This window comes from Marmota flaviventris, chromosome 7, assembly GCF_047511675.1.
Source record: "Marmota flaviventris isolate mMarFla1 chromosome 7, mMarFla1.hap1, whole genome shotgun sequence".
Lineage (NCBI taxonomy): Eukaryota > Metazoa > Chordata > Mammalia > Rodentia > Sciuridae > Marmota > Marmota flaviventris.
The window spans coordinates 27,209,840-27,354,018 of NC_092504.1; positions in this window are offsets into that span (position 1 = coordinate 27,209,840).

Genomic DNA, 144,179 nt, shown 5'->3' on the forward strand with positions numbered 1-144,179 from the left:
ATGACTTCATGATGGCTCAGCTCTGGCTCCTCTTCTTTTGTTTTTTCCTTTCATTCTTATTCTTATTTAATGAGGTATCACATTATGTTGCCCAGACTGGTATTGAATTCCTGGAATCAGGTGATCCTGTTGCCTCCAGATTATCTGGGACTGCAGTCATATGTCACCATGCCTGTCCTGTTCTGACTCATATCTTGACTACAACCTTCTTTAAGACTCCAAGCCCTAACCACCTAGTTCAACCCTCTCTGTTTCCTGGTCCTCACAATTGTTTGAAATACTAAATGCTTAATGTTCTAAAATGCTAAGTTTTATAATATTTTCATCTGTAGCAATAGAAAACTAAAGTACATGTGTAAAGTTTAAAGAAGTAAGTGCTGGGTCAGATACAGTACATGAGGTTACAACATCATCCTTCACCCATATCACTGGGAATGCATTGGTAAGAGCACTACCACTTGTGTCAATAAGGTTTCCTCTTAGCATATTTAATAAGATGAAAAAACAAATAGAAGAGCTGATTAGGAATCTGAAAGTGATGACTCCAGTAAATCATAATCTCTTGCTCAATTCCTGGATCTACACAAATTTTCAGGTAGAGTGCCATTAATGGAAGAGGAAACCATGTGTCCTGAAGTAGAGCCTCACAACTTCATAACAAGTAAATGTATACTGCAAAATGTTCAAAATATTTATTCCAAATAATTTACAGTTTTTTACACTGGGTAAAATAAAATATCTAACACATGTTGAGTCATTGCCTAGACACAGGGTCTATGCTGATATAAAAACTCCAAGAACCTAAACATTATCCTGTTTCTACTACTGACCCTCACTCCCATCAAAGTGGTGCTTGCTTATTGGATGCAGGCAGTAAATTGAGTTGTCACTAAACTTTGGCTCAGGGCTTGCATGAGTGAGTAGAACTAGCTGGTATATGTAATTGAGGTTGATATACTTGGCAGTTGGATGATCCTTCATACTTGGCCCTTTGCCTGTGGCATAACAGATATTAGAGTAGAGAAGAAAAAGTGGCAATCTCTGAAATTTCCCTTCTCAAGCTGGTATAGAAAATTTTAAAAATCACTTTTTGGAGTGGGGATGATGGAACTGTTATAGATTTTTAAAACTATTAAAAACCCCAAGTGTGACTCTCACTTACAGCTAACTTATCTAGTTGAATTAATTAATATGGATCCTGCAGAAAGAGAATTGATATTGTGTCAGGAGGAAAGACCATCACAAACTCAACCAAATATTAGTTATGATCACAGATGATACATTGTACAAGTATTGATGCTAGAATAAATTAAAAAGGCCACCAGCATGGCATGGTGTATACAGACATTGATTTAGTAAATGTGCTATTTTCTATTATGATCAGAAAAAAGAATCAGAAATAACCAGTGGAATGAACAATATTCATTATTGGTTTTGCCATAGACATTTCCCACCCTGTGCAAAATATAGTCTGAAGAGATTTAGATCATCTATCCATCTCACAGAATATCATATCAATATGTTTTATCAACAGCAAAGTGCTGATTTGACAGGTTAAGGAACAAGAGGAGGCTAACATACTGATGGTCATTGTGAACATCAATCATGGTAAGAACAGTGGACAACCAAGTAGGTAAATGACTTGGTCAGTGGTCTTTGGTTATTTTGCATCATTGATCACCTGGGAACCAGCACTATGAACACATGAACATACATGAGCATACTCACTTTCCAAGTCTTACTACCTAATGATGCTTCTGGGCATTTAACCATCCAACCACAGAAAACATTTACCTTTCAATGTGACGTTATTTGGGGGGCAACTGACTGGTTACTTGGTCACCTAACTATGTTGGAAACTTCACATTCTGAAAGGTGTAACATCATCCACATAGAGCTATATATTCCTTAAAAGGATTAAAATTTCCTATGTACAGGTAAACAATTAATGCTTTGGGTATTGCTATTGAATCTACATATCTGAACAGGAATACCTTACAAAATTAAATTATCTTCACCTCGAACAGCAGACTCAATTATACTGTAATCATGTATATAATAATATACCGACTCTAACAACTTCCATAGTAATAGTAGAAATGATGCATTGGAAAATAATGTAATTATTTAATCCATAAAGATAATCCAGAAGTTATCCATGATAAAATCAACTTATTAACTTCTTAAACCCAATTCCGCGAGCTAAAGTAATGTGAGACCAAGGGGACACACAGATATCTACTCATGAAGCCATGTTTTATGATGAGTATTGAGATTTTAAAAGATATTAATATAAGGCAATGAAAAAATTTAAAGCTAAAAACACCAAGTAGTTTTGTAAAAAATCTTGTCATTTTCTATTGTGAATATTCTGTAAAATTAAAAACTTACCAAGGTTGTAATGACAATATACTTTCTACTATGTCTAATATTCTTACTGGATTGTGGGAAGCTTACCAGTCAGGACCAAGTTCTGAGTGACACATCTTGACCTCTTCACAAACTATTAACCAACATTCATAGACACGTTAATAGAAAGAAGACAAATTTTGAAGTCAGACTTGAACCTTACTACATCCTAATTTCCTGACCTTGAATATGGCACAAATATATCCTCAGTCTCTTAGTTGTCATCTATATAGTAATGAATGCCCTCTTTGGACAGCTTGATGAGATATGGTTATAATGGTTCTGGCATACTGCAGAGTCTTAACAGTTATTACCATTTGTCTTTATTACTCTTGTCAACCTAGCCATAAACAGTAATGTAGCAATCATGTTTATACTGGCTTGTGAAAGTACATTCTTTAAGAAAGTAATACTAACGAATGATCTCCCCTTATCTTTAGGTACTTAGAAAAGCCCAAAAAATTATGTTAAATGTGTAAAGATATGACACTTTTAACCTTTTACTATAAATAATTCAAGGTAAAATTTTAACCTATTGTCATAATTAGGATAAAACTTAATATAAAATATAACTTTGTTCATGGACCTCTAAGACTCTTTATAAACTATTGACTAATTTTAGTGTGTTTTATTAATTACAGATCACCATACAGCCTCATAGCACTTAATCTCTGGAATTAATTTTCTTTATGTGTTTTTTTTAAAAGGAAGAATGAAAAAGGTGAATAAAAAATTCAAAGACTAGATGATGAGAGAAATAGTAAATGTGCTCCAATTGAATTATGCAGCCAATATTTTTCTTATTTAGTTAAAATAGGTATGTGATTTTGTAAATATATTTCAATGAATAATACATTTAAAATGAGCCAACACTGGGTAAAAGCACTAGAGGATATTTGAAACCACTGGTTCACAAACATGCAGCATATGTTTAGTAATATCTCTTAGGAAAATGTTTCAAAGAGTTTCTATTTTATTTGTGTATCATCTCTCTTTGGGAAAACAGTGCTATTCTGCATATGTTTGGCTTTGGTTTAGTAATTTACGATTACAAAATGAATCTTAAGACTTGGAACTAAAACAAATAAGTTCAAAACATTTTATTTTCTGTGTGATGACAGTAGTTTACTTTCATCTTTTAATAACTTTTTTTAATTCTTTGAAAATGTTTGAACACAGAAAGAATGGCAAGCAATGAGAATATGCAAATCAAATTCACTATGTTTGCTTGAGAGACATCATTGATCATTTATCAATGAAATGATAGTAATACTCAAACTTCCATAGTCTACAATTTTAAACATTTTTATTTTAGTGTCATAAAGAGTTATACATGTTATTTTTATGATTAAAATGTTCAGCTACAAGATGATTTGTTAAAATTATTTTCTATATACCATGCTGTATTTTAAAATATATTTGTACATATAAGTTAATGAAGCCTGAGAATTAATATCAGATACATTGTAAATGATTTCTAGCAATGATTCTGAAACTTTGCACAGACTGACATCATGTTTTAGATATACTTGTGAACATGAATTCATAGGCAGTGAATAATGCACTCAATGAAGATATCATCTAAAAAGAAAACAGTATTTATGCATAAAAGAATAGTTACTGAGTAATGTGTATTAACCAGCTTATCAACTTAATATCGATGTAACTACATATATAGAGAAAGTAGGGGGAGAGAAAGAGAGGCTAGAAGGCATTAAGGTCTTTTAAAACATCAAGAAGAGTTTGAAAGATGATACTGTAGAGCTTTCTAATTTAAATAGGCTATTGTGTTTATAATCTTAAAACCCATGACAAAGCATTCTATTCAATATTATAGAGCAGATTTTCAAAGGTATGTTTAATTATATTGAGATACATTTATCTATTTGAAGTATCATTGAAATAAATTGGGAACACATATTTAGTGTTTGTGCATGAGTATGAATAAAAAATTTCTAAACTTCATATAGACAGTTATTTTTTAATAAAAGTTATAAATACTATTATTTGGCTCATTAAAAGAAAGAAATGCAACATATTTTTTATTAGATAGAAAAAAAGCATTATCAATTTAGTGTGTCTTTACTTACAAAGAGGATCTAACAGAATCAAGATCTATCTTGATAACCCATAACAGGCCTATCTTCTGGAATGACTCATATATCTACTGTGTATAAAATAATAGTTTCATTAGGAAGAAAAAATGCTATTATACTACTATATGAGTAAAAGCCACATGGCAAAACTAGTCACAAAATTAAAATTTAACAAACTGTATTTTATTCTTTAGTTAAACAAACTTGAGAAAAGAGAATTTAACTTATGAGCATGTGTAAGATCCAAAGAGGTTGATTTAATCAAGCTCATCTTTGATAGACTCATTCATGATTAAAGGCTAGGGAAATGAACAGAAGGCCATGGATTTTTCATAGCTGTCTGCCTAGATTGGTTAGGGTCATCTTTCACTAATCTGTGACTACTTAGGAAATTATCTGTTAACTCTCATTTGTTCTATTCGATGTCTAGTGCATGTTTAAAGATAGAAACAAATGAAAAAAATACATCATTAACTCCTAAAAGTTTGCACAAAGTAGCAAAATAGTTATTTGCACATTGCTTAAATATTTGTCATAAAATGAATATATAAGTCTTCAGAAGTCTTTTCCTTAAAGTCAATATTTTCTTTTATTTTTTTCTTCATATATATATAAATATATATATATATGTATATATGTTGTATATATGTATATATGTAATATACATATACTTATGATATATATATATATATATATATATATATATATATATATATATATATATAAATGGCAACCGTGAATTAGGAAATGTTGAGTAATATCAGAAATTTTTATTTCAAATGCTTTGAAGTAAAAATTTCTTATTTTTATATTTTGTTCTGATAATATGAAAACTGAAATCCTCTTTAAGCAAAGTATTTTAGTTAATAGGTATAAAAAAGGAAGTAGGATTCCATCAGTGTACATTGCATGTGAAGATTTAACATCACACTGAGTCATATATATATACAATTAATGATGATAGTAAAACATAAAATAAAGATCATTCTGGAAATCATTTTTTTCCCTCAGTTAATAACTCATCTTTAAGCTCACAACTCTGTTTTATTCTTCTCACCTCAACATCTAGTCATTTTCATTATTCACCATAATCTGCATGATTTTTACCTACATTATTTCAAATATTTATTCCCTAATGAAGTAGATATCATCCTAACTTTTATACTAATGCCTACATACCATTTTTTACTTGAATTCAAAGAAAATAAAAATACATATTGAGAATTATATTTTACTTACTCAATTTATGGTTGTTTTAATTAGATAGCCCAACAAAAATAGAGTAAAAGTTATTTCCAGAGAAACAGGTAATTAATATTTTCAATTAAAATCCAGAATATTTTAGAGATTTAAACATTAATGTTAAGAGTCTGTGTCAATATTGAGACTAGTTGGATGATCCTAATATTGCTTAGTTTTCAAAACTTTAAAGTATATATCTTGAATTCTTTATCAATAGTGATACTTTAAGGTTTATGTATGACCAGTGTCTTAAAATCTTAACAGGTAACACAATATATCAAACCTATTTTTATTTTATTATATTTAATAAGACAATATATAGCTGATGATTTTTTAAATTTTCTGCAATAGCAGTACAGAAGGCAAATATTGGGTCTAAAATTTTTCATAGTCCTTTAGAATTTGAATGGGAGTATTTTGCCCTCACCATTGCCTTTTAAAGATACCTTCTTGCTTTCCCTCCTACTTTTTCACCTGGTGACACCTAAGAATACTAGGATAGGCAGTCTTACACTTTTCTCAAATATCCCTGCAACTATCTCTTAGGGAATACGGAACCCTGTGAGTCAAAAAATTATATAAGTCTACATCCAGAACAAAAAGATGCAAAATAAATCTTGTCCCTGAGGAAATATAAAACAATGTAATAAAAAATGAAAGCAAAGAGAATTCATGTGATTCATGTTTTGTTAAGAGAGCCAAGTGTCTTTATCCAAATCCTCTACCAATGTCACTATAATCAATGCTATTGATGTGTGACAACAGAATGTGCCCTGATAAATATATATTGCAAATCCAAAGTCTCAAGAGATGACTGGGTAGATAGCATGATGTATTATTTTATTTTGATGATTTTTTTAAACTCCCCAAGATAAGATATAGCATTTAAGTGTCAGCACACACAAATTACTTATTGATTATCTTCAAATAAAATATACAAACACTCAGACACTCCAAGTAATACTCCTATGGATGGTTTGAATTAAAAATATACTTTTGTCTTTAACACAACTTTGTCTGGACCAGCACAATCAAATTATAAAGGACAGAACTATTTATGATTTCAGCTCTGCTCAGGTCAAATTATGTTATATGAAGTTGGTGAATATTTATTATCTTTATATATTTTTCAGCACTCTTGAATACACTTCATTAGTTTTGGCAACAGTTCAGATGTTTGTATACAAAAGAAAAATAACACATTCCCATAGTCAAACTCAAGGAAAACCTGGCAATATGTAGCAGAGCTGAGGTAAGCTGACTTACCTCAGCATGTTCCACTGCAGTTTCAGTACATGTATCTAGTGAGTAAAACTATGTAAACATCATTATTTCATGTTATTTATTAAATGTGTAATACCAAGAAAAAACAAAACAGCAAAAAAGTTAATATTAATTAAGGCTTATAATTTATTTGTATTATAATTTTTATTTATTATTAAAGTATTTTTTCTTCCAAATTGGCTAATTTACTAAAAAAAAAAAAGCTGTCATTCACAATGCAGCCATTGAATCAGAAGATATAAAAAATTAGGCACATATTTAAGTTCAGTTATATAAAGATGGCCAAATCCTAGTGTATATACTAAAATCCTCTAGGTTTCTGCTAAAACTGAGTCATTATCAACCTGGTGGCTGACTTAAAAAAATTATTCAGTAAAACAACTTGTTGACTTGGGGAGACTATTTAATATCTTAAATTGATTTTTCTCTTGTGGTAGTAAATTTCTAGCGTAATGATGTCATAATGGTGTCAATTTTGAAAATGGTAACCATTTTAGAGTAATGTTTTCTTAATACCAAAAATTTCAGTCACTAATTTTTTTTGATACTTCTTGTTATTTTTTATTTTTTTTTTTGTACGAGGGACTGAACCCAGACATATTTAACTAATGAACTGCATCCCCATCCCTTTTTATTTTTTATTTTGAGATGATGTATCTCTAAGTTACTGAGGCTGGCTTTGAATTTGCAATCCTCTTGCCTCAGCTTCTGGAATCACTCGGATTATAGGCATAGGGCACAGTACCTGGCTCAGCGACTATTGTTTTATGTCTGTCCATCTATGACATTTCCAAAATAGTCTGCATTCAAAAACAGAAAGAGAGAGAGAGAGAGAGAGAGAGAGAGAGAGAGAGAGAGAGAGAGATTGTTCCTTGAAAGAATTCTAGGTAGAAGTCAAAACCTAAGGAAAAGCCAAACATGTCTGATTGAAATACCTAGCATTTATTTTATTTCTTCCTATGGGTCCTTTGATTCTTTTAGAGTCACAATTGTTATTTAGTTAAAATAAATTCACAATCACATCTGTCCCCATCTTCTTTGATTTTTTTCCAATATTTTATCCCAATGATGAGGAATAACATTGCCTCAGCTTCCCCATGTCTTGTGTTTTTGTGTGCCTCTTCATAAAGAGGCCTTCTGTGGAACGCTCAAGAGATAATTCAAAAGATAAACTGCAGTCTAGCTATAAGAACTATCATAGCTGCTAGGTACCTCTGAGTAACTTTAAAAAGATCATGAGATTTATGCTCAGACCGGCACAAGGCCAGGCATGGTCATGACACCATAACTGATGCATAGGATCCTATCAGTAGTCAATAAAGAGATTTTTTTTTTAAATCAAGGTCTGGATGACATTATTCCTGTTGCCTCCATTATACTTCAGTAAATCTTATTGGTTCCTTGAAACTAGCGCCAGATTCAGAGTTCTTCCTCTACTATTATGCCCCCTCGCCCCCTGCCAAAACTCAAAGTATAGAAGACAGAACTAAGTCCAGTTCAAAAATATAAAGACATTTTAATGATTTGGTCTTTACTCATGTCAAACTAGAAGCAAATTAAATCCCAGCCAATGTGAATTCAAAGTAGGAAGCTATCATTAAAATTGTTTAAATTTAACCTTAACTGTCATATAATATCCTCTCCAGTGCCCTCCTCATTCTGTCTTCCCTGATGTTACTATAACAACCAATATTCTATAATGACATATTAGTGGCCTTAAGAAAAAAACAGGCACAAAGAAGGCTTTCTTATACATGGAATGTTTCCCTCCAGTCTTTTAGAGAGAAGAAAAATGAATAAAACGAAAAGCATTAAACCCACTGTCTAAAAGACACAAAGTTACTAATTGTCAAGAAAGTTAGGAATAAGTATTAGGTGCTTTAAATGTATTATCACATTAATTGTCTCATATTCATTATGTTTGGCATTTTTTAATAGAGGAAAATGAGACACAGAGAAGATAAAAAAACAATGGCATAGAAATAAAGATAATAAATGACACTCTAGAGCAAGACAAACACAGATACTTTCACTGTAGGCAAAATGTTCTTAACTCTTAACTAACCTGCCTAAAGAGTCATTCAATGTATGACACTCACTATGTGCCAGTTATTATGCTGGGCAATTGAAAGGCTTTAGTGAATAAAAGGAATTTTGCAAAGAAATTAAAATAAACAACAAATACACCAATAAAAGAACTCAGAATCACAGACACAGCTTCTATGTTTAAGAGTGAGTCAACAGACTATTAGCATGTAATAGTATTGTATTTTAGATCAGACACTTATGTGGAGAAACATACACCTCGGAAAAGAAACGTGAAATGCCTGTGACTTGCATGCTGGAGGTTTAAGCAAATAGGCAGAGAAAAAGTCACATTGATCATATTTGTGTCTAAGGAGAACTATTCTGTCAGCGATTTATAAAATGACTCAGAGGAGAAAGTTGTACTGTGACTCAGAGGAGAAAGTTTGCATACAAAAATACTTTAAGAAAGGGAAAGTGAAATTTTTGAAGAAGTTTTCAGCAAGAAGATAACTATGAAATGGGGATTTTGCAGAGAATATTGTGGTTAGGCCTAAGGGTAATTTGTTGTTTCAACAATAATTTCAGAATCCAGAAAAGTTCATTTAGAAATATTATGTTGCTTCTACTACCTTGATTCTATTAAAAAAAAACAAAAAAACTCTTCTTTATGTACATATATTTTTTTAGAAAAAGCATAGGAATGCAAAATGTGCAGTAATTATGAAATTATAAATTAAAATAATCAAACTCAGAAAAAAATGCTGATACTAGTGAACTTTGAAGTAATGCCACACAAGAATGCAAAAGACTTAGTCATCACCCTCACCCAAATTACCTTTCTATTGTTTGCTTCAAGGATAATGAAATTAGTGAACTAAATGAAAATTGAGTCTCTAAATTCAAGAATTAATCTCAAAGGATAGGGAGGTATAGCTCAGAAGTAGGGAGTTTTAGTTGTAGATGGATGTAATCTCCCTTTTTATGTGATGCTGAGGATCGGATGGAACTTAGGGCCTCACACCTGGAAGACAAGCTCTCTACCATTGAAGCATAGCCCCAGCCCCTGGTCACGGGTTTTAAAAAGCATTGATCACAATGCCTACTGGTGGTTAGAGCCCTTTAAATTGGAATGTTTTCAATTTGTTGGAGTATGGCCTGTGTTTTTTATATCAGTGGGATTTTATTAGATTACTGACCAATTGAGACAAAAGATTTTCCTCTATTTTCTAAGTCATATGCCAAGTTAATAAAGTAATTGACTTATTATTGGTAGCATTGGATCACTGATTCAGTTATCTCTAAATAGTAAGACCACATGATCTTTCCCAACATAATTAGTAGGTAACCTTATCTTCCTAAGTGTAAAGAATTAGCAGTATTAAAATTAATTGCATAATCATAAATACAAATAATTGAATGGTCTTTTTTTATTTCCACACAAAACTTTCACTATTATCTTCATGATAAATCATATACTATTGAAAGTATATTTGAAACATTTGTTTTCATAGGACATTTTCATCAACTTATTTTCACTTTTGAAATGAATGGTAACTGAACTGTAAACAGCAATTGTTTGGTTTATGATTCAAACAAATATAGAGGTATTTCCTCTCCTCAGAAAATCTTTGCATATGTTCTACAATGTTGATCTTCATGGTTATATAGTAAAAGGTAAGAGTGAGACACCGTTGATTACACGATGGGAATGGTCACAAAGGGAGAACAGAGGTTAACCCATTTTCAGCTAAAAATGAACAATGGAATCCGGGGATATTTTGTCCCTGTTCTTCATTTTTAAGGAAGGCATAGAAATAATGCTTAATGTACCAGATTTTTCTCACTTAGAATGTAGGAAAACTAGGACTCATACCAAAGTACTGTGGTTCCAGACTATGAACAATTAGTAGAAGACAAGTCACTCATGGTGTTTCCTGTTTAAACTATGACCTGTTTTCTATATGGTGTTTGTTCCAAAATTGTTATGCTCGAATCCGGGACCCCCAAAGACCACCAGAGACCCAAGATTGATGTAAGCAGCAAAGAGGTGTTTATTGCGAGGTAGCTCGGTCCTCCGCGCACACACAGCAACTGGTGATGCTGAGAGGCCCCAGCCCAGGGTTTGCAGCAGTTTTATACATTCTTTGGAGAAGGCGGGGACTTCACATACATCATAGCAAATCATCACACACCGCAGGAAAATCAAATAACAACTCTAAAACATGATTAGCACATTCACTGGGGGGAACAAGTTGGGTAAGAGTGATTGGTCAGTACAAAAGGGATATTCATTTGAACTGATTGGTTTAAGCCAAGAGGGGTGTACGTGTTAAACTACATGGTTTCCCAACTTGTTATCAACCACCATAAAATACTGGGAGGGTCATCTGGCATCCCAGGTATTTCCCTGTCTCATGCTGATTGGTGGCTGCTAGGGGGCTGCTATGGATCCCCACCTAGCCTGACTGAGTCAGGGACATCTGGTGCAGCAGATCTCTCCTGTTATTTGTAGATAAACAACTTAGCAGGGTGGGAATGTGCCTAGGAGTGCTCTGTGGGTTTTTCCAAGGACAAAGGCATGTCCCTTCCTTGGACAGGCTTTGCTCTGAGATAGAGGCTGGTTTTTCAAAATAATTTGAAGTATTAAAATAACACCATGTTGAACATTCTGTAACAAAATGTTTGTTCATTTTTTTTCTAAATTTTGTTGATATAATTGTACAGGATAAATTTCTATATTTGAGATTTATGCAAAATGATGTTTCTTTACGTAAATTGTCCTCCATAAAACTCATATGAAAGAGTTTTCTCCTTTTAAATGCACCTAAGTGTTATAATTCACCATTTACAATAAGGTGTATTTTCTTCTTTAAACAAGTTTCAAAGTTATGTTTCAAGTGTGTGAGGATTCCCTTTACAATAGAACCCAAACACCATAAAAACAAACTTGGATTCAATCTCTTCCTGTAGAGAGAAGGTAACATTATGAACAGAAACATTTTCTAAAATGCTAAATTACGTGGAGAATGATAAGAAAGCAACAAAAGAACAAATGTTTAAAAGTAGAAGAAGATTGTTATATTTTTACTCAAGGTAAAGTTAAGAGTAGGACAGAGGAAGGGCAAGTGATCTCATTGTGTGAATGTGTAGGAGGATGTGGCAAGATAGCAATTTAAAACTTTTCACATACTTTAAAAATTGCAGAACATTCTGAAATTTCTCTTCGGTGTCAGGGAGAATGAGAAAAACTTAAAAGTAGTAATAATCATTATTTGAGCTTATCAAGGACACATATCATGGCCTATCAAGAGCAGAAATCACCAATTTAGTCACTTAAATAACGTGGTCACAGAATGCATAGAATCCTTTCACCATATTATTTTTGCTACGATTGTTTAACATTTGAAAAGTTTTGAGTACGTTAGATATAATTCTGAATACACAAAAAGCACACCATCTGCTCTGACACACTGTATAGGATGCCCATGTGAAAGTGAGCCAACCTCAAATATAGTTAGATGTTTAGTCAAGTTACTTTTGGTGTTGACTGCCTATTTCTCTCCTTCCATGTATAAAAACGACTCCTCATTTGTTTACCTTTTAAATTCTGTGAGGCTGTGGAAATTTTCTCTTAAAAGTTAGCAATTCCCACAGAATCAAGAACGTTTATTTCCAAGTGCATGTGAGATGATGAGCCTTTTCATCTCTCTTCTGGAGTCAGACAGGGATCAATACTAATTTAATGACTTTGGCAACTTGAAGTACCTAGGCACTTTGTGAAGTCTTTCGAACATTTTTATGGTAGAAACATACTCCTATTCCTATTTTTCATCCTTTCACATTTTTATTTTTAGGTTATATATATTAGGTACAAATCTGCCTGTCCAGCTTGAGATGCATACATCAGAGCCCTTAAGGATCTTGTAAATGCTTATGGAAGTAACTATATACATGCATAAATGGCAGTATTAGAAGAAATTGAGTCTGCTGATGAGTAGGGAAATTGTATACAGCAAGCTGTATTGGAATTGTGGAGACCAAGGTAGAACAAGCCTTACAGGTGGAGGTCAAAAATATGGAAAAAAGAAAAGATGTGTGCCACTGTAGATATAAAAGCAAATCTAATAATGTTAGGCTGATGAAAGGGGGATAATAAGATTAGAGAATTACATTATAAATGCTAGAACAAAGAACTGGGAAAGGAAAATGAGCAACAAGGATTGCAAATACATTCTGTGGGAAGAAAAAAGCATGAAGCTATCCTTATGATGATGCACACCTCTGATATACATTGATGAGTGTTAAAGATAAGACCTGAGTCCATCTAGAAGAGATGACCTTTAAAAAAATAAAATACATCAGACATGCATGATCTAACTGGCAATTTCCAATGACCTAGTTTTACCCTAAATAGATAAATTATTTTTCTTACATTCTATAAAATTTGTGTTTAACAAGGAGATTATAATGCCCTCAAGTACTTATAATTTTTTTTTTTTGCTATTTAAAAAATAATGCAAAAAGTATTACTGGGAAGTTTACATGGGTATGAAGTTTACCCTGAAGATAACAAACTCATGAATACATACTTGACAATAGAATACAATGCAATGAATTTTTATTTTATCAGGTAGAATCTTATTCCAACATTTTTCATATTCTAAAAAGGGCAATTGTGTAACAAATAACATCTTTGTGAATACAAATAAGGGAATATATTTTAATCCTAATATATGCATATTTAGAATTACAGAATGAAGAAATGTTGGCACCAGATTTTACATGAATTACAATTTATTATTTTAAATTTGCCTTCGTGTCCTTCATGTGAAAATAAATGGGTATTGCTTTGATTATGGTATAAAAACATAGTCCCTGTTTAATTTCATAGATAGTCTCTGTGTTATAAAACATAATATGTATAAAGTAAGAAGTTGACCTACCGTCTACCATAGATTTCCTCTTTTTAGTTCCAAATAAATCAGTACCTATCTTGAATACTGGAGCAGAGGTTGTTTTTTCCTAAACTATCCTGCTTTACTTTGCTCTACATTTTACTATAAGGTTACTTTTGAACAATAATTTGGAGGTTGTTAATGCCTTCTGGTTTTATAATGGAATATCCCCATAGATCCAAGTAGAAGATTCTATTATATCAGATAGTTTTGTTTTGCATATATTTTTCTATCTCCATTATTCTCTAAGTCTCCTTTTGTTTTATAGGTGTGATATGTTCATATGAGTGTATAGGTAAGTATACATATCATATTATGAATTCACTAAGAATGACAAACTCAATATACAATGTATAAATATATGTGAATCTGTATGTATGCAAATGACACAAATGCACATACTTTTGACATTAATTGACACACACAAATATTCACCAATGAATATTCAATATTTGGATGCCTTGGTGAATTTTAAGGAGAAAAGTAATATGGATACTTCCACAATGCCATAATCTTTCCTTATTGACTCCAGACCTGTTAGCCTTCTTTGGTCAGGAATTTCTTACTCGATTCTTTCTATTCTGCGAACCCCTTTTCCTGCTTAAGATGATGTGCATAATCTTCATTTAAATTTAAATTTCCCATATTATATTTAGTTTTTTTCTATTTAATTCTATTCTGTGATAATAAATGTTTTGTTTCAAAAAAAATATACATTAAGCATTTTTTTTCTTTTGTCAAAGATAGTTTGCTCAGTGAAGGTGTTATTTAATAATTTCTTCAATATTTTTCTTTGTGCCTTGTTCAAGAAATATTATTTATTCCAGCTCTCTATTATATACTACGCTAAGGAATTGTAAAATTTGCTAATAGAGATGCTACCTCCAACCTCAACTGGCTTAAAACATAACAATGCTTTTCTACCATTTCAGCGACACGTAACAGAATATGCTTGTTCCAGTGTTAGTGAAGCTGTCACCACTCTAACTATTTTGTATCCCACTGCTTTGGATGCTATGTGCAATGAATGGATGTTTGTAAACCGCACAGTCCAATATGGTAGCAACAAGCCACACAAGGCTTTTTAAATTTAGATTTAAATTAATTAAGATGAGTAATGTTAATTATTATTTCCTCTATAACTCTTGCCCCATTTTAAGTGCTTAATAGCAACAGTGATTAATGGTTACCTTATTGTACAGCACATATGTAGAACATCTCCATCATCATGGACAGTTTTATTGGACAGTTGTATTTTATAATATATGTGCTAAGGCATCAGGGTAACATTTCATAGGTCTATAAAACTTTTCTTTCTACATTGGATGCAACTGAATAAATCCTATGTAAGCTCTTTTGAAAGTTAAAAGGAAATAAAAATTTCACTAAATTTTACTTTCTCTTTTTTTCCCTTTTGGTTGTTATGCAATGGATCAGATTCTGTTGCAGCATTTTTTTTTTATTTGTTTGTTTTTTGGTTCTCCTTTAGTTGATTCTCAAAATGGTCTTAATTCACAAATCAATGACCAGTTTGAATTTCTAGATTGTATGTATATTTTGGTTTAAAACATAGTGTATATGAAAGCATATTTTTGTATCTACAGGTTTATTTAACTAAAATTCAATGGTACTGAAAAATAAAAGGGAAGCTACTACTTTATTTTGTTTCAAATTAAATATAGTTCATTTATTTAGTACTATCTATTTTATGAAAACTTTACTTTGTTGTATAAATAAAATGTTTATATTTTATTCTGATCCTATAACCACAGAGAAAACAGTAACTTTTTTTTTCTTTTTCAACAATCTCAAGACAATTATTTGAGAAAATTGGTATTAGTCATTATTAAATAATTTGGAATTTAATATAAAATATTGAACAGTTGGCTAATAAAATTTTCTTAGCCAAGATAGATAATACACTTGAAATCAGTAGCAATAATAATGATTACCATCCAATTAGCAAGCTTATTTGTATCAGTTACTCTGAGGGAAGTATGACTATAAGGTCTTACATATATAATTTATACCCAAAGGACTTAAAAACAGCATACCACAAGGACACAGACACATCAATGTTTAAGGCAGCACAATTCACAATAGCTAAATTGTGGAACCAATCTAGATGCCCTTCACTAGATGAATGGATAAAGAAAATGTGATATGTATATATCTATACATATACACACTATATAATATTACTTAGCATTAAAAGAGAATAAAACCATGGCATTTGCAAGTAAATGGATGGAGTTGGAGAATATTATGCTAAATGAAGTAAGCCACTCCCGAAAAACCAAAGGCCAAATATTTTCTCTGATATGTGGATGCTGATCCACAGTGGGGATGTGTGGGTGGGGGAAGGGGAGGCATGGAGAAACTTGTGAAGCCAGATTTTGTAAGGGTAAAAGAAATTGAAGTTAAAGCGTAAAAATTAAAGGGTAAAAGACCGGGTGTTGTAAAAGTTTCTAAGCTGCAAGGTCTGAGTTAAATTTCTGTAGCTGTTAAGACAATGCTTAGAACCGCCCAGTAAACATTTCCCCTGATTGTCTGGTTGTTTAATAACTGAAGGGCTCTGTGTGGTTGCACGCAGGCATTGCAGGGCCTGGACCAATCAGTTTAAATGTAACCCCCTCCTTAGGAATGACCTATCACTCCAGCCTGACCTGTTCCCGCCAATGAATGAACCAATCATGTTTAGGAGTTGTTGTTCAATTTTCCTGCGCCTAATGATGATTTGTTCTGATGTATACAAAGCCCTCCGCCCTCCCCAAAAAGTGTACTTAAGCAATCCTCAGCCCCTGCTCGGGGCTCTGGGCTGCTTTCCCTTCTTGAGTGGGCACAGAGCCCCAGCATGCTGGTTCAATAAATCCCCTTTTGTCAATTGCATGAGTGGTCACTTGGTGGTCTCTTTCTCCGACGTTTCGCGGGACCCTTACAATTTAAAGTTAGGTAGTCAGTGTAGTTAGGTAAATCGGGTCTAATATCAGTGAAATCTAAAATGGAGGCCATGCTGATAATGATTCCAGGAAATGCAGGACAACTCATGGAATGTTAATGAAGTCCAAGAAAGGCCCTAGGCCAAAGTCCACCCCAAAGAAATGTTAATGGAACCCAGGAAACAGCCCCCAAAAGATTTGGAGATAGCCCATCCAAAGAAGTGATAATGAAGTCCTTCCTGCCCAGATCACTTGTTTGGCCCACCTGTGTCCCACGCCTCGGGCCTTCCAACCTACATTCCATCACCAAAACTATAAAAAGGGGAGACAACCGCACTTCCATGGATTCCACCTCTTGGATCCCCTTCTTCCTCCGGGAGAAGTCTTTTCTGCTGTCCTTTAATAAACTTCTAATTTCTACTCTGACCTTGCCTCAGCATGCTCTCTGGTGTTATTCTTCAACATTGGGGAAGCAAGGACTCGTCACAGGCCAACAGCGGTAACACTTGGATAGCGTAAATGGGAAGGAAGGGAGGGGGCATGGAGGTAGGAAAGAACATGGAATGAGATGGATATCATTACCCTAAGTACATGCATGAAGACATGAATGGTGTGACTCTACTTTGTGTACAACCAGACATGAAAAATTGTGCTCTATATTTATACTATGGATTGAAATGCATTCTGCTATTATGTATAACATAATTGAATAAATAAATAAATTTTAAAAAAGAAGATGGTCAAGGAAAGTTAATTATTTATTTGCCAATATATTCCCTTACTTCTCTATTTTCAAAGTATTCATTATTCTCTCTCTCCCTTTCTCTCCCTGTGTCTCTTTCTCTCCTCCCCCCTCTCTCTTTTGTACTGAGAATCAAATCCAGGGCTTCAACCATGCTAGAAAAATGCTCAATGATGAGATACATTTACAGCCCAAGTATTCTTATAAATACAGTGACACCAAAGCCAGAATCAGACAAGTAGTCAGTATAAAAAGGTAAATCAAGTCAGGTGAGATCAAGGAGGCCAATTTTGAGTGAGTCCAGGAAGTTGGAGACTGTCCCCTGAGGGATTGAAATGTTAATTTCTTCAGATCCCTTCCTCCACCCTTATTAAGTACCTGCCCCTGCTCCAACCTGTTGCCAAGGTAACCTGTCCCAGGAATTTCTCCTCCCTATAAGGATCTATAAGGTTGTTAAGATATTCTTGGCTTCTCTATCCTGCCCTTCCTCCTACAGCCCACCAGTTTCCCACCTTTGGGCCATTCCACCAAGCATTCCTGGGCCTATTCCTGGGCCTAGTCACTTATGCAGGAAGAAGAAAGGTAATGGGGGAAAGACAGGAGAACAGAGGAAGCCTAGAACACCTCAACTCTTGGGATGCCACAATACCATGAGAAACTGATGTGACTCCATTTTTGAAAAACCAGCCTGTACCTCATAGCAGGGCCTGTCCAAAGGGGGTTGGGGGTGGGGGAGGGGGATGACCCTTGTCCTTGGAAAACCTGCTACCCTGCTGAGTCATTTGTCCACACCAGAAGTCCTTGACTCAGCAAATGCAAGTTCATGAAAAGACCAAAAGAATGCCTGAGGCCTAATTCGGAGCATAGCAATCAGAGTGAGACAGGGAAGATACCTGAAATACCAAGCAGCCCTCTCAGTAGTTTTGTTGATTGATAACATGATTAGGCAACCCTGCAAGTTTAGCATATACACTCTTGCAACCCCTCATGGCCTAAACCAATCAGTTCAAATATATTCACCACTTGAACTAACCAATCACCCTTACCCAACTTGTTCCCACCAATGAAATGTGCTAATCAATGTTAAGAGTTGTTTGATTTTCCCGTGGTGTGAAATGATTTGCTCTATGATGTTGTGACACGTAGAGTATCCCCCAAAAAAACTTATAAATCCTCACTGAACTAAGGGTCAGGACTCACTCCCCAGAAACTGCTGCGTTGGAAATGGTTGTGAGTCCAGGCTCTAGCTTGCAGTAAAGACTCTTGTGTGATTGCATTGGATCCGGCTCCTGGAGGTCTATTGGGGTCCCATGAATCTGACATTATAACCAGCTATGGCCCCCTTCTCCCTCCAGGGAGAAATCTTTGTTACCCCTTTTTAAATAAACCCTGCTTTATATGCTTGCCTTCTTTATGTTCCAACTTCAACATGTGGGGAAGCAGGACTAGTCACCAGTAACTGGCGGTATCAACACTATGGACTTCATAGGATGGTCAATATACAATTCCAAGAAATTTCATTCACAGAAATTTAAACCATATGTTGTTGCTTGGATTTATACGATTTTCTGAAGATACTATTTCAATTATATCCTCTTTTTGTACTCTAATAGTAAAACACAAAAAAATAAATTCATAGATATGTCTTTCAAAGGGATGTTTTTAGATATGCATGCATGGAAATCATGGCAGTGTGGTTTTTAGAACAGGTTGCTGTAACCTGGATAACTTTTGTCTCCATTTATTAAATCCTCAGGCATCTCTAAACGAATTTCAACTTTATTCAATGTTAAAATTAAAATACAGTTATGAATTAGAACAAATATTTATACATGACAAGAGATGAAATACTTTTATGTAAAGAATGTTTCAGATAAACTAATTTGCCTTTTATAAATTTATCTGTCATTTTTCTTTAATGTCAAAATGTGATTTGAAGCACCACCTCTTTTTTTTTTGTAAAAGTTGGCCATAACAAAATAGAAAAGAAGAAAAGCATATACTGTAAGGGTAAAAGAAATTGAAGTTAAAGCGTAAAAGTTAAAGGGTAAAAGACCGGGTGTTGTAAAGTTTCTAAGCTGCAAGGTCTGAGTTAAAATGTAAAGGATTAGGTATTGTTAGGTATCTATGCTACCTGCAAAACCTGAAATTTCTGTAGCTGTTGGGACAATGCTTGGAACTGCCCAGTAAATATTTCCCCTGACTATTGGTTGTTTAATAAGGGCTCTGTGTGGTCGCACGTAGGCATTGCAGGGCCTGGACCAATCAGTTTAAATGTAACCCCCTCCTTAGGAATGACCTATCACTCCAGCCTGACCTGTTCCCGCCAATGAATGAACCAATCATGTTTAGGAGTTGTTGTTCAATTTTCCCGCGCCTAATGATGATTTGTTCTGATGTATACAAAGCCCTCCGCCCTCCCCAAAAAGTGTACTTAAGCAATCCCAGCCCCTGCTCGGGGCTCTGGGCTGCTTTCCCTTCTTGAGTGGGCACAGAGCCCCAGCATGCTGGTTCAATAAATCCCCCTTCTGCCAATTGCATGAGTGGTCACTTGGTGGTCTCTTTCTCCGACGTTTCGCTGGACCCTTACAATACAATATATATATTCTCATATATATTCTAAAGATGCAAAAATATAATAGGAAGAAATTGTAATAAAAACATGAATAATTTAAAAATTTTATTTTAAAACAGCATCTGAAACATGACAAAATTGAGTTTTGGTGTTATATTTATATAGACTGACTCAATATAAGTTATTTCAACCTCAAAATTGGGTTTGCTCAGGTAAGTAAAAGCAAGCTTCTTAGCACATTATTAGAATGGTTAGTGACTCTAGGTTTTGTTTGCATTAGTTGTGAGAAAATAAGGGGATACAATGCCCATCCAAGCCCAACTAGATATACCTAGGAATCTTGTATATTTTTAAAATATGCTCTTCTGTGTGTTTTCCATCATCCTAAACATTTATTTTATTTATTTCTAAATACTTGAATTGGAAAGGAGCATAAAGGGAAAATGGTTACCGTTTTTCTTGTCAAGAAGAAGAAAATAAAACTAAAAATTTTACTGGAACTCTTGTCGGAATCATGACAATCATGTCTCCAAAATGATCCCCTTATGGCTTTTTCACTAAAATGTGGTATCTCACATTCAAAAAGAAACTAGAAACTGCCTTCAGTTATGGCTTTTCTATATTACTGATTTCATTCATACACAGGCAACAGGAAACCTTTTTACTTACATCAGGAAAAAAGACCAAGCTGATTACATAATATAATTAATTGTGTTTCTCTTCAAGGCATTTATGTAACCTAGGGATTTCTTCAAATTGGAAAGAAATATCCTCTACAAAATTTCTTTTTAGATTTATTGAACCTAAAACATAAATGTAATTCTCTATGCAATCCTCTATAAAATTTTTAAGACTATCTTTCAAGGCTTGTTAAATTTTCTTTGTTGTTTTCCTGTTCCTTAAAGAGGAGTAAGATTTCTTACTGAGAAATGCATCTATATTATATTAAAAGAAAAAAAAATCTTGTTTTCAAATAAGGAAAATGTAGTTGTCTTAAATAGTCAATATAGATATATGTGTATAAATCAAGGAAAATCTTACCTAGGATTTGGGCATGTTTTTCTGGTTCTTCACAGCTTTACATTTATGAAATTCAGTTTTTGTTTTGGAAATTTTAATAGAATGTTTTCATAATACAGTGCAGTGGTTAAGAATTGATTCTGAATCCAATTTTTAAAAAATTCAATTCCTGGCCCCATTAAGAAATATAAACTCAACAAGAAACATAACCTCAACATGCCTCAGTTTTCTCATTAACAACATGGGAATAATAATGGTATGCCTAATTATCTCGATTTTATATGAATATTAAATCAGTTGATCTAGGTAGTGTTCTCAGAATACTACATCTCATAATGAAGGGCCCCTAATTTTGATTATTGTTATTAAAGTTAGTATATTCTTAATAAGAACCAAAGTAGAAAGCATATGATATGAATATATTCATAGCATGTGGATATATATATAATATGTGTGTGTATATATATGTATATATGTATACATATATATACACATATACATATATGTCTATACATACATACCTATGTATAATATGTATTTGAAGAGAATACTAGTTAAATTACATTAATTAAATGCTGCAAAGTAAATGCTATAAATAGGTAGATATGTACCTTGATATTTAGTCAGTACCATTTTTTTTTGTATATTAATATCAGGGAATCTGGTCAAACCCCACAGAATTTTGTATACATGTTCTATTACACAAATGTAATTTTCAACAGATTTGTCAAACATGAAATATATTTCATTTGACAGTCATGTTGGCATTGTTCCTCTACACATAGTGCTCAATTCATGATAGAGCTTCTCTTGAGTTTATTCATTTCTTATTAGCTAAGAGCTTGCACTAATCTAATATTTTTCTTATTCCACTAGAATCTCAATAGGCTTTCTTATTCTGGTAAGAAATTATGAACTCCACTCTCCATTTCTTGACATTGACTTGTCAGTTATTGCTAGTCTTCTGTGTTCCAGGCAGTAGGTAAGACACCAGAGACACAGGACATTTCCTACCCTTCATGCACTCTCAATAAAAAGAAAGATGAAAGTCATATGTGTTTGAAGAAGACAATAAAATGACACAGTTTAATATTTTAGAAAGTTTATAATAACTTTGTAACTAGGCTAGTATAAGAATAAATAATGAGGCATTTTAATATTTCTAATGAACAAAAGGTCCTAATCTACACATGTGACTAATCAATATTATGACTACTTATTGACAGAGGTGAACATGATAGAGTTCATAAATTTTTGTAATAAGCTTTTACTTATGCCACATGTGCATATAAATTTATAGTTTTTATAAGTGATTCAACTAAAAAGACTTATTATTACTGTTTTATTTCTCTGGTAGGAAGTTTAGAGTTCAGAGAGGGAAAGAGACAAGAAAGACAATATCTTAGAGTCCTATGTATCAGGACATTTAATGTGATATATTCATGCTACCTTAATATTTTAGCAGAGGCCTCAGGTACTGAAATTAACCCAACAAATTCCAGCTACCCCATATTCTGAAGTATAGTGCTATACTATCCATGCATGGCACATTAGGAGATTGTAGTACTGATTGTTTCAGCATTAGCAATCATCCACCTGTAATAATTTATAAAGTCAATGAGAAACTTTATTTTGAAGAAATATGTCAGTGCTTTTTGCACTACCAATTAATCTTAAATTGAAGGACAAAACAAGAATTTCAAGGTGAGCACTCAAAGAGATTAGTATATGTCCTATTGAGTTTGGGAATTAAAAGAACATTTTATGGGAGACACTGGCTGGATGACTTAGATCTGAATATCAGTAGATCAGTGTAACAGGTCACTAGATGTGGTTCATGTTTCCAACTACAGTGGCAGTTTCAAAAAGCTTAAATTCTATGTTTCAAAACTGGGTCATGTAGGAAGAAGCTGGCTAGAGTTTTCTACCTTTCTTTTCTATTTTTATTTCTGTTTCTCTTCCTCCTCCTCCTCTTCCTCCTTCTTAGATTTATGAGTCCTTTTTGTACTAGGATTAAGTCTACTGAACTATACTGCTACAACCCTAGCATTTTATTTTCTAGTTTGAGCCAAGGTCTCCTAAAATGCCTAGGCTGGCCTCCAAACTGAAACTCTCCCCTCCCCAGCCTCCCTAGAAGCTGGGATAACAGGTAGGTGCCACTGTCCAAACTGGAGTTTTCTTTTTAAAAGAATCTACCAAAGCACCCTCAGAGGAATTGTAAATTTATCCTGATTAACTGGGGAAATTAAAAAAAAAAAAAGGACCTGCTTAAGGCTTAAACCTGCTTGAGGCTTAAAAGGATAGGTGAAAGTGATATCACTTTAATTATAAGAATCACATTCATAGTTTTTCACCAAGGGATGTATATCTCCCACCTACACATGAAGGTGCACATACAGACAGGGAGCCAATAATTACATTGCACATGTATCCTGAAGATTTGCTCAAAATTAAAACACAATGCATTCAGTTTTCCTTCTTTTCTGTGTCTTTGTGCCTCCAAGTTTGAGGTGTCTATAAATTGTATAGTGAATGGCAGTGAAGGAGTAAAATGGTAAAGTCAGGAAAGAAAAAATCCCAGTGCAAGCTTCACAGTCTATAGTAGGTTTTAATTGATGGAGGAAAGACAATTTCCATTGGATTAAATTGTAAAGAATGTATTATTACCATAACATGAGTCAAGCTTTAATTAATGAAAATAACTTTGTATATTTAGGAAATATCACCTGTTGGCAGGGAAAGAATAGGCCAAAGAAAAGTTGAAAGGGACTGATAAAAAAGTTAATTCTATCCAATTTAGCAATACCATTTATGTTAGTTTCACATAGCTGCCATAACAAATTACAACAAACTTGGTAGTTTAAAACAGCACTTATTGAATCTCTCACTGTATGGATGCCCAAATTCAAAAATGAAAAGATGAGGGTGATTAGTTCTTCTTGGAGGCTCAGAACAGGAAAGCATTCCAACCCTCAGAACTGTTGACAATAATCCTTGGTTTATAAAAACATGACCCCAGTCCCTACCTCCATCAACACATCATGTTCTCTGTCTGTCTAGGTCCAAATTTTCTATCTTCTTGTAAGAACACTAGTCTCTGGATTAGGGTTCTATGTAATTCAGTGTGACTTTATTTTATCTTGATAACATATACAAATACCTTATTTTCAAATAAGGTCACATTCACAGGTTCTAAGAGAACATGATTTGGGAGGAAAAACTATTAAGCCCAGTAGATGTCAAATATTTAGATATAAAATAAATGTTAATTAGCATCTTGAAACAGATGCATTATGATTTCATGAATTTTAATTTTATATTTATTCTGAAATTTATAAAATTATCTACATATTGTATCAAATTACCAATAATAGTATTATCTCAAGTTTCATAGCATATAATATCTCCTGTATTTTATTTTTACCCATTACTGACAAAGTGAACATAACCTTTATTTTTAAATTTTAATTTGTTATATCTGACAACAGGATGCATTACAATTCATATTACACATAAAGAACACAATTTTTCATATCTCTGGTTATACACAAAGTAGAGTCACATCCTTCCTGTCTTCATACATGTACTTAGGGTAATGATGACCATTGCATTCCACCTTCTTTCATACCCCTATGCCCTTTCCCTTCCTGTTCCTCCCCTTTTCCCCTTTGCCCTATCTAGAGATTATTTAATACTCCCATCCACCCACCCCGTGAACATAACTTAATATATTTTAATGACTTCTTCAAAATAATAATGTAGGAAAAAGTAGAAGAGTAGTGTTATGTTACCATAATTATACATTTTTTCACCTATTCAGCAGTAGCAGTACAGATCAAAATCTCAGATAGTCCATCAGTTCTCAGCAACAGAGTTAAAATTTTAAACAGCAAAATTCGATGTCTCAAACAATGCATCATCCCTGAGCTACAATTCTCCATCAAGTAATTAGTAATTCCTATTATATAGTAATTCTTATCAACATTTTTCTAAGGGAGAAAAAAAAGAGCTTACAGTAAATTGAATTTTTGAAATATCTGTTTTAGTTCAATATATTTCAACATCAGCAGCTTGGTCTCAGCACATATCATTAGCAGCCATCTCAATAGATACAGTTAATTATCACTATTTCTTCCAGATGATGAATACTAAATAGAATATTTGCTTTATTATAAGTTTGAAAACTGTGCTTTTGATATGAAAAAGATATCACTGAAATTACAATGAATTGGCATCTTCATGGCTTTGCTAATGCCTGCCTGAAACATGCTCAGTATTTTTATTATCTAGAGACTTTTTTTTTCTCCCTCACTAATTGTGGCCATACTGCTAATTATTTCAAGAGTCATTAGTGGTCATTGATGCTATCATATAAACAAGACTTAACTTTCAAATGTAGCTTCTTGTGACCTACTGAGATGTAACACTTTAATGGATGTTTATTGAAGGTTACCTTTGTTCTTTGTTAAATGCATCACAGTAAAGATGTTTTCAACTTGATTATGTATTTGTGAGTGTTAAAACAGGGAGATGTAGTCACCAGGGCTGATGGGACAGACCTTAGCAAAAGTAAAGGACAGAATCATTCCTTCTTTAAAATAGAGATGGCTTAGTAAATGGGAATTGCAATATTACTTCTATGCACAATCTGATTATCAATGAAAGTACACTGAATGAAATTTCAGAGGGCATTTCTTTCTATCATGGGAGTTTATTATATATATATATATATATATATATATATATATATATATATATATATATATATATATAAATAATAGAGTCCTTGTCATTTTCTATTCAAGGATATATAAAGGGAATGCATTTCCACATGACAGCTTGTGTATTCAGCAAAAAGCTAGATGTAGCCTTTCTCTAATGTCCTATAATCCATGTATTGAAGTAGAAATAAGAAATATGCATTAATTTGACAACTTAGGGAAATAAGAGTAAAAGACTATTTTATTATAATTCAAACTAGAAAATCTTGGCAAACATTGTTAGCATTTTTTATTTATAAAATTTATTTCAAACTGCCTTGTTCCAATACTGATTGACCAAAATATTTTTAAAAAAAGAAAAAAAGGTATAAAAAATACATATAGCAAAGACAGAACCTGAGCACATTTGTCATATTATCTAATTTAGATAGAGATAAGTTTAGGGCAATTATACACATTATTTTATTGCTTAAAATTATCTTCTATTCACTCCACCATAATGGAATCAGAATATATAAGAAACTTGACATTTTTAGCAACCTAGTTGTATTCCTTCTTTGTAGAAAAAAATGTTTCTCTATTTAAATTTTGAATAATTTTGTGTAAGATGTTATTGCAACTTTCATTCAGTATTTTCTGGCATTTAGAAGTATAATATATCATTTAGACTATTAAATGATAAAATGAAATACAATGCCTTATGCTCAGCTATTGTTGTGGAGGTTTCATAGTACCTTCACTGAAATTACTCCACTTGGTCCTCAAAGAAACTTCTCTAGGCAAGCAGCAATGTTTTCAGTATGGATGCAGGAGACAGGACTGCTTTTATGAGGTTAAATAATTTGAGATAACAGACCAGTAAAATGTCAAGTATACTTTCAAGTCTTCTGAACACTACTTCTACTGTATCAAGTTGTCTGTTCTTAAGTGGAGAATACTGTATTTGATAGACAGTTGTTAGGGATAATGGAGCATTGAGTTATGAAGAAATTAGTAATCTATGTTGAATGATAATGACAAATAAAAGTTTAGGGAAGAGAGATTGATTGTCAATGTGAAAGGAAGTGGGTGGGGTGGCACATGGAAGAGTAAGAAAGCGGTTGTTCAGAGGGACTCACAAGTTTTCTAGAAAACAGAAGAACTGAAATGGTTGCTTCACATTCTTCTCACCTCTTCCATCTTTGCCATCTTCAGTCTGATGATGCAGAGAAGAGACAGTTTTACCAGAGCCCAATGTGCCCTGAAGTCACTGAAGAGAGTCCAGTTGGAACAAGCTGCAGTTTTGGAAGGATGCAGTATTTTCCATAATGTCAGAAGTGATGTAGGAAAGAGGAGGCAAAATCATCTCTACTTCTCTTTTCTTCTGTCTTCCAAGGGCTGGATTAATTTGGGTGAGCCTTTTGGGTTACTGAGCAAGGTGCATACTGGGTAGATCGTGGTTAGTCTTGTCAGTTTCTTAAAGTAACTTTGATTTTCTTGTGCTATAGTTTCCACACCTCTCTCTTTCTCTTTGGAGCTTGAATACTAATTACAATCATCTTAATCTCATTCCAATCTCATGTTTAAGGTCAGTTAATGTAAGCAAACTTCTGAATTTCATATTAAGCAACTCCTAACAGAAGACAACCCATGAGAATTAACTCTCTAGGGCATATAGGCAACATAAAAGTGAAACTTTTAGAGTGAACACATCCCTTTGGTAGAGTGTATTGGAGGAAGAGGAAGGAATATTAGAGAAGAATACCTTTCTGATGTTCTTTGACAATGTACTGCTTCTCTTTAAAGGAGATAGTCCATGACTAAGTATAGAATCAGCATTGCCATTCAGATCTCTCTCCTTTCTGAATGCTCTGGTATTACATCCACTCTGAATATTTAAAAGCTCTGGTTCACCCTGCTGCGATGGCATTGGCTTTCACAAGGAGGTTTTGATTGTGAGGGGAGGCAAAAAGACCTAACTGCCATGCCATTATTTAGTATTTTTATTGTTCACAGACATTTCTTACTTTTATAGTCTCCCTGCTGATTTTCATGATTAATGGATGTCTCTCTCTCTCTCTGGCAACTTTTGAATAAGTAGTAGCCTGAATGGTTATAACTATGGGTTGCTCTTCCAACCTACCTTATCTGCCTGGGAGCCTAGTACAGATAAAACAGTATAAGGCATGTGGGATGTTCTTGTAATTACAGAGCAAAATAGGATACTAATTTTTAAAAATTATTATTTGACATGAAGTTGGAAAGTAGATTTGAAACACATAAGTGGTAAACAAAAGCATGACTGTCCTCTATCATAATATGCTACTGGCAAACAAACATTTTTGGCTAATGGAAAAAGAAAGCAATGCTCGGTTCAAGTTCTCTGTCAAGAAGTCATTTTAAAGAGGTCATTTCAGCACCTAAGTGCAGGTTAGTTTAGAATAAAGAAGATGTTGCTTAGTGGCTCTAAGAAAAAAATCATCTTATTTAGCCATTAATATCTACATTTTTAGTTATTACCCGTTAGAGGCTTAGATCTTACAAGTTTTGGACTTGAGACAGTAGAAACTGTGTACATATGACACTTGAAAAATAATAGTTATGAACAAAGTATCCAGTGTGAAGATCAAAAAACAAATAATATTTGATCTGACATTGAGGCTAACCATAATAATGAGACACAGACTTACAAAGACATAAGCTGAATGATGTGTGAGATACCATAAAAACAAAAACAAAAACACACAACTCAAAAGGGAGATAAAGACAAGTTATAGTCACAGCTGGCCTACCAGAGTGAAGGAATGTAAGGAAAGGATGTTTTATCATTGAAATTTCATTGAGCTATACCGGGAGATAGAATATGAGCATATATGATAATATGGATTACCATGGTAAAATGGATTATTGGCAGAAAGTTGAATTACACACAGGACTTTGAGTGTAAAAATAAGTAAGGAACATAATTTTTTAAATATCTGGGAGCTTTTTAATTGGTAGAGACTATCACTAATTTATATTTATTGGTAATAAGTTATGATTGTCAATACAGAATTTTTGTAGAATTAAGTACTGAAGAATAATAGAAGAGCAGATGAAGGAAGTTGCATAAGAAGTCTGCATGAAATCAGACTGACATCCAAAGAAAGCTAATTCAGGAGTCACAAAGGAGAAGAATCCCATATATAATCAAAGTTTTGGAAATTGAAAACACTGCTCCAGAGATAGTCTGTGACTGACTGGTAGAATTTAGTGCCTGGGCTTTGTGCAGCTCAAACTCTGTTTGGAGTGGGAACAGACTTTAGGAGAACCACTCTGTAAGACAGAAGAGAGGATCAACAGCTCCTAAATAGAAAGAAAGAAATGCTAAGAAGGTTACCAAATGCTGAAATGTTTAAGGAAAATTAAAGTCTGGACAGTTTTGGATAGAAAGGTTAAAAAGTATGGTAAGTGGGAGAAGCAATTCTACAGCACTGTAAGTCCAGTATCAATGTGGCTCTTCATATGAGCGATGCTTCTAAGAGTTCTGGAAAAATTACACCCTGGGACTTTTTTCCACTGTTGGTAAGAATGCAAGATGATACATACAACCTGCTGGGAAAAGTTCTTTCTTAATAAAAAAAACATAGACATACCACATGACCACAAACCACATTCATTATATTATACAGTTGGAATCATTCTCTTTAATTTATTATTGTTTTTTTTTTCTGTGCTTAATTTATGAATCAAGCTCCATTTTTATTTGTATATATGCATTTGTATATAGGAAAAAAACAGTACATATAAGGTTAGGTAGGCAATGATGTCTGGCATCCTCTAGGGATTTGGAGTAAGAGAGTACCTGCTGTATACAGTGACAAAAAATAAATCAGTTAATTTTGTGGGATATGTGTGAGGAGGGGATTAACAGGGGTAGACTTTTTTGGACACTGGATAGATTCTCATGATTACAGTGATGATTTATCTGTAGTATTCATTCTTCAAAGCATATAAAATTGTAAACTTTAAATAAGTATTAAACATGAAATTTTTTGCATATTATACCTAAATAATCCCGATTAAGGATGTAATCATGGGGTAATTCTAAAGCTTTTAGAGATGGTATAGCATCCCTTCCTCTGTAGTGAAATGTGGGGCAATGGAAAAATACCAGGTTTACTCCTAAACAATCTCTTATTGAATGTCTAGCCACAGTTGCCTAATGATACTTTCCAACTGAGTATTTCACAATCTCTCATTCATTGTTTGTATACTCTTTCAGGCATTATCTTATAGACAAATATTTATTTATCTGTGTTATATCTACCTAATACATACTTCATACTCAAATTGTATTGAACATGTTATCATTTCCCCACATTCTTTAGAAATTTTCTCTTCTTAACTTCTTAATCTTTGTTAACCATACCATTCTGTAACCATTTACCATAAAACTACATTTTTCAGCTAATATTAATAAAGCGATATATTGTAATGAAAGGACTAAATATAAAAAGATGATTAAGATTCAACTCCTGCACTCAAGGATATTAAACTCTCGTGGTAGAATATTAATGTGTAAACAAAGTGTGCTCATATAATATATTTGTATAATCAGCAATGATATGGACCAGCCTTATTCTGTCTTCAAGAGTCTAAGAAAGCTTTAAGGAAGGATACATTTGAAGTATAAATTTATTTCCTTGACAAAAGAATGAGAATGGCATTTCAGTAAAGCAACATCATGAGCAAATGTCTGGGCAAAGATTAATACTTTTTGTGTAGTCACAGAGTTGTATTTAAGGAATGTTCAAGTTGTCAGAATGCAATTCAAGTTGTTAGTTCTCAAAAAGTCCTAAAGACAAATAGGAACATCTGAATAGACACCAACAGGGAGGATAGCCCTAAACGTATCATGATGTGAAGAGCCCAAGGGACTAAAGTGACATCAGTGCCCAAAGTGATGTGGAGCACATTGACATCACACATGAAGAATCCACCTCAATCTTCTTATCTCCCTCAAACATTTATTTCTTCCAGTAAATCATGTCAGAAGCATTCTGAAATCTTATGGTATACAAATTGCATGATACCATCTAGATTCCCATTCATAGAAGGAATTGCTGCCTACGGCAGTAAAATCAGAAGATTGTCTATAATTGTCAACTTCTTCTGGATCTACATTTCTTGCAGAGAGTAGTACATTCATGGTCCTTCTTGAGAGATCCAGTGTTCTTTCAACTGATTGAGAAGGAGTTATTCAGCCGTGGTTATTTTGGCTCAATTAAGGAAAACTCAGAATAGGAACCCTTTTTCTGAGCTTTTCACCATTAATGCAACTGAAGATTTGACTGGACAAAGATGTAGTTCAGCTCTTCCCTTTAGACAATCCTCTTCTTACTCCTTTCCTTCATAGAGATTGATCATAAAGAACATATTACATCCCAAACTCGATTTCAACTTCCTCTTCAAAAGAACCCACTTTATGACACATCTAAACCCCTTAAGTATTTGACATTGTGTAGGCTATATTTCAGTCAGCCAACCAAATAAATAACGAAGCCTTTCACAGTTGCTTGGGATAATATATTCAGGCAAGAAACTCTTAAAAGACTCTTTATCAATGTATTATTCCAGTCCATTGGTACATTTTGGATTTATTTATTTAATTCTTTGGATCCATTCCGATGTACGTTTTTCCTTGGGTAAGTTAGTTAATCTTGCCAATATTTTTAAAGTACAAACTATTCTTCTGAGTCTAATTTTGTTCTCTTATCTCCAAAGCATGCTAAACTGTCAGTAATTAAACTGTTGAGAAATTAGATGTGGTGGGGTTTGGTCTTGAGGAGAAGTGGCATTCCCTTACAAGATAACAGTCCAGAGTAAAGTTATCAATTGAGGGAGAGTGAGTTTCATCACATCCAGATGGGGTTGCTGCCTCCTGCAGTAAATGAATCTCAGAGATTATAATACTCAAGGATTTTAATTTCATCAAGCATCAGAATCCATCCTTTCTCATTCTTCTCCCTTATTTCCATATTAAATGAGAAGGAAAGTGGGAATTCGATGTGCATGATTCATTTTCAACTAACATAATTAAATTTTCTGTAGAACTTTTATAGCTATCTACTCAGTCATTATAAGATATAAGATTATTTTAGGAACACAAAAGTGATCTTGGGTTCTCTGACTGGAAAAAAAAAATTTTGAAGCCCTCAGCTTATCATTTCTTCCTCTAAGCATGTTAAAATAACTGGAAGTCAGTACACTACCCTCGGTCTTTCATATCATTAATAATAAAATAATGATCATTTGCTGCATGGTTTCAAAGAGATTGTTTGCCTTACAGAAATGACAAGTGTTAATTTAGGAATTTTGATGTTGCTGCCTGCTAGAGATTGATTTCTAATGAAGGTCTTCATTATCAAAAATGATGCCTGAATCCTCTATTCAAGGATATGATTCTTGGCACTACTCACGGTACCATTGTTAATAGTTAGTGTTATGACAAGGAAATAGAAACGAGGGTTGGTATCATACCAGAGATGTATAAATACAGGATTTCTTTGCCAAGCTTTTTAAAAGCAACCCTTCCATGTGCTGGGGAACTCAAAGGAAGATATGCTATCATAAAACCAAGATGCTTAGGGTGGATGGCTAAACAGTTGTCACTAGACATCTGATGATCTAGAAAGGGGTGCTCTGAGGCTTCTGCTTTGAGTTTGTGTATATGGTGAAGGGGAGGGAGGCTGTCACTCTGCAATTGGTGCTGGTATCTCTGAAATGGTGCAGATGGCAGGTGTTATGAGTGCTGGCAGACAATGGAGGCTGGACACTAACATATTGTTAGGGAAATGCAGATTCTGAAAATTGGAAGAGTCTCTTCTTCCTTCCTCCCTATTTGTTATCTCCCACAATGGCCTTCCATTTTAAGGGGTTGGTGAACGTCTGGTAAGAGATTTTGGAAAATGAAATTCAGGGTATAATGTTTCTGGCCCAGGATAACAAAGCAGCAAATAGAGAAGTATGAGCTTGTAGTTGAGAGACAATTGGTAAATATTTTGCCCAGACATGCTTAGAAGATGAAGTTAATTTAAAATAAAATGTAATAAAATAAAAACAGAATTACAGAGAGAGAGAGAGAGAGAGAGCAAGAGAAAGAGCACGCCAGAGAGATATTTATGACTATGATAGTCACAGCAATATAATGATTAAAAATGGTTGAGAGAAAATAAAGTTTGGGGAGAATATGATAAGAAATAACCAAATTGGGTCTTAGAGACTTTTAATTATATGATTTCTTTTTTTTAATTTTAATTTTTTATTGTTGGTTGTTCAAAACATTACAAATTTCTTGACATATCATATTCCACACTTTGATTCAAGTGGGTTATGAACTCCCACCTTCACCCCATACACAGATTGCAGAATCACCTCAGTTACACATCCATTGATTTACATATTGCCATACTAGTGTCTGTTGTGCTCCGCTGCCTTTCCCATCCTCCACCCTCCCCCCTCCCCACCTCTCCCCTCCCCTCCCCTCCTCTCTCTCTACCCCCTCCACTGTATAACCCTGAGGGTCTCCTTCCATTTCCATGCAATTTCCCTTCTCTCTCCCTTTCCCTCCCACCTCTCATCCCTGTTAAATGTTAATCTTCTTCTCTTGCTCTTCGTCCCTACTCTGATCTTAGTTACTCTCCTTATATCAAAGAAGACATTTGGCATTTGTTTTTTAGGGATTGGCTAGCTTCACTTAGCATAATCTGCTCTAATGCCATCCATTTCCCTGCAAATTCTATGATTTTGTCATTTTTTAATGCAGAGTAATACTCCATTGTGTATAAATGCCACATTTTATTTTATCCATTCGTCTATTGAAGGGCATCTAGGTTGGTTCCACAGTCTTGCTATTGTGAATTGTGCTGCTATGAACATCGATGTAGCAGTGTCCCTGTAGCATGCTCTTTTTAGGTCTTTAGGGAATAGACCAAGAAGGGGAATAGCTGGGTCAAATGGTGGCTCCATTCCCAGCTTTCCAAGAAATCTCCATACTGCTTTCCAAATTGGCTGCACCAATATGCAGTCCCACCAGCAATGTACAAGTATACCCTTTTCCCCACATCCTCGCCAGCACTTGTTGTTGTTTGACTTCATAATGGCTGCCAATCTTACTGGAGTGAGATGGTATCTTAGGGTGGTTTTGATTTCCATTTCTCTGACAGCTAGAGATGGTGAGCATTTTTTCATGTACTTGTTGATTGACTGTATGTCCTCCTCTGAGAAGTGTCTGTTCAGGTCCTTGGCCCATTTGTTGATTGGGTTGTTTGTTCTCTTATTGTCTAATTTTTTGAGTTCTTTGTATACTCTGGATATTAGGGCTCTATCTGAAGTGTAAGGAGTAAAGATTTGTTCCCAGGGTGTAGGCTCCCTATTTACCTCTCTTATTGTTTCTTTTGCTGAGAAAAAACTTTTTAGTTTGAGTAAGTCCCATTTGTTGATTCTAGTTATTAACTTTTGTGCTATGGGTGTCCTATTGAGGAATTTGGAGCCCGACCCCACTGAATGTAGATCGTAGCCAACTTTTTCTTCTATCAGACTGCGTGTCTCTGATTTGATATCAAGCTCCTTGATCCATTTTGAATTCGCTTTTGTGCATGGCGCGAGAAAGGGATTCAGTTTCATTTTGTTGCATATGGATTTCCAGTTTTCCCAGCACCATTTGTTGAAGATGCTATCCTTCCTCCATTGCATGCTTTTAGCCCCTTTATCAAATATAAGATAGTTGTAGTTTTGTGGATTGGTTTCTGTGTCCTCTATTCTGTACCATTGGTCCACCCGCCTGTTTTGGTACCAGTACCATGCTGTTTTTGTTACTATTGCTCTGTAGTATAGTTTGAAGTCTGGTATCGCTATACCGCCTGATTCACACTTCCTGCTTAGCATTGTTTTTGCTATTCTGGGTCTTTTATTTTTCCATATGAATTTCATGATTGCTTTCTCTATTTCTACAAGCAATGCCGTTGGGATTTTGATTGGCATTGCATTAAACCTATAGAGAACTTTTGGTAATATCGCCATTTTGATGATGTTAGTTCTGCCTATCCATGAACAGGGTATATTTTTCCATCTTCTAAGATCTTCTTCTATTTCTCTCTTTAGGGTTCTGTAGTTTTCATTGTATAAGTCTTTCACCTCTTTTGTTAGGTTGATTCCCAAGTATTTTATTTTTTTTGAAGATATTGTGAATGGAGTGGTTGTCCTCATTTCCATTTCAGAGGATTTGTCACTGATATACAGGAATGCCTTTGATTTATGCGTGTTGATTTTATATCCTGCCACTTTGCTGAATTCATTTATTAGCTCTAATAGTTTCTTTGTAGAACCTTTTGGGTCTGCTAGGTATAGAATCATATCATCTGCAAATAGTGATAATTTAAGTTCTTCTTTTCCTCTTTTTATGCCTTTAATTTCTTTCGTCTGTCTAATTGCTCTGGCCAGTGTTTCAAGAACTATGTTGAACAGAAGTGGAGAGAGAGGGCATCCCTGTCTTGTTCCAGATTTTAGAGGGAATGCCTTCAGTTTTTCTCCATTCAGAATGATGCTAGCCTGAGGCTTAGCATAGATTGCTTTTACAATATTGAGGTATGTTCCTGTTATCCCTAGTTTTTCTAGAGTTTTGAACTTAAAGGATGCTGTACTTTGTCGAATGCTTTTTCCGCATCTATCGAGATGATCATATGGTTCTTATTTTTAAGTCTATTGATGTGGTGAATAACATTTATTGATTTCTGTATATCGAACCAGCCTTGCATCCCAGGGATGAATCCTACTTGATCATGGTGCACAATTTTTTTGATATGTTTTTGTATCCGATTCGCCAGAATTTTATTGAGGATTTTTGCATCTAGGTTCATTAGAGATATTGGTCTGTAGTTTTCTTTCTTTGAAGTGTCTTTGTCTGGTTTAGGTATCAGGGTGATGTTGGCCTCATAGAATGAATTTGGAAGTTCTCCCTCTTTTTCTATTTCCTGAAGTAGCTTGAAAAGTATTGGTATTAGTTCTTCTTTAAAGGTTTTGTAAAATTCTGCTGTATACCCATCCGGTCCTGGGCTTTTCTTAGTTGGTAGTCTTTTGATGGTTTCTTCTATTTCCTCAATTGATATTGGTCTGTTTAGGTTGTCTATATCCTCCTGACTCAATCTGGGCAGATCATATGACTTAAGAAATTTATCTATGCCTTCACTATCTTCTAATTTATTGGAGTATAAGGATTCAAAATAGTTTTTGATTATCTTCTGTATTTCTGAAGTGTCTGTTGTGATATTGCCTTTTTCATCCCGTATGTTAGTAATTTGAGTTCTCTCTCTTCTTCTCTTCACTAGCATCGCTAAGGGTCTGTCGATTTTGTTTATTTTTTCAAAGAACCAACTTTCAGTTTTGTCAATTTTTTCAATTGTTTCTTTTGTTTCGATTTCATTAATTTCAGCTCTGATTTTAATTATTTCTTGCCTTCTACTTCTTTTGCTGTTGTTTTGCTCTTCTTTTTCAAGGATTTTGAGATGAAGTATGAGATCATTTATTTGTTGGTTTTTTCTTTTTTTAAGGAATGAACTCCAAGCAATGAATTTTCCTCTTAGGACTGCTTTCAATGTGTCCCATAGATTCCGATATGTTGTGTCTGTGTTTTCATTTATCTCTAAGAATTTTGTAATTTCCTCCTTGATGTCTTCTATAACCCATTGATCATTCAGTAACCTATTGTTCATTCTCCAAGTGATGTATGCTTTTTCCTTCCTTCTTTTATCGTTGATTTTCAGTTTCATTCCATTATGATCAGATAAGATGCATGGTATTATCTCTACTCCTTTATATTGTCTAAGAGTTGCCCTGTAACATAATATATGATCTATTTTTGAGAAGGATCCATGTGCTGCTGAGAAAAAAGTGTAACTGCTTGATGTTGGGTGGTATACTCTATATATGTCAATTAAGTCTAGGTTATTAATTGTGTTATTGAGTTCTATAGTTTCCTTATTCAACTTTTGTTTGGAAGATCTGTCCAGTGGCGAGAGAGGTGTGTTGAAGTCTCCCATTATTTTGGTATGGTGGTCTATTAGACTCTTGAACTTGAGAAGAGTTTGTTTGACGAACATAGCTGCACCATTGTTTGGGGCATAAATATTTATGATTATTATGTCTTGTTGGTGTATGGTTCCCTTAAGCAGTATGTAGTGTCCCTATTTATCCTTTTTGATTAACTTTGGCTTGAAATCTATTTTATTTTGATATGAGTATGGACACTCCTGCTTGTTTCCGACGTCCATATGAGTGATATGATTTTTCCCAACCTTTCACCTTCAGCCTATGTATGTCTTTTCCTATCAAATGCGTCTCCTGTAGGCAGCATATTGTTGGGTCTTGTTTTGTGATCCATTCTACTAGCCTGTGTCTCTTAATTGGTGAGTTTAAGCCATTAACATTTAGGGTTATTATTGAGAAATGGGTTGTTCTTCCAGCCATATTTGTTTATTTCTGTTACTAAACATGGTTTGTTTTCCTCTTTGATTATTTTCCCCCCCTTTACTGTCCTACCTCCCACTGTTGGTTTTCATTGTTATTTTCCATTTCCTCTTCCTGTAATGTTTTGGCGAGGATGTTTTGAAGAGATGGTTTTCTAGCTGCGAATTCTTTAAACTTTTGTTTATCGTGGAAGGTTTTAATTTCATCTTCCATCCTGAAGCTTAATTTCACTGGATACACAATTCTTGGTTGGAACCCATTTTCTTTCAGTGTTTGAAATATGTTATTCCAGGATCTTCTAGCTTTCAGAGTCTGTGTTGAAAGATCAGCTGTTATCCTGATTGGCTTACCCCTAAATGTAATCTGCTTCCTTTCTCTTGTAGCTTTTAAAATTCTCTCCTTATTCTGTATGTTGGGCATCTTCATTATAATGTGTCTAGGTGTGGATCTCTTATGATTTTGCACATTCGGCGTCCTGTAGGCTTCTAGGATTTGGGATTCTGTCTCATTCTTCAAGTCTGGGAAGTTTTCTCGTATTATTTCATTGAATAGACTGCTCATTCCTTTGGTTTGGAGCTCTGTACCTTCCTGTATCCCAATGACTCTTAAGTTTGGTCTCTTAATGTTATCCCATATTTCTTGGATGTTCTGCTCATGGTTTCTTAACAGTCTTGCTGAGCTGTCTATGTTCTTTTCCAGTTGAAATATTTTGTCTTCATTGTCTGATGTTCTATCTTCTAAGTGTTCTACTCTGCTGGTAGCATTCTCCATTGAGTTTTTAAGTTGGTTTATTGCTTCCTGCATTTCTAGGATTTCTGTTTGTTTGTTTTTTATAACGTCTATCTCCCTGTATAGTTGATCCTTTGCTTCCTGGATTTGTTTGCGTAATTCATTGTCAAAGTTATCTTTCATTGTCTGATTTTGCTGTCTAATGTCTTCCTTGATACTCCAGATCATCTGAAGCATGTATATCCTGAATTCTTTATCTGACATTCCATCTGCTGCAGCTGTTACCTCTTCTAAAGTTGTGTTGACCTGCATTGCTTGTGGTCCTTTCTTTCCTTGTCTTTTCATACTGCTTGCGTATCTTTCCTGCAGGCGCGGGCGGTGGCTCTGCTCTCTCCTTATTCCAATTGGGGTGTCATGGCTACCACGCTGGCAGGTCACTGGGCCTGTTCTGGGCGCTGGTGGCGGCTCTGTTCTGCCCCTACTCCAATTGGGGTCATGAGTGTACCACACCGGCAGGCCACCGGGCCTGATCCGCCGGTCGGTTGCAGGTTTGCCTACCCTGCAGGCGCGGGCGGCGGCTCTACTCTGCCCCTACTCCAAATGGGGTGATGTGTCTGTCGTACCAGCAGGCCACTGGGGCTGTCCCGCTGGTCGGTCGCAGATCTGCCCACCTTTCGGGCACGGGTGGCGGCTCTGCTCTGCCCCTACTCCAATTGGGGTGTCGTGACTACCCCGCCTGCAGGTCGCTGGGCCTGTTCCTGGCACGGGCGGCGACTCTGCTCTGCCCCTACTCCAATTAGGGTGGTGTGTGTACCACGCCGGCAGGCTCCTGGGCCTGATCCGCTGGTCTGTCGCAGGTCTGTCTACCTTGGAGGCACGGGCGGCGGATCTGCCCTGCCCCTCCTACCACGCCTGTGGACCCCTGGGCCTGATCTGCAGGTTGGTCACAGGTCTGCTCACCCTGCGGGCACGGGTGGCGGTTCCGCTCCGCCCCCACTCCAATTGGGGTCACGTGGCCACCACACCAGCAGGGCCTGATCCGGGCGTGGGAGAAGGATCTGCTCTGCTCCTACTCCAGTTGGGGTGACGTGTGTACCACACTGGCAGGCCACTGGGCCTGACCCGCCAGTCTGTCACAGGTCTGTTTACCTTGCAAGCGCGGGCGGCGGCTCTGCCCTGCCCCTCCTACCACGCCCATGTACCACTGGGTCGCGGGTCTGCCCACCTTGGGGGTGCAGGTGGCGGCTCCGCTCCGCCCCCTGTCCAATTGGGGTCACACGGTCACCACGCTGGTGAGCCGGTGGGCCTGCTCCGGGCGCTGGCGGCGGCCCGGCTCCTCCCCTCTGGCTCGACGACAAATTGAGGAGACTGGGGTGTCTGTGCCTCACCCCCCCTACCAGGAGACCAACTGTTTCTGTCGCCGCTGGTATTGATGAAGTTCTCTCCTCCGCCGCTTTCTGATGACATCAGATCTCTGCCATGTTGGTATCCTATGCGAATGGCATCATTTTGTTCCCCTTGCCGGGCAACCAAAGCAACTGGTGAGTCCTGACCGGCCCTCAGCAGGACCCGGACCGAGAAGCAGTTTCCGTGGGCTCCTAGCCCTGGGCCAGGGCAGTTCCGGGAGCCGGAACTCAGCCGCTCCGTGCTCGGTGTAAGCTCCGATAAGAGTAGGCTCCAAGAAGCAGTCCCCGCGGGCTCAGTTCCGGGAGCCGGAATTCGGCCGCTTAGTGCTTGGTGTATGCTCTGATAGGAGCAGGGTCCAAGAAGCAGCCTCTGCAGGCTCCCCAGCCCTGGGCCAGGGCGGTTCCAGGAGCCAGAACTCGGCCGCCCAGCGCTCGGTGTTCGCTCCGATAAGATCAGGTTCTAAGAAGCACCCAGGCACTGAACCCTAGCAATCTGTCTGCAAGCCACAGGCGAATGGCAGCCTGAAATTACCTGTTCTATGGCTGAATGAGCTGCGGTCAGTCGAAAACAGGGATGGTGACGTCAGCTTTCCAACATGGTGGCTGCTGGCCTCCTCTGTGGTCTGACCGGTGTGGAGAACCGAGATGGACCGCTTCCTTCCCCTGTCTCGAACCCAGAATTCAGCCCTGAGTACGGTGCTTGCACGGCTGGCAGAAACTGCAGCGCTGTATCCCTGCGTCTCTATCTCCTCGTTTCCCAGCGCGCGCTGCAGACTCTAGCCGTGGGGCGATTTGCTGAATAAGCAGTGTTACCCTCCGTGCGACAAACCTCTCGCGTTTGAGTCCCCGTAGCTGATCCTCGTGCGATGGAAATCCTTCCTCCAGGTTCCGGAGCACCCCACTATTGCTGGAAATTCCTAACAAGATAGCCTTTAGCCGTCCTGACTTGTCATACTCCCACACAGTGAAGCAGCACATGGGGGCAATGCACTCCCCTTGCTGCCATCTTCCGTCTCCCTTTTTTTTTTTTTTAATTTGTATAAAACAAAATGAGTGGCAATGAAAGATAATTTAGTGAAAGCATAATTTATTGTCATTATGGGTTCAAAAGATATTTATTTGTTTGTTATAAAGGTAATTTTATTCATCTTCCTTTTCTGAGTTCTGAATTTTGGGCTATAATTAAAATATATTTTCTACTTGCAAAGTATAAAATATTTTTGTATAGCTTTCCTCAATTACTTTTTCCTGTAATTTTCTTCATGTAAATATTTGGTCAATTTTGACTGTAATGGTATGGGGCATAAAACACAGACTTTGGGAAACTATTAAATGATGCTTTTGATTATGGTGCATCTAGACTCTGGGAACAGCACTATGTGGTTGTGTTTATGAAATAACTATCAGTTTGTTGTCCTAATGCATTCAGTTAGTAGGTTTTACTTTGATGGGGGGTATATGCCATGTATAAATAGAATTGTCATTTATAATCATGGCCTTTACAGCTGGTCCATGATTACTACTTTATGTAACAAAAATCCAGAACCCTAGATCAGGAACTGGATTCAAACATGCAGAGATTTAGCCTGAGCTCACTGGTGACAATTTTTCTTGTTCTAACCTTAAAATTGGCAGTCACATCCTATAAAGTAGAAAATAGATTCTCTTCATGCTTTACATTATGCATTTAATAAACATTTGTTAGCAAAATTTCTCACAATTAATTTTATTTTACCCCCTAGGGAAACATTGCTTTAAAAACATTTATTGTAAGATTAATTGAATTTTATAAATTTGATTAATGCATCAACTTTGGAGCTTTTAAAATATGTCATTAAAACAAATTTTACTTGAGTTTTAATAATTCTATGACTGTTCTTTTTGAGCCACTGTTACTTGCTTTGGGTTATAAAACTCAGTAGGAAGAAAATTCACATTATATAGAATTGGGCAGCATTGGGTCTTTTAGCCTGGAAATGAATAACATGCCAGAGTAGAGATGACAGTGATTTAAGACTGTGAGAACAGGTCTTTATTTACTTGCTATTGAAATCAGACACAGTCTCTGGTCTGGATGCAGTAAATATTTTGTAATTTTATTGGAAGCTATAACATCCTTGCACTCACAAAAGCCACTTTTCTATATAGTATTACATGACATCTTCACAGTAATGATAAATTAGATTCAACCTCTAAAATATCCAAACCTAACCATTTATAAGGAAAATGGATACTGAAGCAATCTTCCTGCTGATAGCAGTAATCTTCACAATTCTGGTCTGTTGCCAGATTAATTCTCTTTGGAATATATTAACTTTGTTTGTAGGAACAGGGAAAATAACTCAGTAGTATTTATTGGAAACCTTCTACGTTTCAAACACTATATCACATTGTGCTTTGCACTTTAATTTTACTATCTGGTATAACTCCCACAGGAACCCATAAGGTCGATGGTCCTTTCCCCACATTGCTTCTGCAGATTCAGATACAGAAAAGGCTATTTTCCAAGTTTAGAAAACTAATATGTGGCTTTCAACTAAGATCACATTACTCTCCTGCCAGGAATAACAATTTAAGAACAAAAAATGTCTATATATTATGTAATATGCATATACTCACACATACATATTCAGTATATGTGTGTGTGTGTGTGTGTGTGTGTGTGTGTGTATATATATATATATATATATATATATATATATATATATATACACATACACCCACATTTAGTTGAGATTATATGCCAGAATATCAAGTACCTTCAAAGTAAATCAAGTACTCATGCATTTCCAAAGATTAAAAAATAAATAATGCACATAATATAGTTGGTAAACAATATAGACAGAAGAGGAGAACTTAAATTTTTATGGATCTTTCAAATCTGTCACATGTTCAAATACTAGAAATACTCTTTTTAAATAGCAATTCTTTGTGTTACTTTCCTGTGAAGACTGCAACAAATTAGCATAAACTTGGTGACTTGAAACAATAGAAAATTGCTCTTTCACAGTTCTAGAACTTGGGAGTCAAAAATCTAAATCCCTGAATTGAAAGAAGGAGTCCAGCAAATTGCACTAACTCTGGAGATTCCAGAAGAGACTGCTCTTGTTGCTTCTAGCCTCTTTAGCTGATGGGATTCCTTGGCTTGTGGTCACATCACTCTAAGGTCTCCTCCTCTTGTGTGTTTTGGTGCCTGAACTCTCCCTGCTTCCTTTTGCTGAGAACAAATGTGATGATGATGCCATTTTTGGGTCATGCAGATAAACCAGGATAATTTCTCCACCTGAAGATCTTACTTTAATCACATCTTCAAAGACTTTCTTCCAAAGAAAATGACACTTACATGTTCCAAGGATTAGGATGTGATGTATTAGGGAGCCATTATGAGCCTACTAAGGACATGACATTTCTAATAGCCTTTTTTTATTTCTATGATGCTGCCTTTGGTTAGAAAAACAGTTATCCTCTAAATTTGCACTACAAGTTTTACTCAGTGAAGGTCTCCACACATTTAGTTCTCTTTTTATTTCATGATTTTGTACAAAGCGCCTTTCATTAGGAAACAGCCAAAGAGAAAACTGTTATTATGTGTCAAGCACTGACTTAGATGGCAGATCTAAATATCAGTGGCAAAATGAAATTGTGCCAATTTCAGCTAAAATACACAAGCAGAATCTTTAAAGCTGTTCCACAAAATTTCATTCAATCTCTATAAATCTTTCATTTATCCCGACAAAATCAAAAACTGTCCACACTCTTTCCAAGCCCTAGAGCAAGCTGTTATATATTTATAATTTATATCTCCACCAAAATGCTCAGAGCATTTTCCTTGCCCTATGTCAGTTTTATCTGTTCTACTGACAGCTCCTCATGTAATATGTGGTACTAATCCACGTTTGAAATGTGAGAGAAATTACTCCTATCACATTGTTGGCCACTGAAATTTTCTGAAAATCTTAAAGAATTTCATATAGAAAGTGCACTGGAAAAAAAGTACAGAGGGACAGCCATAACCAAGGAAGACAATAGGGATGTAAGAAACATACAACTGAATATCTTAAAGAAAATAAATAATATGAAAGAGCAGAGAGAAAAATGAGAAAATAAAATTTAAGAAAAATTGACAAGGATGAAGGGAATTTGACTCTACAAATTTAAAGACTACAAGACTTTTATGAATGGTTGATACAAAATCATAAAATATTTGTTAAGTGTATGTTCTATTAAAGATATTACGTTATAAATAGAAGAATCCTTATTTATTAATGACATGAAAATATCAAGCTATATTTAAAAGAAAAAAATTAGTCTGCTTTCCCATAGTTACTTTTTATTAGTGGAGAGGTGCATGCAACATTTTCATAGAAATCATACATGACTACAAAATTCTTTGTCTGAACAAGTTAAAATTTAAGATAGTTTTGAACACCAAAGTCATTTTTACTATGAAATAATTCACTCAACATTTATAATTTGTATGAGTTCTGTAAAAGATATTATCAGAAGCTAAGTTTCTGGTAAGACATTAATGGAGAAAGCATTGCAAAGAATTTACACTGAGCAACAAATCTATTTATTTGCACTTTTTAATGTAAAAAAGTGCGCAAGGAGAAAGATGTAATATGAAATCTGATAATGTGTAAGTACTATATCGCAAAGAAACCTGAAGAGAAGGGGCAAGAAGTTAGGAGGGAAAAATAATTAAAAATAAAAATTATTTAACAATAATAAATTAAATAAGAGAAGTCTAAGTAACTTAAAGCTGCAAAAATAATCAGTACAATAACGGAGGGAAACAATGAACACTTACAAAAACTAAGAAATGGAGAAAATAGATCTCTTCATTTTTCAGAGTGGGAAGTTAATAGACATAAAGAAAAAATGATTAGGAATATTATATAAAAATGTATTTTAAAGGTAACCAGTAGAACAAAATTATAATGATTTCTTAAAGGAATATATTCCCAAAAGCATTGTAAACACGGACTGAGTTTTAATAAAAGAAAAAAAAATCATATTGAATATGTAGTTAATTTCTATTTATGTAAAATAAATATACATGAAGATGATTATACATGAATGATTAAGTAATCATGCAGTTAAGGTGGGACAAAGATTGCTCTGGGAAAAAAAATGAAACTTGTAGGCAATAGAAAAAAAAATAAGGGAAAACAGCTTTTATTTCACTTCCTTTTGTATTTTTAACAATGTTTATAATGTATGCATTGATGATTAAAATCTAATATATCTATTTTAATATTTAGTAATTAGGCAAAGGAATTGTTTGTGGAATGGTGTGTACTTGGGGAAATAGTTTACGTAAATTGTCTTGTTTCATACCAATATTCCGCAAACAGCTCTAGATCCTCACTAATATATGGGGAATCTTATAAATGTGGAAGTTTTGTGAATATTTGCTGAAAAAAATCTTAAAATGTCTACTGCATTGAATATTTCGCAGTGATATTACCTAGTAGTTTTTTGGTCTTATTAAGAATTATTCTGTTCTCAATAGGTCTGTGTGCTGCATTTCTACGTTGAGAAAAATGACAGTAATGATATGAGAGAGAAGAGAGAACTGAGGATCAGGTGACACTTCCAGAGAGTAAATGATTGATGGCCCCAGAGAAAGCACTGATTGTACAGCTACCATGGCCAAAGGGGACAGTTGAGATTAATGAAATGCATCCATACCTGATGCTATGCCCGCACTCTTGTTCCCTCTCTCTCTCTCTTTCTCTCTCACTTTCAACTTTTCTGCTGCTCACCTAAGGAAACTCTGGTTGACAAACATAGTTATAAGTGATTGATGACATTTGTGAGCACTTGAAAAAATATTAAAATGAAAGAAAATGCCAGAGTAATTCATTTATTGAAAATCAGTATTCTAGTAAAAAATAGTTCAACAGATAATTTTTTTTTTACTGTGAAGAAACAGGTAGTAGTACTTTAAATTCTAGATCTATATAGATTACAATAACCTCCTTCAAAACAATAATGTAAAGTTTTCATGATTCAATTTGCATTGATATAGCCATCTCTGTGAGAAATTCTATATATAAAGTCTATTCTTATATGGTAACATGGCTCAGTAAAGAGATCATTGGACTTGGAGAGAAGGAGTCTGCATCTTTGTTCCTGGTTTTATCCTATAAGAAGAGGATATTGAGCTTAGATTTGATCTTCAAATTCTACCTCCACCATTTATTATTTGATGTTTATGTTAATAAGACAGAACCTGCTCTATTTCAAGCTAAAAATAATTTACTACTCGGAATTGGCTGTCAATACCACTACTAGAACCGCTGAGGTAGTATAAAGAAACTAATGCTAGATAAGTTCATCATAGATTTAATCATGAGGTAAATATTAATAATAAATACCAAACTCATTCAAGATTAAAAAGAAATCACCTTATTACTTTTAAATTCTCTATTTTTTAACTCATACCGTGGGTTAAATATGGTAAGAGCCCACAAGACAAATATCATGAGAGCCCTAACAAAAGTGAAAGCACCTGACCATGGCTCAGGGGTTTCCCTAGGTTCCCCTTTGTAAATGCTGGGTGTGATTGATATTTAACAGCATTAGTTATACATTAGTTTTCAGCTCTCGGTTACATGGGTTTTTCTGAACTCAGACAAATCTTTCAAATGCATGAATTTTGGTTTTAGTATCTCCACAAGCTGCCTTAACTTATAGGCTATACTCAAAACACAAGAAATATATTACATTCAATATGCCCGGGGCCCATGGGTATAGGGTCTTGATGCCAGCAACCTGGTATTTTATTTTGCTCAGTGAGATCAGATTAAAAGCCATTTCAAGAAATAGAGGATAATAGCTTCTCTTCTAATAAAGTTTATTATTTTATGTGAATACAAAGGAAATACTAATAGATGAAACAAAAAGTATCTTATCTATACTAAGCATTCATGATTATGTGTCATCATGTGGTGTAAGTGCAAATAAAATAATAGGAAGACACCTTAAGAAAGTAGATTTGTAACATTTGGTTGTATTTAAAAATGATAAATTGGATTTAAATTATCATCTAAAAATGGGCATTCATTTGCACTAATATCCTTTGGAACATCTATGAGTTATACATGATCTCTAGATTAACCTGATGATTTATCACACTGATATGTTTCATCAAAGTACAAGGAATGTATTAATTATCATCAAATTATCATTTTTCTATCCCATTAGACTAATGTGTACATTGATAATCAATAACTAATTCTTACCAAATAAGTACATGCACATTAAGCTCTATCATCTTTATTTTTTCACAAATGGAAAAATGTAGTTTGTCATCAACAAATATCTTGAAATGCACATTGTGATTTAACTATTATGGTAGATCAAAAATATTCTGAAATGCTACTAGAGGTAGAATGGATATTGGAAAAAATGTGGCCCATCTTCCATTTTACATTTTTGGTACTTGATACTCACAAAATTGGAATTACTGGGTCAAAGGAATGAAGATCTTTACAATGGAAGAATGATGCATGTATCTTGAGATCCAATCTACATTCTTTTAGCACCCAAGTCTAGAAAAAAAAAAACAAAACTTAAATTTCCTTTTGAAGTATGGTTAGAGTAGAGAATGACTTAAATACAGACAATAGAGAATATCTTCATATTCCATGTCACTGTACATGGAAATGACCTGTTTTAGAAAGCTAAGAATATATTAGAATGATTTAATAAAATTTGAAAGAAATTTCTAAAGACACATGATCTTTATGTATTAACTGAGTTGTCATGAAGCATGTAGATATATATTTATAAAATAATTATGGCCAGTGATATGTTATTTTAAATAAATTAAATTTTTTATTTAGAACAAACTTGGTTATTCTAGTGCAGGGTAAAAAGTAATTATGACATGTTTGCCCTAACTAAACATTATTAAAATATTTGTTACATGTTATGCTATATAATTTTAGAAATAGTACAGTAATGTTTATGGCAATTAATTAACTATCATGTCCAAAAACTGTAGGGAATTCCCACCAAGAACATAACTCCATTTTTAGTAAGTATTTAATTATATAAGAGAAAACCATAGCTTTATGTTAATTTATGCATATGATTTAGACTGAGAATGAGAATGGATTAGGATATTTTAAAATCTAAGATTTGGGAGGGGCTACTAGTGCTGGGAATTACTCTATGAAAATCAAAAGAGCAGTTGCTGCATGCAGAGTGTCAGAAATTATCTATGAATGGTTATGGAGGAATGTTTATGTTTTACTGGAAAGTAAGTAAAACACCATATAATGCCAAACTTTTATCTTATATATACAATGATAATAGAGAGATCATGATGGAATGATGCACTGAAATTGTACCATCACATAACTCTATCATGTTATTTAGGATGATTAAAATTTGTAACAAGATTTCCCTAATTCTTCTCAAATATTTCTCTTAAGATAGTATATTATGTGACAATGTCACGAAATGGAGAAAAAAAAGAACCTGGATGAATTTCAGAAAGGTCAAACTTCCCCCTTTATTTTTGTGCTGTTGAGCAGTTACTTTAAAGAACCCACAGACTTTGACACAGTATAAAACATGATTAGATTTCCAGCAGCAGCTCATGTGGCTGAGAATAACACAAGAGGCATAATTGACCTTCAGACTAGAACTGAATGCCAGAATAAATGTTCATCAAAGAAGAAATCCTATAAAGGGAAATCTCCTGGACCAGCAGCCAAAGAAATGTAAGTTTTCAAAATATTCTAGTCTGTTCTCCTTCCAGATATACAACTCAATTTTATTTTGAAGTAAGATATAGCTTTAGGATTTTTTCTGGTTTAATTGTGTTATTCAGCTTTCCATCAGTATATGAATACCTGAGATAATCATTTTTAAGAATAAAAGGTTTATTTTGTTTTGGGGTTTTTGTTTGTGTGTACTGAGAATTGAAATCAGGTGTTCTTTACCACTGAGGTATATCCTCAGTTCCTTTTAACTTTTTTTTAAAATTATGTTCTAAGTTATTAAGACCCTTGCTAAGTTGCTGAGATAGGCCTCAGCAATCCTCCCGCATCAGCCTCCCAACTCCTTGGAACTACAGGAGTACACTACCATCCCCGGGAGAAAAGGTTTATTTTGGCTCACAATTCTAGAGTTTGCAGTTCATCATCAGTTGGACTTCCTGCTTTTAGGCTTATGATGTATGTGACAGCACATCACAGCAGGAGCACATTGCAAAGTTGAAATGCTCATCTTATGGCCAGAAAGGATATACAGAGAGGAGAAAGGAAGAAACAAAGGTCTCACAATGCCCTTCACATTCAGACTCCCAATGCCCTGAAGACCTCCCACTCCACCTCTTAAAGATTCCACTCAGTAGCTCCACAAAGTGGACCAAACCTCTACTACCTAGACCCTTTGAGGACACTTAAGATCCAAACTATAACCATAATTTTTTTTTAATTTTATTAACATTTTTGTTGTTAAAAAACAGACGTAAAGGGGCTTGGGTTGTGGCTCAGCAGTAGAGTGCTCACCTAGCAAGTGCGAGATACTGGGTTCGATCCTCAGCACCACATAAAAATAAATAAATAAAATAAAGGTATTGTGTTCAACTACAACTAAATAAATAAATTAAGAAATAAATAATAAAAAGGTGTAAAATACACAGCTGTTTTGCTTGACATACTATTTTCTCTCTCTTTCTCTCCTCCCCCTGCACGTACTTTTCTCTTTCTACCTCTCTTGCAGAGGATAAAGTATGGAGACAGCATATGCAAAATATGGGCATACTTATCTTACATGTGCATGTGTACACTCATGTAATTTTTGACTATATGCTGCCACTGTATACCTCTGTCCATCATCATGGTGAGCAGTAGACATGAGCTACTGGTAACCAGAACAGAAATGGAACCACTGAGGTCCTGCAGCTCATCTAAATAGTGAAAGGTATAAATTGAGAATGACCACCTTTCTGATACCAAACAAACTCACAGGTCTAGAGGAATAACTTGAATTGTTGATTATGTTTATTACTGTTGACTATGTTTATTAAATTACTGCAGAACAATCAGATAATAAGAGAGATGAAATAGGAGAAATAAAATGTCACGAAACATGGACACTTGCAAGTTTGAAATAAGTAATTGTTTCTCATAGGCAGACAAGAAAAATACATCAAACTGAGAGAAGCTTTAAGCAAAAAAACCACAGGCACTTATTTTTAAAAATTCTGACTCATTTGGAATTTTGTAACACTAGGCATCTGCCATAGTTTCAGGCTTACATTACAAATAACCTTTAAGAAATTACCACTTGTTGAGTTTTGGTGTAATATTAAGAAACAATGTCTATGCATTATCTGAAATGTTTATAAAAATATTCAATCACTTTCTGATTCCATAACCATTATAGGCTGGGTTTTCTTCATTTGCTTCAATGAACTTAAAAATCTGCCTTCTATTAAGCCAGACATTAAAAAGACTTTCAAAAATATGAACTAATGTCACTCTTCTAATTTTCTGTTTGCTTTGGAAAATATAGATTTTTTTTCACAAAAATAACTTATTTAGAAAAACATAATGAGTTTACTATTATTTTGAAAAAATCAACAAATATTTGGTAAAACTCAAAATAAATTCTGACTCAATTTAGATTTCTCAGATTACAAATTCAACTCAGATTTGACTTCCAATAAATTATTTCTATTAGAAAAGATGACTCCAAAAAAGAAAATTAAAATGGTGTTCTTTTTTTTAGAGAAAACTGATATATTTAAGATACTAGCAATTGAGAAAGGACAGCATCAATCAACCAATCAATCAAGAAAGCAAAGACTTGTTACCAGAGAAGCATGTATAGAAAAAAAAAAAATAATGTGGATGTGGGTATTAGCACATGTTACTAACTGAAGCAAACAGACAGAAATCCTACTATGTTTTGAACACAATGAAACCGTGTCTTAGGCTGAAAATTTTATGTGACTCTTCAAGACAAGAATATAGCAGAAATACTACAGATATCAAATGTATGACTGTTGAAAAGTTTCTGTCTCCTACACACAGAAAGCTGGCAAAGAATGAGCTGCTAGATTTCCAAGAAGGATATGATTCTCAGTGCCTCTTTTACCTGAGATTTAGTATATAGATGGAAAAAAAGATAATTTCCCAGGAAGAATGAAATAAATATATATAGAGAAAAATGAACTGAAGTTAACTCTACAGTAGCTATCCAGGTATTTCAGAATTGACCTGCAAATCTGTAATTTATTCTTCTTTTGAAAAAAAATAAATGAGATTATCTTGTTTCCTGGATGTGTCATACAGCTTAACTCTTTAATTCATAGGGATTATGGATAAAGATGCTGACAGAAATAATACCCTGACTTAGATATCAATAAATACTACTTAATAGGCATGATGGCACATGCCTGTAATCCCAGCAGCTTGAGAACCTGAGACAGGAGGATAGGGAATTCAAAGCCAGCCTCAGCAATGGCGAGGCACTAAGCAACTCAGTGAGCCCCTGCCTATAAATAAAATACAAAATAGGGTTGGGGATGTGGCTCAGGGATCGAGTGCCCATGAGTTCAGTCAACAGTATATTAGAAAAAAAAAATCTGAATAGCTTGCAGAGACACATAGTAAAACAGTCAAGTAATTAAGGCAATTAGGGCAATGGGTCCAAAATATGTCTTCTCTAAGTAAAATGGAATGTACAGGTTGATCTGTAGAAATGGATTGCCTTGTAGAAACATTCCAAACCTTCCAGATGATGCCTTTGTTCCAGAGAGGCTCTGAAAACCTGAGTGGGACCTACAGAAAATTTTAATCTCAAGGGTCAAAATGTCAAAACCAGCCAGATTGTCATGGGCCTAACTAATAGCCTTGGCAATTTCCAATATCTGATTAGCATAAATATTGATTACTGCCCTTAACCAGGAGCCATTTAAGCCCTTGGACTAGTACACTTTAATGGAAAGCCCCTATCAGAACTCCTTTCACTCAGTGAAATCTCTGCTTCCTTCTCACTTGAATAATTCAAGAGAAAGCTGGGACCTGGTGGGACACCGACCTCTGATGGAGAAACAGTGACCCAGAGCCACTAGTCATGTTTATTATATAGGTTTCATCAAAAGGTTATTTGTGAAAAAGTTTCTGCAAAGCAGGCAAACTTGAAGTTTGCAGAACTTGCAGTATTTTATTGATATCTTGTTATGCTCAGAACTCTCTATTCACGGCAGCTAGTGTCTGAGCTCAAGGTCAAGACTGATATTGTTCTGTATCTTTGCACAGTACTTTCTCTGGCAGGGCATTACTATAGCTTCTGGGCAATCTTGTCCTCTTCCTTTGCACAGTAAGTTCCCTTGGCAAAACACAAACACAGCTCCAAGGCAGTCAAAGACCACAGTCCAAGTTACTGCTCTCCACATCTATCCACCACAATTGCAGCAGTAGAGAATCCAGTTTCATTTCCAAATCAAGTTTCCTTACATAATACTTCCACTTTGCACCTGATGCCAGGAGCAGATAAGAATTCCATGTTGTGTCTCTGGGTAAAGTTACATGTCGTTTGTATGTGAAAAAAGAACATAGTATTGGATGACCATATAGGTTGAGTGATAAATTTAATAACTCTGTTCACTATCTAATAATCCTAAATCTGGGAATATGTGGGATTATTCCTTAAGGGCCACTTGTTGAGAGGGACCAAGTGATTTGTTCCACCCAATGAACTATAAACAGAAAAAAGTAAGATGTCAACTTCAAAAGGCATCATGGAATTAGTAGATCAGAACTCTTATCTCCCTTTCTTTCTGTCACACAGACAAGCATTCAAAACTTTTTCTATCATTTTGAGTCTTCAAGTAGCTAAATTAAACAGAGAATTAATTTATGGCAAACCATGTGTGTCTCTAAGTATGTGAAAACTAAGTTTTCATGGGTTTGAGTCATTAAAATTTTAGTTTAAGCACATCATTAATCTTTGCTGGTTTTGCTGATAGTCTTAGAGTGGAATTAATGTCCACTTTATATACAAAGAAACAAAGGTTAGAGAGGATATATGATTCATCTTAGGTCATTGAGTCGTCTAGCTAATTTACACAGAATTCTTTGAACTCTGCTTCTAAAATTAATCTTTTTTTTTTTAATTTTGCAACTTGAGGCATAGCTGACCATATAAAATACCTTAAATGGAGCAATATCAGTGGTACTGATCTATAATTCATTATGTAGGCCCTCCCACTTCCCCTACACCTATACTTGTTTTGAAAACTGCTATTGGCAATAAATGTTTCATCAATGAGTAGACATCTGACACAGGGAAATAAAATTTTCCTGCATATTTTCCTTTTCCCACAATTTGGGGACAATCAGTGTCTTGTCCCCAATTTTTTTTTTAACATTGAAATGAATAACAATCATTCTTGCAAGGCAAAAGCAATGTAGAGCTATTTGTAGCCGAAATCCCTTCTTGTTTGGAACAGCTGACTTTAATGAGACAGAAGGAGGACATTGTGAAGAGAATACCAAACATATGAAATGGTAACAAAAAGAAAGAGAAAATACTCCAGGGCTCTCAAATCCTATTCCTAGTTATTGAGGTCCAGGTATAGTCTCTCTCCTGTGATTTGAAATCATCTTTGACTTTTATAATTTATATTCCGAGTTTCCACTTTTCTAAAGCACTTTCAGTTTTGATTCAGTTAAAAATACAAAGGAATTACAAAATTGTGTGCACAATGTCCCCCAGTATTCCATTTTCAACCACTTCTTTCTTTTTCCTTGAATTGCTCTGTGTTCAAACACTGAAATCAGAAAATTTCACAATTTGAAAATCTTTGTTAAATTGAAAAAGAAATATTATGTGGTCTCTCTAACAATAGACTCTACTGAAATGTTTGCAAATTCAACTGCACTTTAATTATGCAAATGACAAAGAAACAAGGAAATTGGGCAAGTTAAGACCATCACAAATCAGTGTTTATTATGATCAGGTCAAAAGTAAGATCTCTAGAGTATTTTAATTGTCTTCCTGTTGTTGTTCTTGTTGTTTTAGTTAAAACTATACCATCAAATAGGACTCAAGGATCTACTTTTAAAAACACATTTTCATTGAAGCAAAATCATTGAACCTGTATTTCCTGATTATAAAATTGTCATGACTAGCAATGGGGACTAGGTTAAATAAGAGATAAAAAAACAAAACTATTTTTACAGTTGTATTTCAACTTCAGACTAAAATGTATGGATTTTTCTCATAAGAAAATACTCCTTCTACATAAATTTAGCATTACCTTTCAGGTTTTAGGGAATAAAAAAGCACAAGCTTCATATAGAATTAAGATAAGATTGCATGAATAAAATAACTTGTCCCCAGCTGAAAAAGAGTTTATCACTCAGAAGTAAAATATGCAATAATCTGATTTTGGTAAATTTGAATTCTGTTGAATTCTTTCCTCCCTCACTAAACTGTGTGGTGAAATGAAAGCATCCTGGAGACACTGTAACAAAACAGAATATTGTTATTTTTGTTTTCTACATAGAAAAGCATTATTAATGCTTCCATTAATACTGGTACCTGAGATGTTCTGTGACTGGAGATGTCTATGTAAAGAAATCACGTCAGCAAAATGATTGACTAGAGGTGCCTGCTGCACTTCCCTTTATGAAGGAAAAAAAAAAAAAAAAACAATAGCTATGTTATTGGGATGTTTGAAATAGAGCACTGGAGTGCATTAGGGATGTGGCAAAGGATATATAGAAAATGTAGATATATTCTGACTTTATAAAGAAGAGAACTAAGCACATAGCATCTACCACCCTGTCTCAAGAACAACCTTAAAACAAAAAGCACTTCACTTGGCAGGGAAAAGGTTAGCAGAATGCCTCAAGCAATCCTAACTCATACTATAGATGTATGAAGCAATTGTGGGAGAAATCTGAAGCCCCTGCCAGCCCTAGGCTCAATCTGGGGAGTTGTTTGCTTATAACATAGCTACATTTTCCTGAAGAAATAACCTAGCATGTATTTTACTCCACATCATCCAGATGTTTTGCTGTGCAATGCCATCTTGAGAATGGTCATCTGAGCAGCAATGAGCCTGCCCCCACCATCTTTGCATTGACACAGCCCTGTAATCCAGCAGGTGGTACTCCCTATACTTAAAGGGCCCTGGGAAGCAACTGGCCACCCACTCTGAGTGAACTAGATTGCCATACACTTGGAAGGTGTCCAAGTGGCCCTCCATTAAGTTCTGAAGGGCCTCTGCAAGCACACAGGCAATCTCACTCAGTCCTTTCTGAGAAGCTCAGCCGGTTGAGGCTATAGAAAGCAGATAGGCAGCCTAGCCTTTCCACCCAACCAAGATCCTGGTAAGCAACCCAGCAGTCGGCCCTGAGTGACTCAGCAAAACCCTGAGAAACAGATTGATGGTACTACCCACACAGCCACAACCCTAAAAGCAGCTGGGCAGTGTTTTCTGTGCAGGTTGGTCCCCTGAAGAGCTACAAAGTCACCTGAATGGGTGACTGTAGACGCTGCTAGAGGCCTTGTCCTGCTACTAGGAATATTACAACACATTCAACTGAGTCCAATAGAGGAGACTTACCCTTGAGTGGCTTTCAGAACCTGGTAGGCATTTCATCTTTGTTGCCACACCATCCACAATTCATCTGTGTCGTTCCACCAGTCTGGCCCTATGCCTGATGTCCCACAGAAACTGCAGAAGTCCACATAGGAGCTGGGTATGCTCTGCCTAGGGCCTCAGGTGGACCTATGTTGGCTAAAAGAGCTGCACCCCAGCTGTCAGGGCAAGCTACAACCTGTGCAGCGTAGCCCACCAAGAATACTTCAGGGATTACTGACTCTGATTGTAGCTGAACAGACTAAATAACACTAATTTAAACACCTGGAAGTAAATCCAGTATGAACACCCAGAAGTATAATCCAATCTTGGGGCACATTGCCAAAAGAAAGTGTTTTTTTTTTTTTTTTTTTTTTTTTTTTACAGAAGCCAGCCTATATGATTAATAGAGGCACAATTGATCTTTCAGACCCAAATATATCAATGTAGGAACATGAACTATGAAAAACAAAATAATACTATACCTCTACAGGAATACAGTAACTCTCCGGCAACGACCTAAAAGATACACCATATTTTACACCACAAAACAAGTCAACAAATTATAAAAATAAAAATCATAGCATATATCGTCTCTGACCACCACGAAATAAAGCTAGGAGAAATATTAAGAATCATACAAATACATAAAAATTAGATAACATGTACTTTAATGATCAATGAGTCAAAAGAGAAATTTAAAAACTTCTCACAACTAATTAATATTAAAACATTACACAACAGAAATCTATAGCATACAACCAAATGTTGTACCAAGAGGTCATTTCATTGCAATAAATGCCTACGCACGCACACACACACACTCACACACACACACACACACACGCACATATATATAGTAATATATGTATATATATGAAATAAATATATTACATATTTGAAATAAAATGCCTAACAATGTACCTTAAAGAACTAGAAAAACAAGATGAATCCAAACCCAAAAGTTAAACAAGAAATAACAAAGATTACAATTGAAATAAGCAAAACAGAGACTAATAAATAATATAAACATCAATTAAACAGAGCCAACCTTTTAAAAATGTAAAGTTGTGTAGCTTTGGCTATACTAACAAAGAAAAAAATAAGAGTCCTAAATAAATAAAGTAAGAGATAAGAAAATAGATGTTGCAACTAACATCATCATGCAACAACAGATACTAGGGGCTACTGTGAAGAAAGATGTTTCAAAAAACTGGAAAGTCTAGAAGAAAATGGGTAAAAATATACACACATATAACCTACCACAGTTGAATCAGCAGAACACAGAAAACCTAAACAGACCAATAACAAGTAAAAACATTAAATCAGTTTAAAAAAAAGTCTCCGATGGAAGAAATGCCCAGGACTATGTGGCTTCAATGTTGAATTTCACCAAACAGTTACAAAAGAAATGAATCAAAATCTTCCAAAACTACTTCAAATAACCAAAAAGAGACACCCTTCCAAAATTATTTCATAAGATAATATCACCCTAATAGCAAATCAAACAAAAAAGAAAATCAAAGACCAATATTTATAATGAACATAGAATCAAAATTTCTCATCAAAATACTAACAAAACAAATCCAATAGCACACCAAAACCTGTACACCACTATCAAGTATCATTTAGCCCAGGGATGCAAGGATACCTCACATGATCATATGAAGAAAATAAAAGAAATAAACAATCAGTGAAGAAAGTGAATTCAATAGAGTTCAACATCTCTTGATGATAAATATCATCATATGTTTAGATATGGAAGAAATTTACCTCAACACAATGAAGACTAAATAAGACAAACCTACAGCTAACATCATGCTGAATGGGTGAACACCTGAAATCATTTTCTCTAAGATCAGGAACAAGACAGGAATGGCAACTCCCACCTCTCTCACTGTCAGAGTAGTAAGCAAGAGAGAGAAAGTGAATTTAAAATTAGAAAGCACAAAATCAAATTATACCTATTTTAAGATAATATGGTTTTATATGTTGAAAAACCTAAGAACTTCAACAAAAATAATTTAGAGCTCATCAACAGATTCAGTAATGTCAAAGGATACAAGATCAATATACAGAAATCAATAGATTTTTTTATACATTAATAATAAAGTTTCTAAGAGATCGAAAAAGAAATCCCATCTTCTCTCCCATCTTCTGGGGAGGGGAGGGAGGATAGTAGAGGATAGGAAAGGCAGCAGAATACAACAGACACTAGTATGGCAGTATGTAAAAATGTGGATGTATAACCGATGTGATTCTGCAATCTGTATACGGGGTAAAAATGGGAGTTCATAACCCACTTGAATCAAATGTATGAAATATGATATGTCAAGAGCTATGTAATGTTTTGAACAACTAATAATAAAAAAAAAAGAAAAAGGAATCCCATTCACAATAGCTACAGACAAACAAATAACCTGAGAATGTATTTAACCAAGGACAAAGAGAATCCAGAAATTCATCTATGTATTTATAGCCAACTGATTTTTTTAAATATTTTATTTTTAGTTGTAGTTGGACACAATACCTTTATTTTATTTATTTATCTTTATGTGGTGCTGAGGATTGAACCCAGGGCCTCACACATGCTAGGCAAGTGCTCTACCACTGAGCCACAACCCCAGCCCAACCAACTGATTTTTGACAAAGGAAGGGAGAGAGAGCGGAGGGGAGGGGTTGGGGAGACAGGAAGGATAGTAGAATGAAACAGACATTATTATTACTGTGTGTATATATGTGACTCATGACAAATGTGATTCTGCAACCTGTATACTCAGAAAAATGAGATATTATATCCCATCTGATTCAAATGTATGATATGTCAAGATCACTGCACTGTCATGTGTAACTAAGTAAAAAAAAAAAGTAAAAATGACATATACAACAAAATACACTGGGGGGGGGATATCTTCTACAGCTGATGCTAGAAACACTGGATATCTACATGTGGAAAAATAACCCTAGACCCTGTCTCTCCCTAGACATAACATGCAACTCAAGTTACATTTTTAAAGCCTAGAAAAAAAAAGATTTTGAAAGTTTTCATCACCAAGAATTATCAGATATTTGAGGAAATAAATATATTTAACCCGATTTAAACATTATGCAATGTACACAAATACTGATTATCACATGTTAACCTATTATTAAGTATAGGTTTTACTTTAAAAAAAACCAACAAGTTAACAGTTTCTAAATTTGAAAAGAAATTCAACTCAAAATGAATCAAAGATTTAAATGTTATGACATGAAACTACTAGAAGAAAGCATTCAAGAAATGCTTGAGAATATTAATCAGGGCAAAGTTTTTGAGATATGATCCTCAAAACCCAGGCAAATAAAGAGAAAATATACAAGTGGTGTTACTTCAAACAAAAAAACTTCTACACAGCAAAGGAAATGCCATAAGAGAAAATATTTGTAACTGTTTCATTTGGAAAAAAAAAAGATCAATATCCAGAATATGAAAGAAACTTAAAAAACATAATAGTTAAAACTAAACTTTTAAAAATGCAATTAAAAAAAAGGCTTGAATAGAAATTTCTTAACAACCATTGTACAATTGTACAACAAGCACACAAAAATGCTTATCATCAGTAATCATCAAGGAAATGCAAATCAAAATCACAATGAGATATTATCCCATTCCAGGAAATGTGATATATATATATATATATATATATATATATACACACACACACAAACATATATACATATATATATACACACACACAATGGAATATTATTCACCAATAAAAAATAAAATTAGGTTATTTGCAACAACATGGGAGGAGAGGTAAATGGAGACAACATGCTTAATGAGTACAGATGTACAGTTGGATAGAAGGGTTGTTCTACAACACAGCAGAATAAATATGACTGATTGATAACAATTAATAGTATATTTCAAAACAACTGGTAGAGAAAATTTTGAATTTTCCTACACAAAATAATGATAATCTACTGAGGTGATGGATATACCAATTGCTCTGACCTGAATACTACACATTGCAAAATGCGTTAAAATGTTGCTCTGTACCCCACAAATATATCAATAAAAATATATTACTATATGTCAATAAAATGTATGTATTTTAAATTTTACAAACTTTATATTAATTTTAGCATTTTTTCTTAAACATGAATATTATCCTTTACTGGCCTTTAAATAACAAAACTACATAATGTATATAGATGTGTATATGAACACATATAAGCATGTGTAAGACAGAGAGAGAGAGAGAGAAAGACACCTTAGTATTCTTAATAGTCTATTGTTGTTTCTTTTTATTAAAGAAACTCTATAACTCATGGAAATCATATTGCATAATTACTACCATACATTATATTATCAAAATATTAAATGAAAACAATAATGAAATATACTATTCTTACAAGTATATTTCAAGGGGTATACTTTAAACTCACAATGTAAAGGATATATGCAAGGAGAGTATGTTGAAATGTTTCAATCATCAGATGTTTTAACATCAGATAAGTCATATTTTAAAAGAGTGATCATAAAGTCAGACTTTGCATGTACCAAAAATCCAAAGATGGAGGAATTATGTAAGGAGAGTCAAATACATGCCAGTTCTCAAGGAATGTAATAAGATTAGGTGATGTATGTGACATAAGTAATTTCAGAAGTCAGTCCAATTTCAATTTTCTAGCAAATAATTACTGAATGGAAGGTTGCATATCACACTTCTCTTAAAGGGTGATATAATTAGCTATAATGAGCACAGTGTGAGCTTCAAGAATCATTAACTACCTGTAGAACACCTTCTTTCCCCCAGTCTATAAATCCTTTCATTAAACCATGTCTATAATGAATCAAGGCTAATTATTAGCAGCTGTGTTACAGCTGTGACACCACTGGTGTTGGGGAAGCAAAGACAGCAAGGACTTCTCCAGGGTCCGGTAATACAACTGCTTCTCAGTTCTGACACCTAACAAGAGAAGGGCAGTCAACTCAGTATTGCTCCAAGTCCTACCTTGAAATTTGCATTATGTGTACTTGTAGAATTCTAAAACCATGTGGACCACAGTTCACAACTCAAAGCATTTCCTTTACTACAAATATAAAGAAATTAGGGAGAAAAAAGTAAAGCAAATTTTCCATTGTCACTGTCATGACAGACTCAGAAAAAAAAAATTCCACTCTCCAAATCTGAGTTCAGTAGCCTTTTAAAACGAATTTCTACCTTGGATGGGCTATTCCATATTGATTTTCCTACCTAATAGCAACTCATTCAATATTTGTTTATTCAGTATGCAATAATTATATATGATTAAGTGACTTTAAGTTTTCCAATTTAAAAAAATTCAGAAAACAAGGAAGATATGATTAGCAAAATAAATATTTGTAAAATTTTTTAAATTTATCAAAATCTCAGAAACATGGGCAAATCATTGTATTTATATTTATATATGTATATATATATACATATGTGTGTATATGTATATATATATGTATATATATATATGTATACTTATATTTATATAAGTACCTAGATAGGTATATAGATAGATGCCAGTATTATCATTATTGGTAATACTTGTTATTCATGCATTTTTATGCATTTAATTATTCATTCCATATTAACATCTAGTATATTACTACATTTTATCAGGTAAGAGCATGCAGTTATTGTACAAGTATACTTGCCATGCATGATACTACAATTCCTAAAAAAAAAAAAAAAAATGACTCTTCGGTTAAGGCCTTTAAAAATTATTAATGAAAATCTATCAGAAGCACAAATTCAGACCACAGTCCTTGCTAAATAGAGGTATGTGCCAGGTCCTGTTTGAAAGGAGAAGCATAGAGGGAAACATATATTGATTCAGAGATATGGAAACATCACATTTTCATAGTATCTCTTTTTTCTATTTACAGATCTCTTTATAACTTAGGAAAAGTATAACTATTTGAATAATTAGATCAATAGACTTGTTTCTATTTCAGAACAAAAATTTCTGGGGGAGAAATGAATGTACACCATACCAGTGGGATATTTCCTTTAAAAAATAGAAAGTTTAAAAGGATAAGCATGATTCATATACTCTTTTAACCTCCCCTCCCCAAATAAGGGATGATTAGATAATTTGGGAACGTTTGAGCACAGGGGGTAGGGGAGAGACTCTAGACAGTTTGAGTTTGCTAACTGCACCACCATGGAGCAGCAGGGATGCTGCCCGCTGCTCACAGGGATAATTATCACCTCTGAGGGAGCAGTATTTCCGGAAATGATGTTCATCATCAGATGGAGGGGGAGGGCCTTTGCAAGCATTCTATTCCTGGCTATAAAGTTCTTTTGTTTTCAGAAGGAGTGGTTATGAATTAAGGCCCACTGCTGTTCGAATAATTAGGATTTGTGGTGTTTAAGAATTACCTCCATTAGAGAAGTAAAATGGTATTAATAGTGTGGCTGCAAGCTGTGAAATATGGAAACATTACTTCCTAAGACAGCTGTTCAACTGCTGTTCGCACAGGCAAACTTCCCTAGAAAAAAAAAACATTTTTTTTTCCTCTCTCTATCAGTGCCTGGTTGGCAAACAACAATAAGAATGAGAAATAATAACCCATAGAAATCAGAGCTCTTTTGAGCTATTGAAACAATTACAGCACAATCTACATCACTATGGGATCAAGGAATCAAAGAGTGGGAATAAAGTGATAATCCCACAGAGAAGTATAAAGAAAATAGCAATTTACAAGGTTAAGATTACTTGGGAAGGAAAGCCTTGTGGTACACTGGAAAAATAGCAAGTTCTATCATGTCTTTTATAGGAGCACATGCATGGATGAATAGAAATAAATTTATTATTCATTCATCAAAAACATTGAGCTTTTCATGATTTTTTTTGTTTACTGCATAAATAAGAATGTATTTAAATTGAGAATTAGACTTTGAATATTTTTCCCATTGTGACAAATTGAGATACTTCTAGGGGATGAATACCAGGATAATCTAAATTTCAAAAATATTGGTAAACTATTTTTTCCTATATACAAATTTCAAAATATTAAATATATAATCATAATATGAGTTTTAGAAAGCTTTAGTCATTTATAATACTTTGATAAAGGAAACAGTATAACAATGGCACAATATTAAAATATAAAGATTAATGTTAATTTTTAAATTGTATGTAAACATTATTAATAAGTAGATTTTTTTTTTAACAAAAGGACTTGGATTTGATTAAAAGAGTTCAGTGTTGTTGTTGTTGTTGTTTTTTTTTCTTTAATTATTGTGAGTTATCCACACTGGCAAATCTATATATCAGTTCTTTGAAATAAAATTCCTGAAAATCGGCTTTATGTTTATGTATATGGAAAGGAGGTGTAGTTAAGAGATACTAAATTTTAAAAGGACTATGGAATTTCTAGTAGGAAAGAAAATGGCAGGATTAAGATTTTCAGTAAGCCAAGAGAAAAAAGAAAATACGCATGGTAGAACCTCAAAAACTTGTTTCAAGTGTTGGTTAACAATACTGTAGAAAGCTTATGCTATGCTTCCCATAGAACATGAGGAGCAGTTAGGCAGTAATGTGTATTTCAGAGACTTCAAGTCTTGATAGGCTCTTAAGATATTGCCCTTGGGAAGCAGCAAGAACGGAAACTGCTTCCTTAGTTTACACCAAGTAACAGAGGCTGACTTGAATGTGTGAGGACCTGGGTAGTTTGGCTTCACAGAATGACAAATCCCTGCTATGTTTCCTGAGGCAATTAATTTCAAGACTTCATCCCAAAATGAGAAATTTGGAGTACATGTCTAAGAAACTAGTGTTCTCACAGGTACATCCTTTCATTCCTATTACCACGAGAAGATGGTTTCTGACATACAGAAATTTCTTTTCTCAAAACTTCATACACTTTATTAATATTCCTGATTACACATCTAGAAGTGTAATTACTACATAACTGTCTAAACTGAACCAATCTATAAATGTAGAATTATTTTCAGAAAGTCATCCTCAGAGAATGTACCAGTAAAATAACTGAGATTTGATATCTGTGGCATTTTTTTTGTAATAAAAAACAAGGATAATCCCCAAATGCATATTTTAAAAAGGTTGCATTCTGTGCAAGATTTCAGTGTAATATGCTACAGCAAATGAAATGTAAACTACATTTTGGTATTTAAATATGTCTGAAATCTGCTTTTGTTGATGTTAAGAATATATTTTACACATAATTCAAAGTAAAATTTGATGAAATCCAAAAATTAGTATTATGCTTTCTTCAGTTCTAAAACACATTGTATTTGATGGACTTTTAAAAACTTTTAGGTCCTAGAGAAGTGTGCTTTCTCTCAGATTGTGACTATCTATAATCTCTTCCTAATCTTTATGTGATTCAAACTCAACCTTTTTCTGTGTTCATGATTTTTCCATCTCATAAAATCATTTGTGTTTACTTGTTTATTCATTTGCCTTTGATTTTTTTTAAAGTCTTAATACCTGATTACAGAGATGTTGAATTACAGATATTTATATAGTCAGTTTGGTCAGAAGAGACATCTTTGTACATGAATAAATCAACATTCTGGCATAGGTTTTGGACTTTTAATCAACTTAATTTTGTGAATTCTGCATCCAAAGCCATGTTTGTATAAAAGAGAGAATCTACATCTGGACCAAGAGATTAAAGCCATAAGAAAAGCAACCAAAGCAATCTGCCCACTTCCTCTCATTTTAAATATATAAATATATTCATTTTTATGATTTAAATATTTTCTCATATATTTCATTTTAAGTATATGTGTGTGTGTATATGTGTGTGTGTGTTTAATTTACCTTTACACATTGGAGGGTGACCTCCACTAAGGCAGGGATTTTTGTTTAATACTGTATGCCTAGAACTTACAATGCTGCCTTCTATAAATAGTGAGAATCAGTGGATATTTATTGAATGAATGAATTGTTAAAGTTGACTTCCTATTGTTAAAATTAAAAATACTATTCATATTTTTCCTTTTGCTGGAGAATCTTCCACAGTTCATATATGAAAACAGGGCTGTCAGGTTTTTTGTTTATTATTTTGTACTTCATAGTTTTAGACCCTTGCTCTTACTGTAAAATTAGTGTACTAATATTTTGTGAAAATTAAAACAATTCTTTTAAAAAGCAAAAAAAAAATTACTTTACATAATTAACCTTCATGCAGAGTTTTAATATGACTCTTCCTTAGCAGTTGGCTTGCACTGGTTCCTGAAGCCAATATCAGTGAAAAGCAGCTAGAATCTGATTTGTTAGAGCTATTGGTCTTTAAGTTGATAAAGATTATGATAATTTTCTATTTAAACATATTAGACTATAATATCAGAATTTCTAAAGGTACGGTTGTAATGTATGTTTAAAATTTAATTTATATTTAATTTTTTTTCTTTCATGAAAATAACACATGTATTATGTTCAATAGATATTACTTAACAGAAAATTTGTACTGCCTTAAATATGCAAAGTTTTGCATTAAAATTGTTTGTCAGACTTTTTTGGGGGATACTAGGGATTGAACCTAGGGCTGTACACATGCTAATTAAGTACTCTACTACTGAGCTACATCTCCAGCTCAAACTTCGTAATGACCAAAAATTATTCTGAGTCAGTTTTTCTATTTTTTATTGTTATTTTAGAAACAGCAATTTAATTTAAAATATGCATTCCCCATTTATTATCTGTACCAGCTTTGATCTATCTATATATAAATTTATTAGAAATATGATTTTTTCATTCTGTTTTTATGTGATTTATCACAGTGTATATGAGCCCACTCCTTTTGGTCTCAATATCACATCACACACAGTGTATTTTTTATATATGTGAACTGTTACCTTTATAGTCATGATTTCCCATCTGCATGATGAAAAAATTATTTCCTGTTTTTGAACTTATACTCTTTTGGAAGATTATAGAACCATAAAACTCAGATGTAATTAAGAAAACATTTTTTTTTTTCTCAGCCACACACATTAATTAGTTTCTCTGAGGATGTCCATGTTAGTAGAAATATGTGTTCCTAAATAATTCCATACATATTGCAGCAGAAGATATCCTGTTTCTGAATGAAATCTCTTAAGGTAAAAAAAAAAAGTCATTCCAAAACTTTTAAAAGCAGAAAGAGAAGGAAGGAATAATAGTGAAGGAAAGAGATTTTTTCCTCCCACCTCATGTTTTGCACACTCCCTATGAGTATATTATAATTAGTCTGTCTAAATTCACTGAATGTAAAACATAATGTTTTATTTTTTTTTCAGTCAGTAGTATTGGTTAATAAGATCCAATGTGAGAAGTGTCTTCAAGTCTTTTGATATCCTTTTTGTTGAAACATCAAAAAACCTTCATAATTATGTGGAATATTTTCATTTGTAAACTTATTTTCATCCACTTTTGCTTTTTATTGATTTTTATCCACAGCTGCACGTGCAAGACAAGTTCTATTTCATTTTGGTACAAATATTTAGTAGGAATTCAAAAATCATAGTTTCTATTTTTATCCTTTCTAAATGATTTTTGATATCCTACTCCTTCATAAACTACAAATTAACTTTAAATTTGCATTTCATGACATACCTACAGGGCTAGTATTTACCATTATAAAGTCTCAGATAAAATAATAGGAAAATGATTAATGAGCAAAGTCAATAAAATATTGATGAGATTAAAAACCAGAAACTTCAAACTTTAGCAAATAATTCAGTGCAGAAATGGTACATTTTACTCAGCATTTTTAGAACCTTTAAACTAAAAGAAGCTTGAAGGATTTAGTTACTTGTTTTATAGCTGCTGACTGAATTTCTCTACAATAAAAAGATATATTCAGGAAGTTTAATTTTATAATTATATCAAAGATTTTAAACTCCTTGTGTTAGTCAGCTTTCTCTCACAATTACAAACACCTGAGATACTCAGCCTATAAGAATTAAATGTTTGTTTTGGCTCAAAATAGAAAAACAGGAAGGGGCTGAAGTCCCACTAACACCTTCAAGGGCATGCACACAATGGCAAACCATAGCATTTTGACTGTGGGCTTTACGTTCATGTTCATCTTTCAAGCCAAAATGCATTCAAATCAGTCTATTCCCCGACTCCTCAAAGTCTTAATTGTTACAGTATTATTCAAAAGTTCAAAGTGCCCTCTGAGAATTAAGAAGAACTCAATCATGAGACAATGTTGAACTCAAAAAGTAAGGTACATGCTTCCAAGGAACAAAGATGGGACAGACACAAGGTAAATATTCCTATTCTAAAAAGAAGGAACAGAGGAATAAAATTGCTCCAAAGTAATTGAATGCTTTGCTAGCTGAATAAAGTGAAAAAAAAAATTCTGGGGAAATTATTTTCTGCATGTTTTGGGGCATGCAGGTCACCTCAGGACTCTCTTTAAAATATTTCTTCCCTGGAAATCATTTGAAACAAATTTGCATTTCTGCACCTTTGAGGTGAGGTGGTCTTGAAGATTCCTGAGATGCCCTCCAGGAATCTTTTCTATATTTCTGATGCAAAGCACTTAGACCATAATCATGTACCCTCCTTGGCTAGAGCCTCCTTGATAGCACCTTTAAATGTACCCTTTTTGTAGCCAAATAGCAAGATTTTCAAATCTTTTTGCTGTATTTCTTTTTATTCCTGAGAATCACTGTAAGTTTGGATCATAGTAACCAGTAAAACCAGTGATACTGCCTGAGAGTTTTGTGGCTTAAAATTTTCTCTACCATCATCTTTAAGACCTTTGTCTTCCAGAGATTCTGTCATCAAAGCATGGATAAAATTCAGTCAAATTTTTTGCTACCATAAAAACAACAATGAACTTTAGTCCAAGTCCCAATAGAATACTGCATTTTTCCCTGAGCATAACCTCATTGACTGCATTTCTACGAGAATTCTGAGCCCCCACTGAAATTGGCCATGAAGCCTGTTTTACAGCATTCTAGGCCTTCTTCAGCATCCTACTTCATGGTTTTCCAAATTCTTCCTGCAAACCAATTCCAAAAGCTCTTTCATACCATTATGTATTGTAACAACAAAGACTGCTCAAATTCTTGCTGCCAATTGTCTGGGTTAGTCATCTTTATATCTCTATAACAAATGCCTATGGTAATTAAGTTAAATGGGGGAAAGATTTATTTTGGCTCACAATTAAGGCAACTCCTCTTAAGGATAAACACAAAAATACAATATAATCCACCAATTCTCTGCTGGGATATATGTTTTTTAAATAACAAAATAAAATCAAGACTTGAAAACAAGAACTCAGTTTTGAAAGTCTCATTCCATGATGAACTGGCCAGCTGGACTTCCTTGCTTTGGGGCCTATAGAGAAGCAAGTCATGATATTCAAAATAGTGTGGCACATAAGAACAATGGAATAAAATAGAAAGTTCAGAAATAAACTCTTGCATAAATGGTCAAATGATTTTGACAAGTGTTCCAAGACCATTTAATGGATATATTGAAAATAAATAAATTAAATTAATTTAATGAAGATAAAACTTTACCTTAGGCCATACACAATATTTAATGCAAAATGAATCAAAGTACTAAACATAAGAGGCATAAACTATAAACTCTATAGAATAAAATAAGAAAAAAAATTCATGATTTTGAACTTAGCAATAGCTACTTTGGATATGATGCCAAAGCACAGGCAACAAAGGAAAAAATAGATAAAGGGGACTTCTTCTAAATTGAAAATATTTGCACATAAAGAATATTAACACAAGGTGAAAAGGCAACCCACTGAATGGGAGAAAATATTTTTAAATCATACAACTAGTAAGAGATTAATCAGTACATACTTAAAAAAAGAACGGAATAGACATTTCTCCCCAAAAGATGTGAAAATATCAATATGCACAAGAAAAGATGCCTAACATCACTAATCAATAGAGAATTACAAACAAAACTCCAATAAGATCCCAATTGACTGCCCACAAGAATAATTCTTTTCAAGAAGACATAATATTAAGTGTTGAAAAAGATGGGGAGAAATTATAACATATGTGCATTGTTGGTGGGGATGTAAAATGGTGCAGCTGCTGTGGCAAACTCTATGGCAACTGCTCAAAAAGCTTAACATAGAGATACCATATGATCCCCAGCAATTCTACATTTCGGTAAGTACCCCCAGAATATTGAAAGCAGGGATTCAAATAAAATCATGTTCAAATCAACATATTCATTATAACCAAAGATGGTAACCCAACTGTTCATTAACAAACAAATAAGTCAGTATACCATAAATATACATAGAATAAAATATTATTTATTCTTAATAAAGAAGAAAATTCAGATATGTGCTACAACCTGGATGCACTTTAAAAACATTATACTATGGGAAATAAGGTAGTGACAAAAAGATAGATATTATAATTGCACTAATATACAGTAACAAGACTAGTCAGAACTTTGGGGGGAAAGTACTGGGGATTGAACCCAGAAGTACTTAACCACTGAGCAACATCCTCAGTCCTCTTTATATTTTTATTTTGAGACAGGATCTCTCTGAGTTGCTTGGGACCTTGCTAAGATGCTGAAACTTGCTTTGAATTCATGATCCTCTTGCCTCAGCTTCCCAAGTCAAGGCTAATCATAAGATAAAACAGTTAAAAAAAAAAAAAAAAAAAAAAAAAAAAACAAAGTAAAATGGTGGGTTCCAGGAACTTTAGAGAAGAAAAGAAAGTTAGTATTTAATGGGTATAAAATTTCAATTGTTCTAGAGACAGAAGGTGGTGATGACTTTGCAACAATGTTAATGTACTTAATGTTGTATAACTATGTATTTTATAATAATTAAATGTAAACATGAACTGGTAAACTTTAAGCATTGTATACTTAAATATTGTTTAATAGCATAATAGCAATACATACATCCTTTCCATACTTCTAAGTAATAATTTTTTATTCAAATATTTCAGAAAATCTTCTCTGGAAAAATTTGTTTCTCATTTCATATTCAAAACTGAGGGTCCAAATATGCATTTCAGGTAATTGTACTAAGTATTTTAGAACTACTGATTCTCCAAAATAATTCTAAAAATATACACATATATGTACATAAGCACAATGTAATGTTTTACGAAATTCAAGTCAGCAAAAGTAAATTTTCATTGATTAATTCATTTTTAAAAATAGGTACAATACATTTTGATGAATAATAATATGTCACTTTTGTAGATATCAGAGTTACAGAATCTAAAACTATTTAATATAAACTGTAATTTGAAAAAAAATAAAGAAATGTTTATTCTGCACCTCAGGCAAAAGATATTCTCTTTTCCTAACAAGGGACAAATGGATGTGTACTGAGATCAAATGGCATTGGAATATTATACATTTTAAGAATTAGGGTCACTGCTATGTCTTGCTTGATTTTGGTTTCTCCATTCTGATCTATAAAATGTCACTTTAGGAAACAATTGTTAAAAATGAACAATGAGAACCAAGGATCACACAAAACATGTTGTGGTAGTTGAGTGCAATCCATTAGAGAGAACCATCATAAATACTTAACCAAAAAACTACTTAGATTTAGAAAAAGATGAAATTTTATTCAGTATATCTTTATGACACTGCAGCAAAGTTGAAATTATTTTTGGAAATATTTTATAAGATTATATATTTATTATAGTTTTTTTAGAGAGAGAGGGAAAGAGAGAGAGAGAATTTATTAATATTTATTTTTTAGTTCTCGGCGGACACAACATCTTTGTTTTTGTATGTGGTGCTGAGGATCGAACCTGGGCCACACGCATGCCAGGCGGTGCACTACCGCTTGAGCCACATCCCCAGCCCAAGATATTATATATTTTTAAAGAATATAATTAAAAATTTTAAGTTTTCCTTGTTAGGACAGCTTACTCACCTCTGGAATAGTCACAAACATAGAAATCTAGGTAAGTCATATGTTTCTATTTTACTCTGCATGTGATAGCTGAATAGTTTGGGTCCAAATTCAAAGTTAAATATACAAAAAGTAAAAAAAAAAAAAAAGAGAGAGAGAGAGAGAAAGATAAAAAAAATAAATTCACTTTAGTTAAGAAGAAAATATAGAACTCATAACAGAACTGTATTTGAGTATATGAAAAAGTTGAAGGCCATTTGCCAATGTGTCCCTCATCCTCATCTGATTCTTACATGTCTCTGATTCAAGTACATTGAACTAAAAAGTATAACAATAAAAATACTTGTTACAGTTGTGTATCAGTTTTTCATTGCTGTTGTCACAAATTATTACACATTTAGTAAATTAAAATAACACAAATCCATTATCATATAGTTCTATAGATTGGAAGTGACATGGATTGACTGGGTTAAGGCCAAGTTTTGAGCAGGCTTACATTCCTTTGTGAAGACTCTAAGAAATAATAATTAAATGCCTTTTCCAAATTCTATAGGCTGTTCACATTCCTTGTCGCAAAGCTTTCTTCCTTCATCCTCAACTCAGCTATATTGTATCCCTCTGTGAATTAGTCAGGGAAAGTTTTCCTCTTCTAGGGAATCATGTGATAAGTAGTTACCTTCTTGAATAGTCCAGGATAGTCTCCCCTTCTCAAAACTCTTACCTTTGTCACACCTTTAAAGTTAATTTTGGAAGATAAGGTAACATATTCACAAGTTCTAGGGGTTAGAAAGTAAATAAATTTGAAAGTTGTTTCCCTACCATGAGTTTTTTTTTTTTTTTTCCAAATTCTATTTATACAAAATAGCTCCAGCTTGAAAATATCAAGATTGTTCTAACTATGTACTTATGTATAGCTTGAGGATAGTAGTTTCTCCTTACATTTTCTTGTTTAGTATACATTAAGAAAGAGAGTATAAACTTCTACCATTTTGTTATGCTTTAAAAGCATATAAAGCACCAGGCATGGTGGTGCACCCCTGTAATCCCAGCAGCTCAGGAGGCTGAAGTGGAGAGATTGGAAGTTCAAAGATAGCCTCACCAAATTAGCAAGACCCTGTCTCAAAACAAAAACTAAAAAGGGCTTCTTTTGTAGGTTAAGTGGCCCTGGATCCAATTCCTCTTATAAAAACAAAAACAACAACTAAAGCATAAAAAGCCATGTTGGTGCAAAATAAGTTTCCAGGACACATTTTTACTAGTGGCTTTTGTTTTCTTTTTTTTCCCCTAGATTTTATGTTAAGATCATTCTGTTTTATGTTACTTGGCACTTTGCATTCTGTAGAAACTTTCCCGTTTCTCCCAATTTTCTGCTTATAATAAAATGTTCACCAGGAAGAAGTTCCCGAATCAATTCATGCCCTGTGACATCACTATTAGAAGATGATTAGATTTGTCCCAGATATTGCTAGGATTTTTAAAAAAATATATCTATAGCAATTGTTTCTTTATACATTCCAGTAGGCACGTTTGATCTCCATAGTAATATTTCTAAAGCCCAATTTAGTTGTATCACAGTGAATACGTTAGATACTTGAATATCTGTACTGATCTCTGTCCAGTGTGCCTTATTTATCTACAAAGACTGGAAAGTCTAGAAGCTACATTTCCCAGACTCATTTGTACTTAGCAATCTTAATAAGACTATTTTATTCATTATAATTTTAGTACTGATTTAGATTTCCTATGTTTTCTTGATTAATTGGGACATAGTTTTTCTTTAAAGTGTATATATTCCTCAATTATTAAATCTCTTTTGAATACTGAAACAATTAAGATTATTTGTCACTATTTAAAATAGCAGTTGTGTTACAGATCATGCAAGTTTCTGTTTTCAGAAAGTAGGATCTGTATTGAGTTCAATTGAATTATTTCAAGGGAATGAATGAATTATTATTTTTTTATTTTTTGAACACTTACTATCTTGTGTTGCATATTTATTTTCTTATTCATAAAAATATATATGTAAAGACATTTCCAGGGTTTATATCAAGAGGTCAAGGCGTGAGCCTGATTATTTCTTTTTTTCTTCTGTAACAAAAAGTCTGCAGACTTCACTATGTTTACCTTCCTACCAGAAAACACATATAAATCCTGCTGTGCTGCTTTATTGTTTATTGTTTTCTCCCATGTATAGAATGGAAGGTGCATTGAAGCAGGGAAGTTTTGCTCACTGATATAACCCAAACATAAATGAGTGCATAGCATTTGGCAGTGGCACAGAATCATTAGCTCAATGAATAAATTTAGAGAGTGCCTATTTTATGTCGGACACTGTTCTGGCCCTTGAGATGCAACTATGAGGAAAATAATCCTTATGGAGCTTATAGTTTCTAAAGTAGAAAAAGCCACATAACCAATGAGTAACAGTCATAATAAGTAATTCAATTTTATAGGCAGCTAAAAGATGATAAGAGATATGCAAAAGAAAGAGCATGAAAACAACAAAAGAAATCAGGAGACACTGGCCAAGAAAAGGTGTCAGGACATTTCAGAAGTGATATATATTTTTTTCAAGATGGCAAAAGTATTAAGAAGAACACATTCCAGCAAAGTATTAGGACTACAGGTGTTTTTATGAGGAAAGAAAGGGGAGAGAAATTCTAATGAGAAAGGACAGTCACAATAGGGCAAGGAAAAAAGCCTTATCTACAATGTCAGAGCATAAAAGGTGAAAGAAAGATGGTACAAACAAGATGAGTTCAGAGTGAATGAGGAGGCCCCAAAGGCCAGAGAATGGAATTCGATGCTTACTTTTAGTGATATGGTAACATTAGGAAATTGTGAGCAGAGACATGGCATGTCTTTTATATTTTAAAGGATCTTTCTTGCTGGTATATTGAAAATAAACAGTAGGGTATTATGCATTGAAGTAGAGAGTGCTTATCATTGCAGTAAAACCAATCAATTAAGGCATTTAAGCATCACTGAGCACTGACAGCATGATATTTAATATAGAACCACCAAGAGTATGAATTTTATAAACTGCCCATGTAAGTTACTTCTTATAAATCAGGGATCCTGGGTTAATTCTTCCTTAAAGTAGATATTTTCAATAAATAAAATCATCTGTAATGTGCTGTAAAATCTAAATCTTTGCAGCAGCCAAAGCTTATATGGAAATTATTTTATTATTTTTTTTTCAGAAAGAATGAAATCATTTTGAAACATTTTTTAATTTCTATTTATTTATTTAATTTTTTGGCAGTGATGGATATGGAACCTAGGACCCAGGACCCTGTGCTTACTAGTCGAACATTCTATCACTGAGCTACATCCTCAGTGACAAAATTGTTTTAATCGAGCACTACTGTTTTATATGACATTTTCTCTCAAATGGTTGATACCCATTCTGCAAGTTTTCAGTCACCAAAGGAGCAGGTGATACCATATAGTTCTTTTGCCCACTGACCAGCAGCAATTATAGGAAGTCCTTGATGCATCCCAAATGCCATGATGTTAAAATGGGGAAAATATGCATCATAGTATCATGGATGTATTCTGTTAGAATATCCAAATTTGAAGATCACAAAGTATGATTCTGCCATTTAGTTTTTTTTATGAGTTTCCTATTGCTACAATCACAAATTAGCATAAGCTTAGTGGTTTAAAACATCAAAACTTCATTATCTTACAATTCTGGAAATCACAAATCCAAAGTTGATCCAGAGAAGCTAAGCTCTAGAGGAAAATCCTCTTTCTCGTCCTTGCTAGCTTTCAAAAGTTGCCTGTAAGCCTTGGCTCACGACTCCTTTCCATTATTCTATGTACCATAGTATCTCTGATGATAAAGTCTTCATACGGCTGCTGTATTATATGTATATTTTCTTGGCTTACCAATCTCTTGTTTAAAGAAATATTGCCGTGCAAACATATCTTCTTATAAAAGGAAACTATGACTGAAAAAATAAATAACTAAATAAATATAAATTCAAACAATATAATTTTTAAGTAAATGTAGCAATTTTTCTTTTCTGTTTCTAGTAATAGATTCCCAGAATACCTAACACCAAGTCTATAATCACATTATATAATATCATTTTCTCAAATATTGTTGATAGCTGTTCATGTTCTACTCAAAAATGCATCCTGTAAACCTAAAAGTAGTCATGAAAATCTTATGATGCACTCCATCAAAAATCTGGTTTTATAGAGTATATTTTATAAAGATGTAATTTTAATAATTTTTGGTCACATTTCTGCTCCCTGAAATGTATTGTCAGTGAAGGTTACTATAATATAGCATGTATACATAAATCTATATGTGTGTATAGATGTTTTTTATATATATGGTATAATTCAATGACCTCTATGACATTAAGAAATTCCTTTTGTTTCTCCACCCCATCCACTTTTTAGGGAAAGGGATAGTAGCCTGAAGTTCAATGACATATAATGTAAAGATGAATCCAAAATCATTTGTCTCCTTGTCATTTCCAGGCAAGAAAATAAATAATTATTCTGATGTTAATTACAAAGTTTTTTTCAGCTGCCATAATTCACAGACAGATGCAATGTTAAAATTTCTGAAACACTTAAGTGGAAAGATCTTTTCTTGGCCCCCATAAATTGCAAATGCTGGGCTATTAGATGTTATTGCCAAAGTCACCTCTTCACACAAAATATGAGTGAAACTAAAATGCAAATTTGTTTTCATAGTGTCAGAATATCTTTGGCATTTCTCTAAGGTCTACAGATGCCACTACTAATGAAGAGATGTTAAAGAATAATGAGCTCAAGGCTTTCATATGTTGAATGATGAATAAAATTTATGTTTCAGAGATCACTTGGGGCCAAAATGGTGTAAATGCACACAAATCAATGCAAAAACCATGTTTGTAATCCCTATTCTCATGCAAGACCTGCGTATAAAAATTTTCAATCCCTTACTCATATAGAGAAATCAGTATTGAACAAGAGAGATTCTTTCATGACAACCAAATCTCCTTATTTATTTAGTTTCCCCTGAATTTGAAAGTATTTGTGAAGTTTTAAATACTAATTCTTTGACATAATATATTATATTTCTACATATTTCTGCAAAGGTTTGACACAGCATGTTACCTTTAGTTGATTTCTAATACAACATTAATACATTTGCTGATTTCTTAGCTATATTTTAGAAAAATGTTTTACTATTAATCTGATTGGCAAAGGATTAATATTTTACCCTCCTATTGAAAGGAGCAATATAAAAAAATAATTATAAATGTTTGCAAATTTCAGTAATGGTCACTTTAGAGGACTTATTGAAGTGCTTTTCACAGCACATCCAATAAACAGATTTATTTGGAACTGCTGATCCTCTGTGCATCTGTATAGTCGTAGGACTTCTAATACATAATTAAGGTAGCAAATGATGCTTTAAAATTCTTAGCTAAACCAAAGAAAATAAGCAATAAATAATTAGACCCCAAATTTTGTATATGTTTGAATGTGAAAACAAAGATAAAATTATACTTTCACTTACATATGGAAGCAATAATACAAAAATGAATTTAATTAGTTCTTCATGTATTTTGCTATTGCTTTTTCTTTAGCAAATATACACATATGAAACTCTTCTCTATGATTAAAGATGTTGAATAAATAGATTAGAAATCTAGTGTATACCAAATTCTGCACTCTGATAGTAATTGAAAGTTCTTTCCTTTGAAATAGGAACTCAATAACTCCCATGATATATAGCACAATTTAATTAGTGTAAATTAATAGCATTTACCCATTTTTAAAAAATAATTAATTTCCTGGTAATTCTTCTTGGTGCATATCCATCAGGTCTACAGATAATTTCAAAGATAATTTTAGTAGTATTATCCGCAAAATATAACTATTCATTTAGAAAAAAAAAATTAAGGAATGTAATTTAGTTGGGTGTGGTGGTGCACCCCTGTAATCCCAGCAGTTCAGAAGGCTGAGGCAGGAGGATCACAAGTCTAAAGCCAGCTTCAGCAACTTAGTGGGGTCCTAAGCAACTTACAGAGACCCTGTGTCAAAAGAAAATAAAAAATATGTTGGGGATGTGGCTCAGGGTTTAAACACCCCTAGTACAAAACGTTTGAAGTTTTATGACAATATCAAAAGAGAAAACAGCATTTATTATTTTAAAATTTGAATTACATTTTTTTACACAGAGAGAGTGAGAGAGAGAGAGAGAGAGAGAGAGAATTTTCCAATATTCACGTTTTAGTTTAGTTTTCAGCAGACACAACATCTTTGTTTGTATGTGGTGCTAAGGATTGAACCACATGGCCACACGCATACCAGGCGAGCGTGGCACCGCCCGAGCCACATCCCCAGACCTACATTCTTAAATGTATCTTTCAGGGTCCATCTTGCCTCTTTGTCCTAATTTTTTAAAATTTAATTTCATAGACTCTAGATGAATTTGTATTTCCATAGGCCATATGACTTTTGTGCAGTTGGAGAGAGGGTTACATATGGGAATCTACTGTATAGGTCATTTGATTTGAGTTGTTTAAGTGTTAATGATTATGTTGTAATGTATATTTACCCTGAGATAAAGTCTCTGGGCATGTACTCATGAAATCAAGTGTTATTTTTCCTGTAGAAAAAGATTCCTTGTTAAAATTTGCATTTAAACCTCAGCAAAGATTTGGGTTTTTTTTTTCCATCACGTTTTCTTTTCCAGTTTTTCAAAACGATTTTCAATTGATTGTTTATAGTTATACATAATATTAGGATTAATTTTGACATAGTTATAGAAGCAGGAAATATAATTTCTTCTAATTCAGTCCCCAGTATTTCCCCCTTTCCTCCCTTCTCCCTCCCCTGTTCCCTTCTCTCTATTCCACTAAGTTTTGTTTTTGTTTTAGAGCTTTATATACATGGTAGTTGGGTTCATCTCAAAAAACTCATATGCCTTGAATTCTACTTCAGTTCACAATTCCCCTTTTTCCTCCCCCTTTACTCTGCAGGCCTCCCTCTCCTTCCCTCTTCTCCTTTATCTGCTCTACTAAATTTATTGTGTTCATCTATTCTTTGTTTTTGATTGGTTCATTTTATTTATGTATAAAGGTGAAGTACCCTGTGTATTTATGTATTTATGTATGCACATCATCATAAAGTTTTTTAAGTATTCATTCTGTATTGCTTCCCATTTCCCTGCGTCCTGTCTCTGCATCTCATTCTACATTAATGATCTTTACCTTTATGTTATCTTATCCTTGCCTCTCCCTTTCTTTTATTCTACTCTAGTTATGCATAGGAGAGGAAAACATTGATCTTTCAATTTTTTTTAGTTTTGCTTATTTCACTTAGAATGATAGTCTTCATTTTCATCCATTTACCAGCAAATGCCATAATCTCATTCTTTTTTTATGGCTGAGTAGAACTCCATTGTGTGTGTGTGTGTGTGTGTGTGTGTGTGTGTACCACAATTTCTTAATTCATTCCTCTAATGAAGGACATCACATGGGCTGATTTAATAATTTACCTATTGTGAATTGTGCTGCTGTAAATATTTATGTGGCTGTATTGCTATAGTCTGCTGATTTTTATTCTTTTGGGAAAATACCCAAGGAGTGGAATATCTGGGTTAAATAATGACTTCATCCCTAGTGTTTTAATGATTCTCTGTACTGCTTTCCAGAGTGGTTGTACTAGCCTGCAGTTCCACCAACAATGTACAAGTGTACCTTTTCCCCACAACCTTGTCAGCATTTATTATTGTTTTTATTCTTAATCACTGCCATTCTGACAGGAGAAAGATGAAATTTTAGTGTACTTTTGATTTGCATTTCCTTGATTGCTAGGGATTTTTAACTTCTTTTTAATTTGTTGGCCATTTGTGTTTCTTTTGAGAAGTTTTTGTTTGTTTCTTTGGCCCATTTATTGATTGGGTTATTTGGTTTTTGTGATGTTAAATTTTTAAGTTCTTTATATATTCTGGATATTGATACCCTATTGGAGGAATAGCTGGCCAAGATGTTCTCCCACTCTGTAGACAGGCTTTAATCATTTCCTTTGATGTGCAGAAGCTTTTAAGTTTGCTGTTATCCCACTTATTGCTTCTTGGTTTTATTTCTCATGCTTTGGGGATCTTGTTAAGGAAGTCAGTGCCAGCACCCATATAATGGTGTGTTGATCCTTTTATTTTTTTTTTCCCTAACATTTTAAAAGTTTTTGGTTTAATTTCTAAGTATTTGATCCATTCTAATTTGAGTTTTTCCAGAAACATTTGTTAAAAGTCTGTCTTTTCTCCAAAATATGTTTTGGCACCTTTGTCAATAATAGATATCTGTAGGTATGTGAATTTGTCTCTGTATCTTCTACTCTTTTCCGTTGGTCTTCATGTCTGTTTTGATGCCAATACCATGCTGTTTTTGTTACTACAGCTCTTTGTAATATAGTTTTTGATAAAGTATTGTGATGTCTTCTGCTTCACTATCCTACTAATTTTTTCTGCTAGTTATCTTTAGGGTTTTTTTTTTGTTTGTTTGTTTGTTTGTTGTTGTTGTTAGTATTCTGTGGATATGCATGATCGTTTGATTCATGGGGATATATTCATATAAGCACATAGGAAAGTAAGGTCAGATTTAACTCTGCTGTTCCTACCTTATTCCATCTCTACTCCCTTCTGCTCAGTATACTTCATCTAGTCCACAAATTTTTCTTCTATTCTGATTGTATTCTAAACCTTTTTTAAGGAATAAAATTGTCACATAACCATCATAAACTTTCACATTTTGCTTGTCATCCATTTTCACTTGAGATTTATCATTCCATCATTTGTGAGTTTCATTATTATGCCAATATTATTCTTTATTAACAATATTATTCTTAATAAAGATGCAGATATGTATATGTGTATTTATGAATGTATATCAATTACTTCTGTATTTTTAGGTACCTAATGAATCAAGATTAGTTTATGCAAGAATTTTTTTTTAATCATAACTGAGAAAAGAAATGGTACAGCATATGGTGAGTATAACTAATAATTTTACACATACTGTGTTTTGAAAAAAGTAATTAACCACCTAAGATAACTTTTCCAATTACAAAGAGCAAAGTAGTTTGATAGAATAGTCTATGGATTCTTCTGGAATCTGATAATTAGTTGATTAATTTTTAACATTTTAAAAATTTAAATAATTCATTATTATTTTTTTCCAGATAGGTAATAGATAATCACTCATGTTAAATTGTAAAAATAATGATGAGCTCCCCCCACCAAAAAAAAAGAAAATCTCCTTCATAATTCTAGCATTTTTAAAAAATCTATCTAGAAATGTTATTGAAAAATCCTGGATCCACACAAATAGTTGCAAATTATTTACATATTAGCATTAAAATTATATATATATATATATATATATATATATATATATATATATATATATTTCTTTGTTAATGTTTATAATTAGTGATAGACACACATAACTTACAAAATGCTGAATATCTTATTTTTAATATTTGCAAAGTTTAAAATTTATATAATTTCAAATTACATTTTTATAACTTATTAATATATGGAAAGAAAATATCACTCCTGAATTATATATATTTTCATAGTATTTACATTATGGTTAGTAGATAATCATGTAAGTTATACTTAAAGCAAATTGGAGAAAAACTGAATTCAAGAAGTTGAAGCTGTCCTCTCTCTTTACCTTTCTGAAGAGGGAAAATGTGTAATATTTGCTATCAGATTTATTTCATTGAATATTAAGTCTTCTTGTTAATGCACAATATATTTCATTAAGAAAACAAATATAAGTGGAATAAACCACAAAAAATGTGTTATAGTACTATTTAAAGCTAAAATGTATATATTAAATACATTTTATTCAAACTGTGTATAAGTGTTTTTGGTTTTGCTTTTTAAATCAACTAGTAGTCCAAATCAGTTATGACCTATTTTATTGACTTTTCAAATACTTTTATGTTCATTTGAAGCTTGATCATTAAATTATTTTTGTAACATCCTTCCTTCCTCCTTTCATTCATACATTTCATTCAGGTACATGATAATGCTTATCATAAGCAAAGCAACATTGTTACATATCTTGTTTTAGAGAAGAATAACATTATAATAAATACATTATTATTTCAAGAATTGTTTTAACAAATGAAAAATGTACTGCAAGTATAGAGTTAACTAATTGAGATATTCAGCTAATTCTGTAAATATTTGTCTCAATGACTCTTTTTTCAGGATTTGACTCTAAGAAATGACATAAATTACAATAACACATAAAGCAGAAATATATATACTGGGTTGTTATTGATGGTTTTGCTATCTAGTATGGAATGTTACTTCCTTGTCCACTGCTTTTTAAAAATTTTGGTAAAATTTACTATTTTATACGGAAATTAATAAAAGTGACTGTTAATTATTTATATATAAGAACATCCTCCCACAGAAATAAAATACTTAAATTTATTAACCTAGTATACTACACAGAATTTTAAAGTTTTATTTTACTTTTACTTTCTCTTATTTCTTATGTTTCTGCTGTGAGATATATTATTACATGTCTGCCCAAAGGAGAAATACAAGATTTGATGATGATCTGTATTTTGATTACTCTCTCACAGAAAAAGAAAGAATTGGGACATAAGCCAAAAATTGATTCCTAATTTTTTTTTCATTCTATTAGCTACTTTTAAATAGCTGTTTTTCTTAACTCCACATATTAAAAAGAATATAAAATCAAACACTCCTAGAGGATAGCTATAAAATCTTGTCTGCAAGAATTTGTCAGTGGACTTCTCAGTATTCTATCCATCACCCTCTCTTATTCTATTTACTTATGTATTCATGCAATTTGCATGAGCTAGGTTGTGCTTGTGGCACCCCAAAAGACATACAAACACATACACATCATAAGCAAAGCAACATTGGAATCTAATTACCTGTTTCCTCATACTTGTTAATCTGAAGTAGGTATGTACTTTGTTTTGGTATAAAATATATTTCAGTTTATTTGTAGTCTTGATTTCTATTATTTCAGTTGATATAGTGTGAAAGCATTTTTGGCTTATATAAATATTGGCCAAATTGGCTTTTCCAATGAAATGCCTACCAGATAACAGAGGAGAGTAGCAAGGTGTTTATAAAATATGAGCCTATAAAGGGAGGTCGAATCAATGTCCATATCCACTTTGTTTGATTTGCTTTTGCCTATATAATTAGGCACTATGCCCTGCTGTAGTCACTCACACAGAAAATAAGTAGAGTCAATGAACTGGAGCTTACTTTTTCATGTAAGATTTCATTAAATTGTTTTGTTGCCCCAATGCCATAAATAGATATATTTTTTGTTGTTTTTCTTAATATTAACACCATGGCTAATCTATCAAGAGAGGACATAAGCTACCTGAGTTTAATTTTAGAATTTTAGCTATGAACAGTATCATCTTTTGTAAAATCTCCTGTTGCTTTTTTTTTTCTCTGTTCTTTTTTTACATAAAATAACTGCTTGAGGTCTGCAAATCCTGGTGTGCTTAGTTTGTAGACAGTGATGCAAATCTTATTAAGGTAATTTAATAAAGATTAAAGTTTCCAAATATACAAATTCTTGATTTAACTGAAATCAAGATCTAACTGTCACAAAAGATAGGCTCAACAAAAGCAATACAAAAAAAATTACCAAATATGCTTAGTTAAAATATTCCTCTCCCATCAATGCTACATGTAGGCTATCTGTTTGTCTAATTTATATTACAACATAGGAATATATGTAAATTAGGTATTCATAAATTAAATTTGACCTACGTTATGTAAATAAAATGAATAAGTAAATAGAATAAGAGTAGGTAAAGGAAAGGATGTTCAGCAGGCCACTGACAAATCAAATCTAATTTACATATAGCTGATGTCACTGAACATGGATTCTATGCTGGCCATTAAGGAGATTAGAAAATCCTAAAGAACTGAGTTCTGATCAGTGAGAGTTTGTCATCTAAATAAAATCAATAAATGGAAGGTTGGAATCTTAGTTTTCCACGTACACTTATATTTATGTGTCATATTAACATTGAAGCAGCAGAATGATGCAAATCCTGAGCAATTGTTAGAGCATTGTGAAGGTCTTTCTATTGTAAGTTAAAAATCCATTTTGAACTATTATTTTTAATAATAATGAATTTTTAATTTTTCTTTTTATTTTGTTAAAAACTTAAAATTCAGGTATGAGGAAGCTCTAATTTCTTCTAAGTTCCATTTGTTATTTGTCAAGCGACTTTCAAATTAATTTACCTGTTGAACTCATTTTAATTAAACTTTCCAAATGCAAGGAAAATGTGACTTTTTCTTCAGGTGGCTTCAATGTAGGAAAAAAAAATAACTAGGCACTAGGTTTCTCTTTCAAATGATCCCTACATTTTTGAAAGTTCTTTTTTTTTTTTTTGTCAATTGGCATGATATTCTCTAATTTCTTCCATTTACCAGAAAATGCCATAATTTCATACTAATTTAGAGTTGAGTGTTTTAGTCAATTTTGTATTACTGTGACCAAAATATCTGACAATAACAAATTAGAGAAGGAAAAGTTTATTTTGTCTCACAATTTTAAAGTTTCAGCCCATATTTTGCCTGACTTCATTGCTCTGGGTGAGTCAGAACATCATGGCTGAAGGGTATGATAAGAGGAAGCAGCTAAGAAATTTGAGCCTGGAATCATAGAGAGAGCTTCACTCACCAAGGACAAAATAAAAACCCCAAAGGCATACCTCTAATGACCTACCTCCATATCAGTGTATTAATCCACCGATTAGGTTTTACCTCCATAATCTCATCATTTTATGTCTCAAAGCTCTTTCATTTTCTCACACGTGAGTTTTTTGGGGGACACCTCATATCTCAACCATACACTGAGTCTATTGTGTTATATATACACATTTTCTTTATCCATTCCTCTGATAATGAGCACCGGTACTTGTACCATAAGTTGGCTATTATGAATTGTGCTGCTCTAAACATTGCTGTGCATGTGTCACTATAGTATGCTGATTAGTGCTTTTGCACAAATATTGAGGAAAGGAACAACTTGGTCTTATGGTGGTTTTATTGTTAGTCTTTCAGGAATCTCCATACTGCTTTCTAAAGTGGTTGTACTATTTTGCAGTCCCACCAGTAATGTATAAGAGTGCATTTTTCCCTACATCCTCACCAAGACGTATTATGATTTGTATTCGTGAAAATTTATATTTTGATTGAAGCAGATGAAATCTCAATGTAATTTTTTGTATTTCCTTTTTTAAATGTTTCCTTTTTAAAATTTTTTTTTATAATTGTTGGGCTGGGGATGTGGCTCAAGCGGTAGCGTGTTCGCCTGGCATGCGTGCGGCCCGGGTTCGATCCTCAGCACCACATACAAACAAAGATGTTGTGTCCGCCAAATACTAAAAAATAAATATTAAAATTCTCTCTCTCTCTCCTTCTCTCTCCCTCTCTCTTTAAAAAAAATTGTCAATGAACCTTTATTTTATTTACTTATTTGCAGTGCTGAGAATTGAACCCAGTTCCTCACACATGCAAGGCAAGCACTCTACCACTGAGCCAGAAGCCCAGCCCTGGTATTTCCTTTTTTTGAGAAATATTTGTTCAGTTTTTCTTTTTTTCCTATTTATCAATTGGGTGGTTTTAAGTTCATATATATAATGTTTGTGAATGTTTATAGTGTCTTTATTCTTATTACTAAAAATTGGAAACAATCCAAATGCCTTTCAACTGGGGAAGATAAACAAACAATGAACTACTACTCAGAATCAAAAAGGAACTATACTTAGCAACATGTAGACATATCAAACACACTGTGTTAAGTGAAAGAAAACGGACTCCAAAGGCCACCTTCTGTGTGATTCCATTTCTGTCACATTCTTGTAAAGACAAACATAGGAACAGAAGACAAACCAGTGATTTCTGAGGTTGAGTTTTTTATGTATTTTAAATATTAATCTGTTGTCAAAGGAGCACCTGGCAAAGATATTCCCCTATTCTGTAAACTGTCTCTTTATACTTTTGTTTCCTTTATTGTGAAGAAGCTTTTTAACTTAATGCTATCTCACTTATTGATTTTTTGTTTTATTCCATGAAATTTAGGGGTCTTTTTAAGAAAATCAATGATTCTGCCAATATGTTAGCATATTGACCCTGTTTCTTCTAGCAGTTTTGAAGTGTCATTTGAGAGAAGATAACCTTCTTAACAAAGGTAAAAGAATAAAAGTAAATCCCTATCTCTCACCCTATGTAAAAATCAACTCAAAGTAAATGAAAGACCTGGGAATTAGACTAGAAACTTTGTAACTGCTAGAAGAAAACATAGGATCAATATGCTAAATCTTAATTTCTAAATACATTTGAGAACACAATTCTAATGTCGACAATATGGGTAGTTTGAAATAATTCATCTTCTAGGCAACATTTTCTTCCAAAATGCATCCAGTAATGAGTAATTAAATATATATATGGGGGCTGGAAATATAACTCACTTAGCATGTGCAAAGCCCTGGATGAAATCCTAAGTAGTGAAAAAGGAAAAAGGGGATAAATAAGTGCATTTATGTGAGTGTGTGTGTGTGTGTGTGTGTGTATACATATATACACACATATATTTCTATTGGATAATCTTATGTACACACACACACACACACATGCATATATATATATATGGGACACTCTACCACTGAGCTGTATTCCATGCAATTTATGTATTTATTTATTATATCGAGACAGGGTCTTATTCAATTGACTATGCTAGCTTTGAATTTGCAATCTCTTGCTTCAGCCTTTTGAGTAAGTGAGATTACAAGTGTGCATCACCACTCACTCCTGGAACAAATTTTAAAAATATTAGGCAAATCACATTAGCTTTTTCCATTCAGAGGACAAGCTCTTACAGTAACCCACAAGGTTCCACATGATCTGATTTCTCACAACCTCTCTCATCTCATCTCCTAGACTTCTGCTCTGCTCTGAGCCATCCTGGTTGTATAGATCTCCTCCATCTTCTTTATATAAAACACGGATTCATGGATCAGATTATTTGAACTTGATGTTTCCTTACAGATGGAGAGTAATTCTCAGACATACATCCTCATGTCTACCTCACTCCTGCCCTTTAAGCTTTAATGTCATTTATTTGAGTGGATTTGCCTGACCACCTACAAAGGATAGCAACTTGGCCATCATTCATTTTTATTCATAGCATTTATCTCAATTTTATAAATATATACTTATTTACTTCTTCTTTTATCAATCCCAGTTAGAATAAAAACTCCATGAATATGCTGACAGTATCTACTTTTCATTACTGTATTTCCCAGAAATTATAGTATTATCTGGTATATAGTAAATACCTAATGATTATTGAATGAATGACTCAATCAATAACAATATGAATCAAAATTATAAATAAGGGCATGTTCTTTGAGGCTATAATTATACCTCTGTGACTTGGACCTATAATATCACATTCTCCCGAATTTACCTATATGTGTATAAGTTTGACAAAATTTGTAGTAATCAAAAATTAAAAAAAAAATAATGTTCTTTGATAAAGTATTTACATTAGGTCCACCTATTTGATGAAATTTCAGTGATTTTATGACATAGCAACATCCCCTTGCTAATTTGTTCAGTGAAGGAAAGCAATTTATATAAAACTATGTAAGGATCTTAAATTTGTAAAAGGGAGAATGTGCCTTTTATTTTGTACATTTTTATTGAATAATCTTATTTTTATGCTCTTATATTGCATTTACATTTGAATTATTCATATAGCTAATTTAAAAGAGGGACACACACAATCTTTTTTTAAAATATAATGCCAGTAATTATAAGATAATAATGAGGTGTGTTCCCTGACAGCAGGACAGTGTATTATTCCCCATTCCATCACCAGTACTCAGGAAAGCTAGGATTACTAGACAGGTACTTGACAGGGAATTATTGCATTATTGAATATGCATTGAGCATATTATATCAAAGGTTCTTTTCATATTTATATTTTACATTTACTCTTATTTTCATTAAAATGCACACACACAGGCACACACACAAAGTCACAATGAAAAGTTATTGTGTTCTCTAACTAAAAAGCAGTAGTTTGTGGAAGAGTCCCAAGAGGTAAAATGCAATGACTACAAATACAGCAAAGTTCCCGAGGGGAACTTTTGACTCAATTTTTCAAGAGTGGCAGAGCAAAAAGAACAGAGGTCTGTCAAGTTCCAGAAAAGAACCATCCCAGCTAGTCCCTGGAGAAATACTTGGAGGACGGGCATTACTTTTGTAGCTTTTGAAGTCAGCCTCCCCCAATCTACTACTACCAGCATTGCCCATTTAACTGCATCACTACCTACTTTGAAGGAAGAAACTCTGGGAAGGTGATGCCAACTTGAGTCCCCAAACACAGCATTCTCATGGTCTTGATCAAAAAGGGGAGAAATCATTTCAGCTTTGGGGGACTGCTGCTGAGCAACTGAGACTAAAGGAGTCTAAAAAGATAGTGGGTTTTAATAGTGGAAGTTACATTTTTTATTTAGCCATCTTCTGCATGGAGAATTCAATTTGGAGCTGCTCAAAATAGTTCATATCTTATAATGTCCTTATAATATTCAGGTTATATTCTTGAGGGTTGAAAATACTTTCACAAGATCTCTCTTAAACACTGGGTTCAAAATATGAAAGAATAAAATGATACATTTATTTGCTGTCAAAACATCAAAGAAATTGCAGAAATTCACTGAACTGAATACAAATTACATAATTTTTTTTCACAAAATTAAATGCTGAATTATATGACTTTTTATTGATTAACTCATAAATAAATAAATAACATAATGACTAAATCTTCTCAAGTTTAATGTTTTATATGAAAAGTTTTAAAGTTATAAATGTTTGAAATTAAAATGCCAGACACAGCTAACATTATGCAATTTATATTTCCAGTGTAAGTGTTTTAGATAAGTCTATGGGTCATTAAATATTTGGGGAGCATATGAACTATTTTACCATTCATTGATATCTAACAGGTTAGGAAAATCATATTTTTTTTCCTGTCATTTCAAGATGATTTCATGTGAAAATCAAATTATGTACAACATGAAATTTTCGACTTTTATTTATATATTTATATTTTCTTTTAAAAAGTTTCTCCCCAATAAAATTTTTATTGAAAATTTTGATTCTAAAATTGTTTCATTTGCTAGTGTAATTTTATCCAAGTTACTTTTTGTGATTTTCATGCTGTTTCCACTTCATCTCTTCGATTACTACATGAACATTCTTTTCTGTTAGTAATAAAGCATATGAATGTAAGTTAACAGCAGTAGGAATAATCAAAGTTAAAGTGTTTTCTAATGATACCAATTTTCTCAGATCTTCAATTTAATTCCATTTAAGAACATTTAAATTCTAATTCACACAGTCTCATTCAAATGTTATTAATGTAAAACATAATTTCAAATACATTTCTAAGCAATGTGTATTCCATTAATATCAATCAATCATTATTTAAAATTTATAAATATGGCAAAAATTAATGAAAGTGAGAGTGAATAAATCTCAATTAGTATTTGTTTGCTAAATCTAACAGTATTTTCTATGACATTTCTTTTTAAAGCTGAGGAAAACAGAGGATTATCAAAGTATGTGACATTTGGTTTATTGCCACCACACGGTCCAAATATTTGTTTTCTTAATCATTTATTTTTTAAAATTGAATTAATCTAAATCTCAAAATACTGAATTCAGTGAGAAATTTAATCAAAATGTTGATTTCACATACTCCGCATTTTCTTAAAAAATGACTGTTATTTCTGAAATGTACTATTTATAAACAAAAACTAGGTAAAGTTGAATATATATCCGTAGGGAAAACACAAAATAACAATATGCAAGTAATGGAAATATGTTTATTGCTGCAAATTTTGGTGCCACTCAACAGATAATTTTGGACTGAAGTCACATGTTTTTGGAGATGCTACTCTGACAGTTTCCTCATTTTTTTCTCATTGTATAGCTTGGTCCTTTTCCTCAGTATTTCTCATTGTATAACTTGATCCTTTATTATAAATTCCAGTCTTCCAAACCAGACTATGAGTTCTGTAAGACAGGGGATACATCATAGTCCTCTTTGTAACAATCCCCTTTCCCAGTGATAGAATAGAATTGAATGTTGAATGCATTCCATAAAACAGTTTAAGTGCTTTGTTGAAGTGAGATGAGGCCATTGGGCAAAGTTGTTGGGTAAGAGACTGCCTTTTTTTAAAGTGTGTAATATAAAGAAGATGAACTGAACTGTCTTTATTGTCAATATGGCAAAATAACATTACTTTTTCTATCTTACCCGGTATCTACCCATGACTGGTAAAACAAAACAAAAAAGAACAAATAAAAAGAAACAATTAAAAAGAAAACTGAGAAATATTTAGGGAGACAGAGAGTTAAGTTGATATTAAAATCTTGCACACATTAAAGGAAACATAAATTCCATTCATGTTTTCCTGATTATCATGTGAGAATTACCTCTTGCCTTTAGACAGAAAAGTATTTCAGCAGAAACCAGACCACAGATTTCAGCAATATTCCAGTTACTGAAAGTCTACACAGAATGAAGAGTTGACAGATATATTTAGCTCTGCCAGCTTGTCAGTGAGCAGCAAACACAACTCCCAATCCATCTCTCCAAAGTCCTCTAGTAAGTAGCCTCTGACAGTAGAAAACACCTCTTTTCAATGTTGACTTTTAATTGAAGGGTTTATAAGTTATGCATGCTTCTGTCTATGATGGGGTAGCAAGAACCTGACTTATCCCACACCTTTCTCATTAAGCAACTTAAAAAAATTCAACAAAATATCTGAACATATTAAATGTAACTGTCCATTCAGCAGAGGAGAGTGATCCCTCAGAGGAAAGAAAGGAGGAAGGTAGACCCTAAAATTACACCAGTTTATGACATGGAACATCCAGATTGCAGCATGTTGAAATGAAATCAGAGCCCCACCACCACCCTAAGCTGAGGAGACAAAAGTTTGAGGAGGTACAGATAGTTCACAAGGAAGAGTCCCAGGGAGAACCTCACTCCTAAACAAAGGGAGCTGCAAAGATTTCCCTTCAAGTCTTGAGGACTTATTTTATTGATTTTCATTAGCACCTATTAAAGCTAAGGAAAGAACAAGCAGAAATGAACAGATAGAACAATCCCTGGAGTTCACAGAAGGCCTAGAATAGCTTGTGGTTCCATCACCTAAAATATAGAGAGAGAGACAGTCCATGAGAAATAAAAATACAAGCCTGCATGAAGACTTGTATTCAAATATTCATAGCAGCTTTTTCCTGATAGCCACAGTTAGGAACTAATCACATGTCCATCAATGAGTACCTAAATAAACTGTGATATATCCATAAAATGTTATACTACTCAAAAATTATAATGAACAAAATATCGATACACACAACATTCATGAGACTTAAAGTCATTATTTTGAGTAAAAAAAAGGCAAACAGAAAAATAATAAATATTGTATAATTTCATTTATGAACTTCCAGTAAATACAAACTAATCTATAGTGACAGAAAGCAATCATTGCCTGAGGGATAGATTTTGAAGGAGAAAAGAATTAGAAAAGTATTAGGACACTTAAGGACGATAAACTCTTTTATTATCTTGATTTTGTTGATGTGCTCAGCATGTAAAAATAAATTAATATTCACTAATATTAACTTTTAAATACATGAAGCTTATTATATATTTGCTTATAAACATTTTTTTTCCAGTTTTACTAATCACACTTTTTAAAAAAGATATGAAATGGATGCAATGAGGAAAGTTTTTATTTTACTTTATGTAAATTTCCAGTGGTGATAAGATTATTTTGCTGCTAAAGTAGTCCTTACTGCATTGGTCATATGTGCTTGTCGATTTCTATTCACAGACATCTTACGATTCATCCTCCTTTTTATGGGGTTCCAGAAACAATCAGTGTAGCAGGCACCATTACCCACAAAATAGAAAACATAACATTTAACCTGCTTGTAATGAGATTTCACAGGCACATTTAATTCACAAACATGAACTTCAGGGGAAAAAAAAATATTGCCTTCTAATGGTTTTGCTAAACCTATTTTTTTTCTAGCTGTCCTTCTGTGACTTCCTTGTTTTTAATAAGATCTTGCTAAAATAATAAAAAAAATAGAACTGCTAACTTGTTTCTCTGACTTATGCTGGCTATTTCTCTATTAATACTGTTCCAACTTTGTTTCTATAATGTTTTCGAACCTATATGATTTTTCTGATAGTCATATATATGATTCCACAGTAGACAATTATTTCTATGATTAGTAATTTATATCTAACAAATATGTAACAATTTGATAATCATAAATAAATAAGAGTGCAAGATATTTTATTTGAATTGTTTTTCCTCAGAGACAGTTTCTCTAAGGAAGTAAATGAATTTTGTTCATATTATTATCACTATCATGAATTCTAGTTACAATGAAATTTGGTGGGATAACTTTGGAAGGGGCTTCCTAATTGACTAAATAAATTGCATAGAGTTATATTTTAATTAAGCTATTCATATTTTAACTGCATTCAGACAAAATAAATATAAAATTTTTTAAAAAATAAGATAAATTTTCATTAGTGATTGAATAAAATCATTTGAATTTAACCATAATAAGAAAATCTTTATTCTGTTATTTTAAATTTCAAAAAACTGGAAGAACTATTTCCAAATCAGAAGAGTCAAAATAAAACAGATTTTACCATAACATAGTTCCCAAGTAGACACAAATAATGGGAATGCAAATTTGTTTTTTGTCTGTAGTGTATATTAATTTAATGCAAAATCCATATTTTAAGCTGCATGGCAATTTCACTCCTGGTATTTGATTACATGTCACCTACGTGCCAGCATTTTATTTTTTCTAGTTCACATTTTACTTATGTAATTAATTTAAGGGGGCACCTCTGAAATGAAACTAGAGTCAAGCACACTTGTTAGAGAACATACACAAATCTATTCTGCATGTGAAGGGTCTTACCTTTGCCTCAGAATTCACTCGTTTTCTCCCTTGCTGCAGAATTGCTGCACAATTCTGCATTCTACAGCTCCATCTTGTGTCACGCAGTGATTTAAAATCACTTTATGTTTTCTCTGAGCTGGATAATTATATTTCTGCTCTTTGAGGACACTGAATGATGACAAGGTGGGCTAGATGTAAATGCTTGGACAAATATTCTGAACAAGTGTTAATAATAGCCAGATGGGAGGTGCAGCTAATGCGCAATGCATTTGCTGCTCTTTCAATCAAGCTCCCTAGTAAATGGCTTCTCACTGCAACACTGGCATAACCTTGGCTAGCTGTCTCCTTCGCTCCAAGTTCCTGTGTGACAAGGACCATCAGCAGAGCATTACACTGGCCAGCTGCTTTGATATGCAGCTGTAGACTATAGGAATTCTTTGTGGGTTTATTCATTCTTCAAAAACAAAAATTGTCTTGATAGTAGATGTATATTTTCCATGTGCCCATCTTTCAGTTTTATATATGACACACTAGTTTCTTGGGAGAAAGTGACATTAATAGACATTTTTTTTTTGCCTCTGTGTTTATCAAGTTAAAATAAAATATTAAAAAGCCTATACAGTTTAGGACACATATCCTGAGAGTCCTTGAGATAGGACCTACTACAGAGAAAAGCTGAAAGCACAGATTTTCGTCAGTGGAGCATGAAGATGACTAAGAATATGACCTCCATCCTACATCTTAAGTAGCCTGATTGTAATAGCAATTTCTATTGCTATAGGTGAATGCTCTTTTCTTAATATTTCAATTTTCTTTTAATTGCACATAATTATATTTAGGTTCCTTATAAAGTCATTCACTTATAAATATATACTCTATAATGAACTGGGTTTGTATTCACAAGAACAATATAGCCATATTTTAGCATATGAAATATAAATATTGCTGCTATAAAAACTCACATAAGATACAATTTAAACCAAATTCTAAATGCTAAACATTTTACATAAAGATATAATTTCATGTAGCTAATATTAACTTGTTAAGAAAAATGTCATTTTAAAAAAATTTGTATATTTTTCCAAGTAAGCAATACCTTTATTTAAATGTGTCTGTCTTAGGTATAGTGGCACATGCTTATAATCCCAGAAATTGTGGAGGTTGAAGCAGGAAGGTCATGAACTTGAGACCCTGAGGAACTTAGTGAGACCCTGTCTCAAAATAAAAAAAAATAAAAAGGGGTAGAGATATGGCTCTGTAGTGAATCCCCTCTGTTCCATCCTAGTATCCGTAAAGAAAAAAAACAAACTGTCTTATATTGCAATATTATCTAATGGCTTTGTTAAAATCCTGAGAGCATACTCAATAAACACCCATAAAATAATTGCTTTCTTTTAATGTCTGTATTTCAACGACTGAGATGTATTTTTAAACATTTCTTTGTATAAAAATTCTTCATACATTTATGCTTTCTTCCTTTCATTCATTCACTAACAGATTTTTAAAAAATATATATTTGAGGACTTGCAATATAAAAAGCAATATCATAGGTGCAGAAAATAAAGCAAAACAGATAAAAAAAACAGTTTGCAATAGTAAGTTCTCTGTTTATATCCGTGTGTATATGTCTCTGCATGTATATATGTGCATGCATATGTGTATGTGTGTTTATAGGAGTGTGTTTGTATTTGATTATGTTTGTTGTGAAAAGATCATAAATAATTTATTTTCCATAATAAATCATTATCTTAACCAACTAGAATTCATTGTAAATAACTACTTAAAACTTTGGTAAAACTGAAATGAAAATCTTAAAATTCTCTCTATACCTGATGCTTCATTATACCAATCTCATTTGGAAATTAGTTCCAACAAACATTGCTTATACTACTATTAGTTTTATATATATAAAACGATCTTATTGGTGTTTAAAATACTAATGAAATTTTTAAAATGCATTATATGCCACATTCTATGTAAGGATTGCTTCTAAATAGTATTAAGTCAATGACATACATCAGTGATTTATTTTTTCTATAAAATTGGTCCCTCATCAAGTACAAAAGCAATTGAAGTAACTCATATTAGGTTGCAGTGTGAGATGATCACATTAAATAGTAAAACATAAAAGGCATTATTTCTTCAAAGAATTATTTATTAATCAAGATTTACTAACTATTAAAATTCAGTTTTACTGCTTGAGAAAGAAGGGTTTAAACTATTTCTTTAAAAATATATGCATTATTGTGTGTGTATGTGTATTTCTCACTTTTGTTTGAAATTCTCATGCACTCTTAAGAACTCTACAATGGTAACTATAACTGGAAATCTATGAAAAATTTTTAATGTGGAGAAAGAGGTATAAAACCAGCAAAAAGTTTGATATCCAGCCAAGGCAGTCATGCACATGAAAAGGACAGGAATTTTAAGCAGTGAAAAAAATGAAGGAGAGGTGGCTCTGGTAGTATGCAAGGAGCTCATGAGGTAATAACCCATGCCATTCAAGTAAAATTGAAAATGACCCTGTCCTTTCTATATCCAGTTGGACTCTGACTAATACATTTTGGTGATATTGATTATAACCAAGGAGTTTGATTTTCGTCTTCATATTTCACAGAGAAAATATGGCAGCCACAAGAAACCTGCACAAACTAACCTATTCTGGTATTTTGTACTAACCATTCTTGTTTCTAAACATAAGAAGGAATAGCAAGCTGATTAACTAAAATATTACCCCCCACACACACACACAAAAAAAAAAAAGAATAAAGAAAAACTCACATATAGCCCTTGCTATGCACTTAGATGGGTCACACTAGTTCTTGGTAGAGTGTCTGAGCTTTTTATAGACGTGCTGTTATCAAATCCAGCTGAGGAATGTATAGGTCACTCTGACCTTACTGTTCCATGAAGAAGGAAAAAAATGAATGATATTTCTTTTCTTATTTCACTACCTCTACTATTCCTTTTTCCCCTCCATGCAACAAGACTTTATTGAGTATGCAGGTGCTGGAGATTTAGCATGGACAAGATAGATGAACTCCTGGTTTGATGAGGCAAAAAATGATAAATACATATAAAAATTTTTAAAAAATCAAACAATGATGAGTGCTTTAAAGAAAAAAAAATATAGCATAATGGGGTAGAGAATGACTAGGGGTGAAAGGATAGTTTGTTTATTGTGTTTTACCTTTGTGTTCAAATCTAGTAAAATATATCTAGCTCTTCAAACATGTACCTTTTTATGGTAAAAATCAGAAAAATAGCTTGGGAGTTAAAATTGTACTCCACCTTGGCTGTGCATTAGAATAATCTGAAATGATTTAAAGCAAAAATAGCGATGTTGAAGCCCTATCCCCAGAGAACCTGATAGATATGGTCTGGGATGGGGCTTAGCATTGTTATTTTACATCAACTTTCCAAGTGAATCTGATGTGCAGTCATATTTAGAGAACACTGACTCAAAAAAATCTAGAGAATACCATGCTAAGCGAAATAAGCCAATCCCAAAGAACCAAAGGCTGAATGCTTTTCTCTGATAATAAACAGTAAGCGTGGGAGATTGGGGGGGAATGTGTTAGGGAAGAATAGAGGCACTTTGGATTAGACAGAAAGGAATGAAGGGAGGGGAAGGGGTATGAGGGTTAAAATGAAGCAGACATTATTAACCTATATGCATATGTAATTGCACGACCTGTGTGGCTCTGCATCATGTACAACCAGAACCATGAGAAGTTATAATCCATTTATGTGTGATGTATCAAAATGCATTCTACTGTCATGTATAATTAATTAGAATAAATAAAAAATTAAAAAAAAACATTCAGAATCCTTTCCTCTAGGTTTTTTAAATGGACAACATGATTGCTATCTATAGCTACCTCACTGTGCAACAGCACATCAGAACTTCTTACTCACTTAAAACTGTAACTTAGTACCCATTGGTCAACCTTTCTATAACACTTACTCCCCACTATTATTCCATGGTTCTGAAATATCTCAGCTTTTGTCTCAGTGCCTTCTCTCATGTTAGAACTACTGTAATAAACAATCAAAGTAATTAGTAAGTAATGCAGATTCTGTGTTGAGTTTCTCACAATCAAGATCCAGAGAGGTAGATGTAAACATGCACATAAAAATAGAACTTTTTGGAGATTTTTCAAATTATACTATCTCTAAACAACATTGTAGCATAAAATGGAAAAGGTTAAGCTTTTATTTCTTTTGAGGGGATTTAGAAAAGCTAAACTAGAGAAATGTTCTTTATCTGATTTGTGTTTAAGGGATTTAGAGGAATTCACCTTCTAAATTAGTATACATAACTAGGTAACTGATGTAGAATATTCTCAAATCCAAGTAGATTGAGGCATGGATTTATTGTTATGAGTAATAAATGATTCTTTTTATTCCAGTTCTCCATAACTTTTGACTTTGTCAACATTACAAAAGTATTCTATGCCATTCTCTATTAGTTCGGTTATATAAGGAATACCCAAGATTTTAAGGTACAATGGAATAACTTAAGAATAATAAGCAATAACCCATGAATATGGACACACACACACACACACACACACACACACACACACACACTACAGTATTTCCCTTGGAATTTGACAAATTGGAAACCAATTTAATGTAGCTTATCAGAAAAAAAAATTATATTTGGTAGCATAAATCACTTTGTAGTAATGAATTTACTTATATAGTCTGAGCATTTTAAACTAAAAATTTAGCTTAAACTTATGGCTTGTGTGTTATGTTAGAGGCTGTAAGACTTAATTATTCTTTTCAATCTGCACTAGAAATTGTCTCAATGTGGGTTGTAAAAATTTCCTCAGCTGAACACCTGAAGAATTGTTTCCTTGTTTAAGTTAAAGGCAGTCTTCTAGTTTTCCCTTAAATAAAACATACTATTTTACTTAAAGGTTGAGCAAAATTCACATTCTTTTGAATGTTTTAGGTACTTGCTGCTTTTTAAACTACAAAAATGGAATAATAAGCTAAAATTATATTTTCCATTTATCATACAGTAAAATGTTCAGCTGCCCCTTTGCTGTTCACAGAACATATTTTCACTTTTTTTTTTTTTGCAATATCCCCAGTTGAAAATTTTCCACATCTTTTAAGTTCAAGTTCTTTTTTTCTTGACAATTCCTTCTTCTCTTCCTCTTTTTCTTCTAATATTTAACAGTAAGCAATGGGAGTATTCAGGTAATGCTTTCAATATTTTGGTTAGAGATCTCAGCTAAGTATCTGATTTCATCCTTCACAGGTTCTCTCTTCTACAGAACACAATTCAGTTTAGTTCTTGACCATATAATAACAAGGATCATCTTTCTTCCAGTTTTCAAAAAAACTGCTCCTCATTTCTGTGCCTTACCAGAATGACTGAATCCTTTTGTAATGTTGTGGATTGAGCTCAGGGCCACAATGAGCTTAGGCAAGGGCTCTACCTCTTAGCTATATCCCCAGCCTGCAGAATGGTTTTTAGCATCCATACATACTCTAGCATTCTATTCATGATTACTCAGGTTTTCTCTAAGAAGTTAGAGACTTCCTCTTCAGTTCTTTTCTTTCCTTCATGAGCCTTCTTCAGAATCCACTTCGGTGTGCAATAGTCCCTTCACAGCAAAGTGTTTTTCTAACATATCCCTCAAAACTGCTCCAGCATCTACCCTTTGAACAATTTCAAAGTTGCTTCTACATTTTTATGTATTTGTGCAGTAGTGTTCCACTTGCTGGTACCAAGATTTGTTTTCTGTTTGTGTGTCTGTTTTTTTTTTTTTGTGTGTGTGTGTGTGTGGTGGGTAATTGAACTCAGGGGTACTGTATCACTGACTGAGGTACATCCCCAGCTCCTGTGTGTTTTTTTAAATTTTGACACATAATCTTGCTTTTGCCCAAGGCTGGACTCAAATTTGTGATCTTCAACCAATCAAATAGCTGGAATAACAAAAGTATGCAACAATATCAAGCCCTTAAATCTGTATTGAGGAGCTCAGTCACATTGAGTATTAGGGCTTTAACACAATAATTTAGAAGGGGTGGACAGAATTCCATCCAGAGCACATATTAAATACCATATTAATATACAGCATGAGAAAGTTGTCATTTGTTATGATTGCCTACATGTTTGGAAGCCATTTGTGAGATGCACAGCATATGGGCCACAATAGGTCCCTGTGGCAGGCAAAGTGAGCCAATGCAGATGTGCTCCTCTTCCAAGCTCCAATTTGTTATAGGAGTCCTCTGCAACAATCACTCCCAATTCAGTAAAAATTGACTTGGAGAAGCATCTGATTTGCCATCACTAGTGCACTGTAGCACAGAGGAAATCATATAGCAGCAGTTTTATAGTTAGTGGTCATAGGGTATCCCCCACAAAGGAAACACAAGACAATTTAAAAATGTCACTCCCCTGATATATGGATCTAGCATACAGTTTATGGAGCTGCCATATTAACCTGTATTCTAGAAAAGTAGATTTTTTTAAAGCTATATAGTCAATAATGCCTTTTAAAAGGGCACAAATGAGGTTTTCAAATGAAACAGAATCCCACATCTACCCTACAGAACCCAAGGTTCCTAGTGGAGCTGGAATTATGTCAAAATATGGCATTCCCTTTTTCATGAGCAAAATCAAATTTGCATGTATTTCAACTAATATTTTCTGTAAGTTTTTACTTGATAGCATTATAAGATAAAAAAGAGATAGACTATAAAAAGTTACAGCTGTAGCAGAATCTGACTTTCCTAATGCCTGAATTCCTTCTGAACCTAGCCTGCTGAAAAATTTCTGTTATTATTCTTTGCATTATTTTCTAGCAGAATTGACTTCTGATAGCATGGTCTATGGCTTTCTGGTAATATAAAATATTCAATAATTATTAATCAATTAAATAACAGTTTGAAAATGAATACATGGACATAAAGCACCATGTATATTTAAGTATTTTGACATACACAAAGAAATAAGTGTGGTTTTGATATTTCTATCAGCACTTCAGGTAGATGTGACTACAGAGTAGATTCTCAAGTTTTACAAAATTTTATAGCCATAATAAACAAATGAAACATGTGCAATTAAATCCATTTTATAAGAAGTAGGGTGAATATATGCAATATTAAATCTTACAAAAAGTTGTTTAAGCTTGTAAACATGATTGTACCAGGACCTGAAATTATATACTACTGGTCATTAATGTCTATATTCCTTTCGCCATGACATACTCCCTCTAAAGTCTTATAGCCTAAAGTAGAAATCAGTAATAGAGGAATAATATTTTGCACATATAGTGAAATTTTGATAAATATCTTCCATGACAAAGTGACCACACAGAAAATGATTACAATTTTACAGAGTCTCTAACTGCCACAGTAGGTAATTACATTTTCTATTATTGAATATTCCAGAACTGATTTTTCTAGATACAGGAAATTATCTCTATAATTTCTAATTATTTTGAACTTGGGTGAAAATATCCAAGGTATAAAACCTGTATGGTTCATAATCCCCACTTTCTGGTCATCTCCCATCATTGTGGGCTATGATTTATTCAAAACAATAGTACCTGGTGGTATGTCTTTAGTATCCCATCCAAAACTTATGTTGAAATTGAATTGCTATTATGACAGATTAAGAGGTGGGAACTTTACTAGGAGATTAGGTAATGAGGGTTTGTGATAAATTAATGCTTTTGCCTCAGAATTGGCAAAGAATTATCATCAATGTGGCTTCCAGATTAAAAGGATAAGTTTGGCTAATTTTCTTCTCCCTATCTTATATGTGTTGGCTTGTTTCTTAACACCAAATTATGATGTGGCATGAAGGCCCTCAATAGATGCCAACACCATGTTCTTGGACATCCTAGCTTCCAGAACTGTGAACCAGAGAAACCTTTTTTGGTTTGTTTATAATTTACCCAATCTTTTGTTACTCTGTAAAGAAAGGAAAAGTGGACTAAGACATATGGCAAATGTAACACTGCATGTGCATGATTATAGCACAGGAGATGGTTGCCTGCTTTGCTCAAAGAGACTCTTTTTCTTTGGCTTTGAAAAAAAAAATTGCCATGTGTTGATTTGCTATGGAGAGGACCACACCTAAAGAAACTGTATATGGCCAATAGCTAACAACAGCAGCCTTCCAGCACTTTCTGAAAGCTGTCAAAATCTACAGGAGTTTGGAAGAGGATCTTTCCCTACTTTAGCCAGATAAGACCACAGCCTGGCTGATTCTCTGCTTGCAGCCCTGTAAGACTGAAGCAAAAGAATAAACCCATTTTTTTCAAACTCCTGACCAACAGAATGATAAAGTTATAATTTTGTGTTGTTTAATCTTCAAGGTTCGTGATATTATAGCTACATGTCAGTAGAGAATCAAACAGTCTCATTTACTATGTTTATGCATTATCAATGACTTTCTGACTTACCAAAAATTTTAATAAAAATAAATTGACTAACATATGCACATCTGAAGAATCATATAAACCATATACACATAGGTGTACATACACACAAAAATACCCAACATCTGCGTATATGAAATGTTAGCCCAAAGTGAGGTATATCTACCACTTACGTAAGACATTTATTTTTAAAATTGCATTATTCAAGTTCTATGTGGTTGGACTGATACTGTGTTAAAGTTTTTGAGCTTGGAAAATAAACTGAATTTTTATAAGTAATGAGAAGACTAAGTAAAGCACTCCTAGTAGATTGGTCAAAAAGTTGAAGGCCTGAGGCTTTGCCAATTACTAGCTTCCAGAAAATTCAGAGGTCACCACTGCTATTACAAACTATGAAAATATGAAAATGTTTAAAATTCTTTCTGTGTGATGGAAGGTTAAAAGCTGAAGTATGTGTTTCCATGGCAATAGTGTTTTATTTACAGCACTTGTCTTTTCTAGAACTTGTCCATTAAATGGTAGAAAAGAACCTCTTCAATCTTAACATTGTATTACCTAGTAGTTTTCATTACTGTAATAATATTTGTTCATTTTTCAATAAGAAGCACACAATGTTCCATTGCTCATTTTGTCCATTTGTTTAATGACATTGGTAGGCTTGTTACTTAAATTAAATGCATCTAAAGGAAATGAATATGTACTAGTTAATACAATTGAATCCATGTAAATACACTACTATGTCTCTAAACATTGGCAAATATAACAAATCCTCACAAATACACAGGAGAGAATGTTATAATATTCTGCTTCACATCTATCCAGTGTAGTATCAGAATCATTTCATTTCCTGTTTTTATTTCTTTCTGACAAAGTATTAATCAGCATAGGTTAGGCTATGCAGATGTAACAATTGCCTCTACCATTGCAGTGGTTTAAAACATCAAGCATTTATTTCTTGCCTTCACAAAATCACCTATATTCCTAGTGAGTCTCTGAGGTATCCAGCTTCGGCCCACTAATTCTGAAAGCCTCAAAACAGTTTCACAGTAGTCCTGGAAGGGGAAGGGCATGTTGAATAGCATTATGCTGACCCAAAGGGACAGTAGTTTGGAAACCACCTGTTACATGGCCCTTCCTAATTTTTAGAGGGCGGGGACAAATACATACATATTACATTTTGCTGAGTGTTCAGAATACTCCAACATATACCATTCAGGCACAATTATTTATTTATTTCCAGTGGCCTCATTGGCCAAAGGAGGTCCCCCAAATATATATATTATATATGTAATATATAATACTTTATAATAATATATATAATATAGTGATATATGTAACACTTTAAACCACATAATCCTGTCCTATTTAGTTGTACTATACTCTTGAAGAGCTCTTTTCCACCATTCCTTTATGTTTACATGATAGCATGCTGTGAGAAGCTTCATTACATATTTATTACATTCATTATTCTATCATTCTTTCTGATATTTGAGTGTGTGCACTGTTTTTGCACCCCCTCCTTCTTTACTTTCCCCTGCTGTGAAGAATGCAGGATTGAAAGAACCCATGTTATGGCTACTTGTGTTACAGAAGGAATATAGAATATAACATTTACATAACTTATTTTTAAATTTTTTATTTGTTTTAATTAGTTATACATGACAGTAAAATGCATTTATGTACTTTGATATATCATACATAGATGGAATATAATTTCTCATTTTTCTGAGTATACATGTTGCAGAATCATATTGGTCATGTAGTTACCTATATACATATAGTAATAATGTCTGTTTTGTTCTACTATCTTTCCTATCCACACATCACCTCTCCTTCCTCCCATCACTTCCCTCTACCTAATCTAAGGTAATTCTATTCTTCTCTAGTGCCCTACCACCACCTTCTTATGAATTAGTATCCACATATTAGAGAAAACATTCAGCCTTTGGTTTTGTGGGATTGGCTTACTTCTCTTAGCATGATATTCTCCAACTCCAAGGATTTACTGGCAAATTTCATAATTTATTTATTGTCCTAGCTAAAGCATTAAGCACAGTATGTATGCATATTTACATATTCACTACCTTTAAAACAAACTAATAATATTCAGAAATAAAAGATGTGATCATTTACAATGGTGTAGGCTTATAATATCTGTATCTTTTCACTTATTCACAGAGGCTGCTTTTCAAATGCTATCACCCATTTGATTGGACAATTATTTCAACATTAAACTATTAAGCATAATTGTGATATTCTATGTTTGTGATTACTTATTTTCAATTCTTTGCTAGCAGCTGAAATAAATAGTATGAAAGGAGGCATGGAATTAGAACTAAAAATTCTTTTTGGTGAATGCATATGTAGAGAACTTTCTGGAAATGTCTGTGTGAAGTAAAATAATTGCAAATAGTAACCTGGAGTAACAGTAGGTAAATCATTTTGAGCCTATTTCTCTTTTAATTGGTAGGTTGCTACCAAGAGCTGCAAGAGCATCAACAACGTATTTTTTCAAAATATAGAGCTTACAAGTTTTCTAAGCTCCCTGGTGTTTGCAATCTATTCCAGTCTAAATGTCCTCTAATTTTACATCAATCATCTAATGATCTAGATTGCCCATTGCTTCCAGCTATCTTTTCATGTTTTATTTGGTTAAAGGAAAATCAGCTTTACATTGTGAAAATGCATACTGTTAGTGAATTGTAAAATTGTGAGGAATTGTGCTATAATTACTGAATATTGGCTCTCCACGAACATGTTGCTTCAACGTGGGAAGATCTGCCAAGGAAATTAAGTTTCTCTCCTCAGTAGTCCATCGTTATAGGAACAATTGTGGAAATCAAGTGAGATGTGGAACCATTTTTGATTGCCTTAAATGGCACATTTATACATGCCAGCAAGAATCTACGCTTCTATATAAATTGCAAAAGGAAAATGAAACAGTCTGTGGATGTGGACTCTCTCGGGTTGAATGTAGGTGGATCAGCTTGTACTTAACATCTGTTCAGGCTGGAAATGCAGGGGAGGTTTAATATGTTTACTCAATCATACTGATTTCCTGGGTGCCAAGGCAGAAAATCTAAAACATATGACTTCTGTTCACACTATGAGGGAGCTATTTAGAACAAAGGTGATGATCCTGGAAGAAAATGTGGAGATGCTATCTCCGGTGCCAGCACAGTTGGAATTCTTTGCTGCCAGCAATCAAGAGCCCTTAAACATCAACATTGCAGTCTTTTGTCAACCAGCATACAGGACCACTTCTGAAAACATCTAAGAGGGAATAAGAAACAAAACTGGCATATTTCTTAACATATCAACAGAATATCAACATATGGTCTCCAGTCCTTTTCATTCTACACCCCCCTCGACTCTGAAAAATTATAAAGGGTTTCATGTAGCATTCCAATTTAGATAGTTGTTTCTAAAGCTAAATTTCTTTTGAAAGTTTTCCTGCACTCTTAAACCCTTTAGCTAGAGAGACAGTATTTTGTTATAGCATCAAAAGAGGGAGTCACAGGAAGAAATTTGCATGTGATGTTCTTTCTAGAAAAATGTGAAACCAACATATATAGATAAAATATATATGTACATATATATGTGTAAATACACACACACACACACACACACACACACACACATATATATATATATATATATATATATATATATATGTTATATATATATATATATATATATATATATATATATATATATAACATGGAGAAGAAAGTCTTAACAAATTCTGTATGTTTATTTTTCATGGATATACTTTACCTCTGGTTAGTTAAAGTGAAGATGATATAATGTCCACTGTGATTTTTTGTTTTTGTTCTGTTCTTTGTTTTTCCTCTTCTTATAGTTGTTATTCAAATTCTCCCAGCTATACTTAGACCTCTGCTATTTTCAATGTGTTAGAAATATAAAATTATTGCTTTATTTTATAACAATTTTAAACACAAGCACAAAGAATGACATAGGGCTTTTAAAAACTTTTGTCAACTATTAATTTAAGCTCTACTTTAAAAACTACATAAAATACACAGAACCCAAATATTCCAATGATGAACAAAAATATGTCTCAATAAGCAATAATAGTGTTTGAGCTATAGAGGTGGTAGGCGACTAAAATCAGGACTTGATTATTGATATTAGCCCTCATCAGCATCTGAATATTAACTGAAGTGCTTGTAAGACATCTATTTGCTGCAACAAGTAGCTAGAGAAAATATCTTATGCTGACAAAAACAGAATGTGCTGCGTGACTTCCAGTCACACATAAAGAAATGTACACAAGACAATTCAAAAATTCAATTAGTTGTTGAAAAATGTGCTCGTAGGCATGGGTTTAGATGTTCTTACTTCTCATTACAAGGACAATAATTTCATCAGAATAAATATACAGTATTTCAGTGAACAAACTCATAGTAAAAAATTCCAAATATAAAAATAATTTTTTTTATTTCAAAGGGAGGTTTGAAGTCTAAACTGGCTCCAATTTTAAATTAAAACATGTTTTATATATGTAAGTCCAAAATGATGTTTCAGTAAGACTAATTGCTTTGAGATGTGTTTCCTCCTATAATACATGTTAGTTATATTTATAGATGTGCTTCTGAAGTGAATACTTATCTAGAAGTTACTTCATAAATAACAAGGATATCAAATTTGAAAGAGACAGAGACAGAGAGAGAGTGATAGATGGAAACACAAAAAGAGCAAGCATTACTAAGGTATTGTTATTGGAGCCAAGGCCAAAGGCCTTCTGGGGTCCCAACTGAATTCTCTCGCCCACTTGAATCAGAAATAAGAAAAAAATACAATATTAAAAGCAAAAATTATGTAATCACTGACCAAAACTGATATATTTTACCAATTCTGCAGAAGCATTACAGTTTAATAGGAATAAAAATGTGAGGAAATATACACATGGCGATTCAGCCAGACTGTGGCAACCCAGCACAAGGTTGTAATTCTGGTTTTGTGAGTTTTGTTATGTACCTTTTGGCACCAGGATTGGGGGTAGTTTCATCTTCCATTCTCAGCATGATATGTCTGCGTACAGAGAGCTGCGATGGAGAAAATAGTTTAAGGGGCAGGTTCCTAGGAACTGTTTAGGACTGAGTTAATTTAAATGGGCCCTGTTATTACCATAGTAATCCTTTTCAGAATGAAAAAGAGAATTCTATAATTTCCTCATCAACATAGACTGTTGGCTCTGCTCTGCATCAAAATTGACAATAGAGAAATGTAGCCCCTCTTCTAAGTCCTACATAATCCAATGATCAGAAGGTAAATTGTAGATCACCAGTACTGAAATAGTTCTACATGATAATCTAGCTGGAGTCTGGCATAAAAAGAACATATTTTACAGCATTTACCCTGAAATAAACATTAACTGTTAAAATTTACATGTGAAATTGATTTCTATATTCACTTTCCAACAAAAGATATCCCAAGACATCTGCATTTTTCCTTTTAAGTAGCAAAATTGAAAACACTGCACTTTTCTTAATCAACTCTCCTCAAGTTATCTTTTTTTTTTTTTCCTTACAGGATATTACTGTTCAGTTTTTATACCAGAGAGGTTTTCACTGTTTTGACAAAAATCCTGGCTAATTTAAGCCCTTGGCAGGAAGCAGGTTAAGGTCAGTGAAATAGCATTATCATATATTGTCTTGTTCAGTGAAGTAATGCTTAAAGAAAACTGTCTACTCAAAGCCAACCAGATCCCTGTCAACTCTGAAACTGTCAGAAAATTTGAGTCTTCCAGCCTGTTATTCAAGTTCCCCTTTGTATTCGAAGAGTTATGGACTAAGTAAATGTCTTTCAGAATAAGTCAAATTTAAGAGTATTGTCTGGCTCACTGTTTCCGTTGTATGAAATAATCATAGCTTGGTGAATAATAGTAAAGTTGGAAGTGAAAGAAAGCTGTGTAAGGTTAGAACTCTCCAGATTTCAGCTTCCAAAACTGTCAAGGAACTTTGTAAGCACTCTAATGACTTCAACTACCAACTAGGGCCAGTGCAATCTTCTTTCCCAATAAGCCTGTTTTAAGTATCACATTGAATACATTTGTTGAAAACACATTTGAAATAAAAATTTATAACATTGCTTAATTCTCACAGGATCTTAAGGAATTTTAAGTTTAAATAATCAATAATTATAATCTTTAACTTGTATCCAGCAAAGTTTATAAGAATGCCTATTGATAATCCTTCATTTATTTAATCCCTCCTGAAGTCATTTAACCATTAATTGAATAAATAAATTGTGCAAGTGAATACTTTAACAGCAATATACTATGAATCTAAAGAAAAAATAACTATAATGAGTTTTAAAAAACATGGTCAGTTTTTTTAAAGGAAGTACATAGAAAGTTTTACTGAGTTTGGAAGACAATATCCTTTTGTTAAACCTAGAGACTTTTATTGCTGAAAATAAATTTGGAATTAAAATATCTTATTAATCAATTTCAAAATCTACAAAAGACTTGCAATTATCTTTAGAGTAAGATCATAAATATGTTGTCCTTAAGGCCTATCTCAATACACCTCTTCCATCCCTCAAAATGACAGGATTACATGTGGCACTTTAGCACTAGACTTTTGCTAGAGAAATAACACATAGTCATCTCTGGCACAAGCTTGGGTAGGGTCTTCTCCACATTAGTAACTAGATGAAAACCTGCAGAAATTTTCTTCTCAGTCCTTTTTCATGGTAGAGGATCCTAATTGTTACTCCTTAGATAGCCAATTAACTAAATGCCATCTGAAAGTATAAAATGACGAATATATATTTGAGAATTTTGAAAAATCTTGCAGCATTGCTTTGTCATGAAAACATGTAACAATGTTTTTTGAACAATTTGACCTAAGAAGTGAGTCAAACAGCTCATGCAATGTCTAACTTGCTATTCTATATTCTTGGTGTAACTATAAAACAAATTGAACCGACTTCATGAAAAGTCTATAGATTGCATCTTAATTTTTTTTTGCCATTCTAACTTCTACATTTTTTTTCTTTCAACCTAAAAGTTATATACAGCTTTTAACTTTGCACATGTTTACCTTCTTCCATTTGAGACTTGGCCTTGACATGTTCTTCCTTACATGGATGAATATGTCTATTTCACTTCTGTTGACTTTCAACATTTTGGCTCTTGGTCAATGTCATCCACTCTAAAACTAAACTAATTTACTGTCTGACACAGTTTGATTATTGCCCCATTGTATGTTTTGGTCACTGGTCATTTCTGTCATTAATCTAACCAACCATTTGGAAAGATATCTTCTTAAATGCTGTTGAAGCTAATTACATTTTCGGCTTCAATCTAATTATGGAGACATGAAACAACACACACAAAGAGAGCTACTCACTTTTTAAATTTTTATTCATGATATTTCCAAACAACACTTTAAACCTTGATTATATTGCTAACATTTCTGTTTTTTTTTTTTTTCTTTTCGGTTGAGCATTTACATCACCTCTTGGCCCATTCAAGACTTTATGAATTGACTACTGAATTTCTTCCATGGAATCCTGTTTTTCTAGCATTTATAAATCAACCAAATACATACACATTAGACTTATTTGCAAAAATACAACATCTAACATGTCTCTCACTTTTTAGAATTCTTTGGTTAGTGACCCCTGGTTAGGATCCAAGGTCTAAGCTCCTCTGTTAGACATTGGAGGTTCTCTCAAATTCCCTACTAAATGAACCTTTATGTTCTTGTTTCTCATAATCTTATTATTTCAAGAGAGTTAACTTGTCTGTTTTCTAGGTCATATTCTTATATCTGCATATTTGTTTATGTTTTCTCCTAAAATTCATTTTTTTACTCCTCCCTATTAGGAAGTCTTACTCATCTTTTCAAGGATCATTAAATATCAAATTTTCAATGCAAATTTCTATTTTACCACTTCATGGAGTGCTCAGTCATGTGAAAGAAGAAGTTATGTAAGCAATAAATAAAGCCTTATTCAAATAAATACTATATCTGGAGATTTGTTATGGTGAAACTAGAATAACACAAGTTATCCCTGGTTTGTGTGTTTTTCTCAGCTAGATTATAATTCTTTTATGTAACAAATAACAGAATACTCCTCTTTCTCTTCCTTATTTTTATTAGTCCTTATAAATTTTTTAAGTGAAATGTGTTCAATATATTGCATTACTGCTTGATTGCCTGCATATGGAGGGCTATTCTATAGAGGCATGGCTTTTCGACTTTTAAATAAATTTAACTCAAGAAAGCCTTACAAGACCACATGAAAAAGTCCCCACTTATAGCATAATGTTATAATGAGTTAATTATGCAAGTGACTTTTGAGGGATTTAGACTGTCAGGTATTCTTCAAAATGCCAAGGAAACAGTGTGAGGGGAGCTCCTAAACTCATTAGATTATGTTCTTTTTTTAGCATTGAGCTCATGTTACAGTGGCATTTGTTGATTGGTATGCATCTTTTCATTCTACTTTTCCATATTCTGTATTCCTGATAGCTACATAACTTTACATTCCAAAGGCAAATACCATCTCCATTTTCCTTCCCATTGGAGAGATGCTAATCACAGATGTTTCCATGTAGCAGACAGAAAATATGATATTTTTCAACACCAGGCATAATGTGCATACATACAATATCATTATTTATATAACTATTTATATATTAGTCTGGCATCCAGTGTACTGGTGTCCTCTACATAAACAAATTCTTTCAACTGAAATGAGTGCTCTCTACATTTTTCTTTCTTATTAAAAAAATTCTTATTCAAACTTTTTAAGTCCTCAGGTTCCTGTTCTCAATTTCTTGTTGACCAAACATTTCCTGAGCTCAAAAAAACTATCCTTAAATGCTTTAAATAATGAAGAAATGTTTTCTGAGAATGTTTGAATTTTCTACAATCAGGTTGAATGGCACTAAAATTTTTAATACAAATGCTGAAAAGGTAAACATTGTCATGTATTTGTATTAGCTTATCAATAATTACTACTGAATTGTCTATTTGATGGTAATTATCTCTTAAAAATATAACAGAATGTACTCAGCCTATATGTCAGTAAGTCTCAACATGTCAGGATAAGTGATTTTCAATATTAATATGGTTGTGCTCTGAAGAGGAGAATCATGTAGGGTATTTTGACCTTTATGTTGTTTCTGATTCTTGCTTTATTTCATACCACTATCCAACAATGAGCATATTCCATTAGCATTACCATTAAATAGATATGCAAACAAAACATACTCAAAGTTTCTGCAGCTTTATATTGAATTAAATCCACCACGGTTCTTCACCTGGGTTTTAAAAGCAAATATCTTTTAATAATTCTCCAGCTTCTGTAGTGGAAAGATTTCTCCTTCACAGAACCATGTTGATTAAAAAATATGAGTCAATGGTGTCACACTCCTGGTCTAGCCCCTACATGGCTTCCTGTGCTATTCTGAATAGAATCTAAAGTTTTATTAAGATCCCAGCCATCTCTTGCCTTTTTCGTGTGATCTGTGCTCATTCCACTATTTCTAGACTTAGTGGTCTTATTTTTATAGACCCAAAGTTCTAACTATGTCTCAATTGAGCTCTGTTCATTTCATGGCCTAAAACATCCTTCTTTCAGAATTTATGTCCTCTGGACCTTTGATTTCTTTTATATTTGTTTAAATTCCATACTATCAAAGAGGTATTTCTTGACTGAGTTATATAAAATAACATTTCTTCTACACAGTCTGTGCCTTCTTTCGTTTTAATTCACCAACATTCAGTTATTGTCAATTGTTTTATTTCCTATTTTCTTTTATTCATTCATTTATTTATTTTTTAAATTTTTTTTAAGCCTGCAGCTTTTAGCAATAGCTCCTCTATTAGGAAAGGCCTTTCCTATTTTCACTTTTATGTAGTCAAACTCTATAGAATGATGGCTTGAAAAACGCTGGTGATTCATGAATATTCCTTCAATGAAAAAAAATATCTTTGGCATTGAAGATTGTGAGAATCTTATTAGTTTTTTAAGTGGTTCAATTAAAAAAAACTTTATATGCAATTACAAGTAAAAGTGCAATATTTACATACAAATATAAGTGTGATAGCTAATTTTTGTCATAAAATAGGTGATAAGATTATCTCAAAGAATGCCAAACTTCAAAGGGGAAATAATATTTTGCTAAGTGTAATTGTTTTTCACAATTTATAGAAGATTGCAATAATTTATAAAAATGTGTTTATATGTTTGTTATTTCTGTGTTATTTTGTATTTTGTATTTTTTAGCTCCCTCTGTTCAGTCACTTGAATGTAAGCTTTATAAAGCAATGTAATGTGAAATCATCTGCAAAGCTATTATTATCAACAGTTAAATGCAGGGAGAAATTCAGTGCTCTCACTATGATCTTCCCTATCATAAAGATAGGGCATTATATTTAAAAACTAGAGTTGGCAGAATTTAGAAAGAAATCGAATTAAATATATGCCTTCATTGCAAAAATCTATGTGTAGTTTTTTTTTTGTGTGTGTGTGTGTGTGTGTTTGTGCAGAGAGTGAGTTGTTTTACTATTCATACAAAAGAAAATTTATAACACATAGAGTATCTAAGGGAGAGTTTTATTGTTATCTTATTATAATCCAGTTGAGTACTATAAAAATTCTCAGTCTGTGTAACATAAAACCCCGTGTTATTTATGATTTCTACTGCTTCAACATTTACTGTCAAGATCTTTATGACAGAAAATCTATTTTCTATACTCTACTGTTTCCAACAATTTCTCTCCCTTTTCAATGTTATATTCTTTCCTAAGGATAAACTTACTATTTCATTGCTATTGTGTGTCAGGGCACAATATAAATACAGGTATGTTTCCCTAGGAATAAGTATATGAAATTTTATATTTCCTAGCTGTGCATGAACATTCAGCGGATAAAAAATTATCTTTATATTTTATAAAATACTATGAAAAATTTCTTATTCAATGGAAACTTTAAATAGAATTGTAAAATATAGACATAGTATGTATAAAATAAATCTATTAAATGATGGAGTGAAGAAACATGTTTCTAATATTATTATCCATCTTTCCTATTTTATGAGTGATTAGCCACTTACTACATTAATGCCATATTATGAAAAAATGTCACACCTGTATAATTCCTAACATTGATATTTATTTTATTAAATACATATACATATCAGTGATATTGCCTTTCTCAGAATTTGATGAGAGTTCATATTTATAAATAAAATAAATTCAAGAGGATTTTTTACAGGAATAAAGGAAATTAATGGGGAAACTAATATAGAGCTCACCCTTCTTAAAATGTTTATGACATATAACATGTGAAACAATTGGTACAGTCATCTCATTTTAAGATAATAGTATTCATTCATCATGTAACATTAATGAACATTCCTTTATATTATTATGTCTGTCAATAGTTTAGTGGATTTTTAGGTGGTAATATAATAAAATGTTATTAAGCAATGCCAAAAATCTTAATAATTTGATATAATTACAAGAAATAAAAATACTTTTTATTATTTTCATTTCAATGATTCTCAATATATTTGATATAATATATTAAAACAACAGGCAAAAGTCATGGTATATATGTTATCTAATGAATATTATAAAACCTCATTTTATTTCTTGGTAGAGCCATTTAATCATTTTTATTGGACTTGAAGGTAAATGGGGGTTTTGAAATGATTAATGAGAGCAACAGAAAGATATGTAGCAAAAGAAATGTCAAAAGAAAAAGAAATAGAAACTGTATTATATCAAATCAAATTTAGTATGTAAATATACAAATATATAATTTCACATTTGTAGAAATGATGGCAAAAGATATTAGAATAATTGGTTATGACATTAGATTGTGAAATTATATTTCTCCTAACACATTAAAATTTGGTTACTTTAAATATAGTCAATATTTCTGAAGTATTATTTCTTTTCACATATATGCAGAACAATGCTTATAAAAACAAAGTAAAATGTGGAATCAGATGTGTATAAACCTACTTTTCTCTATAAAAACAATATCACTATCTTTATAGTTATTTCAACTAGTAAAGTCATTATTTGTGTTAAGTTTGTTCTTTAAAAAAAAAACTAACTGCATAAAATATGGATTATTCTTTTATACAGTTAAGGTATCTTATCTTAAAAAGCGAACTAGAAAAATGACTAAAGGGTTTGACACACCATATCGGTCATGGCCAACAAAGTTATGACTGACAGCCTGCCTAGGGCCCCAGGGACAAATCTTTAGAAGAAGAGTGGTGTCCAAAAGCAGAGTTCAAGGAAAAGGTCTGGAACAGAGCAAGACTAATACCTCAGGGGTAAGAAAAGCTGCCAAGGTCAAATTAAAATCAATCCATCAGTTTATAGGCAACTCATGTGGCAAATACAAGGCCAGGGTCCTATGATTCTTCTCCACACAACCAATGAAAATCCATTTTTATAAATTCTACAGAAAGGAGTGCAATATCTTTGAAAGTAACTGACAAGCTGTCAATCAATCTCAGGTGTCTGAGATGTTCTGTCTTTTTCTATTCCAGGAGGAAATACGTTTTTCACAGAACTATACTTTTTGAGTTAGTGTAGGGTTCTGGGAGATTTTTTTCACAGTCATCTTTAAAAATGCTAATCTCATAGTTTGCAATCTGTATTGTGTCACAAAGTTAGGACTGTATGAAAGAAATCATGGACTTTATCAAAAATCTTTGCTTTGAATTACTTCTGCCACTTATAAATTGAATGACTTTGAATTGTTTAGTGTACAACTTTGAGATTACATTTTCCTAGCTCTAAAGCAATGATAATGAAAGACTTTACTCTGTGCCAGGCTCTCTTCATTTACTCAATGCCTCCTCATGTAGCCTTGTTATGAAAATAGTGTAATTATAAGGAGTCATTGAGTAAATGAAGGGATCCTGGCCAAGAGCTATAGTGTATATTATTTTATTGTATATTTCTCTGACACCTTTGTTCAGAGACTATCATTAAATAAGCACTATATGTTCTGTTGGTGAAGATCAAAATTACAGAGCTAGCATCATATATAACTTTCATCTCAGGTGGTAATGCCAGTATGTCCCTAATGACTTCATAGCATACTATGTCAATAAAAGTTTTGCAGTTGAGTAAAGACTCATGAAGCATCTCTGATTATATATAATTGATTAAGATGGTGATGACACAACTACATGTGTTGAACCAGATATAGTCTGATTAAATTAACTTAATAGAAATTCACTTTCCTTCTATTTAAATTACCTTCATTTAGATTGCTCACGCTAATAATTTGAAGTAATTATTTAAATGAAAATTAGCTGTTTTAAAAAAACCACATAAACATACAAATAAAAATCATTCAATATGTAGCCTATCAAATTGTAAGTATCTTCAATAACAAATCAATCACTCAAATTTTTTTTTTAATTATAGAAATAAGTTTTTCACTAGATATCTTTGCATCTCCCCATAGAAATAAAAGTATTCTGACAACCATGGTTAACTGAGTTGAGAATCACTGTTCTCAGAATCCTTTCTCTTACTTGTATGGAACAAAAATATGGTATCAAAAGTGGTGGACCCCATGAAATATTAAATGGCAGGTAATCAAGAGTAAATTTGACCAAGTCTTCATTTTTTAGATTTCTAAGGAAACTTTCATATAATGTCAGATTAAGAAGAATTACCTTAGAACCTTAGAGAGCCTATTCTAATAATAAAATTGATACATCAGAAAATATCTGGTCATAAATATTGTTTCCTAAACTAATGTTTAGTAACTTCTTAAGAATTACTATCACCATTAGAATTTATTATAACATTATTTTCTACAAAAGTTATGAATTTTTCATATTTGATTTTGTAATTTTTATTCTTTATACCTATCTTCTGTCTCAGCTATTACATCACTGTCTTTATTCAGTTTAATTAATGTATATGAAATGATTTTCCTTATTAATAATTAATACAAAACTTTATAATTTCAGACTTAATAAATTTTACTGTGTATGAATCTGTTTTTAAATTTATCTTTCTCTTGTATGATATTAATATTAAATGGTATTATGATTATTTTACTGAGGTTATCTCTTTGATATTTATTGGTAATTTTGTGTGTATATGATCTTATCCACTTTTTTATTCCTAAATATATGAATTTGCATATTTCATAGACTTTATGTTTAATTTTTATTTATGAAAGTATTTAGCACAGTTTACTTTGTGTTACATAACGTTTAAAATGAAACAATAATAAAAAGTGAATGCTATTTTAATTATTTTCTCAAATCTTATTGATATGTTTCTGAATATAGTGAAAACACAATGGCAACAAATTTAAGATTAGTATTTTGTAGTGTTCCTTTATTTAGTCATATTAAGTAGATCTTATATTTTTATTTTCTTCTTTTTGAAGATACACACATATAAGCATAATCATATGTATTCTTGTATATGTATATATTTATTAAAAATTCGTGTACACACATAACTTTGAGACAATATTTTTTAATATGTATTAATTCAATAAACAACAGAATCACATTGCAGTTATATTACTAAGGAGTTCCATAATATTTATATGATTAATTATTAAAACAAAAATAAATAATAAAAATCCATAAAAGGAAATAATGTTTATAGAATCATGACTTGAAAGCCGAGTAAATAATTTTAAAAAGGATAATTTGCTCATTATTGCAAACAAGCATCTTTTTTACTATTGCTTTTTTACTATTTAATTCTTTTTTTTTTTTTTTGGCTGCTTATACTCTGGGCCATTGAGGTAGCAGTGTATCTGTACACTGTTAAGACAAAAATAATTAAATTAGGTCTTGAGAAAGAACAGCATGGCCAATGGGAGCAGCAAGTGCTTAGTTTGTATATGCTTCTGGGTTCAAGGAGCAGATAAATGACCAGTGTGCTCAGAATGCCATGGAGAAAGAGCAGAAGGCTAAGGAATTTCAATCTTTCTTTTTGTATTCTTACTTTAGTTTGTGCATGTTATATAGGAACACACTTTTTACATTTCAAAAAGTGTTTTGTCTTTCATTTTAAAGTGGAAATATATAAAAACAATAACAAAGAAAGAAAACAAATTAACAAGTTAAGAAAAATATTCATAGATTTCATTCATTCTAAGATATAAAGCTGTTGACTTTCTTTGTTTCTTTAAAACCCTACACTAAGCAAACCCATGGGTTAGGAAAGGAGAGTAAACATTCTAAGCATCCTGTAGATGTCTCAATCTGCAAAAAAAGATGAAATTCAAATACACAGTAATAACATACCCAGATGTCACACATTTGCTATTTAATGAGGGTATGTCAGTTTATCAGTCCTCCAGACATAAAAGTATTAAAAGTTAAGTCTAAAACTGTTCTGGTGACTATTTTTTTAATTCTGCCAGTATCTTTATGATTCTGATACAAATATTTCAATATTTGAAGTGAGAAGAAAATAATATAAAATATATTGCTACTCAATTTCTATACTAATTGGTGTCCAGAAATAAATAATAATTTGCTAACATGGTTTGGTGTTGGCAATGAATAAAAAAATTGTAGACATTTGTTGTTGGTGGTAGTACTGGGAAATAGTCCCAGGTGAATTATCTTTCTTATCAGAGCTTATTGGGCTGCATTTTTCTTCAAATAATAATAAATCATTCAATTTCTAAAATGTAAATTATTCAGATAGAGAAAACTACTTAGTCTATAAATTGATGAGCTAAAACTGTTTTCTTCTAAATTGTAGGACATGTGTTTCTATGTAGAAATTTAAGCAGACATTTTTATATAAATTATTAAGTATTAGTGATTTCTTAATGTATTGTTGAACACCTAAAGGATTTTTAATTAAAATAGGCATACTCTAGTTTAAAAAAACTAGATCTGTTCAAAGTTGAATATATTTTTGTCAGGCACATGGGAAAAAATGTTTCTAGAGAAAAACAGAAGAATAAAATCGGACATTGAATATACCAAACATATCTAAATATAAATAAACAAACAAATACTAATATATAAGTGAGCTGGTTTTTTAAAATATTGACCAAATGAAATTTTTTAATCTTCAAACTTATAAAACATAGCCATTGAAAGAGGTAACTGGCAAATATGTCAGGATTTTATATACATCTATCACTATATATTTGAGAAAATCTGCATTGTAGGGATGGGCTCAGGAAAGCCTATTAAATGGTACCTTGAACTATATGAAAAGACAGGCAAATGGCGAAAGAGATAAGAAGTGGAATTTCCAGTTGAAGTCAAACCTTAATACAACTTTTTATCTGATTGCCAGCTTGATTGCAACCTCATGAGAAACCTTGTGCCAGAAACACCCAGAAAAGCTTCTTCCACATTTTTGACTCTCACAAATTGTGTGAAACAATCACCTTTTAATGCTTAAAGCTGCCAAATGTTGAGATGATTTGTTAACATATATTTCACTTCACTTGCAAGTGACTTGCTGTTGGAAGAAAGTTCTAAAATGAAGAAAGAGTTTTGAACAGGTCAATGGACTTAGAAGAGAGAATTTTAAAAAAGAATAAAAAAAGATTAAAGGAAAAAAGAAGGGAAAGACAAAATGCTAATTAAGTTGTTAATAGAAACTTCATGCTCTGTGATACCTAATGGTTGAATTCTTGCTGGTAAATGAGATAAATCATATTTGAAACTGAAAGAAAAAAGATTTTTTATGTAACTGCATAAGCTCATCAACACCATTGCTGCAGTTATGTGGTGTGAAAGGTTTAAGTATACTCCGTGAAATTTATATGTTGAACTCCTAATCCGTAGTACCTTAGAATGTTAAATATTTGCAAATAAGGCCTTTAACATGATAAATTTAAGAGAGGTCACACGGGGGCGGGGGGCATATCACATAACAAGTATACTTATGAGACTAGGACACAGAGACAAAGACAAGACCATAAAAATATATCTGGACACAGCCATTACAAACCAAGGTGAGGGGCCTTAAAAGAAAACCACTCTGGTTACACCTTGATCTCAAACTTTTTACCTCCAGGATTGTGAAAAAGTAAATGTCTGTCGTCAAAGCAAAAAGTCTGTAGTCTGTTGTCCTTTGTCATGGTAGCCTTAGAAATGGATATACATGGAAAATAGAAATTATACTTAATGTACCAGGTAATCTAGATAAGTAGTTCTTCAGCCAGAATATCAAAGGTGTCAGTTACTTTATTCCAGCTGATTATACCATGATCAGTTTCAAGAGATAATCTAATAGAAAGAACTTTGAACATCTTGGAGCCTAACCTTGATGGCTTTGAAAATACCCTCTCCAGATGGAGAGTGGTGATAGAAGTAGTGAAAAGTGGACTCTAAGAAATGACAAATTTTAAAGCAAGACCATAAGCAATTGAAAGATAGAACTTTGAGTGACTGTAAAACAATCAGTGAAGATGACAGAAGGGTGAACGTTAGCATTGCCGATGGGGTCCTAGCAAGGGAAGGAGGAAACTTTTGGCCCACAACCAACAGGAAGTTTCTTGGCCCAAAAACCTTCCAGAAATTGAGTTAAGCCAATAATTTGAACTAGTTTAGAAAGAGATCAACCCCCAGTAGAACTTTCATGTGAAACTGCCATTCCACTCAATAGTTTCTCCGCAAAACTGAAGTATGCCTTAGAAGTCCCCCCTGCATTTCTGAACTAAAAAATCTTTAAAAAAATAAATGTTTGTTACTTGAGGCTAAAAGGCTTGGGGACAATTTGATAAACAACAATAGAAAATTATACTTTAAAGTTACTTTGAGTAAAACTCTGTCAGGAAGCCCTGCTATAACATAAATGTCCCAACTACATTATCCATAGCTATTTTTCCTAATATGTTTATTGTATTGAATAAGATTCACCACTTATTAGCATATTACAAAAATATTAAGACGATAGCTTTAATTTTATTAAAATCCTAGGAATTTCTGAATAGAATAAAACACACAAAAAATTAATTTCTAGAATAAAGTTAGACAAACAATTAAATCTGTACTTTGCGAAAGCACGTCTTGTTTGGTACACTGTACTTCATTCTTACATGAGTCTCCTCACTAAGTTTACAGTATCTAACTTTATCCACTTATAAAATGAGAAATTGTTTTCACTTACTTGCTTCACAGGATGTTGTGAAAATTAATGAGATTATATGTATAAAGCTCTAGAAGTCTTTAAATAGTGCTATAAAAATGAATATTTTATATCAGTGGGTAGGTCCAATCTTTTTTTTTTTTCTGAAGACTTCCAAAGTAGAGAAAGAATAGATAATGGATAGATAAATGGATAGGTAGGCTGATAGAGAAAATGCAGGGCAGAGAGAGAGAGAGAGAGAGAGAAAACAAATGTCAGCAGAAATTTATAGCTTTGTAATTTTAATGGAATTATATTTTCAACTTACTCAACATGTAGATTTCTAAGAATATGCACACATCCAATATTTGGAAGCTACAATTTCTTCTTGGAATTGTTGGACCAATCTAAAAGAACAGTAGTTCATAACCCACTTGAATCAAATGTATGAAAGATGATATGTCATGAGTTATGTAATGTTTTGAACAACCAATAAAAAAAATAAAAAATAAAAGAACATTAGTTAATCTTCATAATTCAGATAGCATATTAGTTTTCCTTTTCATTCTATGTACTACCATTTCACAGGATGAGAAAAATACATTGCACATACATTTTATGTATATTTCATCAATACTTTCTACTTATACAATAAATATATATTTAAGATTAATGATGTTTTACTATTTATTATAGAAATAATTCTGTGTATATAAATGTGAGAACATATAAGATATCAAATTGGAACATTTTTAGGCTTATATTCAGATACATACAAAGTGCCAAGTAAAAACATAGGTGACCAAATATACTAAATCTCAAAAAAAAAAAAAAAAAAAAAAAACCGAGGAATTATCTGAGCAGGATTTGTGATCTGTAGCTAACCACAACATCCCTGAATACAGCCCAAGGAAGATTTAAATAATCATGGAGGAGTGTAAAAATTTAGAGGAATTTGTTGGTGCAAGTTGGGTCTTACCAAAGCCCATAGGGATGGAAGAACTTCACCTGTATAGTAAGCCTCAGGGAGAAAATCCAAACAATTTGTATATGTTCATTGAAACTGGGATAACATGATGTTTGATATGTGATTTACCTCTTATTATTTCAAAATGATAAGACACTGGCTCAATTATTTTGAGATAATGAAATTCAAAAGTAACATTGATTTAAAAACAGCTCACAATGATTGGGTATTAAAGTGGAATGATTTTCATAGATGTCATGAATCTGGATTACTAAACCAACATGTATAACAGTAATCTGGAAAGAAAAAAACTTGACTTCAAAATATAGAGGAAGAGGAATACAGTTGAATCCCTGGAAATTGAGCAAAGATTCTTCTAAGGGATTCACCAGATGTATGTATCAGGGTCACTACCTGTGAGAAATCCCCAGTGAGCAGAGAGAGTAATTATTTTTAGCACCTTAGGACTTCAAGACAAGTCAAAGGATGTGCCTTGAATTTTATTCAATGACAAAGAGCAATGTGCCTTCAGTGTAGTTTGAGCAGGAAAGTGTAGGAAGAAATAAAGTCGTTTTCTGTTGTACCTAGTGCCTGTTGCATACTTTGGCAGGCTATATGAAACATATACTTAATATAATACATTGCTTATAACTTAGGAAATTGAATACTACAGCAATTAAATAACTTGCAAAAGTTGACAGAACAGGGAATAGAAGAGGAAGAATTAAAACATAGAAAATTTGACTTCAGCATTCTTGCTCTTAATTACTATACCAGACTGTTTCTCTTTTGTGCATCTATTTATAAATATGCATGCATATGAACATATATATGTATGTGTATATATATATATATTATTCTTATCAATATTTTAATAGAAGATTCAATTATTGTGGATAACTACTCAGAGAGCTTTGGCTATGCCACCCTTTTATGTGGAATTATATTCTGGATCACGTTTTTCCATAAATTTTAAAAATAGGAAATGGAATGATTTTCTACAACTAATGGGGTAAGGGCGATGGACAGAAAAGAGCAAACATAATTCTAAACTTTAAACGCACTTGACAACACTTGGGTGATATTTCAAATTGCCTTATATTTTCAAAATGGAACTCTTTGAAAATTCCATCTACTTTAGTCTTGCTCATTTTCTTTGTAGGCCAAATGATTTGACTTCCATCAACTCCTATTTGGTCTAAATTACCTAAGATGAATTTAACATGCAGAGAAATATGCTCCCTTCCTCTGTGATATCAAAATAAGGTGAACATGGTTTGATATGTGCATACCATATGGAATGTACTTAGTTTTAAAAACATACATTAGGATCTTCTAATTACCCTCTTGGGTAAGGTTACATGAACAACTTGAACTATTCAAACTAGCTTTAAAATGATTTACTTAAAATATATTTGGCTTCTGGATTATATTAATACTAAATATTTTAGAAATTGTTATAAATGTATCATTATTTATTGATTGTGAATTTTGAAAATGGAGAAACATGGCTAAATACAACACGGCATAGTGTTTCAAAGAATAGGCTTAGAAGCTATATGGTATGTGTTTGAATTTTGGCTCTGCCAGTTTCTATCATTGTACCCTTGAACAAGTATCTCAACCTCTTCCTGCCTTCATTATTTCATGGGCATAATGGAGATAATATTAGTAACAAACATATAAGGTTATATTAAGAATAAAGGAATTTGAAGTTTATAGGACCATTTCCAAAGCTACAGTCTGAGATTCAGGCAGGGTCAGGTTTGTGAACAGCCAATAGAGTGGGTAGAGTGTAGTCTTGAGCAGTTCAGAAAAGATTGGTATAGATTATGTAATCCGTCCATGAAAGGAAGGACTGGATTGTATACAGCAAGCAAATCGGCACATTTTTACGTTTTCTTTATTTAATTTATGCATTATTATTATATATAATAGTGGGATTTATTATGCTATATTTGTATATGCGCCTAACAGTTTGATCAATCTCATTCTCCTTTACTTTCTCTTTTCCGCTTCTCCCCCCTCACCCTCTTCCTTCTATATTCTACTAATCACCCTTCTATTATTATGATCATTATTGTTATTATTATTTTAATTAATGCAAGTACAATACAAAAGCAGAATACATAGTGGTCTACTTGAACATGGACATAGCATAATTTGAAAGATTTCATTCCCGAATATTTGCTCATGCTCCCACCTCCTTTCTCCATTTTGAGCCCCTCCTTCTACTCTATTGATTTCCTTTCTATTTTAATAAGTCACTTTTTATTTTTTTCTTTCTAGCTTTCATATATGAGAGCAAACTTTCTACCTTTGACTTTCTGAGTCTGACTTATTTCATTAGCATAATACTATCCAGTTCATCCACTTACCAGCAAATGCCATAGTTTCATTATTTTCATGGCTGAGTAAAACTCCATTTTATTTATATACCAAATTCTGTTCATTCATTTGCTACTGAGGGATGCCTAGGGTGGATGCATAAAACTGTGAAAAATATTGATATGTATATATCACCACAGTAAGCTGATTTTAATGCTTTTTGGATAAATATGGAGGGTTGAGAAAGCTAGATCATCTGGTGGTTCCATTCTTAGTCCTTTGAAGTATCTCCAAACCGTTCTTCAATTTCCTATTTTGTAGCCCTATCAACAAAATGTAAGTATGCATTTTCCCCCACATCCTTACGAACAATTATTATTATTATGTGTGTTCTTAATGATTGCCATTCTGCCTGGGGTGAGATAAATTCTCAGTGTAGTTTTGATTTGCATTTCTGTGATTGCTAACTGTACAGAAAATTTCTTCAAATATTTGTTGGCCATTTTTATTTCTTTATTTGAGAAATATTTTAAGATCATTTGCCTAGTTGTGAATTTGGTTATTCATTTTTCTGGTGTTAAGTTTTTTGAACTATTTATATATTCTGGCTATTAATCTCCCATAAGATGAGTAGCTTGCAAAGACTTTCTCTCATTCTGTAGACTCTGCTTTCACACTGTTGCTTTTTTTTTTCTGTAGAAACAGACACTCATTTTCTTTTTGAAGGTAAAATACAAACCCTTTTCCCCTTTTTCAATCATTCCATTTTCTACTAATTTAAGGGCAATCAGTAGGAATATAAGGCTCATTTGGGTCTAGAATAATTCAGCCATTTTACTAGAATGAATGAGCTATTGCTTAATAGATTTCTGGATTTTTCTAGTATTTCTAATATTTAGCCCAGAAAGATTTGTTATTTCAAATGCTGCCAATTTTATAGTGAAAAAAATATTCAGATTACATACAATTTCTGTTTTGTAAAGTTGGGGACATTGTGACAGTGGTACTAGTCAGGTCTAGATGCCTTGGCTTTCTCAGGTGAGGTAGTTCCTTAAAGTTCATGAAGTGACCTGGGACCAGGTCACCATGTGTTGGTTTTCCATTAAAGCATAAGAAATAAACACAAGGTTAGTGGCTTGATGGATAATTTATTATATCAAGGTTTTCTCACAATTCCAGACTCAGGTTAGCTGGGTTCTCTGCTCAGGGTCTTACCAGGCTGAACTCAAGGTGGTGGGTAGGCTGTAATCTCCTGTGAAGTTCAGCTACTACCAAACACGTATTGTTTCATGGAATACTATTCCTTGAAACTGCAACAGTGAGGGCTCATCCTCATGCTGTCTCTTATCTGTGTCACTCAAGGGTCTTGGAATTCACCTTATTCCCTCCTTACATGGCTCTGTGACAACATGACAGCTTCATTTTTCAAGGTCAGCAAGATAATCTCTTTTTAATTACTCCAGCACAGTCTTGTTTTACACAGTCTCATCATTGGAGTGACTACATTCACAGATCCCCTCTCCTCATTCTCAAAAGGAATACATCTAAGAGTTTTCCTACCACAAATTGATCCTGAAGTAGAAACAATATCCAATTCCATTTTCTGAATTGATAGCTGCTCCTAGCTCAAGCCAATAGCTCCTACAGGAGCTATAAAGGCCATGTTTTCCAAATTTTCAAGTGATGCTGCAAATCCAAAGTTTTACATTTTCTAATATTTAGTGTAGTGTTAAACATATAGTTATTATAATCTCTAGTGCAGAATAAAGTATAGCACCGCCAATTACCAGACTTTAGCCATACTTTCATGATGCAAAGATTGTTAGATCTCAGGAAAAAAAATAAAAACAGTAAAAAATATGAGTATACACCAGATGCATAGTACAAAATAGAAAAAAAGTGATCATATTAGGTTAGACTATTATAATTGTTAACCATAGACTAAGTAGTATCTATGTATTAGTTTGGAATACGTTCACAGTTAAACATAGACTAAGAACAGAAATTTATGAAGAAAACAGAAATTCATTTCTTATAATTCTGAAGGGTTAGGAGTACAAGATTATGGTGCTAGTATGGTTGGGATCTAGTGAGAATCCTCTTCAGGTTCAGACTGCCAACTTTTCACTCTATTCCATAAAGTAGCATCAGAGAGAGAACTAAAGTCATTTGAGAGGGCTTCTCCTTCATGATCTGTAATTTTAATTACCACCCAATTGCCCCTTTTCTAATACCATTACATGGGAAGATCACGTTTCAAGATATAAATCTTGAGGGATACAAACATTCAGTCCATAATAATATTTTCAGAAAAGCATGAATCCTGGAATTGTGATTAAAGTTTCATGGAGAAAAAGGAAGTTTGAACTAAAACTTGACATCATTATATTGATATATAATAGGGATCAGCTAACTATGCCCTATGGACCCCATAAATTCCATGAGCGAAAACTGTTACTTGCATCTTAAATGTTTAAAAATCTCACAAAATAAACAAAAACACTTCACAACACATGAAAATCACATAAAATTCAAAGTTTTGTGTTTATTGAATGACATTAGAACAAGATCATGCTCATTTCTCCATACTGCCTATGATTGCTTTCAGGTAAAATAGAGTTGTAACAGAGATCATGTGGCCATCTGAAAATATTTATTATGTGCTCCTTTAGAGAAAAAAAAAGTTTGCTAATTTCTATGGTAGTATGTAGTGATGGGTAGGAGTATCAGTATTTCACTCAAATTCACATGAAGGAATATCAGTCATTGATCTTTTACATAATATTAACACCTGTTCACAAATTATAGCTTATGTCATAAAGGAAATCTGAGGTGGCCACCTTCTTCCTGCTCCAATGACAGGAAACAACTGTGTGGTTCACTGTCATTCTAGGGTATGAGACAGCAGGGATTTTGTAATATTGGTTGATTCACACCCAATACCAGCCTTACTATATCTCTTACTGTTAGAACTTCTGTGGACATCACTGATCTCAAACCCTCCAAATTTCCATAGCTCTTCTCGCTTTTCATCAGGTGTAATATATCAGATGTACTGTGCCTTTGTCACTTACTGGCAATAGATGATGAAATAACCATTTTACAAAGACTACAGGAATTTTTAATTGCAGCTTTGCTAGGGAATATACAAGACTTGTAGAAAATATATGCATCTATCTCTTTCCTGTGGAGACATTGAGATTACAAACAGTGGTGAAGAAAACTGTTACCTTCTCTCTGTCCATGATTCAGTATTAGAGAAATATTCACACCAATGAGTTTTATGAAGCAGTGACAAATATAAAACTCTTGGAAATATAAGACAACAAACCTGAGATGCCGGACTGTAAGTATATCATGTTACAATTGAAACAGAGCACATCCCCCCACACATACACATACACATACATATACACATACTGCTGTTATTGTCTGATTGAATACAATAACAGGGAATGAAGTAGACTTGCTATTCTTTCTGTAAGAACTTAATGTTTTACTGGAAAAAAATGTTACATATAATTCTGTTTATTTATACAGAAGTAGATTCAGGATCCCCCAAACCAGGTATTAGAGCCTCAAAGTTAACATACCTTACTATGAAAATGATTTAATCAAACTAAGCTGTGTGCCACACAAAATTAGACTCTTACAGATGATTTTGGCCCAACCTGCTCCTGGAAAGTCCAGCTACTACCCTCATCTTCCTTGCTGTCTTCCAGTTCTCTCTGATTACTTGCTTTCTTTGTCTCGTGAAGGCTAATGTTCTAACTTCTGCTCATTTATTTGTACCCCAAACACAGCACCTGAGTTGAACTCAACCCAATATGGAGTCTTGAGTTTCTCCCACTGCTTTCAATTCAGACCTCACTGTGCAATTTAGGAACCAGATTCTCCAGCAGTTACTCAGAGGTGCACCTATTAGCGCTGTGGAGTTACTTAATAACTTCCTTTACCACATTAATCCAGTAATTATATGATTTACTACTAAAAGTACATGCACTGACAGCATGTCATATGTGTGATCATTTACATGTCAGCTAAAATATTCACTTGTAAAAAAAGTGGCATAAGATACAGTGGTTTTCACAGAACTCATGATTTTTATCAGTTATGTAGCTAAAGCTAAATAAATGTGTGAAGAAAGTGTTAATTAAGGGGTACAAGTATATTCATTTGGTATTTATTTGATATAGTCATTTTAAAAATAAAACCATAACAGTATTATGAATAATGTCTGGGGATTTGAAATGCATTCTCAATTCTTTTCGTGGCTTAGTGGCAAAATAACAATGAGACTCAGAGAATTCATCTAGTTTCTCTAGATCTGTTTCATCATTAATTCATATAAGTTGAACTTACATAGAAAAGAAGTTTCTTCCAAACTTAACGCTGTAACAATCAACATTAAGTGGCATTATTTGTGACAATATAATAATATGTAGCTGGTCATTAAAGATCACAATTTTCCCCTGTCAATATAGCTGCCTGATGCACAAATTTGAATTGCATTCAAACATACTTTAAGAATGTTAAATCAAATAAAGGAGGTTACAAAGTAACAAATATGCAAAAATTCTCACATACAAATGATTCCAATGATGACTAATACCCTTTAAAAATCTTTCCTTGTTTAAAGAACAAGGGGTAAAGAATTAGAAGAGTCTAGGAATTGAATTTGTGGTTCATGCACCCAAATATTGAAACTGTGAAAAATGTAGGTTGGAGCTCAGGGGCAACTTAAGTAGACCCTTTCATTCAGTTCATCATCTATTCCTTGCTCCATATTTCAGCTTCTTTTTGTCTGATTGCATCTGGTCTGTTCACATGGGAGAAAACATTAGTATGAAGGGATAGTGAGTTTAAATTCTGTGAGCCACCAGAGAAAGATGGACTGATATGTCCCCCTCATTTTTCTTTCATTTTAGTACAGAGATATTGGGAAAATATATAAATTATCTCATTTAATTCAGAAATATATCCAATGAATCAAATCCAATCATACACTAATTGACTTGCCCTAGGCCAGTTTCTTTGACCAATAAGAAGATACAGATAACTAGATGACATTAGAGAAGGGTCTGAAAAGACTTTTCTTACATAAGTTAACCCTCTTGTTGCTAGATTGTTGTTCATATGAGAGCATCCATGAGAAGGGTCATGTTATCCAGAATTAAGCAGAAAGATGTGGAAATTTTGAACTCTTCATTCTATAAAAATGGCCAGACCATATTAGAAATTGTATTAATAAAAGAAGATATTATTCCAGAAATATAAAATAAGGAATTGAAAAAAATGTGTTTTATTGTGTGCATAATAGCAAGCGGCAAATATGCAAAGATTGGTGCTGTTTGTTCAATCCATTCACTTTTTAGATATGAGATTCATTTATTTTTAATAGTCACTAGGTGGCAATTTGGGGGCCAAAAGGCAGAGTGTCTGATTATTGGTGTAGTTTTATGATCTATTAAATTTGCTGTTCATAATGGAAAGAAGCATTATCTGGGGAAATTAGCTATAAGAGTTTTAAAAATATATAAATTTCTGTTTTTATAGGGTTGACTGACTATAGAATCCAAATGCAGATAACTTGGTGTTCATTAAATGTTATTTGACTAATACTCATAATTATGAAAAGCTTCCTACATTTTCCTTTCAATTCTTCTATTCACAGCATTTCAACATTCCTTTTTGATCACTAAGAATGCCGTCACATGGCTATAGAAAGTGTTTGTCTCATTAAAATTTAGCCTACTGCAAGTTCAGAGGATTCTAAGTATATGTATAATTTTATTTCCACTGGGTGATTTCTGTAATGTGTATGAGCCATTCTCTCTAATGGAAAGTGCAACAGTAAGGTACTTTAAATAGGCATTAATCCTCACAATACATTTGCAAGTTAGGTAAGCAACATGAAGCGTGGAGCCATAATAAGCATTATCCACATTCATCCACCTTCATAGCCTGCAAACCTAGAAATCACACATCGCGAACAAAGGACATTTGCAAAAGAAATAGCAGAGGTACATTTGGTATATTTCCTTTCCTATTATCATGGAAAGATTAAATAAAAAGAAACAAAGCTCAAACATATTTTTTAAAAGAAGAAACAATAAATTAACAAGAGAATGCAAACAGCGCAAATAAGGGCCATGTAAAAGCAGAAATAAGATCTAATTAGCATGTTTATTTAGATACAGACCTTTGAATATTGATGCTACAAAAGAATTTGCAACCATCAACCTTATTGCCATAAAACCTCTCTTCTTCTCTTTCTTAATTAACATACTTATTCTTGCCAAATCATCCAGTTGAGATACACCATTAATTTGCTGGGGTAGATACTTAAAAATTAACTGAAAGAGAAAACTAAACCAAAACAAACAATAAAATTAAAAGACTTTATGGTTTCATCACTTTCATGAAGAAAGGATTCTGTGTATCTTGTCTGTTTATAGTAAATAGTTCAGGACACTAAAGAGTACAGTAGTATTACACTAAATTTTCTTAAAAGTTATTTTATCTTAGAGGATAATCTGCTTCCCCTGCCACCTCATGGACAAAGAACAAACACTGAAACCTCATAGGATATATTTTGTATCCATATAATATGTTCTAAACATATATGAATACAAAAGAAATATATCATCACTCAAATATTAAAATAGAAATTCAATGAGTTAGACAATATTACACAAGTCAAATTCTCAGGCTAAAAAATAATTGTGTGGTTTCTAGCTATCTTCACTTCTAATTGGATCAAAATCTGCCATTATACCTGCCTGAGCAAATATAATTCCTTAAGACACCAGATGAATCTTCAACTGTAAACTTGTTATTTATCTACCAAGTAAGTTCAGTTTTTATATTTGTGTAATGCCTGTGCAAAAACAATAATGTTAGGCTACTTTGCATTACAGTGTAATAAATATTTACTGGCATTATTTCAAGTAGTTGTGAATTTGCATTTTTAAATTAGCTCACATGTGGAATTTGGGAATTGTTTCTCCCATATTTTTCATGTTTTTGCCACAAAATAGATTATAGACTGCTTGATTGAAATTTTCTGTATCCTTTTCCCCACCATTAGAATGAGATGGATACATGTTTACATACTGTGATAGATGAGAGTCCAAGAAAAACTTCTCCATCTTTACTTTGTCCTGTAGAACTGTTCTTGCTTCTCCAACAGAAATTCAATTTACAAAGATAAACTTTACATCTCTATCAAATGTTTCAAAGACAGAAAATAAAAAATGCCATGACTTTATAATAAATAGTTGAAGTTTTATGAGTATAATTGAATATAAATTATTATATATACTTAGATATTAGAAGCCTGTTATTAGAAAAATCTCTAGAAACATAATTGAACAATAAAGATATGAACAAAATATGTATGACATTTTTACACTTAGTGTCAAGTAGTTTGTTCACTTAATGTCCACTTTCCCCCACTATTAAATTTTTAATATGGTAGAATTAAAAAGCCTCATCGAAATTTTTCTTAAGTGATTACTTTTCTTAATGTAAAACTAAAGACTATTCCCAATTAGTGCAATAAAGTATCACACAACTTTGAACACCTGCAGAATGATTTCTGTGGTTATAAGTAAGTTTCATATGGCCAATTTGAGAATTGTTTACATCAAGATACTGTTGTGTCATTTTTTCATCCCTTGAAAATCTTATGAAATCATTAATAAAATGTTTGAAAATGGTTGAAATTTCATTTGGGAACAGTACAACACCTTGTGACTTGCAGAGCATTCCTCCTAACTATGAGAACTATATTAATTCTATATACATTATGTCTTGACTGGATGAGAAAGCAAATTGGTCATGGCCCCACTGGAAAAACTGGGGAGGAGACATGGAACCTCAAGTGCACAGCTGTATTCAACACTGAAGTGCCAGAAAACCCAACTGCAGCTTAATTAACAAGATATGGACAAGTGGCAAGATTGCTGAGTGTGGTATATCCAGCAAAGCCTGACCTTGCTCCTGCAGAAGATTATGAGCCCAGCAACAGAGCAACCTGATCCTCTTCTGAGAAAAGAAACTAAGTGTATTTTAAAATGTGTTTCGGTTTCTGTGATTTCATACGTTTGCAGAATGGGTAGATAGGTCAAAGAGAGGAGCAGGACATACTGTTTTTAAATTTGGGTTATGAAGCTCTCAACTGAAGGCCTAAGGGGCTGGAGGGTGAGGAGGCCATCAGATTCGGTACTAATTCACTCAAGAGGCAGCTTTTTGATATGCTAGACATTTTGAACTGGAGTTTATTAAAATAAAAATGCCCAGTGAATGTCAGGAGAGAGGGTAAAATTAGATTCATTGAACAAAAGTTAGAAGTGGATAAAATTTAACAAGATAATATGTGAAACATTTTGAGACAGAATTTACTAAGATTTGAGCAGGTAAAGTGGCTAAATATATAAGAATATGCCTAGTGTTTCTGTGAGAATGGCAAAGAGTTGTGTTTTTAACCTCAGAGAACTTCAAATGCCAAGGTCATTTGGGGCTTTATTCCTGCTTAAATAAACCCTACATGAACTTATACTTTGTTTTCTATCCAAGTTTGACTTTTACAGTGCTCCCAAATTCTTTGAGTATTCCTATTCTTGAATCATAGCCCTTACCATTCCTCTCAGTAAAAAATCAAAATCTCTTCTCTGCTTACTAAAAGTCTGTTCTTAAGCTTTGCTTCAAAATTGTCATTCACAAGAGGCCGACTCCAACCTCTCCACATCAGCAGAAATCTATCTCTTTGAAAATTGTAGTTGTTACTCTGTGCCCTCTGTCTAGAACACTCCTCTATTCCCCTTTGAATTGCTGATTATCTTTCTATGTGTGAGTTCATTTTAGACATGTTTGTTTAAGTGTTTGCATGACATTCAGGTGAAGAGGATGTCAGCTGACAAAGAGCATGAAGCACCAGAGGAGGTTTTAAAGTCAGAAATGCATTTCTGTGGCTCAGAGTCCTTTTGGAAACTGTGCAGAAGAGCTGGATTGCATGGAAATACACTCAGAGAAAGTAGCAGAAGGCTCATACTAACTGTCCCTCAAAAAGTATATATTTCCTATACTTAGTATAAGATTGCAAGAAATTCAGGTCATGAAGGATACCGGAAAAATCTTGCCTCAGCAATCAAAGCTGTGGACCATTAGCCATATGGAAATCCTGCCTTCATACAGGATAGGAAATGAACTTGATATACTTCTGGGAAAGCATAGTAAGGGACTGTTTCATGCCCAAGCGACAATTTGTTTAATTTTCAACAAGAGCATAAAATACTATTTAATCATGTTATGTGAGTCTGTGTTTCCCTATTTGTTATTTTGAAATATTCCATTATCCTCTCAGGTCCTAAAGGAGAAAATAAAATATACAATGGCAAGATTGTGCCCATGGGATCTGATTGGGAATGTTTATTTTGCTTTTTTAACCCTTCTTTAAACCAGGATGCAGGTGAGAATGGGAATCATTTCTCCACTCTCACACAGAATTTGGAAATTATCAAGGAACAGAGCTTAATCTACAAAATGTCTCTTACTCAGGTGTCCCTTGAAACACTCCATCTAAGCAAAGTGGATATTTATACCAGTCCCATTGGTTACTGCTGAGCAAAGGCAGAACGAGGATAGAAAAAATGTTGAGGATGATGGTAAATCTTCACTTTCTAAATGCTGTTTGCCTGTTGTTTTTTTTTTGTTGTTGTTGTTGTTTTTATTGCCATAATCTATAATGCTCACAATTAATCAGAGAGGTAGATAGGATCTCGGATTTATGAATTTGAAAACCGCAACTCTGGAGGTTAATTACATTGTTGGAGGTCACATATTGAGTAATTAGCAGGACTGGAATTTGAACCCAGGTGAAGAAATAGATTTCATCCATGTCTAAATGAGAAGATATAAGACTTCAAGAATGCTGACCCCATAAAATCTTTTGATCTAGCCTTAGAGACATCCTTTTCAAAAGTATGATTTTCATCATTACTGACAAATGGAGTAACAAACAGGCAACTACTCAAGTGACCCAGAAAACAAGGGCATGATCAGAAGAACACCAATATCAGAGGTGCGAATTCTGAGGTGACTGATTGGAGGTAGAGCCACAGTGTCAACAGAGGGAGCAGAGGTGAGGCTTTTTCTCCTTGGGGAGATGCTTCCCATGTTCCCCATCACTGTTCTTGCTCCCTTTAGCTCTGTTTTGTTGCATATTTCCTGAATTATGAGTAACTTTATTAGTTTTCTGTAACCGCCATAACAAATTACCACAAACTCCATGAATTAAAAGAGAGAGAGAGAGAGAGAGAGAAAGGTAGAAACTCTTCTTTGGCTATTCTAAAAATCCCAGTCATTTTCACCAGAACAGTCAAAATCAAATTGTTGGTGGAGTCACCCACTCCCTCCAGGGACTATAGGAGAAAAGTTGCCCCTTATTTCTTCCTGCTTCTTGAGGCTGCCTGAGCATTCCTGGGGGTGGTTGAATTACCCCAAACTCTGTCTCAGTCTTACATAGGTCTCTCTTGTAAGGACATAGATCTGATGACATTAAGATTCACTGGTATATTTGAGGATATGTTCCTCAAGGTCCTTGACTCATTCTCATCTTGGTCATATAAAGTGATATTCAAGGAAACATGTGTTTTGGGGAACACTACTGATTGTTCTACAGTAACCACGTGACAAAGGGGTATCTGGTCTTTTCATGAAATGAAAATATTTTCATTAACCATTAAAAAAAAAATCAAGCTTAAAAGTTTTCCTGGGGTGGGATTGTAGTTAAGTGATAGAGTACTTCCCAGTATGTACAGATCCTGGTCTCAATCCCAAACCTGAAAAAAAAAAAAAAAAAAAAAGAAAAGAAAAGAAAAGAAAGAAAGAAAAAGAAAAAGAAAAAAAGTTTTTCAATATAGTGACTTCCCCAAATTTTTAATTTGTGAACAGTTCATAATCAATTTCTTTCTATCTTTGTTCAAAGTTCCAAAAATCATTTGGCCTAACATATTTTTCGAATTTTTTTTCTATTTTTATTAGTTGCCTCCCCCCACCCACCCTTTTTCTTTTCTTCCGGAACTTGGGCAGGTAAATTGCTGACAAGAGGATGAGGCAGCAGCACTGTGGAATCCCCAGAGATTGTTTCCTGGGTAACTATAGCTTTGTTCAGGGAGAAACACAGGAAGAAAATGAATTCTGCAACTCCCAAAGTAAAATAGTGATGACCTTGCAGAAATCCATTGAAGAAAATTAAGTAGACAACATCAAAACTGTCAGCATGGTAGAATACTATAAGCATGTATTCAGATGCAACCAGGGTTGAAGGAACTGATGGTAAGGGAAATGGTACAATTCTAATGTTCATGCCACAAAAATAAATAAGGATTATGACAAACGTAGCTATTTGTACCATTGTAGTAAATAGCCTTTCAAAGATACTTCAAAATGCAAATTGTTACTTTTTTAGAATTTCAGAATAAAAATTATAAAAAAATTTTGCTTCATCCAACTTTTTCTAGCAAGTAGAATAAAAATCACATCTGTTTAAGCTTTAAAGAATATAAAATACAACTATAAATTGAAAGTTTTTCTTTAACACACTTGACTGTCTGTAAATGTTCATTTATATGCATCATTTTTGTTCTATGCAGATGCTTATGAGATGGGCTCTTCACTTTAGTGTATTTGAAGGTATATGGAGGTATAGTGTTTTGGTAAAGATTTTTGTTTCAACTGACAGTTTGATATGAATGCCTACTAAGCTCCAACTTGTGTATTATGTTCCTCCACTGAAATAATAAGTCTAGCTCACAGAGTACTTCCTATTCACCAATAATGTTTTGGTCTGTTTATATCCATTAACTAATTTAATTTTCAAAACATCCCTGTGACATCTTTGCATGAGAAAATTGAGAAATACAGGTTTATTGGAAGAAAAAAATATAATTTTATTATAAATGACTAACAATGTTCATTATAAAACACATTCAATTAATCTTTACTAATTCTGTAACTCCTCTCAAGTTCTAACTTGTTCCAGATATTTTTAAAACTAATTAATGTAATATCAGAATTGACTCATCTGTAGTATATAAATTTAAATACATTATTACTAGAGACAGCTTGCTTCTTTCATTTTAATTTTGTGTTAATAGAAACTCTGCAGTTTATACATTAACTGTAATAAAAATGAATACTCACTTATCCATTTTTCTCCTAAGCAAAATAGTCAATTCCAATAGCATAGAAGGACTGAGTATATTTTTTAAATGTAGAAATGCATCTCTATGTAGATATATGTTTGATCTATATCTATAGCTAGACATCTAAACAGAGAGAAAAAGAAAGACAAATAAAATTATGGACAAAAGCACAAGGAGATCAAGAAAACCATCAATTCCTAAGAATTTATTATAGAAATAAGACCTTTTTTTTTTTTTATCCAAAGCAAGCAGTGAAATTATTTGGTTGTTGAGAAACTAAAATGTCAGGTATGACAAAGTTCAAAACATGATACACATATCCCTTATTTTCTTTTAAGTAAAACATACTTAATATACATTTGATAATATTTTGAAATACAACCAAATGTTTTCCTCTGACCTTGAGTCACATATTATAAAGGCGCAGATATCCTTAACTTATACATCATAGCCCCAAATATAATATATAAATTTGAATTTTGATTCTCATGAAGTGGAATAAAACTTAAAATATCTGAAAAACAATGTAATCTTAAAATTTTGATTTTTTCCATATATAGACATTTTAAGAATTTTACATTTTCTTCAATCTCTAAATCATTCAACCTGGTGTTTAAATACAACCAGCTCTTTTCATTTATCTGTTCTTGTTTTACTTATTTATATAAGCTTTACTACATATGTATTTACAATTAAAAAATGAACTGCACTAGGCATGAATAGATTCATGATTTACATCATAAATCTCGATAAGCATTTTACCTAACTGGTAGTATCAGGAATGACTGTGTATATAAAACCATAAATTATAGATTGAATATATAGCTGGAAAACATTATTTCTTTTTTAAGTTTTTAATATCCATGTTAATTAATATTATCTTTTTAAAAATTTGTTCTAATTAGTTACTCATGACAGTAGGCATTACTTCTTCTCAAGAAATATGGAACCTGAGTTAAAATAGTGAGTCCATTCCCTATGTAATCTTATTATAGTTGCAGCTATCCTTTGTAATTGAGGTCTTTATAATGCAAGGAGTAACAAAGAGAAATGAGAAACTACAAATCCCAATCAAAAAAGATATATAAAGGTATAGTAAAAATGATCATTTTTCAAAAAGGCTATATCTTTGAGCTTATGAGAAGAGGATATAGGGAGAAAAGATCCTTAAAACCAATAAGCACTTAAAGTCTTTAAATTATTAGTCTATCTATTAAATTATAAAATTAAAATGAAAATTTTTGATAATTAATAATACAATCAAATATTGAGATATTATAATCTGACATCCAGTTGCCTGAATTCAATTCAAGATTGAATACATAGCTATAAGCACATTGAAAGGTACGCAATGACACTAATAATCAGAGAAATGTTAAGCAAAACCCCCTCACATACATTAAATAAACAAAACAAAACACACAAACACTAGATCATCTACTGTTTAAAAACCAAAGTCACAAATGTTGGTGAGGATGTTGAAAAAGGAAACTCCTATGCACTTTTAGAGGAATTGTAAAGTAGTAGAATTATTGTGGAAAACAGCATGGAGGTTTCTGAAATAATAAAACTAGAATTACCATTTGATACACTGCTGGGTATCTATCTAAAATATTGAAAACAGAGTCTCAAAGACATATTTTGCATAGCCATAATAGCCAATAAATAGAAAAACCCAAAATGTGTGGGGACAGATAAATGGATAAACAAAATACTGTACAAGAGTGTCATGGAATATTATTTAGTCTTAAAAAGGAAGCAGATCTTGTCATACACTACAACATGAATAAAGATGAAGGATATTAAGTGAAGCAAGTCAGTCACCAAGAGACAAATACTATAAGATTCCATCTATATAAGGTATCAAAAGAAGTCAAACTCATAAAAAAAAAAAAAAAAGAATGGTGGTAATCAGGGTCTGTAGAGGGGTGTGGAAGAAGGAGGTGTTTATGAGTTGTAGAGGGTCCATTTTGGAAGATGAAGACATTCTCCAGGTTGATTCAATACAGTGTGAATATAGTTAACCATATAAGCTGTACACTTAAAAATGGTTAAGATGGTAAATTTCATGTTGTGTTTTTTACACACAAAGGCTCATATAAGCAGTATTATCAGCTGACTAACTGTTGGCTAAGACATTACCTGTCTCAACCTCAAGGCTTTTCATTTGTACAATGCACCTATAGTTAAGATAATGAGATAATAAATGTAAGAGATTTCACATGGCATCTGTTATACATAAAAATAATAGAAAACAGAATTGAAGTGAAAAGTGAACTAAAATAAAAATAAATAATCCATTGGTTTAAAATAAAATTCAAATATTTTTTTTCAGAAAAAATGTAGTCAATAAATAATTTCTGTGGCTTTATATATTGTTTTCTTTAAATAGGAAGTAGGGGATTTCAGGAAATTTCTGAGGAATACCTTTTAATATCCAATTTTGTCCTGGAATTGGGATTTTTATTTCTACCATATTTCATTTAGACATCCAGCCTCTGGGTTCTTTTATTTTCTTCTTTTATTTATTTTTTTGTTCTTTTGCCTTTTTTTAAAAAATAATACAGCAATTCTTGAAACGAAAACTTCACCAGTGTTTGGTGAAATGATCAGAATCAAATAGGTGATGTTTCCCAGAACAGCCTGATATTTAGTTAATCAACCATGCTAATGGCCTCATTCAAATAAGAATGACATTCAAAGAGTAAAGTGTGTGCTTGGGAGGTGAGGAGAACATTTAGCCACAGGAAAAAAAAAAGAAACAGAAGTTAAAAAGCCAAAATTTTTACTTGCATTATTTGTCCATATTCTCACCTGCTGTTTTTATTTTTTAATTTTTTATCGCCCTCATTATATCCCCATCAGGGAGCCTTGCATGCTTCATTGCTTCATGCTTTTCAAACTTAAGCTAAAACACAAAACAAAACAAGAAACTCTAAAGCTTTTCCACCTGTATTGTTCTATTTTCCTATTCAGATCTCAAGGTGATGGGTAGGGAGAGACAGTGTGTGAATGCGTGTGTGTTTTCCTAAGTATGTCTTTACTAGTATGTCTTTACTGGTGCCTTTATATATAGGAGTTTTGTGAGCTTAAATTATTTGCTACACCTGGCCTCTTATGTGACACAATTGATATACTGGAAATATGTTATGAAATAATTTATATCTGTTTAAATATTTGGGAATTGATTAGGAAGTCAATTCATTCAGGGGAGGGTAAGTCCCTTAGGAGTCACTCTCATTTACCTGCTACCTTCATTTCTCAGACCATTTGAGATGCTAATTACAAACCGGTTTTGATTGTGCGGATGACCCAGGTAGTGACACTGTGGAAAGAAATCACCATTTGAATTTTCTCTGCTCTAAGGAAGGCTACCCACTCAGAGACCCAGAGCCAGAAAGAAATAGAGCACTGCACTGGCTGCTTTCCTTTGGTTTCTTCAGTATTTATAATGGTAAAATTATATGTGAAGATATTTACATGAAAGAACATATTTGTGACTATTTCACTTTTACCACTCCCTAAGGCAATGATCATAGATTATAAATATCTCTCTGAGACCGACATTTAAAGATGTGTCTCTTCTTTTCAGATCAAGAAAGTAAAAAAAAAAAAAAAAAAATCACAAAACAAAAGTGTGTGAGGCACAACATATCCAGCCATGTTTGAAGCTTCCACGGCTCATTTGTGACACAGTTGATACACCGAAAACATTTTACTTCTTAGTTTACTGGGTCTCAAGTTTACTCTCTAAAATTCAGTTAATTCCTAAAATTCCTGAAACATACCTAAGTTTTCTACTCCAGTCCCCAAGCAAGATTGTCTGATGTGAACTGATGGGGTGTCTTGGGTAGTGGGAAATTATTTATTAAACAAAACCCTCCTGTGTTCAAGAGGTATTGATGTTTTTCCTGATGTCTCATTCATCGCTAGTTATCTTTTACCCACAGAAGCAACTGGCTAATCATCTAATATCCTTGATACCTGATGAGGTAGTCTAATCTGTTTCTGCTTTCAAACAGAGGAAGAAAGCTTTCAAAACCCACAATAGGTAAGCAGATGTCCAATAAATCCTTCAGACCATTGGGCTTGGGAAAAAAGAAGCCTTGTCCTCACTTCCCTTCCATCATTTCAGTATGGGTGCACAAAGGAACAAAAGCCCAGCAGCTGACAGTGCTGTCATCTCTCTCCAACTCAGTAAAAGCACATTTTCCAACATTCCTGGCTGTGCATTAATGAGGGAATTGTCAGAGGGAAAGAAAGAGGGAGTTCATGGTTCTCGGTTCCATATGTCAATTCTTCAGCTCCCAACCCACTTTATTATGGCTTCTAGAAAATATGCTCCAGTCATTAGTAAATGGTAATTTAGAGAACATTTATGATTTTACTGTATTATCTTGTTGACCCTCCCCAGCAATATTCATTTAGATTTTGGGCATGGAGTTGCTTTCCTAATACTGTCAACAGCTACTCCTCGCCTCAAATGTAGACATATGTTGGCAACAAGCCACCTCTAATTATTTCTCATTACTTTCCCTCTTCTTTTAGCATGTTCTTACTGTGTGGAGCTTTGCCAATTGCTGACAAAAGCCAAGTGGAAAAAAAGAGGAAGATGCTTTGATGGGTAATCTGTTTCAGCAGCACAGTAGCACCACTCCAACGCTCTACTGGAGTCTGCTTGTTGCCAAATATTGTACCTGCTGCCTGCAGTGTTAAACACAGGAAACCCGCTGCTGTGGCCATCTTTGCTGCTGCTAACTCTGGGGGCCACGGATGCACCTCCATGGGATAAAGGCAAGGAAAAGATATGCCTGCCTACTTAAGTGCACATATAAAGGAAGATTTCACCATCAGTTTCTGAGCCAAGTCTTCAACTGTTAAGAAAATGAAAAATCTATTGATTTTCATTCATTCTATGAAGCACTTTGAATGATTTCTTTATGCAAAGCACTTGGTTTGGCATTTGTAGATGAAACACACCTAGTAATAGTTGACTAAATGAAATTTCTACTGAGAAAACTTTTGCAATAAAATAAGGGAAGATATAAAGCAAATAATGCTTATGGAGATGACAACAAAAAGGATAATGACAGCAAAAAAAGGTGTTGCAACAATATACTTAGGAGTTCAAACAAAAAAGAAAGCCAGTCCCAGACAATGTCTGAGGAAACTGGGAAAGATTTTACATCTGATCCAGATCTTGAAGTATAACTACATTTCAAAAGAACAGAACGAGAGAATACTTGGCTAATGAAAGAAAATGAAGTAGCTTTAGAGAGGTAATATTAAACTGAGTCATAATACATATGGATGTCACTCATCAATGGAACATGAAAGTCTTGATTTTATAGAAGTTGATGGTAGAATCATGGCTAGCAGAGACTTGGAAGAATAGGGTAGAAGGTGGAGAGAGAAAAGTTGATCAATGGGTACAATGTTGTTGTATTCCCAGAACAATTTCTGGTGTTAATTATCTCAGATGCATTATATGGTACAAAATAGAAGAGTCTTACTGTACTCACCATAAATAAATGATAAAAGATTGAGGTGTTGAACATTATAATTACCCTGACTTGATTATTATCCAATATATATATGAATCAAAACTTTATGTTGTACATACAAATAATATGTGTCCATTTGAAAAAATAATAAAGTTATTTAAAAACAAAAACATAACAGCAAAAAAATCTAGATTTATTAAAAATATATTTTTGGAAGAAAGGAGAGGTAAAAGAAGTAGGGAGCAGAATATAAAAGATATCTATCACTTCATCAAGGAACAATGAATTTTACTCACAATGCTGAAGAGTATTTATATGGTACCATATCATACTGGATCAACACTTCAGAAATACTGACAATGGAAGGTGATGAGCAATATGACAGTGATGGAGAAAGACTTGAATATGTGAGACACCATGGGCAGGTTTAGGGGCAGAAGAAGAAAAGATTCATAACAGCTTGGATCCTGATAACCATGCTGGGGGGAAAGTAAGGCTCAGCCAGCTCCGCAAAAGGTGCAGTCACTAGGGGTGGGTGACTACTTGGATGGGAGATCACCATAAGAATTTTATATCTCCTTAGGTATTTTTCCTCCACTTGCTCAAACACAGAGGAGCTCACTTCTCTGCCTGAACATTCATTATAAATATTCCTTTGCTGTGATGTGAACTTCATGGAATTCTGAATATTTGCTCTTTTACTGGGAACTTTTAAAGGATTCAGTCTTGCTTCTTCTGTTTGACCAAAATTAAGCATGTAAATAAATAAATAAATAAATAAATAAAACAAATAAAAAACCTGTACAGGAATTCTATGTTATTGCCCATAGCTCTGCGTGGAATGGAGGCTTGGTCTCCTTTGCAAGAACTTACCAGCAGCAAAATTTTTTCCCTTACCATTTATTGCTTACTTTCTAATTTGTATAAATAGGACAAATTTAATACAACTATTTAATTTAGACGGTCTGAAAGGAAGATAGGGGAAAAAAAAAACAGCTGAGTTGCATGTGCCCCAGATATTTTACCTTTAATCTTTACTTAAAGAAAAAAGTCAATAGATTGAATATGTCATGGTATAGCAACCATGATGAGTTGCAGATCATTAAGATTTGAGGATGGGTTGGGAGAAATGGAGAGAGGCTGACAAGGTTTAACAGATGACAGTGAATCTACCTTTTTATTTTAATCATTCTTGTAGAAAGACAGATTTTTTTTACTAGATCATTCTTTATACGATTTTCTTCATCCCAAGTTGTCTCCTCAATGTGCTACCACAGTTCTTCCACTTGGTAAGAGGAATCATGACAACTTTGTACTGCAGCATTAACTGGAAAACTCTAACCTGACACCTCTTTCTTGTGAACTCAACACAAATGAACTGATTGTAACAGGATATCAGTAGGAATTTCCCTGATACTGATGAAATAATCCAGAATTGTGACTTAAAACATTTCAGGTATAGTGCATTTTTTCCCTTTCATTCTGTCTGTGGTCTGAGGATGTGTCCTTGGAGGATTGATTAATTGATTGATTGCTTTTCTTTGCAGGAATAAAACAATATAGTACCTGATATTATTTTTTATTGATTCCAAAAGTGAAAGTGAAACAAATTTATTACAGTGAGTCTTTAAGTGGCAGTAGATCCAAATTAGGTACATATTACAAATCAAAGCAAAAATATTGCATGTCAATCGAATTTATTGAAGGAGAACATCAAGCATGTTAGAAAAATGAGATAAGTAAATCTATCATGAATTTATAGAAGTGCATTTCATTTATCACTTTTATAGTTTTTTTTCCTTTGTTTATATATTTATTTGATGATGATGATGATGATGATGATTATTATTATTATTATTTATTTTGTACTGGGAATTAAACCCAGAGGCAATTCACCCCTGGGCCATATCCCTAGCCATTTTTATTTTCTATTTTTAATTTTTGACAGGGTCTCACTAAATGACTGAGGGCCTCCCTAAATTGCTGAAGCTGGCTTTGAACTTGTGATCCTCCTGATTCAGCCTCCTAAGCCAGAGGGATTATAGGCATGTGCCACCACACCCAGCATTTTTCTAGTATTTTCTTGTTAGTCTCAAGGTATTCCAAAGTATCATATACAAACATACTCACCAAGGCTTCATTTACCTGAACTTGAATTCTTTCATGAAAGCAAATATTTTCAGTATTCCAGGCGGAGTCCTAGGTACTGGGGAACAAGATGAAGAGGGACTAGGTTTTGTCATGCTCTACAGAAGTAGAAAGACTGGTCAGGAAGAGAGATATTTAAACAAATAATTGCTGTCAAGTATAATGACTATGATAATTACAAGGTATAATGGTGGTCAACAGAAAGACTATTTTAGTCTTAGCTCAAGAAACTAAAAAAAAAAAATGCATTACAAGGGAGATGCTTCAGTTGTATCTTGAAAGGCAAGGTAGTTATTATTAATCAAAAAGAAACCCCAAGGTTCTGGAAGCAGAGAGTTGAACTAAGGAGTCTATGATCATCTTAGTGGCTGTCTGAGGAATGTAAACAAAGATAGCCCAGTGAGTGGATGCTTATGAAGCTGCTTACCTTTCTGCAGTATAGCATTTCACTAGCCATTCCAAAGAGTGTTTCAATTGCAATTTATAAAATAATAAATGGAAACACACACACACACACACACACACAGAGACTGACATTATTACCTTTGATGAGAAATGCATGATATTGACCTCCTACTTGCAGGTGAGAGAAACTGGTTCTGAAATAATTTTGTGGTTAATCTTAACTTTCTTTATCATTCAAATAAGATTTTGAATGAGCCCTTTTTAAGATTTGAGTTCAAACATTACAAAAATCATGAAATGTCCATGTTTTATATTTTCAAATTAGGATGGGGAAGAAACATGTTGTATTCTTCTCTCTACAGAACTGACAATAGTTACAACAGTAGTTTCATTAAGTTTGCATGGATAACCCTATTCTCTATGGTCTATCCTAAGACATGTCCTCTTCAGATTAAGAAAAAAAATTACTCATATCCTTTGTACATTGCTGCTTTTGATACATGTGAATGTGCATCTGCAGGTGCCAAAGTGTAACTGTGTCACCATTATCTTAGCTGGAAACATTAGGCAGCCCAACCAATTATGTTGAGTGCACTTACATATAAATAAATGAGATTTCTGTTCCATTTTAGAGTGATTATCCTCTAGTGGCAATTATCCAAAAATATTTTCTTCAAGGAAAAATAAATGTAACCATATAATTTTGCTGAAAAAGGCTCAGGTTTGCGAATAATAAGGGAAATCAACTAACTGACATGTTACAACATTTGCTTGCATCTCTTAGAGAAGTTATGGCATTTAATTTGCAAAACTGTTTGCCATTCTTATCTGGTGAATTGAATGCTGGCTCCTTGAATCCATAACTTCTTTTTCTGCTGTTTAATTAATAGTTTCCAGTATACGCTACATTCATAGGTATTTAATTTATGAATATATTTAATAAATACTGAAACTAATCATTCCTAACTAAAATTATAAAATCTAGTTTTAGCAACTACAGTTTGGCCCACTGGGATTCCTGTACTCAAAATATGAATGGACAACCCTAGCTTACCTCTTTGGTTGGATGGCACAGACAGCTAGATACTCCTAACAGCTGCAATGTACATGAATATGCTACTCTGAAATAGTGCCATAAACAAAGGGTTCCTCTGAATGTTACAGAAGTACCCACCTTAGAAAATGAGAAAGAGCTTGAGTTCAGACAAAAGAAGACTAAAAACAATTCTGAATCAGATGAATAGGACTAGAAATAGAACATTCTGTCAGGTAAGCTGGTCACTTACTGGAATGAGTGAAACTACTGGTAACACATAAGACAATAATCACACTGTATTTTTGTAAAATAAGTAAAAAGTCACTTACAATTAGAAAAAGTCATATAATTAAAAAATACATTTAAAAATAGACTTTGTGTTTGAAAAATGAACAGCAACCATTCAAAATAATCTTTGGTTTCAATCTGGCCTCTGTCAATTTCTGTAGATCTTCTGTAAGTTATTTTGTATATCTTAACTTCCATTGAAAACAGTGATAATAATAATTGTCCTATAAAGATTAAATGAGATAAAGTATGCAATGCACTTCATAAGAGTGCCTATAAAATACTCAATAGATAGTAATATTTTTCTAAGTATTGTTAGTAGTCTTGAATTTCCATTTGAGTTTAAAGTTACTTTTATACAAATTATGTACTTCAGAAAGGAAATTTAAGCTTTCAAATAGCCCTATATGTAATCCAAAGGTAATCTTTTCTCCCTCAAATTAAAATAATATGTATAACAGAAACTTCTAGAATGTAGTGTCTAGCTGTAGGAACAGCTCAGGAAGTTTCCATTGCTGTCCTTCCGTTTACTTTGAGTTAGTACTCCCTCAACTTGTGTAAGATCTCTGTAGTGTTAACATAATTAGTATTCAAGGTACCACCCATGTGTTATAATTCTTGCATAATTGTTTATTTTATTGCTTTAGAAACTGGGGTGAATATATTTTTTTTAAGATTGAGATTTGGGGGCTGGGGTGTAAGTTAGTGGTAGCGCATTTGCTGAGCACATGTGAGGTCTTCATTTTAACATTAAGATTGAGAAACTGTGTCCCTTGAGATAAGTGTGCCTTGTTTCTGTACCTTTCTCTCAAAAATTCATCTTCCTTACATCACTTCCTTGATTCCTAATATCCAATTTTACTATAAACTTTCTTTCTGCTTATCAGGTATAGTCCTAATTGTGGTGAAGTTTCCTTTTTCTCCCCATAAAGACAGCATGAATTGAATTTTTTTAATATAATTTTTATTTGTGACTAAGTGGGAATTAAGTGAACAACTGATTTTTCTTCTATTAAGGTTTACTCATGATCGGATGATGTTCTTCTCCCCAGTTAGACCATTACAGGTAATTTCTTAATTCAAACAGATAATATTAGCCAGGGTCTAGTCAGGAGACAGAAACCACTCCAGTTATACTAACTAAAAAGTTAAAATCAATAGGTATTGGAGAACTAAAAGAGGAGAAGTGACATGCTATGGCATTTCACAGGAAGTAGTTGCAAGAAATAGGCTGAAGAAAGACAGGGAAGGGTTTTGAATGATGCAAGAAGGACCCTGAAGAACAGGGATCCAGGACTCTCTGAGAATGGGTACTGCTCAGCAGGTGTTCCAATATCAAGTACTCAAACTTCAGGTGCTCAAATGAGAGGCCTGGGTCTTGTGATCCTGGTAAACCTCTGAGGAGGGGAACCTGGTTGGCTGTTAGGAGCTGATAGAGGATGAGATAAAGCTGACTCTGAAAGCACTGGGAGAATGCAAACTGAAATTAACTGCTGTTACTGCAGAGAAATACCCTACCAAGCTGAAGAACCACAGCTGGGGTGATGCTCTGGGAAAACAGAACAAGAAAAAGAACCAAGTCCCTTCTCCTTCTTCAAGACTTCCCATTTTTTTACTATTT